We start from the raw sequence: 144,179 nt of genomic DNA on the forward strand, positions 1-144,179 counted from the left end.
TTAGTGCAATCTAATTTTCTTTTAACTAACAGCTGGTTAGATAGAAAATGCTCTGTAGTACCAGTTATGAGGTTATTTTATTTACTCTGATTTGTCATTGATTTTTAGGAAATAAGTAAGATTAGTAGACCACCGAGAAAAGTAACACCATGGATGTATACAAGTCGAGGCTCTGTACACGAGTCTTAAAAAAAGGATATGCAAATTATTATACTGCTCAACTTTTTTAGGAAAGGGTAGGAAAATCCATTTTTTACACGTTTTAAAAAGTTGTTTGGCGTGTGTTTAGTTGTGGTTACGTTTGGAGGAGCTGAATATTTTATAGTTCAAATAAATGAATATGGGGAATTACGATGTACATTGATTCAATGAGGGTGGTTTAATTATCAAGGATATTAGAACTGATAACGGTATGGATAATAAACATAGACAATTAATTACGTCACTAGCTTTACTAGCATGTTTACGTTTTAAATTCCTTCAACATGTGATCAGTTCTTTTTTTATATTATTTTATTTTTGACTCAGCTGTTTACAAAACAAACTATATGTTGTTGTTTTTACTTTTCTTTGTTTACACTTATTTATTTAGCAATTAATGCAGTGAAATTGATATATAGTCCAGGCGCTAAACGGGTTGAGTATGCACTGAAAGTCTGACAAAATTTGACTTTTGATTATTGTTGGGGACATCTAGTAGATGAAAAAAATCGATGATGTCGCATTTCTAGGGTGGTCACAACTCGGGGGGGAGGGGGGGAAGTTGCGTGGGTCATCGGTTTACGTTTCCGCGTCTAACTCACAAACGGTTAATGATAGAAAGATGAATTAAGCGTCTATCAACGCCTAAATATATTGTCTTTTAAAAAGGTTCTTACAACTTTTCTTCTATCTCTTATACTTTAGGCGCTCATCAACATTTATTGCAAAAGAAACATTTTAAAATACTTTAAAATGAAATATCGGAAATATTACGCTTGTTTAGGGCATGTTACAAACTATTTATGGTTAGAAAAACTAACAAGTAGTACAACAACACCAAGTTTAAAGAAATCCGTGCAAAAACAACAGAGCTACGTTGATTTCAGTAAGAGTAAACGTGGAAAATTCGTAGTACTGTAGTACCGAGGCGCGCATGGACGGTACGTAGCCCACAGTCAATATAGATTATATTAACGTTACGTAGCTCATCAGTATACAGACTGTAGTGGATACATATGAATGAATATCGTGCATTTGCTGCTGTACGCCAGAGCCTCATTTTATTATACAGGGTGTCTCACCTAAAGTGAACCAATAGATAACTTTTTTATTATGAGATATAGAGTTAAATTCTTATGGGACACTACCCTTTATTTTAAGATGTTTTTTTAGTGGTTTCGAATTTTAAAAATATGTTCGCCATTTTCCAATATGGCTGACAACTTTGTTAGTCCTATGGAATACCCTGTATTTTATGATTGTTTTAGAATGTAAACACACAATTTTTAAACCTTTTTATTCTTGACATTTTTCTCTAAAGCTACTTGTTTAGGATGGTACACGTAGCCCACAGTCAATATAGGTTTGATGTTGTAAGTAACTATGGGAAAGCTGAATTTTTCTATGCTTTTAGACCATGTTGAGATTATCATTTTCCCGAAAGTCAACACTCCTCCCCCTTGTGCTTTCCTCTAACCCCCCTTTTAGATAAATTTACAGCCTCTTAGCAATTAAGCTATAACTTTAAAACGGGTAAGGATAATAATGCAATATTTTATTAATCATTTTGCATTACGATAATCTGCAAAAAGAATTATTAGATGAATAAATATTTAAAAAGAATTATTATAGATTTCTGAAGAAAAAGAAGAAGAAAATGTGTTCGTTGTAATAAAATATCAATACAATGTTTTTATTTAAATGCAAAGAACAATGGTCAAAGACCGTCTGTTTTGTGTTAGACACACTGATTTTAAAATATTTTAAAACAGTTTAAAAAAATGCCATGAATCACATACAATTATTCATAAAATAAACTGATTTCCACTACTGAACATACACAAATAGCACTACATACTAATAGATCAGATATCAATTGAATGAATAATAAAATTTAAATGTAGCCTACTGAGAATCTGAATTTTTCCTACAAACAGTTAATAATTCATAAAACAAACCTGTTACTTTTATAACTTACTTTGATAAATACTTAACAAACAATATTTTATAAATTTTTTAAATTACATAGATTTTTCCAATTTTTGAATTGATATCTTAATTCTTAAATTTAATAATTATACTCCATTATCAATTCCCACCCTTTACTCCACGCCTCTTTAAGATAATTTCCAAGTGCCCACCAATTTTTGCCATTTAAAAATTCAAAAAAACTCATATTTATTAAAATATAACTTTTTAGACCAAAATTGACGTATCTTTTTTTAAATTGGACATTCTGCTATAAAAGGGTACACGTTTCATCCTGGTTGAGATTACATAGTGAACATACATAATTTTTTTTTTCCATATAGAGTTAACTTTTTATTAGACGACCCCTTTTATTTGTAAAAATGTTTTTAGGGATGGTTACGAATAAAAAATATATATCCACCATTTTCCAATATGGCCAACAACTTTGTTATTTCTTATGGAATACGCTGTATTTAAGTATTCTTTTAGAATTTAAAAGCTATTTTTTTATTCGTGACATTTTTTTTCTAAACCTACCCTTCTTTTAGGAGTTACAGCGTGTTATATCTAAAAGAAAGGCTTGTGGTGTACATTCGGCATCCTGTAGCGCATAAACGAGTAAGTTGAGAGAGAGAGTGCAAAGAATAAATAAGTCACATATAAGTCCTCGTTCAAAAATATATAAAACTAGCTGTACCCGCGGGCTTCGCCCCGTTTAACTTCATAAGTATTCGCATGGCTCATTCACGTCCTGGTTGAAGTTCGTTCGCTACGCTCACTCACCTTTAGGTTGGAGCTCGTTCGCTGCGCTCACTTGCCTTCAGGTTAGCTCGTTCGCTACGCTAACTCGCCTCCAGGTTGAAGTTCGTTCGCTACGCTCACTCACCTTTTGGTTGGAAATTAGCTGTTGTCATATATTAAAAAAAAATTAATAGTGCTGCACCCTGTTGGTAATCCTTTTAACTTTTATGCTATTGAATATCATAGAACAGAACCAACTTGTTTAATTGAAACAGCTGTTAAGATTCATTAATTCATTTTAAATATGAAAAATCATAAGATTAACATGGGGAACTACAGAGCCACTGGGGCGGAGCCCGAAAGGGTTTTTGAGATAAGAATATGCTTTAATGTTAATCGGGAATGTGAGCTATCATCATGCCAAATTTCAGCCCAATCCGTCCAGTAGTTTATGCGTGATTGAGCAACACACACACAAACACACACACAAACATACACACAAACATACACACAAACTCACAAACTTTCAGATTTATAATATTATAGTAAGATACATTAAAAAATACTGATTTTGTTGTTTTAAAAATGGCCACCATTTTCAAAAATGCTAGCTTACTTTGATATTGGAACAATTTATTTTATGTTTTTTTTTTCATGTAGATGTGATTATAAAACTTGTTTATTCTTTGTATTTTCGCTCTTAAACTTACTCGTGTATGAGCTACAGGATGCAGGATGTACTCACAAGCCATTTCTTTTTCGATGTACCATCCTAAACAAGTAGCTTTAGAGAAAAATGTCAAGAATAAAAAGGTTTAAAAATTGTGTGTTTACATTCTAAAACAATCATAAAATACAGGGTATTCCATAGGACTAACAAAGTTGTCAGCCATATTGGAAAATGGCGAACATATTTTTAAAATTCGAAACCACTAAAAAAACATCTTAAAATAAAGGGTAGTGTCCCATAAGAATTTAACTCTATATCTCATAATAAAAAAGTTATCTATTGGTTCACTTTAGGTGGGACACCCTGTATAATAAAATGAGGCTCTGGCGTACAGCAGCAAATGCACGATATTCATTCATATGTATCCACTACAGTCTGTATATGTACTGAATGAGCTACGTAACGTTAATATAATCTATATAAAGCGGCAAATTCAAATACAAAAACCATAATATACGTAATTTTTTTTAATTGTTGCGGTGCACAAAAAAGCCAGAGTCCTGTAAAATCAATATACTGTACTATCTATAACCACTATATGCAAACAAACTGTTAATAACTATGTATCATTTTAAAATGTAAACTATGCACCCCAAATTTTGTAGCAAACATTTTGTTGTGCGACCTCGTATAAAAAATCTACAAAGAAAAGTTTCATATATTAATCCGTAAAAAATATTTTTTTATGTTTATGATATTTTTTAACTATGAATATTTAGGATACCATGATAAATACACTTTTTGTAGGATATCGTAACGCAAAATGATTAATAAAAGATTGCGTTATTATCCTTACCCGTTTTAAAGTTATAGCTTAATTTCTAAGAGACTGTAAATTTATCTAAAAGGGGGGGGGGTAAAGGAAAGCACAAAGGGGTAGGAGTGGGGACTTTTGGGAAAATGCTCATCTCAACATAGTCTAACAGCATAGAAAAATTCAGCTTTCCCATAGTTACTTACAACTTCAAACCTATATTGACTGTGGGCTACGTACCGTCCATGCGCGCCTCGGTACTACAGTACTACGAATTTTCCACGTTTACTCTTACTGAAATCAACGTAGCTCTGTTGTTTTTGCACGGATTTCTTTAAACTTGGTGTTGTTGTACTACTTGTTAGTTTTTCTAACCATAAATAGTTTGTAACATGCCCTAAACAAGCGCAATATTTCCGATATTTCATTTTAAAGTATTTTTAAATTTTATTTTTTGCAATAAATGTTGATTAGCGCCTTAAGTATAAGAGATAGAAGAAAAGTTGTAAGAACCTTTTTAAAAGACAATATATTTAGGCGTTGATAGACGCTTAATTCACCTTTCTATCATTAACCGTTTGTGAGTTAGACGCGGAAACGTAAACCGATGACCCGCGCAACTTCCCCCCCTCCCCCCCAAGTTGTGACCACCCTAGAAATGCGACATCATCGATTTTTTTCATCTACTAGATGTCCCCAACAATAATCAAAAGTCAAATTTTGTCAGACTTTCAGTGCATACTCAACCCGTTTAGCGCCTGGACTAATAAAGGATATGTGTGGACGATTAGTTTAATGATGTCAGGACACTAACCTTATAATTATGTGTACTGTGAATTTTATTGGATGCTTTCGTTTTATTTTAGGAAGTTTCTATTCAGACCCACTGGAAATTGTGTATAGTATGAGTAATTGTATTGTGGTGATATTGATTAAGGAAGAGGCAATTATGCGATGGAATTGGAAGGTGATATCGTTGACTAGGCCTATACACTTCTCAATTGATAAATTACTTCCTACTGTAGGCTGCAATAAAATTTGTTTTTATGCGAGTAAGCTGTTCTGAATTATACACAGTTTTAACTGACTACTCCCGTACGTAGGACGGGCTAACACCTCGTATACTATTATAAAGAAGAGGGTGGTGTCTGTGTGTGTGTGTTTGTACGAGCTAATCTCAAAAACTACTGAACCGACTGGGCTCAAATTGCACACAAAAGCTACAGCTACGAGGATACATGTACAACTATTCCCGTTTTGATATTGACCTAGGGCTCTGCCCCGTGGGCTTTCAAAAATTTGAGGTGAGAGATTTAAAAGTAAATATTGATTGATGGTATCCATGGTAAAAAAGAACAAACCTACAAGGTATAAAAACGTAAACAAGAAGAACTAACTAACTGTCAATAGTTATTTGTGTAACTAGTGAGCAAAGTGGCACTTTGCTGCACACGAGAGCAATGTTTACTCGCCCGCGGCTCGTGCGGAATGATCTCGAGTGCAGCAAAGGCCTTTTGCACTCGTGTTACACATTATATTTTTCCTACAGTCACAACATGAAATGACAGGTTAAATTGTAGTTATAATAGTCAATCAGCTGCTCATAGTATTATTATCTTTAAGTGTTGCTAACCTATTTCCAAGCGTACACGGATAAGGTGCATAATAGAACCATGCTGTTTTGTGTTGTTTCGTTGGAATCCTGATGTGCGCCAAAGTATAAACCGTACGATAAAGTATAAATATGCACTATGCAGCAATTAGCAGCTTTCTGTACTATAAACAGTACAAGGAAGCCAACTTTGTCGGGTGACTGTAGGAAAATGAATGTTGATTTCACAATTTCACACAGCTGGTGCAAACATATTAAATACTGTACAAATAGAACAGAGAGGGTAAGGATTATAAATAAATTGAAAATAATGATGTCACTAGCCCGAATGTAAACATCATTTAACATTACTTAAATGGAACTGTCAAACTATATGTTAATGTAATTCCATTATAGGATTCCTTCAGTTACTAATAACTGAAGTCTATACTGAGTCTGTTCTAATATTTGTGAAATGCTGTAATAATATTTTACAGGGAATAATTCATTGTAAAATAAATCATTCATGGATGTAGGAAATAATTAAGATTCTATAATCATTGCCGTATCAACCGAGGCCCTTTTCCTGAGTTTTATTTTTTTGATTTATTTTTGTGTAAACAGTAAAATAACCCCCCTGCTACAGCAAACCTATAGACTGAGCGAATTTCCAATTGCCTGATTATAATTTCACTAAAATATGTTAGAAAATTACCCTATTGACAGATTTGGAACTATTGTGATAGCTTTTTGTTTGCAGTGCAAACCGTTAAACACATTATTTTATTATACCTTAAAATCTATCATTGGTTTTGTATTGTAGGTAGCCTAAATAAGTATTCACAGTATGAGTTAACAAAAACGTACTATTATCAAGTTACACAAAAAAATTTTTGTCACACTGAGTTCCAATCACCCTGTATACATATATAACATTATGAACGGATGGTGTTTTTGGCCTCTGAGGACATCAAATCGAAAAAGTAAATCGGTCCCTGGTCCAGGTCTTACCATGAGACCTACGGTAATAGCTTATTTCTTATATTCGTGCACATGTCAAAAGACAGCGTCTTGGATGCTAGTAGCCTAGTATATTGCGCCACATTTGAACCAATGCCCCACAACCGATTTTGTGCATCCCGGGAGGCAAAAAGTCATAGGACAAATTTCAGCGTCCCAGCTACTCTGGTGGCTTTTTTGGCATCCAACGCTGGCATCCCTAGTCTAATCGCTCCCATTTGATTTAATGCCCCGCTAGCATCCCAGACTCCAGCGTCCTAGCACAATCGTAGCTTAATCTGGGACTATTATGCTGGCAGGTTGTTTATCAGTGCAAGTAATACCAATAGTGTCATAATAAAATATACTGTATTATTTAGATCTAAAAATTAACGTAGTAAATTAATGGTTATTTAAAGTAGTCTGTCTTATACTATTGCTGATTAGTATTATCTACATTCTGGTTCTGATTCCCATAGATTTGTTTGGGTCTTTTATCAGGATCAACATTTTTTGGCAGTATTTCAGTATGCTTAGAATAATTAGTATTTGAAGTAAGGGAGACAGATATTTCTTCATCATCTCTTGCCTTGAGACCTGGTATTCTTTTTGGAGTTTTTGAATTTGATGCCCTCACATTAGTTTGTGGATGCACTTTCACATTTGGTGTTACATTAGTTCCGTCATTGTTTCTAGCATTGACTTTTCTTAAAGTCGCCTTAGCATCAATCAATTGTTGATTTATAGCTTTATTTCGTTTAATTGATCTATCTTTACTAGTTTTTGTGGTAACTTTATATGACGATCTGACAGGAATATTTTCTGTTATTGTAACCTCATTAACTCTCAATTTTGGATTGGTTATCACTGAGACAGATTGAGGATTTTCAAATTTCTTAGTGGATGGCTTATCGGCATTTATACGTTTTTTTTCATTACGATCTGTTGAACTAGTTTGAAATGATTGTGTATCGTTTCCTTCATTTGTCCTTTCTGCTTCTTGGTAAACCAAATTTTTTTTATGAGCTCTGATATCTTCTAACCACTTTTCCGATTGAGACAGACGTTTCTTTTTAACCTTAGAGTTATCATTTTTAAACACATATTTTATGGTGCTGTACAGATCAAAACATGAACCAAATCCAAGCAAACTTGTTATAACAACAATGAGGGCTCCTTGAACAAAAGCCATACTACACCAGCGTAACTTTTATGTCTTATTACTTAAAATATATAAAACTTTAAATACTGTAAATTTTTACATGACAATGTAGGATTTTCAAAATTTTCTTTATTGAAACAATTTAGAATGTTAAGTACCTATACAATTTCATGTCCATGGATACCACTCAGTCATAAAAATAAAAATTTAACTAAGCAAAAATGCTTTAGTCAAAAAGTTGATTTTTTGTTTAGTTTTTGGTTTACAACTCCCAAACACACATACTAAAAAATAATATACTCTTGGTTTCTTGATATAATTACTTATTGTCTATGTTTTATTTGTAACTACCCAGGGACAATGGAATAATATATACAATAAAAATAATGCATTTAAAAAATATAGGCTATAATCATTGAAAATATTCATTTATATTAACTTGTACATTAAGGAAAGTAGGAGAAAAAAATTACTTAAATCAGGCAAACTTACTTTGTCAATTTTAAACTTCATGATACCCAACATTAATATCTTTGACACATTTTCTAGGCACAAGACCTATTAAGCCGCGTTTACACCGGAGTTAATAACACGTGTTTTTAACAAAAAGTTATTAACATAACAGAATTGCCAAAAATTTATCTTAACAAAAGTTAATAGGCCTAACTCGTGTTTTTAATAGAAAATTCCTTGTTGTTAACAAGATTTATGTTATCCATCAGTCGGTAAAGATCAAAGGAAACGTGTTATGTTTTTAACAAATGTTAATAACAAAAGTTAATGGTCTCTTTTAGCGCGTTAACTTTTGTTAATAACAGATCCCTCTCTTTTCCCCGCAACCCCCGCGCCCAGCATCGTCCTACAGAGAGCGCGCTAGTCGGCCCTCAGTACCAACTGCAGCAGAAGAAACACATGGAATCAAATCAAATCAAATCATTTATAAGCCAGAATTAACAAAATATTGTACAATTTGTATTGGCTAAGTCATCATTAAATAAAAGTTAGCTTATATATGCTTAAGAACTATTTAAAGAGGTCTTATACAGTACTTAAAGTTATACAGTTTTATATACATATCTAGGCTAGATCACTATTCATCGAGCTGATTTTATTTACAAATTCTTGGACGCTGTAACAGGTAAACTTTATCAACAAAGATTTTAATTGTTTTTTAAATTTTCACAGGTTTAAGTTCAAGTTTAAGAGGAAGTGGAAGTGAATTAAAAAGTGTTATGCCATTGCACAGTAAGTGCTTCTTGAAAAATGTTGTTGAATGTTTAGGAATTGGTAATGTATGTGAATTGCGCAATGTGTATTGGTTTTTTATAGAAAAGTCAAATTTAGAAAATTTTTGTCTCTCAAATGTTAAAGATTCAAGAATTTAAATAGATGGGAATGTCAAAATTTTTGAATTGAAAAAATATTTACGGCATGATTTGCGCCTTTTTAGAGAAAAACAGTTCTCACAGCTATTTTTTGGAGTTTAAACAACATTTTAGTCTGCTGGCACTCGCAACCCCAAATAGGAACGGCGTATGCTAAGTGAGGATAAATTAGCCCATAGTATGCCGTCAACAATATCTCCAGATTGTCATTGTTCCTGAGGTTACGCAGAACGAAATTACTAGAACTGAGGTTTTTTTTATGTATTTGATATGGTCATGAAATCTAAGATTCTCGTCTAAGATCAATCCAAGGAACTTGACATTTGGTGTAGGGTGGACCTCAGGACCTCAGTTTCGTCCAGAAGGAGACTAAACCCACTGTTTGATCGGTTTGAATGATTTGATAAACGGAAGTTAATGAGCTGTGTTTTGTCTGTGTTGATTTTCAATAAACTGGCGGAGTGACTTAATGTTTTTAACATAAATGTTTTTAACAAAAACTGAAGTACAAAATAATTTGTTAATAACTTTCTGTTATTAACTTTTGTTAATAACTGCCGGTTAATAACAAAAGTTAATTAACTTTATGTTATTAACTCCAGTGTAAACACGGCTTTAACAAGCTAAATAAATACTGTATTATCTTTGTTGTCTAGCAACAGACCAAATTAATGCAACGAGTATGAGCGGAATTTGACGCAGATTTACAGCATTGCAAACAAAAATTTCCCTGACATTAATTTAATCCAGTATTCTTTAGTTTTATGAATTAATATCATTAGGAAACCAACATATATTGTCTTGCCTATCTTGGTCATTAAAGAAACAATAGCGTAAATCGTTTTGAAGGCCCATTTCAAATATCTAAGCACTGAAAATATTAATTATACTTTTTGCCATTGTTAAACCCCTATTTTATATTTTGACATAAAGGCCTGTGTTATTCACAAAATAACAATGTATTAATTACACAAAGAGTTTAATTTTCTAAAGCTATTTTGCTGTTAGTTACATACAGTAATTTGCAGAATATGGTTCAAATTTGGAAAAATTCCCTCCAGTACCCAACTTGACATGAATCAGAATTAAAGTTAACAATCAAGAGCGGCTGAATGGACAAGCCGATTTTGATGAATAAAAAAAAATTCTATGCAGGATATGTTTGTTTTTTTAAACTATTTAAACATTAGTTATATTAATAGTCGAAGATAGTAAGTACTGTATACAAGGGTTAGGGATAAGCCAAATTTTTTTATTGTTAAACCCAAATAACATGCATTTGATATAGGAAAATTAGGTTTTCTGTTATTTATACAAAAACTTAAAGAGATACGAAGAAAGTGTAAATTACAAAGTTGTTCAGAATTTTAAAAACCTATAAAATGATGTGCCTTTTGACATACAGTAGACTCCCTCTTATCCGGACACCTTTAAACTGGACATCGGTTTAACCGGACTACACTCGGCGGAAATAACATCTCTTTAACCGGACAATTTTTATCAGCACATTGGTTTAACTGGACTAGATCAGCAGGAAGTGGACGGTACTGAAACGACTGTTCTCGTGGGAAAGATTTGAGACCAGTGATCACGTGTATAAATACAATGCTCTCCTAAAGTCAAATATCACAGTAAATGGTCCGTTTTTAACGAGTTTTTGGGGACGTCGGTTTAGCCAGAAAAACCATTATCCGGACTGGCCTCGTTCCCGAGGAGTCCGGATAAGAGGGAGTCTACTGTATGTTTCCATTTGAAAATTTTGAACAGTGGGCAATTGCAAACTTTCAAAATAATTTTTTTGGAATTTTTGTTGTTTCAAAAAATCTGTACTTGTAGTATATTAGAGTAAAGCTAATTTCATAACAAGTAAGAAAATTCACCCTGAGAAGGGCTAAGTGCATTGGTATAGGAAACACAGAGTATTAACAAAATATTGATTAAAAAAGAAATGCCGCCATTTTTAAAACGAAAAAGATAATAATTTCTGTTTGATTTGATTTGATTAAATACCCTTAAAATAGTGTATAACATAACATAATGTTTACATTTGAAAATTCCGAGATTCGAACGAGTGACCCTCAGTTTTTGGCACACTCTGTATCGGAAAAATATTTTTACGTTATTCTTTGGGGTTGACTTAGTGGAAAATAATTTTTTTTCATCCTTGATGCCGCGGCGGGGGTATTTAATATTTATTGACACGATATTACTTTAAGACCTTACAACATGAGTGGTATTTTGTCACAAGAACTTGCGCATTAATAAACAAACAAACAAATCAAAGTTTACTGAGGTTGTTCGGAATCAAGTTCCGTTGGGAGATGGTAGGAGTAGTGATGATAATGGCATCTGTTCATTAGATGTACAGAGAAGTATTTTGAGGCTTCCAATGAAGTTTAATTGCAAATCCATCCATCAATACTTGGATACGATGATTTATTTAAATAGCTTAACTTTTACAAAAATCATATTACAAATTTAATTATTCAATAGTTTGAACATAGTCTATGATGATGGTTTATCGCTTCCCTCGTTTGTTGCCAGGGGGAGGTTTGCCAAGCTGGAAACTCTGGTTGTCCACGGGCTGAGGAGAACTCAGCAAACTTGACCCGGGCGACTGCAGGAAGTTTGATGTTGAGGAGGGATTCAGACTGGATATCGCAGAAGTCCCCCAACCTTGAATCACAATCATTGATGGTAAGTAAACAGTAAAACTATGATTAATTATAACTTTTGATTTTACACGTGAAAAACAATACCTACAAGCAATAGTTAAATTTCTAATTTTGATTATTTAATAATCAAAAAGTAAATTTTATTGAAATAGTTTATACTTTTTACTAATACATTTGTGCTTTGATACATACATATAGCGTAAATTTTGAAAGGATTTTAAAGCAGACAATGATTGCCTTTTCGGCTCAGATCGAGATTGGTTTGTTCAGAGTCTTCTTCACCCCTGCAAAATCAATAAAAACATGCCTTGGACGTCCCTCGCTCCGGGTGGGATGTGTGAAGATACGTTAAAATTTTTTTCCCTAACAGATTAATGTTGGTTCTAGGGCCCTCATACATGATATATCCAAGAAAATCAATAATTAAGTACAAAAAAATCTTAAAGTAATGTAAATTGAGTCACTTTTAGACACTGATAAAACTAATTATTTTTTCATTTTCAACCTTTTGAGGTACAAGAGCTCTAATACAACTATTTTATCCTGGTTGATGAAACTCATATTGTGGATCCCTCCAATTCAAGAAAATCTGTTGAAAAACGGCCTCCGAAACGGGGGACGAAATTTGCATGTTTTGTCGGAGGCTACTTTGCTACTAGCCTTTTACAAAACTTGGCTCAGGCGGCAGACGAATCACCGACGTGTCGATTTAGTAGTTGTGTGCTTACGATGTTTTCAGAATGGCGCGCATAATGACCCCGCGCTACCTGCCCGTCCTCAACACATTCCCCCAAAGGTCATATCCCCAAAACGCAGGGTGATGAAGACTCTTAATTATAACTATTGTTTTTCTTATAGGAAATCCACAAGCTATTACAGTAGATCTCATGGTAAGACCAAGCACACGTTGTGCAACGCCTTAGCCAACTGAGCTACCATGCCACTGTCGTCCAAATGGGGCGATTGCCACAATAAGCACACGTCGACACTAGCAACCGCAGGTTGGATTCAACAAACTAAGCAATATGTGATGAGCTTTACTCAGCGGTAGGGCTTGAAGTGTTCACTACAACAAACTCCATTTAGTGTTGTCTGGTCTATCACAAGTAGAATCATCTTGTGGGAAAAAAAACTATCATTTTATCATCCCGTAATTATGGTTTTTGAATTACCTGAGAGAGCTGAATTCCCAGAGGAGAAAGTCACAGGCTTATCCTGGTTGATGAAACTCATATTGTGGATCCCTCCAATACCTGAAAATTATAAAAAAAAAACATCAAGGAATACACTATTTCATACACTCCTTCAGTTGGTTTAAAATTATTACATTGAAAATTACAAAGCAATTATTCAGTTAAATGTAATACTAAGAATTTTCTTTAATTCAACAGGTCTTAATTGTTGTCAAGAAGTTGTTTATGATTTTATCCAACAATTCACATAGAGTATCACACAATTTTATCAAAAAGGCTAAAATGGATTGAACCTTAACAAATTAGAAAGAGAACTCACTACTGTTACAAAATAGCATGTATTCATGTATATCATTAAAATTTTAAGGCAATGCTGTTTCTTTTTAGTGCAGGCTCTGATACAATATTGGAGACAAATCAAAAATTTAAAACTTCTTCATAATCACACTTTATTATTTTGCCAGGGGGTCATTGAGAAGGTGATTGTGATTTTAATGCCAAGGTATGAAAATGTTTTTATTTTACTGACAGCGCCCAGCTTGAATCTTGTGTGTAACGATTTCTGTTGGCAAGTTCACTACGTATTATAGAAGGGAAGTGGATTGTCCCCAGGAAATTCAACTAAAAATTTTCCAATTTCTTCAGTGGGAACTTCTAAAAATGTGACATATCTAAATAGATATGTTACAACAGCCAATTCTGAGTCCACTCAAAACGTTTACTATTGGGGAAATGGGGGTTTCATATAAAATGATTTACCTATCACTTAAATATCAGAAAAGAATTCCAAAATATAATCTTTTCACCTGATATGAATGGTTAAAAACTTATATTTTTGATTCCTAAAATATCTTCTTGTTATATTTTGCTTTCCTTTTATAAAATTAAAAATCAATTACAAACACCTATATTGATAACCATATGTAATAACATGTATAAAAAATATATTAACACATATACTAGATGACATACTAACTGGAAAAAGGAGTTGGTCCTGTCATAGGCAAAATACTTGCATGCTGTTGTTTCTTTACAGCAGATGCATTTCTGGAGGAGTGCTCAAAGATGTTTGTGTGGTCCTTAAGGAAGTGACGACGTAGACTGAGGTGTCGCTCCTTCTGTGCGATCACACCAGCGTGGGCTGTCTGTAGTCTACCAGCCAGCGCGACAAAGCTGTCATGCAGCCTGCGTAATGCCACGGACAACTCTGCAACCAAACAACACATAAGTAGTTAGTAGTTTCTGTCGTAGGTCTACCAGCCAGCGCGACAAAGCTGTCGTGCAACCTGCATAATGCCACGGACAACTCTGCAACCAAACAACACACAAGTAGTAGTAGTTTCTGTCTGAGGTCTACCAGCGCGACAAAGCTGTCATGCAGCCTGATGAAAAATCAAAATGATCCGATTTTGATGAAATTTGGTATAAACATGTAAACCTACATTTATTAGAATGAGTTCGCGAACCAGCATGATCGGACTATAAGAACGAGGGTTTATGGGAGGTTTTATGGGGTAAAAATAGGGTTTTCCCATTTTTTTCCCTAAAAACACATAATTTCACAATTTCATTCCAAACCTGTAGGGCTTAAAAAACAAATAATTTATTATATTGAAGTATTATTGTGGGCCTAATGGTTACGGAGAAAATTCAAAAAAATTGTAAATTAAATTCCCATGTTATTCTTATGGAGAATATAAGTCAACTGGGTCAACTGTTGTAGTTAGCTCTTTTATGAACATATTTTGATCAAATTTGGAAAATACATTCACTTCTTACTAACCTATACATATTTCAAAACAAAAAAACCCTTTTTTACCCTCCCTGTTGCAGCAAACCTAAGTAGGTACTCGTTAAACTAATTCTATTTAAATAGGGAATAAATGTGATATTTTTAAGGAGGCATTTTAGTGTTAATCCAATCAGGCAAATTCGCTTAGTTTGCAGATTTGCTGTGGCGGGGGTTAAGTGGAACCACTAGTTTACTTACACTGTGTATATATACTTGATGTTTTTTGGTAAATAAGCCTGCTGTTAAACCAATCCAACACAAAATACTGGCCTAAAGCCATCTGTGCTAAAAACGATATATACTTGGTCAAATTTAAGTCCTCTAAAAGTGTGTGTAACTAAGCTTTTATTTTTGTTAACAAGTATAAACTCGTTCAAACTGTTATGGGGTCATCCTTTGCAAGAAGTTGCGGAATTAAAAACATCTAAGAGGGGTAAACTATCTACGGGTGAACTGAACATTTTTATTTAGGGTTCAGGGTATTCATAAACACAATATATGCAATTTCACTATCACATATCAACATTTTGGTGTAATGTGTGTTTACAATGAAAAAACGAAACATTGAAATTGTCTTACCTTGAGGGGTTAGAATAGCAGGGTATGATAATGAGTTGACATGTTTTTCAGTGTTGTCAATCTCTTGACGGAGAACTTGGATGTCTCGCTCAAATTTGGACACCAACTGAATGAAGAACTCTAGAGGAGCTACGTTGTCATTCTGCAGCCCCGGGGGTGTGTCGTGTGTACGTTGAGCCATCTCACACAGGGAGAGACACTGAGTAACAGAGTCTTTGTTATAGCCATGAAACAGCACATTATGGAACTTCACTGAACACATGTTAAAATATAAAACAAGATTTTACCTCTATACTCTATACGATGGTTGCAATGAAAATTGTGCATTTCCGTGTTTTTAAGGGTAAAATTTTTAAAAAACCCAATTTTTCAACAGCTTGAAAGCCCCATAACATGCCATTCCCATGACCCAGTCTTGCTTGTTTGTGAACTAATTCAAGTTTATCCAGGTTTACTCATTCATGCTAAATTTCATCTAAATTACCAAAGTTATTGTGTTCACGGACACACGCACACACATGTGTGTTATATCTATAATATTAAAACGAAACAGTGTTTTTTTATTTCACGATTCTGAATCAACCACTCGACGGATTTTCATAATTTTTGTGTTGAAAGAAAGATAATTTTGAGAACTAGGGAATGTCGAAGCCATAATTTTAGTTTAGGGTCCCAGTTTTTTAGAAATTAAGTTTTAATTTTTAAAAAGTCTAGCAGCCGACGCTAAGATTCTAAACTAGCTATTGGCATAAATTAATTTGCTTAACATAACAGCTGTAAACATTCAGCTTTTGTGTCGCAAATTAAGCATTTGGATAAAAATGTAAAGACATACTTAGGGTTGACTTATTTATACTATGTGTAATGCTAATCATTGATACGTTCAATTCTTCTGTAAGAGGATGACAGATTAATTTAATATACATAGTAAAATACTAGGATGTTCAAATTATTTTAAAAAAGCAATCTTTGTAATCTTCGATTTGTTTTAGAGCAATATAATTTGTTTTAACTAACAGCTGGTTAAAATGCCCTATAGAACTATGAGGTTATTTACTCAGGTTTTGTCATTGATTATGGGAAATAAGTAAGATTAGTAGACCACCGAGATAAGTAACACCATCGATGTGTACAAGTCGAGGCTCTGTACACAAGTTAAATAAAAAAAGAAATGCAAATTATTTTACCGCTCAACTTTTTTGGAAAGGGTAGGAAAATCACAAATTTTACATGTTTTAATTCATCTTGGCAGCTTTTTGTTTACAAACAATGTTTTTGAATGCCTGAACTTTGCTTGGATTAGGCCCGGAAATATTGATGTCATAAAGATGGAGATCAAGAATCCTCAGGAATACAATTTTAAATTGCCACCACAACCTCAGACGGGTATTATCCAAAGATATAAGATGAATGACATAGATTGAACACAACGTCATCATTGACCTAGGATACTGCAATTAGACTAACCATCCTTTTATGAAATCTAAAAAAGTTGTTTGGCATGTGTTTAGTTGTGGTTACGTTTGGAGGCGCTGAATATTTTATAGTTTAAATAAATGAATATGGGGAATTACGATGTACATGGATTCAATGAGGGTGGTTCAATTATCAAGGATATTGGAACTGATAACGGAATGGATAATAAACATAGACAATTAATTACGTCACTAGCTTTACTAGCGTTTTTACTTTTTAAATTCCTTCAACATGTGCCCAGTTCTTTTGTTCAAATGAATATTATTTTTGACTCAGCTGTTTACAAAACAAACTAATATGTTGTTGTGTTTACTTTTCTTTGTTTAAACTTATTTATTTAGCAATTGATGCAGTGAAATTGACATAAAGGATGTGTGTGGACGATTCGTTTAGTGATATCAGGACACCAACGTTATAATTATGTGTACTGTGAATTGTATTGGATGTTTTCGTTTTATTTTAGGGAGTTTCTATTCAGACCTACTGGAAATTTGTGTATAGTATAAGTAATTGTATTGTGGTGATATTGATTATGGAAGAGGTAGGTATGCGATGGAAGGTGATATCATTGACTAGGCCTATACACTTCTCAATTGATAATTAATACTCTTTCTACTGTAGGCTGCAATAAAATTTGTAAACTAGCTGTTCTGAATTATAGGCCTACACCGTTTTGACTGAATACTCCCCGTACGTAGGACGGGCTAACACCTCGTATAAATTAAAACACAACATACAAACACACACAACTAAATTATTATTATTTTTTTTTTTATTGGTGTTTTTGGCCTCTGGGGATATCAAAATGGAGAAAGTAAATTGGTCCCTACTCTGGGACTTTCCGAGCCACATACAGTAATAGCTTTTTACCAAAAGGCAAATTCTCTTAAACGACCTAATTATAAACAATAGCACGCCCTCAAGTTTTATATTCAAACAATCAACTGTCTGAAAGTCTTTTCCCAGGCGAGTTAGTTGTGTAAACATTCTTCATTCATATATTCCTGTGATTTAGTAAATCTTGTGTGTGTTCTTACCTTAGTTGTGTCAGCTTTCAGTTTGTTGGCAATCACTCGGTTCTTTTGTAAGGCACTTGATACAGAGGTAAGCAGTTGTTTCAAAGCTTCTGTATCTTCAGTGACTTTGTGCATGGGTTTAACAGGGGCACGTGACACTTCACAGCTTAAATTTTTCTGTTGCTTCACAAAGTTTCTGAAAAGTGGTGAGTGAAATTAAGTGTGAAAAGTGGACTCTTTCTCATTCAGCTATTCTGCTATCCTAACAATCCCCATAAAATCTTGGCCATTGTGCTATATGTTACACCCTTAGTTGTATATTTATTATGCTATTTATTCAAAATATACGTGCATTTATTTTGTTTCAACTTGCTTTGCCTGCACATGTGCGATGTAAGATTGTTATATACGGTATATTAAGAACTTTGAAATCCTTTTTGACATTTGACCTTATTGATTAGAAATAATACTATTTCCAAAATATTATTTTTAAAGTTAACTGAATATAAAAATTTCACACAGTGATCTACTGTAGTTTAGTTGTTTGGCCATTACTCAATTTTGATAAACTATGTGTACACACAATCACCAGAACTTTTAAACATTTTCAATGCAATTGAACTTGTCAAAATAAACCAAAATAAATTAATATACACATAAAAAGACAGAATCACACACCTAATACACATTAGAGGCCGTAACACATTAAAAACCAGCAATGCAGCACAGGCGAGGTTTGTAGTCTAGATTGAAGGCTTCAGGTGTCATGATGCAATTTCACCAACAGTTTACCACTACAATTTCTTAAAAAAAAAACCCAAATAGATACTATATTGTAAAATATTTATGCTACATTAATATTTGCTATACAGGGTGATAAATATTTTCTGGCTTTTGCAGCAAGTTATTTAGGCCAATACAATTTTGTAAGATTTGTAATCAACCTTAAAGTTAAGAATATAATGGAAACTCCATGTACAGTATCGAAACTTAAAATTATTTAATTAAAATACAAAATTGATGGTAAAAGAAAAGAAAGGGTTCACAATACTTAAAGTTTACAAAGAGTGGGAATGAATTTACTAGTTAAAGCTTTAGGCTAAGCCTATTACAATAGTTCTAATTTAGGTTCAGGTGTTATAACTTATTGCATGGATCTTTATCTCAGGTGGGGTGATCGAGCGGCATTTGAATTTAATCTTGTGATTATAAGATAGCCTAATTAAATTTTGTTTTGAAATATAAAATAGGTTCAAATTATTTTCTGATTGGTTGAATTTATGACTTGATTGGTGTTTCTTGACTTTGAATGTTAGTATTTAAATGTTCCAAAAATTAGGCCTAAAAATGTTCTAATGGCTTCCAAGGAAAGAAAATGTCTACTGGAGTGATCTCACCAAAAATGGATGTCTTCTTCATGGTAAATTTCTTGATGTAGTAATTATTAATGTTCTTAACAAGGACGGTTCTTCTTTAATCGAATTTCAATAATTTAGGTTCAAATATAGGCCCTTTTTTTATAAATTTTGATATTAAAATAGGCAGTTTACAATTTATCTCTTCATACTAGCTCAGCTCTCTTGGAAGTGATGCAGGTTTGATGTATTGTTGTACTCACACATGTCAATGCTGACTTAATCACAGAAAATTGTAGGCCACTGTTCACACATATATTATAACAATTTACATTTGCTAGAGAGCTAAATTATAATTTTGAAAAGTTCTTTAAATAAAATTATGTTGAATTTGAAGCAAATTTGTTACAAAAATTATAGACTATTATATATTTACATGAAATTAGGTTATTTGGAAATTTTCTATATTATATTGTATTGAATCAATTATCTATTGGTCTGTTTGGCCATAATACTATACATGGTTTGATGAAGGGAGATTGATTGACATATAGATAAAAAACATATGGTGAAAATTAAATTACTCTATGCAAAAATATCAGTGGAAATATTGAATTGTTACAGATTTTGTGTCAAAAAAAAGTCCTGGGACGGTTAAATATTTTATAAACTAACAACAAAAACAATAGTTACAAAACTTGATACAAAGTTACTGGACATAAAATAAGTTTAACACAACGGACAGCCGTGACAAAAAAGGCAACAGTACAAAATATTCTTGAATTTGCAATGGGGCATTACCCACTCAGTGGTCAGAATAAAATCTTTAATTGAAGCATAGATTAATATGCTTAAAAAAAGAGCATACAGTATTTTGGAATTTAGAATTTTTCCAATGAGAACGTGGTGTAATAATTAAAAATTCAAGAAACCTTTGAAAGGGTGCCATTGTAATATACTCATGAACACCTTTAATTTTATGTTTACATCAACATATGCTTAGTTTTAAGATTTTTCTTACCCCTAGCAGGCTGTCCTGAAGAGGCAGCATATAATGTGTTAAAATGATTTTTATGCCTAATAACTTTGTTCCAAGTTTTGCAGCTTTATCTTTATTCGTTTTTAAAATATTTAACCACCTGGGGACGTTTTGACACTCTGTACAATACATTAATCAACCCTCCACCCCAAACCCCCCCCCCCTGTACCCTGTATTAAGGATCAGAACACTATCGTTTACTACCTTTTACTACCGACTACCTTTTGTTTGGAAAATAATCATTTCCCATTACATGTACAGTATTAACAGCATCAGTCAGTGCCAATATACTTACTTGAACACATCAAAGGTTTGCATTATTTCTTGATTCACTATGTTTTCTTTGACCGATTTTGCATCTTTTTGACCTGAACCTACAAATAAAACATTTGATCAGATATACAGGCCATACTATACTGTGTATTCTCTGGATTTATTAAGGTACATAAACATTCCAATGCCTACTTGGGCATATAAAAATAGTCAATCTGTTATATACATCTAGCTTTAGATTAATATTAATTAAGATTTCTTGGGATCGCTTTAAAAATTTTAGATTTTCACAAATAGATGGATTATTTAATTTTCAAAAATTTTCTGTGAATTTGATATGGTTACCGTCAAACTTTAATTACACCGTGAAATAACATTGTTTCTTAAATTCACTAGACAGATGTCTGATAAGTCAACTTTACCTTGGGTAGTGGTAGTGTCAACACCACCAAGGCCTTTGAAGATAGCAGGAGCTGAAGTGGAGTTGAAGATAGCAGTTGGTGCAGTGGTGGTGGAACCAGTGAACAGGGACCTTGTTCCAGTCCCCAGTCCAGACGACACTACAACAATCAAGTAAGGGCATTATAACATAAAACCTGTCACGGAAAGGATATCATCGTCATCTGCGATCGTGGCAAAATTCTGAATATTCTCCATCGATCACAGAAACGCTATCCTATCCTAGTCTTTCGCGCTCACGGTAAAATCCTGGATATCTCCCGCAGTCCTGAGTCACCATCATTTCCTGTGGTTATCATTGTCATCTGCAATCGCGGCTAAAGCTTGGATATTTTGATAGCCAGAACTAGGGGTCTGCGGTACAGAAAATTTAAGGTCGGTACGGTTCGGTACGGTACAATATTTTGTACCTCGGTTCTCGGTACAAAATCGGTACGGTACGCGGGTACCCGTATTTTTGGGGTTTTTCTTCTCAGAACTGTATTTAAACCATTATTTTTAACTTTAATACATTGACATTACTATGAAAATGGATAGTATCCTACATTCATGGTTTTCTAACAACAATTACTGTACCACACATTATTAAAACAAAACCTTTTACTACTACGAGGATTGCATCAAGAAAAATCACAGTTAAGATAAAGGCTTTACCTATTTACTCTGAGATACTTTGAATAGCCATGATAAAGTGGTTTAAAAATAGGATAAGAGTTTTTATGAATAAACATGTTTGAAACATTTATTGACAAGATAATTTCACAAAACTGGTAAATTATTTCCAACCAACACAATGTCTAGTTGTTTTTTTAAATTGTTAAAAACATATAAAAGCATTCAGTACGAAGACAGTGTAGTTTTGTCAGCTGTTCACAGCAGACGACAATGAAAAATTGGAGGTTATGATGAAGTAATGGCAAAGAGCATTTTTTTTATCAGATTCAAAACTAAGATACCGGTAGGTAATAAGTTTTTTTATGAAACTAAAATTTGGATTATCACAGAGTAAGATTATTGTCTTTTCATTTACAAAGTTAACATCCACAATATCAATCATATCAATCATTAGTTTATATCTCAGGCTCAATCAAATTTTCTTAGTATATTTTAAAGCTGTTCCAAAGAATCAAAAGACCCAGGCCTAGACCTAATTATCTAGGAGGGCCTATATATAAATTGATTAGGTTACAATGAGGGTAGCAAAATCACTATCTAGTTCATAAGATTTAGATTGCATAAACTACCTTCAACACAATAAAAAATACAGGAAACTAAAAAAACATTTGAGCTAACAATATAAGACAAGATACAGAACATGCAATGACATAATTTGAGACCGAGTAGGATTGCATAACAAAAAAAAATATGCAAACAACAACAACTATGCTTGTGGTTTCATCAATTAGAGATGTGCGAGCACAGGTTTTTCAGGTCGAGTCGAGTTCGAGTCGAGTAATTGGCAAAAGATTCGATTCTCGAGTTCGAGTCGAGTTTAAACCCAAAAGATCGAAGGATGTGTAAGTTTAAGTAACTCCTTAGGCCTAGAGCATGTAACTTGTAAAACAACCTTGTTACAAGCTGAAGTATGATTATAAATAAATTAATTATTAATATTTGTGCAGTAACATATCAATATAATGCATAGAAAATAATTTAAAACAACAACAATAGAGCTCATAAATGAACTTCTACTTCTGTGAAAAATAGGTAAGTGAGCATATATTTATTTATCCAAAAATTAAATACATTAATCCCTATTGATAAGTAATATTGCATAATACTTGGCTAAAATTACTCAATACTTGCATCTATTAGTTATTAAGGTTGCAATTACAATATCAAGTTTAATAAAGAGATTTATTCTAAAACTTGAAATTTTATTTCCTACCTTTTCACCTTTAGTTTTTTAAGTTTATTACCATTATTCTTTTAGTTGGTGTGGTTTTTGTAACAGTAGGCCTACAAAATTTCCAATGGTTTGACAGTGGGTAAAATAAAAATAAATTTTGAAATTAAAGAAAATTAAATTTTTTAATCTTGTATGTTAATTGTAAACAAACATTCTGTAAAAATACTCAAAATACATGTTAAAAATAAAGTGCAAATAGGCCTACAAGTAGTCTACCTTACTGATAAACAAAACAATTGTAGATTGGAAATTGTACGGAATAATGTAATAGGCTCATACAATAGTAGTTAAAGAAATCAAATGAAACCTAGACATAGGCCTAACTCACTATAATCAATTGTATTCCATGCACATTAACCACATTAATGCAAGTTGTCATGAAGGAAAACAAACTATTTAACCTAGAAGACCAAGTGCTAGCTAGCACTTAATTATTTTGAGATATTTGTAAGCTTTTTTAGGAGTGCTACTATTGTCTTTATGAATGATTTTATACTTATTTATGAGTTATCTATGTTTTAAAAGTTTACAGAATAATTATTTTCAACCACGGTAGCATCAATTTATAATTATCAACTTATAACAGATGCGTTATTAAGGTCAATGACCCAAAACATCATGATTGTGCAATGTTGTATTTTGACATAAAAATGTAAATCATTATATTAACTCTAATTTGAATATTTCTCCTGGTCCCTTGCAGATTGTATTTTCAATGCTAAATAATTAATTGTGGCCAATTCAAATTATATTTTTGATGATTCAAATCTCCTATACAAAAAGACAAAAGTCAAACCAGGCAAGGAAAAACCTGCTATTGTAATCCCCCTGCCTCTACCCAGCCATTTCGGAAGTGGTGAAAGTCTAGTCTGGTCTAAATATAGCTCCAAGGTCTCACCCTCCCCTTCCCCCCAACCCCCTACACCACTCGCTGTTGCCGGCTCATCTCGAGGCATAGCCGTCTCTAGTAATAGGCCGCGGCCTTCGTTGTGGCAACGCCGCAACTCATCCCCACCCTGGTCCAACTCCGGGTATTGCCGCCAGCGGTAAAACGTGCAACGTTTCGCCAAAACTGCCCTTATTCACATTAAAAGCTATCAAACTGGAAACAGTACAATAGATTCATTTTTAGCATGAAATGGTGCTTACAATGTTACACATAGTATTACGAAATACTAATTAATACATGTTTATATAAATGTATATTCACCACTTAACCCTGAATATTATGCACAAGTGCTATACATAGTAATAAAAACTGATCCAATTTGGAACCTAATGAGTTTATTAAAGAAAATACTCTTAAAAATAGGCCTAGAGAGATTGTAGCCGGTTTGAATAAAAAAGAAAGGTTTATTTTAAACATATTTTATTCAAAAAGAGATTACACTGTTCAGAAATATGAAGTAACTTAAGATAATATTGTGACTTTCCTTTTACTGGATTTTACATTTAGTTTGTAATTTTTCCTTTTTGTGTAGTTACTAAGAAGCACATTTGACATTTTAAAAATCACATCTGATGCTAATTTTGCATAAGCCCGCCCACATTCACAAGATATACTTAAGTCTACTACAATACTGTTGTCATTAAGAATGCCGATTTCGGCTAAAGTTACTAGATCACGTCTCTGATCGCTGCTCAGTAAAAATGTTTCTTCGAACTCTTCTGATATTAACGTCTGCATAATACCTAGTACATGTTTACCTATGCAAACCACAAAATCACTAGGGACAGATAAACCACCCCGGTTAATAGTTTGAAAATAAACATCATCTGTGTTAATTGGGCTTACAACCAGTGAAATACAACTTTTACATTGTATGTTAGTCGTTATTTTGAAGCTAATATAGCCACACACATACAGTAGGCCTGATTTGTCAAAATCCACATTATCCAAATAGTTATCATCTAATACACTCATAAGTCTTTGGTTCATTTGTGTCTTGCTTTTAGGGTTGGAATAGGAGCTAGACTTACTTTGTGTAACAATTATAGATTCACAAACATTAACGGAGAAAGGAATTTCTCCATAACGAACCGAATGGAGGCCCAGTAAGCTTTTAATTCTTATTTTATGTTCAGCTTCCATAACCTGTCTGCTGTCTCACTGAAATGTGGTAGTTATCCCCCGCTAACTGTCTATATTGTCCGAATCTCGACTCTAAACAGTCTGTTTGAAGCTTGGCAGTTAAAAAGTAAGGAGCTTGGATTTCTACTAGAATATAAGTAATTATTTCCTTAATTACATAAGTGGTATGGTATAGTGAGTTATACCCTCTGGTATATACCCCTCAGTTTTTAATGATTTTGGGTGGTTACTATTGCACCCCGGCACGACACACTTATGAGGCATAATACACTGTCACTAATACCATAGTGTCCCTAATTGTGTAAAACAAACAGGTTAATCACCTGTGATGCGCCGTGTAGCAGTGCAAACTAATGGCGGGAGCCCGCTAGACTATGCCTCTGATGCGACGTTGCCAGATTTCGCTCGCCGCGGCCTTATTACTAGAGACGGCTATGCTCGAGGTCATTGCACAACCCCTCCCTCCCTTCTATTGTTTTGCCGTTTGTAGTGTTTCTATTCTGATTTTATTTTAAACATAGATTTATTGCTTGTAACAGTTTAGTAGTGGAATTTTCTATTGTGAAACAGTACTTTAAAACAAAATCACTACCGATCATGTCATTCTGTGTCAAGTCCAGATTATGCCATTGCCAGTCAGTCGCCGGCGACTGCTTTGAGTTGACCTATTCTGTTGTGACAGCTATAAAAATAGGTTAGGACAACTACCTCTTGCTCATTTATACACTGTAGAAATATTTGTATTACTGTAGAATCTATAATAATACAAATTATAAAGCATTTTATGCAAACACAAGTTACATTTTAACAAATATTGATTTTTTACAATTTTAAACCAAACTCGACTCGAAACTGCCGAGTTTCAAGGCCGTACTCGACTCGTACTCAAAATCTCGAGTACTCGCACATCTCTATCATCAATAGAAAGATAAAATATCTATTACAAATATTTTAACTTATAAAATAAGATTGTAGATTAGTTACAAGTTTAATATGTAGCCATAAACAGTTTTATTGCAGCAGGCAATGGCCAGCGGCAAATTGAGTATTCACGAAAATACTGACTGAGTTAGATATAACATTTAACAGTCATCATAAAACTATTATTTTTTTGATAAAACAGAATTGGGGAAAGTCGTAAAGAAATAAAAGTGATAAAACTCCAGTGATAAAACAGCTCTTGGAAGTACTTGAATACAACAATTATTATTGTGATAAAATGTTAATGGATTTGGGACTGCTAATGGGTTTTTTATTGCATCATCACCCTCGTAATAAATTATGACGATCGTAAACAAACATCTGATAAGACTTTTATCCTGAAAGTAATTCATTATTATAATAGGCTGTACCGAACCGAATTTGTACCGTATAAAATGCTGTACCGAACCGATGACGGTAATTAAGCTTGTACCGTACCGTACCGACTTTTTCGGTGCACCGCAGACCCCTAGCGAGAACTTTTTCCCGTTTTTCATGCGAGTCCATGATAATTTTTTACAATTGCGGCCACATCTGAGGTGATTCGTGATAGTTTCCCGCAATCACAATTTTCAATGACGCAAAACAAAAAATCAATGTTTTCGGGCGGTTTTATTGCAGATTATTCAAAAATCCAATTTTCTCAGCTTCTTGCAAAATTCTTAAATTCTATCCCAGTCATTAACATTCATGTACAATTCCCAAATTTCTAGGTTTCCATGTTGGGTGAAAACCTATGTAACACCTTACATGAAATATCTAGGTAACTAGTGAACCCGCGGCTCATCGCGCCGCAAAACAACATATCAATTTAGAAAACAAAACCATCGTGTTATATATTGATTCTAAGTCGAAAATAAAAAGTAATGAATGAAGCATTAGATGGAAAGTAGAGAATCCATTTTCTATCCTATTTTATTTACAAAAGTACTTCCTTGAATAACTTACTAAGTTTTTAGTTGTGAAATCACCTTCAGGAAAATTACCCTGGTCAGAATTTTCCGTGATGAATATGGGTACACCATCAAAATATGTAGCCCTACTTAAAGCAACATAAAGCCCGTGACTGAAAACTGGTCTGGGTAAGAGCAGTGCTACTCTTTTAAGTGATTGCCCTTGTGCTTTATTGATTATCATTGCAAATGATAAAGCTAACAGAAATTGGCAGCTTTCCATTTTAAATGGTAAGTTTGTTTCCAACGGGCACATTTTTATCCTCGGAATCAAAATATGTCCCCTCTCACTTGTTCCAGTTAGGACTTTTACATTCTATTAAATTGTTAACCATTTTGGCCACTTGGAGTCTTGTTCCATTAATGAGGCCCTTTGGTGTATTGATATTCCTCATCAATAAAACCACTGCCCCGTTTCTTAAATCAATCTGTGTCTTGGCAATCCACCGACCTCCATATTGTTTAAAAACTCTGCTGGGCATTCTAGATGGGCGTTTAAATGATCTCCAAGCAAACTATAAATGATTTCGTACACCTTGGGCTCACCTGGCAACTTTTTCAAGACTTTGTTGTTGATCAAATCACAGTCACTGTTTTTGGAGCTATGGCTTTGTCTTTCATTTTGACCATTTTGTATACTTTCAACGACGTTTGGTTGGATGAAACAGCGCATCCAACTCCAAGCATTTTTGCTGGCAAAATAGGGAATCCATCTGCTTCCTATCAGCTTTAGCCTATTTGAACTATTTAATTTCCTGCTCGTGCACGTATTGCGTCATGAAGTTTCATATATAGCTCTGCTCGAAGTTTTGACTGTTCCCTATAAATGAAACCGAGACGTTCACCTTCAATTCTGGTAAAAATTGCAACTATATATTGAAGTTTAACCTTACCACCACAGCAGAATACTGAAGCCTAACAGATAGCCTGTGGGCCTCGAGTGTGTAGTTGTCAAGTCGATCCCTCCATAAGGGAAAAGCAAGGGATAGGCTATTGTATCAAGACCTGAACAATGTGCAGCCAAATCTTCTGGGGTCCCATTTTTAGGTTAGGTACACAACAAATAATTTAAAAAAATTTGTATAGCAACAAACATGAATTAGTAGTATAGGATTTGTTTTGTTTTGATTTATAAATAAATTGTCTGGTAGATCAGCTGTTTCGTGTCAAATTAATGAATGTCAAGGGTTTGTGATTTTAAATATTACAGTAGCCTACGGTTTTGTAAATCATGGTAACTTTTTCTCAACTAAATTTTACTATTCCCAGCTTTAAAATAAAGTAGTATGATCCATTATTAGTATACTTTAATATACATTGGTTACCAAACGTGATAGAATTTAATATACATTAACAGTCATAATAAACACTAATTTTTTATGTAGTAGACTTTGACTATTTTCAACTAAAAACATATGTTTTTATAAATTAAAAATATCTCCCATGTTATCCTTATGGAGAAAAAACTGACTTTAAGGGCCTCTGACGCCCTTACCAACGACTTTATCATAAATCTAATACCGTTGGGCACAACTACACGTTTTAACCTTTATTTTGAGACCTCAAACGTCAAAATCGGGCGAATAATAACGGAGGAGTTCGATTAACAAAAAACGGCTTAGCCTATTATATATATATAGCTAGATAGCTAGATTCTTCATATACACTGTCCCAGATTACATTGAATGCATGAGATTCATTATTTCAAAACATTTTGTCTCTTGCAAGAAGAAGCCCTTTCATCTTGCATGCGTCATCTTGTTGGCCTAAGTTGTACAGATCAGTATTCAGTTGAAAATTAACAAATTTCTTATAAAAAAGCTGTTTTACATCAAATTGGTGGTCAAATGAAAATAGTTATGTGATTTTCCCACAAAAACACATAAAATAAGAGAAAAATTAGATTTTCAGAAAGATTTTCCCAAAACAATTTTGGTTAAAATATAGTACAGTATAACCTCGATTATTGAGGGTAATGGAGGGGAGGGAGGCCATGGATAATTGAAACCACGGTAATCCAACATGACATAAAAAATACCCAGTGCAGCAAACCTGCCGACTAAGCAAATTCCCATTTGTCTGAATTGATTTTCAAATCTATTTTTAAATAACATTAGGTTTAACGAGTACCTAGGTTTGCTACTACAAGGAAACTAATTAAGTGTGTTTTTAGTAAAATATTAATAGCTTAGTATAAAATACATAAATTTGCCAAGTTTGATCAAAATATATCTATAAACAAGCAAACTACAACATTTTACAATATTCTCCATAAGAATTACAGTACATGGGAATTTTAAATTTACAATTTTCTGAATTTTATCCGTTACTAATAACCGTAAAAAAACACTTTGATATACTAAATTATTTGTTTTTTTTAGTTCTTTAGAGAGAAATTGGGAAATTTTGTGTTTTGAAAAAAAAATGAGAAAAACCATTTTTTACCCCATAAAACCCCGTTCCCATGGTCCAATTATGCTGGTTCGCAAATTCATTCAAGTTTATATGTTATTATTAAACAATAACAAGTTCACGGAAGTAAAATTGAACAAATGGTGTTTTTGGCCTCTGGGGACATCAAAATTAAAAAGTAAATCGGTCCCGGGCCTAGGTCTTATCATGCCACCTATGGTAGTTGTATGTCTAACGGTCACAAAAATTTTTCCAAAAAAGTGTAAATTTAATGTGCATTGCCCAACCATAGAAGTTATCGTCGTAGTAATACATAGTACTGTGACATTGCCCAACCATAGAGGTTATTGACATCGTATATACAGTACTGTGACATTGCCTAACCATACAGGTTATTGACGTCGTAATATACAGTACCGTGACATTGCCCTATCATAGAGGTTATTGGCGTCGTAATATACAGTACTGTGACATTGCCCAACCATACAGGTGTTTGACGTCGAAATATACAGTACTGTGACAAGTGTTTAAACAGTGTGTATCTGGATCCGGATCCGAGGATCTTGAAAAATTTGGATCCGGATCCGGTACCGACATTTTCTTGGATCCGCCCATCACTACAATATAGTGTTGTATACAATATTGAATATACTGTAGAAGTGTTATACAATATGGCAGTAGCCTAGAACATTTGATAGTAAGTACCATTTAATCGAAAAACAGTAAAGCAGTAGCAGTAAATACTTGATACGAATACTTTGATACTTGATACCCTTGCTCGAATCCATCTGTGGGTTGAAAAACAATCGTTAGTGAATCGCGTACAGTAACGACAGATTTTAATTAAATGTAAATATATGTAAATACAATCTTGACAATTTGTTTGTAACTATTAATTTTCCACTAAGGCTACTTAAATGAGAGATTTTCAATTATATAAAACATAAGTAGGGGCTGCAAAAAGGTATTATATAAAAAAACGGTAATTATTTGGACGTAGTGACTACTCGCAAAAGTGAAATTTTTGTTTTTCATAATGACCTAAATTTCACGCTGAATCCGAAAATGACGTTTTTATTTTTCGGAAAATACCGGAAATTCCCGAAAAAAGGGAAAAACGGGAAAAAATATTGTTTACTCAAAATACGTCATGTGGGTACTCAAAATACGCGGGATATTGTGTAGATTAAGAATATGCAAGAATTTTTTTGATCCGATGAAAAACACCGGAGATAGGGCGAAAAAACGGTGAATAATCGGTTAGGTTAGGCTTGGTTAGGTTAGGTTAGGTTAGGTTAGGTTAGGTTTGGTTAGATAAGGTTAGGTTCGGTTCGGTAAGATTAGGTTAGGTTTGGTTAGGTCAGGTTAGGTTCGGTTAGGTTAGGTTAGTTTAGGTTAGTTTATCAATAACATGAGTATTGTAAGTAAACTAACCTAACCTAACCTACCCTAACCTTACCTAACCAAACCTAACCTGACCTAACCAAACCTAACCTAACCTAACTCGAAAATGTGCGATGTTATTTTAGATTTTTTGTTTAACGTTTGTTTGTGTTAAAATACCAGCTGATCAGCTGGTCTTTATTTTATTATTATTGTTTATGTTAGATTGAGTTAGGTTACGTTAGGTTGAGTTAGATTAGGTTAGGTTAGGTTTGGTTAGGTTAGGTTAGTTTACTTACAATACTCATGTTATTGATAAACTAACCTAAACTAACCTAACCTAACCGAACCTAACCAAACTTAACCGAACCTAACCAAACCTAACCAAACCTAACCGAACCGAACCTAACCGAACCGAACCGAACCTAACCTAACCGAACCTAACCTAACCTAACCTAACCTAACCTAACCTAACCAAGCCTAACCTAACCGATTATTCACCGTTTTTTCACCCTATCTCCGGTGTTTTTCATCGGATCAAAAAAATTCTTGCATATTCTTAATCTACACAATATCCCGCGTATTTTGAGTACCCACATGACGTATTTTGAGTAAAAAATATGTTTTCCCGTTTTTCCCTTTTTTCGGGAATTTCCGGTATTTTCCGAAAAATAAAAACGTCATATTCGGATTCAGCGTGAAATTTAGGTCATTATGAAAAACAAAAATTTCACTTTTGCGAGTAGTCACTACGTCCAAATAATTACCAAAAAAACTATTTGTTTATGGTCACCCAAATATATATTGCCTGTTAGGCAGACACAGTTACAGTATTTACTGCTTTACTGTTTTTCGATTAAAAGGTACTCACTATCAAAATGTTATATACTACCACCATTGAATATACTATATAACACTACTGCAGTATATTCAATATTGTATACAACACTATATTGGTTACAAAACGCTAAATAGTATTATATATTCAATGCTAATTCGTAATGATTGTCATTCGAATGTCTTTGGGAAATTGAAAGAAAACATATGATTTGGGAAAATAAAACACGTTTTGCTCGCACTGACGTCACTATGCACACACCTTCTTTCATACGCCTTGCCACCTATGTGCATATTTTAACCCAAATATGAGTACATAATGGAGTGTGATGCATTGTGTAGCTTTATTACTGACTAAGACCAGCTGTTTCATTTAGTCAAGACCATTTATTAAAAGCCAAATGATCAAGGACAGCTGGGTCCATTTTCAAAATGCAAGTTTTTAAGAATAGGTGGTATTTTCTTCTTACCTGAAAGTGAAAATCCTGTAGAAGCAGTAGTTTTCGGAGCAGAAAAGTTGAGCAAAGATGGAGTAGAAGCAGTGGAGGCAGCAGTAGTGGTAGCACTGCCGAATGTCAGAGTTGGTTTGGCAGCTAGACCTGTACCTTGTGTAGCAACAGCTCCCAGGCTGAACCCTGTACCTACACAGATAACATACAGTTGTACATGTAACTGTTCCATAATGTAATTTGCTCAGAAAAGTTTGCTAAAAATTGTGTTTATGGCATGCTAGGCCCGTTGCCTATTGAGGCATAAGAAAAACTTAATCATGTACGGTACGTTAGCAAGTATGGTAAAGAACTCAATTAAGATATAAAACAAAAAGATGTACCTATAATATATCTTGGAGACTGGAAAATATTGATTAGAAGTAATATACCGTAGCTATAAACAAAAATATTTTGTAAGATATTCCACAAAAGTAAGGGAAAATAATGATTTTAAATTTAAAAAATGAAACATCTTATGCAACCTTAATTGACACCTTAGGTATAATTTTGTATTTGAAGTTAACACTACTATAATGAGAATTGTCTGTTGTATACCGAAACTAAGCTTACCAGCAGAAGAAGCAGGAGTGGAGAGCCCAAAGTTGAGTGTATTCTGGGTGGTTGCTGGGGTAGATCCAAATGTAAGTCCTGCTTGTGTGGCAGCAGTGTTGTTACTGAAACTGAGAGTAGGTTGAGCAGCACCACTGAAGTTGAGGGGTTGTGAGGTGGCAGCGGGTGTGCTGCCGAAACTGAGAGTCTGACTGGTCGCTGGCGTGCTTCCAAAACTGATGGTGGGTTGTGTTGTGGCCGGTGTTGAACCGAATGTTAGACCTGTCGGCTGCTGTGTATTTGTTGTGCTAAACCCTCCTGGCTTAAACTGGGCAGCTGGCTGAGTAGTGGGGGCAGCACCAAAAGAGAATCCAGAACTGGCTTGGTTAGCATTGGCACCAAAGGAGACAGTTCCTCCTACAGCAAAATAATGTTATGAACTTATTTGATTTAGATGACTAATGATTAACAAAGTAATGGTTCCCACCCTTATGGGAGGATTAGTGTGGTCATGGGGAATTAACAACGTTTGTGAAAGAAAATTAACACTTGTGCCAAGTAGGAAAATTGAAATTCTAATGGAAAAATGTCAAGGAACATAACCAGAAAAGCAGCACCAGCATGAGAAGACCTATTCTTGCAGAGGAGAGCGCCATTTTGTTATTATTGGTCCGATTTAGGTTTTCTTTATATAACTTCTTGATCAGCATTTTACGTGTTATTAAATTTACGGAAAGTAAATTAAAGATATGTCTTATAACATTTTGTGTCAATGTCGTTTTCTAAATGTCAATTGTTTAGTTTTGTCAAGACCTGTAAAATGATACTAAACTCGACTATACTTGCCATTTGAAGATTTTGAGCTACCCCCTACCCCCTAAGGGCAAAGTTTTCAAAACTAACCATATTGTAGCCCCTAATTTCTAAGAAGGGTGCCGCAAACCGAATTCAAATATCTCAAATTGTTGAAAAGTTAAGGGGGGGGGGGTTGAAAAGTTATATAGGTACTTGGGGTGCAGCCACTCTGTATATAACCTAGGCTAGTGAATTGGTATTATCATAATTATAATAAACTTTTTTCCATAAAAGATTTTTGTTTTCAGGGATTGTGTGATTTTGAACCATGGAAATACTTGCCAAATATCAAAGATTTTTGTTTTCAGGGATTGTGTGATTTTGAACCATGGAAATACTTGCCAACTTGCCAAATAATTAATACATATTATGTGTGTAATAAAGTTGTTTTTTGTAAATATACTTTATCTGAGTTGTGAATATAAATAAATTAATATTATGTAATTAAAAAATATGAAATTATGATTTCAGCAAATGTGACTTGCCTGATGTAGACGCTGGAGAATTAAACTGAAGATTAGTGGCTGCTGATGTCGTGGCGGGTGTTGCTCCAAAGTTGAATCCCCCGGTCGACCTGTTTAAAATATGAAAGGATCTCAGAACTTATATCAAATGAAAATGCATTTTCATTGAGGCAAACAATAGGACTGTGTGGTTACTTCCTTTCTGTCAAAGACAAAACTAATTAATGTTAACAAAACAATAAATAAGTATAGAAAGAGATACTTTGGTTTGTACATAAAATCCAATATTTTTATACAGTATACCAGGCCCGTTTTTGACCCTGTCAGCGCCATAGGCAAAACTAATAGTAGCGCCCCTTTGCAATATACAACAACAGGGTGTCCACGGACCAGAAATACCGGTAAATCCGTGAATTACGCGTGAGTTATTTGAACCGGAAATTATGCGTGAATTTTGTATTTCTACCTGGAATTTTCAATTTACCGCGATCGCGCATGAGAACAGTGACTTATCCGTGATTGCGGGAGACGATAATATGTCTACATTCGGCCGCGGGATATGATCATGTTTTTACCGTGATTGCGCAACGCAAGACGATGAACAATGATGATATCTACAGAGCCGCTACGGTTTCTCAGAATATTGCTGAATCACGGTAGACGATGTAACATTCACAATTTTATTGCTACTTTCAAATACAGAGGTTGGCCCCCTCATGTATCTCAAGAATTTATTCAGCTGTAGTGCTAGCCTACAGTCTGCTTGAAGCCCAATACATTGCAAGAGTGTTCACATTTTGCTTTCTGAAATTGAAGGAACTACAAAATCCCAATACCAACCCAGCTTAGCAATTTCAAGTGAAAGCTACCGTCAGCTGTTTGGATGACTCATCAGTGCCTGCATTATCCGTGTGTGCCTTAGCCTATGGACTATCGTGGGTCGACACCTTCGTACCAAAAGTAAGAATTTTCCAATTTGTACAATAGGCCTATTTATCTTTCTCTGAGACCAACATGACTGCTGCAAACCTACATCATTGAGGATTTCGGACACATAGTTCTTGGTTGAACGATAATTTTTGCAGTGACTTTGCTCTAGGACTAGTGGAATTTTATAGCATCAATAACACAGACATTGAGAGTGAGATCTACACATGGACATGACTCCACCTGATTTTGCCAGAATATCTAGCCTGTAATTTTGTTTAGCTTAAGTATTGTTATATTTGTTGGGTATTATATTGTTGTATATGTCATAGTGTATTTAAATGTTCTTATGTGATTTTGATTCTTAGCTGGTGGCCACCTGGAGTTACTTTCTGCCATTTGACATCACTTTTCAGCTTTGTTCTCCTCTCAATGCTTATTTGTTTCTCCGCATCATTTGTTTCGACACAGATCATCTGCCAAAACTCTTCCCCAAGTATCTGCATGAGTGTATGCAACTCTGTAGGATTATCGCCTAGGCGCCGTAAATATGGTTCGTTGATGCCTGGAGTTGCGGTAAAGGGTATGTCTTTAGGCTTGTTATCTTCATCCAACCAAGGCCAATCACTATCAATGAATTTTTTAGTCTCGTTGTTTTTCTTGTTTGGTTTGCTTTTGGTTTGCCTGGTAGGCTACTGGCAATTGTATTTTGCCCACTGTTTGTTTTTTTGAAACTTTTTTTTACTGGTAGGCCTATTCCGTTTTTTGTTAGATATGCATGTTTTTCTTTTTTGAGAAGTACTAGGATCAGTAACATTAGTTAGCTAAAACCACTTAAGAGTCCGCCCTGCTTTTTTCAACAGGTTGTATAGGTACGATTTCTTTATGTTTGTTTACTAATTCCAGTAGTAACTTCATCTACTAAACAATGCTGTAAAGCATGATCACCCTGACCAATTTCGATATCATTTGTCGATATCATTACAACTTACTGCTTCATAATCTGGGACATAATTCTCAAAAAGGTTCTCTTCAACTTCGTCGTTATCTTGATCGGTTGTATCGGCGTGGAGTAGAGTATTCCCATTTTTCGCACTATTTTCACTTTCGATTTAAATACTTTCAAAGTTTGTAGCATCAAAATCTAGCACATCAAATTCACGTAGGCGGTCTAATTCTTCGGAACTAAGACCAGCTAAAACCAAATTGTCATTCCACTGATTTTGGTGTTGGTCATGTAGGCCTACTACTTCTAATTCGTCGTCATACTCATCCTCACTCCCACTTTCAAGTAGTAGTCTATCCACCTCAGAACTACGAAGGTTTTCCATCACAAAACACTTCTCAATTTATCGATGCTATCAATCATAATACGGTTAGTAAAACACTACTAAGTGACATTCAGTTACACAATCACAACAAACAATAACTCTGAAGATCATCAACGCTATGTTTACTTCTTGAAATGCAAACTATGCTGACAGCTGACGTTTATTTCAGTGGTAAACAGTGTTGCACCAAGTAAAAACAATATAGTTTGTTATAGTTTAGCATTCAAATCCCTAAATTACTATACAAAATGATTTTACTTTGTTACAATTTAGCAGCGACCACCATTCACAACAGCGAAAAATGTGTGTCTTTCTAACAGGAATAAAATTTGTTTTAATGGGATAAAAATTATATGTTATGGTCCACAAACAGTCAGCGGGATTCACAGATATCTACAGAAGTGCATTTGACTCCTATCCTATCTATCGGATTTTTGTGGAACTACGATGACTGGCAGCGCTAGAAACTAGCGAACGGTAAGTCAGCCTCCAGGCCTGCAGCGGCCGTACGAGTAACGCTCATAAGTCGGCGCCAATGGGTTAAACCTACAGAATTAATATTTACCTTTACCAAAGACACACATTAATTAGGCCTAGTTAAAAACAGTGAGTATTTTTTCCTGAATAAACAAGGGTTTACATAGGGCTCTGAACTTAGAAAATGTAATGATTCTTAGAGCCTTCTTTTGTAGGAGGAGCAAGATTCTAAAGAGGTACTAACATCATGACCACAGCCCCACAGTAAAATACCATAGCTTAAAATGCTATTAAAGAAGGCAAAAGTTGGCCATCCGTGGGTAGTGTCTAGGGATATATTTTATAAGCTTGCGAAGTAAGTAAATTACTCTTGAGAGCCTACTACAAACATGGTTAATGTGTACACTCAAGCCTAATTTATAACCGAGGTTATATACCCAATAACTTAACATTATCATACAGAGTTGAGAAAAATTTGAATCATGGTTACATAAACTAGGCCTAAATAGAATAGATTGAGTCTATTAGGCCTATTCAATAGAAAACCGCCACTTTTGAACCAATCGTTATATTCAATGAGACACTTGATCATATGAACATTAAGGTTATCTAACTTAAACTGTGATTAGGTCTACTGCAGAAAAAAGTTGAATCATCAGCAAAAATTATGGAATTACAATTAACATTAAGACGCAAGTCATTAATTACAACTAAGAATGGAAATGGGCCAAGGACCGATCCCTGGGGCACGCCACTCTTCATTACCGTCCCCTCAGAGAACTTATTGTACAAGACTTTATGTGTGCGGTTAAACAAATAGGTCCGAAAAAAGTTTAGCTCCACACCTCTTAACTTATGCTGTATTGTTCAAGTTTTTGTGAAAAGTATGTCGTGCGGAACACAGTCGAAAGCATTAGAAAGGTCACACATGGTGGTGAGTGTGCTTTCATGCTTTTCAAAACCATTTTAAGCAGCAACAAGGCTACCAACTGCGTCCATAGTTGACAGGCCCCCTCGAAAGCCGACTTGGGATTTAGAAACAGATTAACTTACTTATTGGATTCAAAAAATTTAGTACCTGGTGTATCACAGCCTTGGTTAGCATTAGCACGCAGTTCGCTTTCTAAGCGGCCGAAGTATAGGCTGACATACCCTTTTTTTATTAGAACTGTGACTTGACCCATCTCTAGCCAAGATGTGAAAGAACTAACATAGGCCTAGGCCTAGGCCTACAAGATTTAAATTAGGGTAGGCTAACTTAGGTGCCTACCTACCTATGTTAATTGCTCGTTAAATTACTCCTGTAAATAAATATTCTACTAACGTGTTTCCTCCAAGGGAAAAGGATGGTGCTGATGTTGTTGGCGCCCCAAAGCTGAATCCTGCCATGGTTCAAAGTTAAAATTATCAGAAGTACCTTATGGGAGGTTATGTTACAATTCCAAGTTGTTATAACCAAGAAACCTTCCTAAAACATGTTTAGAACATCTGTTACATTTACACTTAATCGACAGATCGAGATTCTTAAAGAAACGGCTAAAATACAAAGCAAAACTAGTAACAAGACTTAATAGTGTCCAGTGTCAGTGTAGGTTGTCAGTTTTTTTAGTTTTCGTTTTCAAATAAAATACACTTTTTACTTTTTTGCCTTTTGTCGTCAATCATTATTTATTTTCATCTTGGATTTTGCAGTCTTCTCTTCTCTTCTCTCTCCTCTCCTCTCCTCTTTCCTCTTCATCTTGACTTAGCCACAAAGGAACAAGAAGCATGCTTAGCTAAGTGTATTTTTCACCATGCAACTTTACAATCATATAATTTTTGGTTGCCTTTTTGGAGATAGTTTAGCTAGAACCCCTAACCGTTTAGGGTCTAACCAAAATAATAACACTTCTACTTCTTGCACTATATTCTAAAATATTATATAATATATAATATTATTATATATATTATATAATATATAAATTCTAACTCGATTGTGATGCTCGTAGGGTTTTCATTAGTCTGGAATTGTAAGAGCTTGGAATGATAGTACCTATTTCATAATGGTAGTTCTGATCAGTAAGATTAAAATTTACTCGAAATTAAGAGTACTCTCACTCTGAAATAAAACTACTCAAATTATATGATTAGCCTATCTCTAAAAAAGCTGAGGAAAACATTACACAATTCTTCAGCTGATCCACGAGGAGGACAAACGCACTAAAAGGAAGTAGCCTAATCTATCGATCAAATCAAATAGTCCATATAAATTCCTCCCCGTTCGGTACCGGGCTAGAATAGGACCGCAGCCTTCTCGGGATTGTCCTAAGAGGCGACTAAAAGAGTGATAGACGCTCTCACTGGGAGTGCCCCCACCCCCAGTTGTGTTGCAGCGGTTGTGTGCTCTGCACTGCCGAGGGTATTCTCAGTGGGTCGTGAGAAGCCAGCCACTTCCTTGGCCAGGGAGTGCGGCATGGATGAAGAGGTCGGGCTCTGCATTGCGACAGGTAAATAAAGAAATTAAATTAATTAAATTTGTAAATTTAAAACTCCCATGTTATTCTTAATGAGGACTAGCAGTTACCCGGCGCGCGTTGCTGCGCTTAAGAACTATTATTTTAAATGGATAGAATATTTTACTTAATAGCCAGTGGATAATCAGTTTTTTTTTTTTTTTTTTTTTTTTTTCATTAGGTGTATAAATACCTACCACCACGTGAGCACGCAACACAGTCCGTGTTGAAAGCATGCATTTTCTAAATCCAGAAGTGGCAATATGCCGGTATGACGCCTCTTTAGGAGTTATTTCCCATAAGAATAACATGGGGATCATTTTTATCCATCAAAACCAAAAATCCTGATCTTTGCCTATAGATCCCCTATACTACTATACAACTCCATTAACATTAAAAATCAACATATATTTTCAAAATCATGTGAGATTTGCACCAGAACTCGGGCGTGCTCCCCACGCTTCTCATCTCCAGCGGTGTGTAGTAGTATATGTTGTCACCGCCATTTTTTGAGGCGCGAGGTTTTTGGGGCAACTCCCTCGCCCCATGCCTAATTGCTAGTACATCCACCATTCCCCCTTCCAGTTGTTCTATTGACTGATTTGATATGTTGTAGTCTATATTTCTGTCTTATCTATATATATTAGCCATACGAGCTGTTTAATATTGCCATTCCTTTGTCTTTTAGGATATGCCTCTTAAACTTGCTCTCGGCCTATACAAGCCCATACAAATGTACAACTCCATTACAAATTCAAATCCACACCCATTCACATGTATATTCTCATAATCGAGCGTGATTTGCACGCAAACTCGGGCGCGCTCCTGGCTGCGTGCTCCCTTAGGCTTGCTTCTCAACATCCTTTGCGGAAATCCATGAATTCTGGCTACTTGGGAGTCCAAGCCATTTCCCATTTGACATACAACAAATCATCCTTCCTCCTAATCACCTTCTCTACCAAATACACGTCTTTATACTTGGTCTTTAACAACTCCTCTGTATAGAATCCTCCCTTGATTATATTGCCATTTTCATCTTTTAAGCTATTGTAAATAGCTCCCCTGTCCAGTTCGGGGTATATCCTTTACTAAATACATGGTTATACTTGGAAATTCTCACGCTATCACCCACCGTATATCTTGGCTTTTACTTGCACTTTAGAAGTCAACCTCTCATGCACATATTTACTATTCTTAATACTCACTTGGGCTAATATATATAGATAAGACAGAAATATAGACTACAACATATCAAATCAGTCAATAGAACAACTGGAAGGGGGAATGGTAGATGCATCAGCAATCTGACACATGCTTTGTTCCATTAGCTTGTCAACCACATTTTATCATGGGTAAGCAACGAGTTACTACGATTAATAGGTAAAATCACCATATTGCATTAACTTTTGAACCGTAATTTTTACACGAATGTGGGTTTTTTTAAAATCAATTTTCCGTTTTTCATGGGTTTTATGGGAAAATAACAGAAGTTACAATGATTTTGAACCGTAGTTTTTACAGGAATGGGTTATTAAGAATTATAAGGATTATCACATACTAAATTCAATCAAATCTAGATTTTTCGGAAAATACTATTTTCTCTTATTTTATGAAAAAATAACATAATTTACAATAACTTTTTAACCAAAATTTTTACAGGAATGGGAGTTATACAATTTTGTTCAGAATTTAAAGAGTCACAACCGCCACAACGTACAAATTTTTTATTAAAATCGTTCGGACCATTTTTGGAAAGATCAGATTTTCCCGTTATTTTATGGGAAATCAACATTAACAATCAACATATATAAAAAAAATGAAAATAAACGCCTGGAAATACCACGGATTAGTACCTACATATCAAATTTCATCAAAGTCGGACCACAGGTATAGTCTGTAGCTATGTACACATCCACACATACAGATACAGACACACACAGACAGACATCACTTCGAAAACCACTTTTTTGGGTCCCCCGGGACCCAAAACGAATATATCCACTCAAAACTCAAACACTTTGACGAAAACAATACTTGTCTTTATCCATATACTATGGTCTATACCATAGTATATGGATAAAGTATTGTTTTGTTGTTGGGGGAGAAAGTAAAAAATATTTCAAATAATAAAAAAACATCTGCTTATTGCATCAACCAGCTATTTCGTTTATTTATTCGAACTACCTATTTCAACTTTGGAGGCATATAAGACCTTTTAAAACTTCATTTCGATCTGGAATAATACACAACTTATTCAAAATCCTTCTGCTGGATTTCGACATATATATTACAGACAGACATAGCTCGTATCAGAGTATAGGATAATAGATATTGATTGAGAAAACTGTGAATTATAGGGCTTTGAGGACCCCAAACAGAAAGTACACTGGTACTGATTCAAGATCTTAGGTCTTAATAGCTGAAATGAAGATCTTTTCACAGCATTTCAGGACCTTTATACACACATCACCTACCTTCCATGTAGCAGGCAAACCTAGGTACTCATTAAAATAATGTTATTTAAACAGGAAAAAATCTGACCATTTTCAGAGAATATTTTTGTAGAAATCCAGCCAGGTAAATGGAAATCCGTTCGCTTAGTCTGCAGACTTGCTGTGGCAGGGGTATATTTATTATCTGCCACTGATATATTTACGCTGACATGCTACATTACTGATTTAATAACACCTTGAATCTCCCAAGAGAATCCTAAATTACTAATTGTTTAAATTTAAGCTTGTGTTTTTTATGTGATAGACTTGAGGTAAATTGAAGGAATTTTCAGATAACAAAATAAGTACTAGTACTAAAAAAATAACTGGTTAATAGTTATCAATCTTATTGTGCTAGTAAATGGACAATGGAGCTTGAAATAAAAAATCAAGATAACAAAAAAATTGTATTTACAAACTGTACATGAAACCTAAATTTATAAAAAGTCTCATTTGTACAGAATCTATCAACTTTCAGTTATTTTTAATTATGTACAAACATTATGTCTTTAAATCTGCTCCAATTTCCACTGCTCACCATGTCTTTTTGATACTTCTGTGTTTTTGGGTCCAAATAATACTCTACCTTCACAACTGGTGCAGCTTGGATCAAGGTATTTTGATGCTACTCTCAGGACATCTTCTTCTTTAACAGCCATCAGTTCAAGGCGATGTCTTGCAAATTCTTCATCGCTGATTCCATACAGAAACTGTCTTGTGCCTCGAGCACCAGGAGGGACTGGTGCATCCACAGTTTGAAAAGTACCCAGCTTTGCTTCTTCAATGTCTTTACCTGTAAACTCTTTCTTGTTCAACCAATCTAATGACGCATCAAATACATTGAAGGTTTTTGCAGGGTTGGGGTCCCTGTAAGAGAAGAAAGATATCACGCCGGCTGAATTAAGTCGAGCTCCAGCGCCATAGGCTCCTCCCTTTTCTCTCACTGTTGGGAGAAGATATTTAGAAGATAGTAATCTGCAGAGAATCCTAAGAGGTGCGTAATCTTTATGTAGATATGGAACAGTCTGAATAGATTTGCTTGTGTAGCTTACAGGAAGGGAAGACTCATAATGAATACCATATTTATTTGGTTTAATATATCCATTATTGTCCACTGTGACGATAGGCTTTTCAAAAGAACCTGGAATTGACTTAATAAAAGAGTCCAAGGTTGAGTTCAGTGCAACTTCACTTTCAGGCGATGCATTTACTGCTATCCTCATGAATCTCTTGCTAAATAAGTTATTGGCAATTGAATCTAACTTGGAGAGAATTATTTCATATTGACTTTGTTGAACAAGATTACAAAACCATTTTACATGCTGTAATCCAGAGATTTCTTCACTTCGGAGAGAGGCAGGGTTGACTAAAGCAGCAGATGCACTCATTGCATACAAATGTCCCTGTTCAGCAAGTCTGTTTACCATATTGACAGCATTTGATTTCATTAATGTTTCTAATCTCCCTTTGTCATCAAATTTTACTTCATTGAACATTTCATTCCAAATTGAAAACATTGATTCAACATTTGTATCAAGAGCATAGGAAGAAAACATTATTCCGTCTTCAAAACTGTTTGGGTCATCTTTCTTTTCGACAATATGATGAGATAGGCTTAATCCTCCAGTTTTCAAATGTACAAGTTGATCAAATTCTTTATAGTTATGACTTTTGGTACCCATTTTAGTGGCTACTTTTGAAAATAAGGGAATGAAAGGTTTTAAGTCATTCTCGATGTGTGAAGTGTCTAGGATTCCTCTAACATAAGTCAAACTATTAGTTGGCTGCAAACTGATGTGTACTGGTACATCAGAAACAACGGTTTGTTGAACTTCATCTTTCTCAACATGTTTCTTTAAATCATCAGATTTTAAGGTAGGCAGACAATCAACATTTTGCTTCTCTTCTTGCTCCTTTTGTAATCGCAACCCATCTTCGAAGATTGTCTTTTTCATTTCCGATGTCAAGCTAGCCAATTTGTTCTGTAGAAGGTCATTTTCAAGCTTAATTTTCTTTTCATCATATTGCTCATCCGGAGACATTGTTAGGATGAGTTTGTGATGATTCTGTTTTAAATACTCTTCAACTTTCTCTTGGAGATAATGAGGATTATTTGACAAGTTGCTCTTGAAGGTATCAACAATATCATTAACTTTTAACGATTTGATAATGTCCCCATCATGATTCCATAATGAGGTCAAACCATATAGGAATCGTAATCCAAAATCTGTGGACTGATGTTTTGTAGTTAATTCAATTTCGTGTAGTATGGCTTCGATGCGACGTTGATCAAATCCTTCTTTGATAACTTTATCAATGGTCTTTTCACTGGTTTCAACAACCCAATCAAAATCTTTTGTACTAAGCCCTTGCAAACCGACAGAAAAGAAAGTGTCTCTTGTTTGTCCTTCAAACCCAGTAACAGGACTGAAACCAGAACCAACGTTGGGTTCCACGAGACTCTGATAAAAAGGTGAATTTGGTCCAGATGTCAGCAGCTCAGACAGTACTTGTATTGTAAATGATTCATTGATATCTTTTATATCACTGCACAAATAGCTTAGAGCAAGAGAGGACTGTTTCTCAGGATTAGAAGCCATATTATCAACCTTACCAAAAACACTTTCTCTTTTTTCAGATGACCACCTTTTTTCTTGTGGTACTTTTGTGAATTCAGAATAACTTGTTTCAACTTTCCCGTAGTTCTTCAAATAAGCTTCATTTACAAACTTTAAATGGTTTATAAGTGAAAAATTACCATATGAGTAAAATCTTGCATTGCTGGGATGATAATAACGTGCATGAAAGTCTTTTAGTTGTTTGTAGGTCAGTTGAGGAATGTGCAATGGGTCACCACCAGATATGACACTGTAGGTATGGCTTGGTAAAATCTTGTTCATTAAATGTTCATAAAACAGTTTGGAATTTTCAGATAAAGCACCTTTCATTTCATTGAAAACAACACCTTTGAATATTATGGGAGAGCTGGAATCGTTTACGATTTCATGTTCTAATCTCCAACCTTCTTGACGAAAATCAGATTCTTTCAACTGGGGGTTGAAGACAGCATCCATATACACAGACATTAAATTATAAAAATCCTTGTGATTTTGAGTTGAGAAAGGGTACAGGGTATAATCGGGACCAGTCATTGCATTCATGAATGTTGCTAGAGATCTATTAAGCATTTTGAAAAAAGGATCTCTACATGGATATTTCTTACTTCCACATAGTGTTGTGTGCTCTAATATATGTGGAACACCAGTTGAATCGAATGGGGTTGTTCGTAAATTAATAGAAAATGCGTTGTTAGAATCATTCCTATCTAAATGTAAATACTGAGCACCTGTGTCATCATGAAGAAGATGTATTGCCCTCATCTGAAATTCTGGTATTGGCGATATTTGTTGGACAGTAAATCCTTCAATTGATTGATTTTCTTTAAAATCATGTTCATTTTGACGGGTTTCAAGATTTAACGTTTGGTAAGCAGATGCACTCGAGGACACATTTCTTCTCCCATAAAAATGATTTAGAGGTTTTAAAGAATTCCATTGCTTTGAAAACAGAAATCCTGATCGCCACATTTTATCTGAAACATATAGGCTATGCATTAATAACACATCAATGTACCAATAGTAATTAAGGTGAAGCCATCGATGTATAAAACTAACTGGATCGGCCACTGGATCGGGGTTGCGTTTTAGATTTTGCAGGCGTCATGTGGGATTAAGCGCCTCACTGTATCACATCTTAGCATTGTCGGAGAACTTTATCCAGCCCTGTGCGCCCTACTAAAACGTTGTAAGACGTTTTAATAATCATTTTTCATCAAGTTTTGTACAAGTAATAAAAATGTAAATATAACGCTGTGAATAACTGAGTTTGGGTACCACAATTAATAATTATTAACTGTCGGCGAATATTTTACACTGAGGTTTCTGTTAAAATATAATTTAAATTTCCGGTTTTATTTCTATGAAGTGGTGGAATTAAAGTAATAAAATACTACAATAAAGAAACTTTTATGACTTTGTTCTTCACTTACTACTCTAACGAAAGAAATCATGTTTAAATGTTACAATACAAAATAGTTTTAGGTTAAAATGGGTGTTATCAGTTTCTCGTAAAACACAAAATATCTTGGAGTAAAGTTTTTTTTTGTCCTAGGACACTAGGCACGAGCCTGGGATTGTTTTTCACATTACTTCAGGCTGGACCTAGGGGTTGAGGCACTAACACATGGATAAAATCTATTGGTGATTTGGTGGGATTTGAACCCGGGACCTCAGGGGCAGAAGTCCCGTGCTCTAACCACTAGACCAGCTTGCTCCCCCAGGTAAGGTATTAGTAAGACGGGTGGCGTCGCCCTGTAATCCAGCTACTAGGTCACGAATTGTGGATATTTATAGGCATGCACTGTGGATGCGATACTCCCTGGTGTGGATTAACATCCGCAAGGGTGAGTACTACGACTATCCGCAGTACTATCCTGATAATTAGACTAATTCATATATACCAAAGGCAAAAATGTGGTTCGGATTCCACAATTAACTGTAGGTCCCTTAGTTGCCATTAGCTGTATAGGCTATTTAATTAGGCTAACAGCTGTGTCTAAGGAATATGTCGGCCTTAGTCACTAACAAGACTACAAGATCGCACCACTCATCCTGCACTCATCTCCATTCATACTTGGCTTAAAATACCTACTTTGTAAGGTCGCCATTTCATTTAAAAGTAAAGTAGGCTAAAGTATTAACAAGGTAAGATTGTATAACAAACACTTTATTAAGAAACTTTGTAAAACAAAGAAACATATTTAGCCTTAACATTGCTAAAAAGAATAATCTTACTTCACTTCTGCCACGTACTTAAGCTTTGACAGAGCAGCTTCTGCTGTTTTGCGCTTAGAAATGCTGTGGCATATAATTTTGTTAAACAAAATACCAATTAATTTTATAAATTTCACGTCATGGCTTTCCTCACCGAATTCATTATTACCTTTATGATTAAGAAAAACGTTACCAGCAAAGGATCTACATGCTAATAAAATAGTTTTTGAAGTATCAAATTTCTGCCAATTCTTGGAATATGCAACAATTTGATTGCACATAAACTTAACAATTTTTAGTATATCTGACAAAGCCCTGATTAATACTACTACTTGTTAATACTCTAACTACTTGTCCTTTTGATACAAAATCAGTAAAATGAGTGTAAGGGCTTAGATTTGAATCGCCAGTTACTAAAAGATTACTGCATTCTTCACATTTCAATTTAGGATCCAACTTTGGAATAACAAAACCACAAGTATAATACATTGTCTTTATAGTAAGAAGACTTTCCTATGCCTTCTAACATGTATCACATACATTCTATATCATTGGCATCATCAGCTTCATCACTATATCTAACTACTTGGGATAATTCGTTGAAGCTCATGACATAGTTTTGTTAATTAAAGTCAAATGATAAGCAATTACCTTTATCAGATGGCTGGACACAATTGCGAAACATAAGTTTTCTTAAAGCCCAATGCAACTGTTTTACAATTGGATTATTGTTATTTCCTCCTCGATATCTTATACAGGAAAATAACAATTCCAGGTGGTCTTAAAAAACTTGTACGATAATATGTACTTAAATGCATGCTTCTCTAATAAACTTTTAATCAAAATATTTATTGTGTGGATGTTGGTGATAAAGCCAAGAGCGCAAGTGTTTTCATGGCATGATTGAGAATAGGCACTTTTTAAATTTTCAAACCGCTTAAATAGTTCAAACATTTCTGAAGCATACCATATACTCTAAGTTGTCCTTCCGTATCCGTGCCTTAATTTTTCCCAAAAGGATTCCTGCTGTTAAAAAAAAGTCTACATTTTTAACTGCGCAAGTGTGCCCAAGATCAGGTGGCTGCAGTGCTGTCGACGACACGGTTTCGCACAAGATAACTTACCACATGCCACCTTCAATTCGCCCATGCAGCAACCTCGATACACAGCTGTATTGGCTCGGAAAACTCTATATAAGCCTCCACAATTGGCCTGCAATTGGATTGGCAATTGGATTGGCCTGCGCACAATCCAGTTAGTTTTATACATTGATGGGTGAAGCAGGCTCTTTCTTTGGATGTCATCAATGACTATCTAAGTATCTAAGCGAATTATGTAGTAGGCTAAAGTGGACAGACATACAGTTCCTTCCCTCTGTAATTTAAATTGATACAACTGAATTACAACTTTATTGTCAATTGCATGAAAAACTAAAACAAATTCCTACATTTGATGTTGTATTGTAACTAAATATGAGGTGACCCTCACTTCAATGTAAATGATTATCCGATATGGATGTTGTTTATGAAGCACATCAGTATTTTATGATCAAATGATGAAAATAAACAGTAGTTTGATAAAAACCCAACCTATGTTTAAAATGTAATGTATGGGTTAGGGACCCTACCCCAATTTAAGGTAATATGCCTGGTATATTTCACTGCTAGTCCTAAAAGTGACCCATCATGGGACAAGATAGCGAGGGAAAGTGAAACTTTTGAGACAAGTTGTGAACAATACTTTTTTACCATAATGCTAATAAGCACTGAAAGCTTCTTGGTTTTATAAAATAAAATACTATACCATAGTGTAAATTTGCCTCTCAACTCAGGTCCGTGAAGTTGGCGTACCCATATTAGCGTATCCACTTTTGATCATACCAATCGTTAGTTCATCGTTAGTTCTCGATAGTTCCCAAATTTTTTCGTTAGTTCTCAAAAAATAAAAAAGTTATAGCCGATTATAAGTGGGTACGCTAACTTCACACTTCCGGGTTCTAGCACGGGCCGTATTCTGAGGAGAAATGTTTACATCTATATATCAATCGTTAGTTCTTCGTTAGTCCTCGATAGTTCCCAAATTTTTTCGTTAGTTCTCAAAAAATAAAAAAAGTTATGAGGCATACAAAGTGGGTACGCTAACTTCACAATTGTACAATTTCCAGCGGGAACAGTTTTTTTACTATAAATAACTATATCTATATACCAATCGTTAGTTCTTCGTTAGTTCTCGATAGTTCTCCAATATTTACGTTAGTTCTCAAAAAATAAAAAAGCTACGAGGCATACAAAGTGGGTACGCTAACTTCACAACTATACAATTTCCAGCGGGCACCATTTTCTGACTATAAATGCTTATATCTATACACCAATCGTTAGTTCTTCGTTAGTTCTCGATAGTTCTCCAATATTTACGTTAGTTCTCAAAAAATAAAAAAGTTACGAAGCATAAAAAGTGGGTAAGCCAACTTCACAATTATAGAATTTCCAGCGGGAACAGTTTTTTTACTATAAATGCCTATATCTATATACCAATCGTTAGTTCTTCGTTAGTTCTCGATAGTTCTCCAATATTTACAGTAGTTCTCAAAAAATAAAAAAGATAAGAGGCAAACAAAGTGGGTACGCCAACTTCACAATTATAGAATTTCCAGCGGGCACAGTTTTTTTTACTATAAATGCCTATATCTATATACCAATCGTTAGTTCTTCGTTAGTTCTCGATAGTTCTCCAATATTTACGTTAGTTCTCAAAAAATAAAAAAGCTACGAGGCATACAAAGTGGGTACGCTAACTTCACAACTATACAATTTCCAGCGGGCACCATTTTCTGACTATAAATGCTTATATCTATACACCAATCGTTAGTTCTTCGTTAGTTCTCGATAGTTCTCCAATATTTACGTTAGTTCTCAAAAAATAAAAAAGTTACGAAGCATAAAAAGTGGGTAAGCCAACTTCACAATTATAGAATTTCCAGCGGGCACAGTTTTTTTACCATAAATACATATATCTATATACCAATCGTTAGTTCTTCGTTAGTTCTCGATAGTTCTCCAATATTTACGTTAGTTCTCAAAAAATAAAAAAGTTAAGAGGCATACAAAGTGGGTACGCTAACTTCACAACTATATACGATTTCCAGCGGGCACCGTTTTCTGACTATAAATGCCTATATCTATATACCAATCGTTAGTTCTTCGTTAGTTCTCGATAGTTCCCCAATATTTACGTTAGTTCTCAAAAAATAAAAAAGTTACGAGGCATACAAAGTGGGTACGCTAACTTTACAACCATACGATTTCCAGCGGGCACCGTTTTCTGACTATAAATGCTTATATCTATATACCAATTGTTAGTTCTTCGTTAGGTCTCGATAGTTCTCCAATATTTGCGTTAGTTCTTAAAAAATAAAAAAGTTACGAAGCATAAAAAGTGGGTATGCCAACTTCACAATTATAGAATTTCCAGCGGGCACAGTTTTCTGACTATAAATGCTTATATCTATATACCAATCGTTAGTTCTTCGTTTGTTCTCGATAGTTCTATAATAATAACGTTAGTTCTCAAAAAAATAAAAAAGTTACAAGGCGTACAAAGTGAGTACGCTGACTTCAAAATTATAAAATTTCCAGCGGGCACCGTTTTCTGACTAAAAACGCTTATATCTATTTGCCAATTTTTAGTTTTTCGTTATTAATTGTTAGCTCCCCAATATTATTATAAGTTCTTAAAAAATAAAAAGGCAATAAGGTCTTAAACGTGGTTATGCCAACCTCACACCCAAATAATTCCTAGCGTGCACCCTTGTCTGACTAAAAGTGCCTATATCCTAATATTAATCGTAAGATCTTCATAGCTCACCGATTTTTTTGTTAGTTCTAAAAAAATAAATAAATAGACGTATAGCCAGTAATGAATAGATAAACTTACTGTATTTAATACTTCTGATTTCCAGCGCGCACCTTCATTCAACGAAAAATGCTTACAGTATACTACTATACAACTAAATAAATATTGTCTCGACCCCGCCATACCCAATACGCCATGCTAGTAATGTGTTGTACACATTTATTCCATCCACCACTCCAGTCTCCAGTTTGTTCAAGTCCGTATGACCTTCCAGTATCGATCCGTGCAACTGTCACTCGTTACGCGTTACGTTTAATGATGTAATTTTATAATACTAATACCGAACACAAACAAATACAAACAATACAATCGATTAGTTCAATTAACCAAACAGAAGTTCTTTGATCGTACATATTTTATCTGCTTAGTCCAATTTAAATAATCACTGCTTATAAATTACTTTATACCATTTTACTTAGCAGACTCTGGGTTTCATTTTGATGGATAGTTTATTTTGTTTCCATGATGGACTTTTTATAAAATGCACTTTTTCACACAACTAAGTAGGTATAAATATGATTTCATTGCTTATCTAAAACCAATTTTTGGAAGCGTTGTCTTTTTTTGGATGTTCTAATTAACTGAACATATTCAACTGTTAATCATTTTGATACCGTAATCAAAATTATCACTCCTAAAAAATAATCTAACCGAGTGACACCTGCAACTACTATTGCGGATATCACAGATAAGCGCTATCCTGGAACTGATAAGCAATCCTTTCTCTTCGAGAGAATCATAATGTGATAGTTATTCTAATGTCAGTGTTACTTTGATTTTCATTGTGTGAAGATGAATCAAATTACAGTGCATGGAACTAAAAATTGGTATATAGATATAAGCGTTTTTAGTCGGAAAACGGTGCCCGCTGGAAATTTTATAATTTTGAAGTCAGCGTACTAACTTTGTATGCCTCGTAACTTTTTTATTATTTTGAACTAACGTAAATATTGGAGAACTATCGAGAACTAACAAAGAACTAACGATTGGTATATAGATATAATCATTTATAGTCAGAAATCGGTGCCCGATGGAAATTGTGCCTCGTAATTTTTTTTTTTACAACTAACGTAAATATTTGAGAACTATCGAGAAGTAACGAAGAACTAACGATTGGTATATAAATATAAGCATTTTTATTTAGAAAACTGTGCCCGCTGGAAATTCTATAATTGTGAAGTTGGCGCACCCACTTTTTATATTTCGTAACTTTTTCGTTTTTTGAGAACTAACGCAAATATTGGAGAACTATCGAGAACTAACCAGGGTGTCTACCAGATTTCTCAAATGGAATTCCCGACTTTTTCCCGACTTTTCATTACCATTTTTATTTAAATCCCGACCAAAAACTCGGTCTATTCTCCATGTTACTACACCTTTTTCCGTCTTGCGGTCACGGGTACCTTCGTCAACATATGTTGTCACTCGCAACAAAGCTAAATTACTGACGATCGAAACAAATCACGTGCCAAAAAAATCCCATATCAAATGTTGGGGTGTGTGAAGCAGCAACAAATTTTAATGTAGCCTAACTCGATTCGAAGCAACGCGGCATTTTTCTACTCATACTTGTCAATGGAATGAAATATTTGTTTTCATGCATTAGAAGAAACAGTATTTCTGGAAATATCAGTGAGCTTCTTGCCTATTTCATAATTTTTACTTGCAGCATCATGTTGTTCAGCATGATACCTATTTTATTTTATTGATTTTATAAATATAAAGATATGTTTTGGTGTAAACAAACAAAAACCTTTGCAAGATTTATACTGAATCTTTCATTTGGTTTACATTGATAAAATAAGAGGATAGAATCAGACCTACAAGGTATACATAATTTCTTGTATGGCTAAGCAATGGCTCAGTGTATGCCATGTACTTGGATGGTAATAACTTGTATGGCTAAGCAATGTCTCAGTGAATAGCTTATATAAATTAATGTCAATAATTTAATAGTGTCAATATGTTATATGGATACTGATAGTCAAAGTAACAGTATCAATGTAACAGTCAACTACGTTTATGGATACTGATTCAATAACGTATGGACACTGATTCAAAAACGTATTTGGATGAAGATTCAATAACGTATATGGATACTGATTCAAAAACGTATTTGTATACTGATTCAATAACGTATTTGAATACTGATTCAATATCGTATGGATAGGACTACTGATTAAAACGTATTTGGATACTGATTCAAAAACGTATTTGGATACTGATTCAATAACGTATTTGGATACTGATTCAATAACGTATGGATACTGATTCAAAAACGTATATGCATACTGATTCAATACCGTATTCTGATTCAATAAATTATGGATACTGGTTCAAAAACGTATTTATGGATACTGATTCAATAACGTATTTGAATACTGATTCAATATCGTATGGATAGGACTACTGATTAAAACGTATTTGGATACTGATTCAATAACGTATTTGAATACTGATTCAATATCGTATGGATAGGACTACTGATTAAAACGTATTTGGATACTGATTCAAAAACGTATTTGGATACTGATTCAATAACGTATTTGGATACTGATTCAATAACGTATGGATACTGATTCAAAAACGTATATGCATACTGATTCAATACCGTATTCTGATTCAATAAATTATGGATACTGGTTCAAAAACGTATTCATGGATACTGATTCAATAACGTATATGGATACTGATTCAAAAACGTATTTGGATACTGATTCAATAATGTATATGAATACTGACTCAATAATGTTTGGGAATTAAATTTTTGGGACCCGTTCATCCCTAATTTTAAAAGGTTAGATTATTCCCGACCTTCGGCCGAAATTCATTACTTTTTCACGACTTTTCCCGCCCTTTCAAAATCCCCGACTTTTTCCCGATTTTCCCGGAATTCCCGACTAGTAGACACCCTGCTAACGAAGAACTACCGATTGGTATATAGATATAAGCATTTATAGTCATAAAACTGTGCCCGCTGGAAATTGTATAGTTGTGAAGTTAGCGTACCCACTTTGTATGCCTCGTAGCTTTTTTATTTTTTTGAGAACTAACGTTATTATTATAGAACTATCGAGAACTAACGAAGAACTAACGATTGGTATATAGATATAAGCATTTATAGTCAGAAAACTGTGCCCGCTGGAAATTCTATAATTGTGAAGTTGGCGCACCCACTTTTTATATTTCGTAACTTTTTCATTTTTTGAGAACTAACGCAAATATTGGAGAACTATCGAGAACTAACGAAGAACTACCGATTGGTATATAGATATAAGCATTTATAGTCATAAAACTGTGCCCGCTGGAAATTGTATAGTTGTGAAGTTAGCGTACCCACTTTGTATGCCTCGTAGCTTTTTTATTTTTTGAGAACTAACGTAAATATTGGAGAACTATCGAGAACTAACGAAGAACTAACGATTGGTATATAAATATAAGCATTTTTATTTAGAAAACTGTGCCCGCTGGAAATTCTATAATTGTGAAGTTGGCGTACCCACTTTGTATGCCTCGTAGCTTTTTTATTTTTTGAGAACTAACGTAAATATTGGAGAACTATCGAGAACTAACGAAGAACTAACGATTAGTATATAGATATAGGCATTTATAGTAAAAAAAACTGTTCCCGCTGGAAATTGTACAATTGTGAAGTTAGCGTACCCACTTTGTATGCCTCGTAACTTTTTTATTTTTTGAGAACTAACGAAAAAATTTGGGAACTACCGAGGACTAACGAAGAACTAACGATTGATATATAGATGTAAACATTTCTCCTCAGAATACGGCCCGTGCTAGAACCCGGAAGTGTGAAGTTAGCGTACCCACTTATAATCGGCTATAACTTTTTTATTTTTTGAGAACTAACGAAAAAATTTGGGAACTATCGAGAACTAACGATGAACGATTGGTATGATCAAAAGTGGATACGCTAATATGGGTACGCCAACTTCACGGACCTTCTCAACTCTTGCCATTTACACTTAATTTCAAATCAAATCACTTTATTCAACAACAAATATATACAAGAAATACATATGTCAGACTTAAGAATAGTACATATTTCCCCAAATGAGCCTGTGCTAGGGGAAAGAGCTCTTACCAGCAAGATATATATGACTTGTCTGCTATATTGGTTAAATAATAGTACACTGATAAAAAGTATATAATGCACAATCAAAACATCATGCTTTGAACATTCAAAAACACAATTGCTATCTTGGGTGTGTAGCTAGCATCTCAGACTTCAGTGCGGAGGGGACATGTTCAATTCCCGGCACATCCAAAAAACTTTGATGAGTTTGGACAGTTTTCCCTTAAAAAAGTGTTTAAACTAAAAATAACTTTGACTTGGTTAAAAATGCAACTGGCATAGAAAAAGAGGGAAAAGAACACTTAAATATCATGAGCAAACTGAACAACAACAATAAAATTATGAGTATATATACATTTCTATCTAATTAATTCAAATAATATTATAAAAGTAAATTTTAAGGGGATAAGTTAATTAAGTTATTATGATGGTGTCAGAGGTAGGGGGTGAATTTATGTAAGGCGTGCAAATTATAGCCTCTGCGTAAATAGGCTCTCATCCCATAGTCATCAGCCACTTGCAGACCTGTCATTTGTATACACAGCAACACTGCCAAATTCGGTAGCAGTAGGCCTAGTTAATGTTGGGAGGTAATTTGCATTACAGAATGACGGGGAGCAATAAAAAATATGTTCTTTTAGCAAATTTCCTATAGAGAATAAGCTATTACCGTAGTACTCATGGTAAGACCTGGACCCGGGACCGATTTACTTTTACATTTTGAGGTCCCTAGAGGACAAAAACACCATCCGTTCAAACCCATTATATATAAATATGTGTGTCCGTTAGCATGATAACTCGAGCAAAAATTATCTGATTTTGATGAAATTTGTTACAAACATGTAAACCTACATTTATTCCAACGAGTTCGCGAATCAGCATGATCGGACCATGGGAATGGGGGTTTGTGGGGGTTTTATGTGGTAATAATTGGGATTTCCCATTTTCGACCCAAAAAACATAAAATTTAGCAATTTCTTTCCAAACCATTTTGTAGAGCTTAAAAAAACAAATAATTTAGTACAATGAAGCGTTATGCGCCTAATGGTTACGGAGAAAATTCAAAAAAATTGTAAATTTAAATTCCCCATGTTATTTGTATGGAGAATAAGTAAACTGTTGTAGTTTGCTTGTTTATGAACATACTTTGATCAAATTTGGAAAATGCATTTATTTCATACTAAACTATTTAAAATTTTACTAAAAACACGTTTTTGACCCTCCCTGTCGCAGCAAACCTAACTAACTCTTTAAACTAATGCTTTTTAAATAGGGAATAAATGTGATATTTTTAATGAGATATTTTAGTGTAAATCCAATCAGGCAAATGGAAATTCGCTTAGTCTGCAGGTTTGCTGCGTTGGGGGTATTTCAACAAACTAAAGGCTAGTTGTGAAGTACAGTATCCAAAGTTTTGCCTGTGTCTTGTACATGGTAATTGTGTTGTAAGCTAGACAAAATAATTTCTTTATTATTCTTAATGAAAATGTTTTGATGAATAATTGTCTGATATTTAAAACTGAGAATTCTGAGAAGAGTAGGTTGGCTGGATAATATTTAGTTCTTTTGGGAATAATTTTGATTAAGAATTTCTGTGAAACATACTCATAGTAAAATAATAGATGGGACTGTACATAAAATATGTAGAGCTACTGTTCAGCCAAATAATAACTTTGTTTGTTGTATGATTGGGACAGACAAAGTATGGTACTCTGTTTAGGACCAATTAAGTATTTTTTTAGACCACCATGTTTGATTTAACGTTCCTACTACAAGGAAGTAGATGTACTGAAAAAAATTTTTAAAAACTCTTCCAAGATGTTAAAAGGTGGCAGATCCTCTTCAAGATGTATGGTGAATGAGCAGCCTCAGTGGCATCATTAAAAAATAGCAGGCGAACTATGTGGTTTGTCCGTAAATGATCACGTTGAGGTCCACCGCACATTGAAGCAAGGTGAGGTGGAGGAGAGGTGCAGGCTAGGTGTAGATGGGAGCGAAGGCGTTTTCATGTCACCGCACATTGGGGTGAGGCGGGTCAGAGATTTCCTAGCTTTGGTCCTACAAAGTTGCGATTAGAGGGCAAATTTTTGGATCTTCAATCTGATTCTGATTTTAATAATTTAGTTTAACATGGTTTTACTATATTCGCTATCCAAAACAGGTAAAAAGTTTTTGGAAATATGATTACATGAAAAAATATTAAGCCACAGAGGCTATGTTTTAACTACTGAACTGCCAGACCGGTCTTTTAGAGAATATTTTTGTGCGAACAAACCATAGTTTGATGATATCCATAAGTTGATTGAAAGTGACATTACGGTAGTGGAAGGAATGTAATTTGCTCAACAACCTATAACTTCCCAAGAAAAGCTATCAGTGATCTTGTACCATCTGAATTAAATGATCCATTACTATATCTTTCACTCACAATAGCCTACACTAGAAAACCAACACAGACGCGAGCGAGGTGCAGGAAAACTGAAGGCCCTATTCCAACTACAACGCCGCGGAGGACTGACAGAGGGTGCTCTCTTCTCAATGTGCGGTGCTCCATTTAAACACATGTATTACAGAATCAGCCATGCCTTGCCTGCACCTCGCCTCGCTCCAATGTGCAGCGGGCCTAAATGACATACTGTACTGTACTGTACTGTTATGGTTTGATTACCGCAGTGACAAATAGAAATTTAGTTAAAATCCATTTTTAGCCCCTGAGCTGTGATATTAATTAAAAATAGGTATTTACCTTCGTCTACAGCTCAATCTGTTGTAACTTGAGTTACGGCCGTTTCGGCATTATAATGCCATCGTCAGACGTTGAACATTCAGCTGAAGTAGCGTCGTCATAGTTGAAACACAAAACACGAACAGGCCTGTCGCACACACGGTACCGGTTGACATTGCCACGATCTGAACTGGATACCGACTGGAGGTTAATCCTGCATCGTTCTTTGCGTAGTGGTGTTATCAGCTAACCTTTGTACTCCTGCCTTTTGTCTCTTGTCCTGGTCTAAAATACTATTGAAAATGATGTGTGATTTATATTGTAGTTTGTCATTTAATATTGTGTCATCAAAATTATTTTCTGTATAGGCTCTGTAAATTTCGTATTCTTCTAATGTATCCAATTTATTTCCTTTCTTGCTTGTGTGGAGTATATCAAGGCCAGTGTTCAGATCATACATGTCATGGTTTTTATCAACCAGGTGTTGCGCAAAGGATGATTTTTGTTTGTCGGCTCTTGGACATGGGTGATGTTCTTTGTACCTGGTTCCGAATGTCTGTCCAGTTTTTCCTATGTAAAAGCTCGGGCAACTAGCACATTTAATTTTGTATACACCTGACTTCTCACTTTTGTCGATTACACGATCAGAAACGTTTAATTTATTAATTGTCTTGTTGTTGGTCTTGAACGCCAATTCGATACCATGTTTTTTTCAATTCTTTCGTAAGTGAGTACTGAATTGAATGTGAGTACTCTACACACACATACTTCTTCTTTTGTGGTTGGACGTCTCCAGACTTTTTGTTTTTCATCTTACTTAATAACCTGTCAATCATATTGCTGTTGTACCCATTAGATAGCGCTATGTGTTTGATCAAATTGAGTTCTTTATTAAAATTGTTGTCTGACATTGGAACATTTAATAATCACATCTGACGTCTGACATGGAACAATTTTCATATGAAAAACAAAAAGTCTGGAGACGTCCAACCACAAAAGAAGAAGTATGTGTGTGTAGAGTACTCACATTCAATTCAGTACTCACTTACGAAAGAATTGAAAAAACATGGTATCGAATTGGCGTTCAAGACCAACAACAAGACAATTAATTGAGCGGAGTGAGCGAAGCGAGCGAAGCTCTTATACGTCGACTTGTATGCATTTCGTAATACGCAAACTCCTCCTAGACGGCTGAATCAATCGTTTTCAAATTTTGGGTGGTGATAAAGACCATATCGGTGAGTGCCAACATCTATATGGCGTTAAAAATAACTCTCAGGAATCCGCCCCACTGGGTCTCAAAGTTTTAATGTAATCCTTATGGAAGCAGTATTTGACACATAAATAAATACATATGATCAGCTGTTGACTTTTGAATGCAGTAGATAAAGAAATAGCTGATAGCATTATTCCACAGATATTAGAACAGAAACGGCATCAATCATAAATATAATCAAATGACGACACTAGCTTGAGGTCCGTGACGTAGGAAGTGCTGAAGGAAGTACTAAAGGTGAACAGTCTGGAGTGTGGAAACTGTTTATGACGATTAGATTTAGGTATCTGCATTCCTAAAATTATATGGGGAGGGAGGAAAACGGGTCCGCGACGTAGGAAGTGATGAAGGAAGTAGTCATGGCGAGCCGTCCGGAGTGTGGGAACTGCTTATGACCATTAGATTAAGGTATTTTCAATCCTATGATGCTATGGGAAGGGAGGGAAACAGGTCCGTGACGTAGGAAGTGGTGAAGGAAGTAGTATAGGCAAGCAGTCCGGACTGTGGGAACTGTTTGTGACGATTAGATTAAGGTATCTGCAATCCTAAAATGCTATGGGAAGGGAGGAAAACAGGTAGGTGACGTAGGAAGTGGTGAAGGAAGTATTTAAGGCAAGCTGTCCGGATTGTGGGAACTGTTTATGACGATTAGATTAAGGTATCTGCAATCATAAAATGCTATGGGAAGGAAGGTAAACAGGTCCATGACGTAAGAAGTGGTAAAGGAAGTAGTAAAGGCAAGCTGTCCGGAGTTCATGACGCAGCTGGGAACTGTTCATGACGATTAGATTAAGGGATCTGCAATCCTAAAATGCCATGGGAAGGGAGAGAAAAAGGTCCGAGACGTAGGAAGTGGTGAAGGCAGTAGTCAAGGTGAGCTGTCCGGAGTGTGGGATCTGTTTATGACGATTAGATTAAGGTATCTACAATCTTAAAATTCTATGGGAAGAGAGGGAAACAGGATAGCGACGTAAGAAGAGGCGAAGGAAGTAGTAAGGTGAGCAGTGCGGAGTGTGGGAACTGGGAACCGTTTGTAGCAGTTAGATTAATGTATCTGCAATGCTGAAATGCTATGAGAAGGGACGGAAGCATCCCCACGACATAGGAAATAGTGAAAGAAGTAGTAAAGGCTAGCAACGCGGAGTGTGGGGAATGTTTGTGGCAATTAGATTAACGTATCTAAAATACTAAATTGCTATGGAAAGTGATGAAAACAGGTCCACGATGTAGGAAATGGCTTAGAAAGTAGTAAATTATGAGCATAGTGTGAAAACCGTCTGTGGCAGTTAGATTGATGTATCTTTAATCCAAAATTCTATGAGAAGGGAAGGAAACAAGTCTATGACGTAGGAAATGGTGAAGGAAGTAGTAAGGCTTGCAGTGCAGAGTGTGGGAACTGTCTTTGGCAATTACATTAATGTATCTGCAATCCTAAAATGCTATGGGATGAGAGGGAAACAGGTCCACGACGTAGGGGGTGGTGAAGGAAGTAGTAAAGGTGAGCGTGTTGAGTGTGGGAATCTACAATGCTAAAACGCTATGGGAAGAGACTGTAGCACGAATCGATACATATTTCGATACATGCAATTGCTTACAATAGAAATTTACAACTGAGTTGACAACAGCTAATTTTTACTCCATAGAGGCTTAAAACTATTTTGACTTCCTAAAGAGTAAAAATGCTACTTTAGACCCGCAACGCATGCATTAAAAATGACTGTTATTACTCCAGTATGACCAAAACAATACAATATAAACCCTTGATGACTCCGCTCAATTTTGTGGATGCCTCTGCAAACGCCACCTAGTAAATTAAACGTTTCTGATCGTGTAATCGACAAAAGTGAGAAGTCAGGTGTATACAAAATTAAATGTGCTAGTTGCCCGAGCTTTTACATAGGAAAAACTGGACAGACATTCGGAACCAGGTACAAAGAACATCACCCATGTCCAAGAGCCGACAAACAAAAATCATCCTTTGCGCAACACCTGGTTGATAAAAACCATGACATGTATGATCTGAACACTGGCCTTGATATACTCCACACAAGCAAGAAAGGAAATAAATTGGATACATTAGAAGAATACGAAATTTACAGAGCCTATACAGAAAATAATTTTGATGACACAATATTAAATGACAAACTACAATATAAATCACACATCATTTTCAATAGTATTTTAGACCAGGACAAGAGACAAAAGGCAGGAGTACAAAGGTCAGCTGATAACACCACTACGCAAAGAACGATGCAGGATTAACCTCCAGTCGGTATCCAGTTCAGATCGTGGCAATGTCAACCGGTACCGTGTGTGCGACAGGCCTGTTCGTGTTTTGTGTTTCAACTATGACGACGCTACTTCAGCTGAATTTTCAACGTCTGACGATGGCATTATAATGCCGAAACGGCCGTAACTCAAGTTACAACAGATTGAGCTGTAGACGAAGGTAAATACCTATTTTTAATTAGAAATTTAGTCCTGTTTTCAGCTATATAATGTTTATTATACTTGTTTATCTTAGTTATAAAGCTGTCATAAAAGAATTGAAATTTAGACCAAAAACATTAGGACCAACTGTGTCAGCACTGACAATTTTTAGCAAAAAATCGCTAGAAAAAAACTGTTTGTCAACCTGATTGGAACCCAGGTCATTTTTCGGTTTTTGAGAGTACAGTAATTTACCCTGTGTGGTTGGAGGTAGCGTCATTTCCCTTTGTTCCGACATTCCTGCCTTTTGTTGTTCCCACGATCTCTGTCCTTTAAAAGTCAAACCCCAATCCTCCCCACCTCCCATCATCCCCAGTAACGTTCGCTCAGTTCTAACCATAAGTAACTTATGTTTGTGTATTTGTGAGTGTATCAGTGAGTTTATAGTTGTCACTATGAGCGAACTACACTAAAATGAGATAGACAGAGCAAGTCAATCCAATGTCTAGTGAAATCCTAACTGATGACAACGAGGATGACACAGGTTAGCCGACCCGGACTTTGTGCCCAGTGATTGTTTGGGCAGCGAGGACGTTGTTTACAACTAGGTAATGGACATAGAAGGCAACAATTTTATTAATAGGTAGTGAAAATGTTTGAATGGCAAAACTGCTTTCTCTTCTGTTGCAAGGGCAAAACAATAATATTTTCTTCGTCCAGAGAACACATACCACATCTAGTGCAAGTAAGTACTTTCACCATCGAGCACTGGCCGTTCAGTTAAATAATTAATATCAAGCTTCAGTTTTGTTGAGTTATTCACGTATTTGTGGTTTGGATGAGTCCAAGTTCTATTAACGAACTAACACTGAAAGGGGAGGAAGGTTTGTGGAGTAGAAACAGCTGTCAGTTGTTTACATTCGATACTAAACACACAACGACATAAGAGCAAAATCAGAATTGCAATATGCAGTAATATGACTTTTATAAGCAAATGGACTTAGGTGCCGTTGGAAAATACAATAAACCATCTACGATACATAAACTATTAATCACACCAACAAAAATTATAAAAAAATTACCAGTAATAGAAGCTAGGCCACTGCTGACATGATTGTCCTCATTCCAACCCTCACTCAACGTCTGTTAATGGTGCCATAGTGCATAATCCCATAGTAGCCTACATAATCCCATTGTGCCTAAAAGTGAAAACGTGCCACAGTGCGTAATTTTATGTATCAGCAACTAATTAATGATATTAGGTCTACATGTGTTTTTATATTACACCCGTCCAGACCACGCCATATTACCTTCGTACCGCTCAATTATCCTTAGATTCGTAATCTTAACCTTTGTTTTACGGCCACTTAGGAATCTCTCCGACAAAAACTGATTGCATTTTTGGATTCAGCGTGAAAAATACTGTAGGCTAAGGAGACATCTAAAAATGACATCATATCCCAATGTAGATACAGTAAATATTTGCCGAATGTTCCCCTAAATAGGAAAGTACCGTTTTTAATCCTAATGCGTAATCAATAAATACAGTCAAAAGTATTGTTCAAGTCTGTTTTTGAATTATATTTAGAAAGGCCAATATAAGTCCTACACATAGCCTATTCTAACCATCAGAAAATTTATTTTGTTATTATAATATGATTCCAGGTAACAAAAAATAACATTACCTACCTAAATAACACTGGAGGTAAAAATGACTCACAATAAATTGGCCTTGATGATCATTTGGCCTTAAATGGAACATATTTTTATTCTTACGTAATAAAACAATAAATGTACTAACTTAACCCCGCTCTTAATATCAACCAACTGTTCAGAGGTTAGGGCTACGGTACTAGCTCAACTGAGCAGTGACAAAAAAATGTAAACAGAGACTGAGAATCGCATGAGAACAGACAAGACTAGGGCCTAGTGCTTGCAACAACGCCTCTGTAAACCTTGAGGAAAAACACTTAAATATTGGCTTCCTGGAAGTAGCCGGATAAACCGAGGACCAGAAATACCAAGGGCGGATATCAGGGGTTCTACTGTATGTCCAAATTATGCTTTCGGACACATACAGTCATTACGTATTATATAACATCATTAGGCTAATGCAGTTAGCCTAAAGATGTAGCCTATGTCCACCATTTCAACTCCCAAACTGAAAACAGGAGAAAGTCTTAGCCTACCAGTAAACAAAGACATACTGTAATAGAAGAATTTCCTGTATTTTCTGTAAACCATATTGAAGAGCTTAACCAAAATGTAGGCCTACAGTTTCTTAACTGGTCTACGCTAATAATGATTGAAACTATCGATTGAGAATCGATTAATAATCAATATTTTAAACTAACTATAGGCTATAAATTATGAAATTAAACTGTCATAACCTAACCAAACCAACCAAACTTGCTGATAGGCCTAATGAATAATTCGAATGAAGGTTTACTAATCGAATCGATAGTTTCAATCGATATAAGCTTAACCCGGTTAAGAAACTGCACCCAAAGACAAAATACCTGCACTTACCTGAATAAATTAGACTGTAAGTTATTCTGATGCAAGAAAGTCATCAATTGACTTAAGCTTGTTTTCCAACTAGGCTATACAAAAATGTGGAATTCTATACGACACTTCAATGAAAACTTCAATTGTAAGACAGGCCTAGCATACTTATTTTTCACGACTAGGTAACTGTAAGATTTTCAAGAGAAATAATTAATAATTTACTGAACTGATGCAAAATGTCAGTAATAACCACTTTTAAGTTCAATGCAAGGTTCGGTTAAGGTTAGATTAAGATTACTATTACTAAGAATAAGAAATAAGAAAAACGATGTTTTTTCGTCATTTCATTTTTTTATGATTTTTTTTTATATTCGACGTTGTAATATTGGCTGGTTTTTCTGTTGGCTATGAAACATCGCGATATAGCGGGCGATATGGCTTATCATTGATTGTTACACACCATACGATTCACAACTAAACTTGTTGACATTGTTGTGATCATCATATCAGTGGGGTAGGACTTGGGTAGGATACTGGGTAGGATCGGTATTACCATAGAATAACTAAATACCCCCGCCGCAGCAAACCTGCCGCCTAAGCGAATTTCCATTTGGCCGAATTGATTTTCAATTGATCTATTTAAATAACATTTGGTTTAACGAGTACCTAGGTTTGCTGCTACAAGGAAACTAATAAAGTAGTGTGTTTTTAGTAAAATATTGATAGCTTACTATAAAATAAATAAATTTGACAAGTTTGATCAAAATATATCCATAAACAAGCAAACTACAACATTTTACAATATTCTCCATAAGAATAACATGGGAATTTTAAATTTACAATTTTTTTAGTTTTCTCCGTAACCAATAACCGTACAAAAACACTTTGATATACTGAATTGTTTGTTTTTTAAGCTCTTTAAGAAGGTTTGGAGAAAAATTGGGAAATTTTGTGTTTTGAGGGTAAAAAGTGAGAAAAACCAATTTTACCCCATAAAACCCCCCATAAAACCCTGTTCCCATGGTCCGATCATGCTGGATCGCGAACTCATTCAAGTTTATCCCGCCTTACACCTTCAAACCAAATTTCATCAAAATCGGATAAAAATTACTCAAGTTATCGTGTTCACGGACACATATATATATATATAAATCCATAAATCTATATATATATATATACCTATATATATATACATATATAAAAATTTTAACGAATGGTGTTTTTGGCCTCTGGGGACATTAAAATGAAAAAGTAAATCGGTCCCGGGCCTAAGTCTTACCATGAGACCTACGGTAATAGCTACTTCCCTATAGGGAAATTCGCTAAAATAACACGAAGTTTTGTTTATCTATTTTTTAGAGTATTTTTTACATATTTCTGCCACCCACTTTTCCTAAGTTTGGAAAAGTATTTTAATAAAATTGTATTTTATTTTTTTTAATATAACTTGAGTTTATTACAGGCATTTGCTTATTTGAAACTCCCTTTGTAAGTCACGCAATTACATTTTCCATAAGCCTACACTCTAGTAAATTTGTGTACACAAGTACAAACATTGATTGGTGTTGGGGTTTTCAAATCGTAGGGTAAACTATTTATTATGAATACATATAAGACTCCAGCCAGAGAGAAGGCCTCACTTGAGCATTTTAACTACATTTTTTTTAAACCCACTGGCCACTGGCCGCTGGCTAGATTTCATTATTTCAAATCCACCGGAGTAATTGTTTCGACCTTTGGAAAGGACTGATCATGAACCCCCAGACATTTGTTATTGGTATTAATTAATAATTCTAGATATTTTGTTTATGGTGGTACTGTAGATACAGTAGTAAAATGTAATTCCTTTACAAACACGTAAAAAGGGTCATTTATGTAAAGACTTACTGTTTATAGACAAAATATATTCATAAAACTATAAAACACAGCAAATTGTAATTGCATATATCAATGAAACATATATATTCACTCAACAGCAGTTGATGAATTATCTTCCGAAAAATACAAAGTTTGGGGGATAATCTCAATTCTTATACCAACAACTCCAGTGGTAAAAAACTAAATTCAGATTAGTGAAGTACGCTGTATTTGTCTCATGTATTGTTTGGGGTCGTTCATCGTGTAAATCCTTGACGAATCCTACTTTTACCAGACTGATGTGCGTATGTACCGGACAGGACAAATGGAAATCTGTCAAAACAGCCTGATTGCAACCATTAGAACTGTTGTCAGGTGAGGTACCGTTAGTTTGAAAATAGTGTGACAATATCTGAGGCTTTCACAATCAGCGTCGTCTTCAGGTTGGGGGCACAGGAAAAAATTAATCGTCGGATTGATTCTGAACATATTAAAACACTAGCAGAATACCCGTCCTTCGTACGAGGTTGACGTAACAGTATAAAATGCTTATTGCAGTTATACTCTTGCTTTGCATTTGTAATGGGAGAGGAGATGGTTTGAGAAAATTTGGTTCTTTTAATTTACGGTATGCTATAGTTATAACACATCTACCATAGCCATAATGATCAACCCTTATACCTAAACAAAAAAATAAATTATCGAATATTTGCACAATATCAAAAGATTATTTATAAATAAACTTAACAGTAAACAACTTAACTACTTTGACAGTTCTCATTGTGTATCACAGCTTTTTGTCACTGCTTGGTTCAAATTAACTTTTGTCATAAATGCAAAAAATATTAACAGTGCTGCACCCTGTTGGTAAACCTTATATCTTTTTAATTATATTGAATATCATAGAACTTTATGGTATATAGTCAATGATAGAACCAACTTGTGACCAATAGCTGAACATTTTTTTAAATTCCTTTTAAATATTAATACTTATAAGGTTGACATGGGACACTGGGGAGGAGCCCGAAATGATTTTTGAGATAAGAATATGTCTATATGTTAATCAGGAATGTGAGCTATCATCATACCAAATTTCAGCCCAATCCGACCAGTAGTTAATGCGTGATTGAACTTCAAACACACAAACTTCACAATCAAACTTTCACATTATCTTACTAATATTATAAATGTGAAGGTTTGTGTGTTTGTTTGTTTATTTCTTTGTTTGTTTGTTTGTTTGTTTGAAGTTCAATCACGCATTAACTACTGGGTGTATTTGGTTGAAATTTGGCATGATGATAGCTCACATTCCCGATTAACATATAGGCATATTCTTATCTCAAAAATCCTTTCGGGCTCCGCCCCAGTGGCTCTGTAGTTCCCCATGTTACCTTATGAGTATTCATATTTAAAGATAATTAAAGAATTTTGTCAGCTGTTTCAACTAAAAAAGTTGATTCTATGATATGCAAAAGCATTAAAAAGTTATAAGATTTACCAATCGGGTGCAGCACTATTATTTTTTTTGCATTTATGAAAACAGCTAATTTGAACTAGGCAACAACAAAAGTGCAGTGAGAACTGTCACAGTATGATTGTTTACAGTTGTTATGTTTTTAATTTCATGAATAATTTGTGATATTTTGCGAATTTTATAATAATTAATTTTTCTTTATTGTTTAGGTATAGTGGTAGAACATTATGACTATGGTAGATGTGTAATACTATAGTATACCGTAAATTTAAAGAAACAAATTTTATCAAACTGTGTCCTCCCCCATTGTCAAACGCAAAGCTTGAGTACAACTTAAGCATTTTATACTTATATTGTATGTCAACCCCGTACGAAGGACGGGTACTCTGCTAGTTTATAATATGAGTATGATTTTACAGATTATAGCACATTTAAAATTCACTCTTCAGCAACCTTGTCCTGGTTCTCATTGCAGTCTGAAATGACAGCTGATTAATTTAAAGACAAGAGAGCGAATGTGGGCTAGTTAGTGTGGTACGGATAACGATGACCGTACACGGTTAGTGACGCAACACATACGCACCCAGATCACGATCACACACATCGTGAGACATACTATCACGTGACTCACGAAACTGAAATGCCTATGGATACTTCACATGGCAGCCATATAATTGGATATATACCCATTACTTTTACTTTTAATAAAAAGTGCAACCCAATCAAATCCGCTTTTTGAATGTTTTATTAGTTTTGTGGACGCATAGTAAGTGTGGGGTATGCTCTGTTAATTTCGGAATCCATATAGGCTACACATACAAATAATCAAAACAATCAACGTATGAAAAATAATAAAATGTATATAAACTTATATCTTAATCTAAGTATTGGTAGGTTGGCTCAATATAAATATTGACTTATTTTAATAATGCTTGTGCTCCCTCATCTATACAGTAGTCCAGCAACAATATTAGTTCCTATTACTGCCGTCTAGATTGGGTTCTTATTGTTATGGTACTCTTACTGTTACAGTACAGTGTGACAGGGTCGTCATTTAATTTAGCAGATACTGTGTATGCTGTAAAACAGTTGCAAGTTGACACCTTCTTGTAAAGTTGCATGGTGTTTATGGAAAAAGGTCTCTAATTCTAAATTTATAGCATTACGGATTCGTCCAATTGTGCAATTAATTGATTTGATTTTTGCGGAATTTGTTTCCTTACTTTGCGAGGTGTCTTTGTGTTTTGTTCTTTTCCTTCTCTATTTGTATGGTAAGTCCATTTCCCATCAGAAGATGGTTTGGACCGTCAAACCAACAAGTTTCGCTATGAAGGATTGGACTGGCAAGCCTTATTTTCTGCGTCTATAAAAGTTCAACCTTATGGGGGTAGTTGTATACAACATTCAGTTATGGGGGAGTGTAAGAAATTCATTGGTCCTTTACTGACTCTACTATCTCACTTGAGGGTGACAGAAGTGCTATAGGATACGCATAATTCAATAATAACATTTATTTAGCTATTTAAATTTGTAGATGAGTGGATGTTTGTATTAAAAGACTTGATCTGTTAGGCTACAACAACGCTTCAATATACTAAATTATTAGTTTTTCTTAGCTCTACAAAATGGTTTGGAAAGAAATATAAATATTTGTGGATAGACAAATAATGGGAAACCCCCATTTTACCCATGAAACGCCCCATAAAACCTCGATCCCAAAGTCTGATCATGCTGGTTCGAACTCTTTCGAATAAATGTAGGTTTACACGTGTATACTAAATTTCAACCCTCCGAGCGTCACTCGTCGAAAAATCGACGCACGACACACTTTGTGTAGTGTCACGCGTCGATTTTTCGACGCACGAACATCGTTTACGGCGAAGGCTCTATGGCTGACTGAATCGGATTGAACTGGATCGAGTTAGGTATCGTTCTTTTCGTTAGATTCTAAGCTTTCTCCAGAGGTCTGTCTCTAAGCGCTTTATGTTCTTCGAGCCGATCGTAATTGTAGCAGACAGCTGACGTGCGTATTTGTAAACAGCTAGGTTACCCTCGGACCGATGAGTGATGTGTTTTATTACGTTATCATTGTTTTAGTGTTAAAAATCAAAAGTAGTGTTATTCGTGGTGCATTATAAGAAGATTTAAGTGATTTTGAAGGGCTGGTTGATGATCCTGAAGAAGTAGGTAGTGATATTGATGTAAATTATCAGCCAGATTCCTAGCTATGGTTAGGCTATGCATTCTTAGCTAAACGCTATGTACTGAAATCTGTTTTTTGCCCATAACTTATTTATTTGCAAATCTACTTCCTTATATTATTATATATTTGTAATCCTCATAAAATTTAGAACAAAGTGGCTATTTTCAAATATTTATAGGCCTATAATTTATACAATTTCATTGAGCGCAAACTTATTTTTTTTTTGAAAATTTTCCAAAATATTTTTTTTTTACCTAAAAAATTTTTTTGAAACAAATGTTCCTTATGTTTTATGTATAATATTGAAGCCCATGATTTTCCAAACAAAATGGTATATAGAACAGTAGAATTAACATTGTTTTAAGCTTCTCAGATCCGTTTTAATAAAACCTTGCAAATGCGCCAAAAATAGGCGGACATTAAGGCCTAAACTATGGACACTCGGGGGGTTTAAAAATCGGATCATTTTTGCTCTAGTTATCTCTCTAACGGATATATATAGTGCATAAATTTAAACGGATGGTGTTTATAGCCCATGGGGACCTCAAAACTAAAAAGTAAATCGATCCCGGGTCAGGTCTTACCTACGGTAATAGCTTATTTCCTATTCAGTATGGTAATTCACTAAAAGAAACCGTTCGGGTAAAAAATCAAACAAAACTATTAATAATTATTCTTACTCAATTATTATTATTTTGACATAAATATTTATATTCAACCAAATATAATACTTAATATTCTACTTAATTCTCTACTAATCTTAATATTCTACCTACTATTTTCTTAATGTTCTAGTAGTGGTTTTAAGTAGTTTTATGGAATAGTTAAGTATCTTAGTGTAAAGGAAATTGCCTTGGAAAGATAATTGTATTGTACTTTAGAATAGCAATAGACAATAGCGTTAATGGATCAGTAAACACCTAAAGACCGGCATTTATTACAAACTTATCCATGCCGCAAACGAACAAACTCGATGTGCGGAAGCATTAAATCTTCTGAGATTGGAGAGGTTCTGCGAACAATTCATCGACATCGGGAACGACGGAAGGAAAGCTGGATGGGGCACTTCTACATTTGGCTTGACACAGTAAGCAGAATTTACAAGCTAACTCTGGAGTTAGCACTTAGGTATACACTTCAGTAGGTTCCAAAACTCAATATGGTAGTACTAAAATACTAACTTTACAAATGGATAAAAATAAGGATTAAGATAAATGTATTTAAACAATGGGCCTTTACACGTAGTTCTGCTGCTCTACTATTTTTAGAATAAAAATGTAAGTTTGTATACGACACAGTCAGTGTCCACGTTTTTGTATTTCATCTATCAACTAACTCGACTGAAATAAATAAGTAGAGAATGTATAAGTATTTGAAAGTTGGAAGAAACATCACACGCTCATCCCATAAACAAAGTCTATCCGCGTTTTTACGATAAATTTTACATTCACATTCATTGTCAAGTCACGGACGCTAGACGCCTCGACTTCGTCTCTAGGGGAGTCACATACAATGTCTGGCTAACATTCTGGATATTCTGCCAGCTGTTCAAATGTGGCGTATAACCAACACAAGAGTTTGTTTAGTTCTTTAACATTATGGTACAGCCTAGAGCCATATCGAGTATCGCGAATTTTGCCTCAGTTAACAAAATATTTAGGCTAAGCACGGATATTAGAAAAGAAACGTTATGGATTATAATAATAAACAAATGACGTCACAGGCCTGAATCTGTGGATCTTAGCCAGTACAAATCTATCATCAATTCGAAGATGACACTCATCTTTGCCAATATGCACACGGATGTGTCTGCTTCTCTGGCCTAAGGATGTAATCCAAAGGGTATGTTTCATTTACATATTTTTAAGACTCTTGGCGTGTAAAACACACATATTCATTGGAATTAACTGTGTCTATGTGCAGCGACAGTTTTTCATTTTATCACTCTATCAATCTATCCACTTTATAATTTGTAGAACAGAAGAAGCTTTTACATGGTTATTGGAGGAATACAATCTTTGTAAAAGGAAATATTAGGTAAATAAAAATATTTAATTTACAAAATATCCCCGCCGAAGCAAACCTGCAGATTAAGCGAATTTCGATTTGCTTGAATTGATATCCGATTACATTTATTTAAATAACATTAGGTTTAACGAGTACCAAAGTTTGCTGATAGAGGGAGGCTAATAAAGTATTTTTTAGTAAAATCTTAATAGCTTTAGTATAAAATAGATACATTTGATCGAAATATATCCATAAACTAGCAAACTACAACATTTTACAGCATTCTCCATAAGAATAACCCCTAAAAGAATCCCCCGTTAAACCCCGTTACCATCGTCCGATCATGCTGGTTCACGAACTCATTAAAGTTTATTCCACCTCACACCTTCAAAGCAAATTTAATCAAAATCGAACAGAAATTACTCAAGGTATCGCATCACGTTCACTGACATAATACATATATAAATTTTAAAGAAGAGTGTTTTTGGCCTCTGGGGACATCAAAATGAAAAATTAAATCACACTAAAAGTACACATATCAAATATTGGTGAAGCGGTAAACCGTGTACTAATACACTTTTAATGTTTGTTATATTTTGTATTTACACAGCTTACGGAGTCGGAGAATGTTCTTCATCAGTTCATTTATTGTTTCAGTTTAATGTTCGTCTATCGGACTTAGCAGTAGTTTATCACAGACAGATTCAATCTTGACCATGTAATGCACGGTCACTCTCTCACATCACCTCAGACTGAGTCGCGATAAAACCATATTAAAAGTCAATCTCACAGTATCTTGGCTTGAGATACACTCAATAGAAGCTTAACCAGCCGTGAAGTGGAGATCGGCTCAGTGTAAACCGTTGTGGGAATGTCCGTTGACGTGGTTATTTTGAAATTCAAAAAACAATTCGACCTTGATGTATCGAACCTCTGAGTACGATTGTTCACGCCGCCTCTCTCATCACAACGGACTTTCTCACGTCCAGCTGCAATCACAGATAACCGCCGCGCCGCCTCTGCGCCACGGCGCGGTACCGATCCATGGGGACGGCGAGTGCATCAGACTACAGGATAGCGAGAGACTTACCGTGCTCGTGTCTGTAGTTAAAACCATCTTCACATCTAGGACGCTAGGTTCTAGCTCGGATCTGTTTACACATTACATCAGGCTATTTCTAGAGGGTTATCACATTATCACATAGGCTAGATAAAATCAATTGGCGATCGGCAGCATTTGAACCCAGGACCTCGGGCTCCGAAGCCCCGAGCTCTACCACTAGACCAGCTCCCCACTTGTGTCTGTAGTATGCCCAAATTAGACTGGCTCGATGGTCGACGGTCGTAGTTCAAAACTATCCGAAAAAATACTTTTTCGCAGGTGTAAATAATTTTTCACAAGATGAAGTGACTTACACAGGTAAGAGAATCCATATTTTGACCTCCCAGTTGGAAGTTTTTGTCTAGTTAAAACGGGGATTTAAAATTCTGTTATTACTTTTTTTACAAGCACAGCATTCGAGCGATATAGAACATTTAAAGTGCAGATGTAATCAGCACTTAATTTAATGAGGATGAGGATGAGTAGTTTAATTTAATGAGCAGATTTAATGAGGTATCATCAAAGGTATCATTAAAGGTCATAAGTCAGGTAAACGATTGCAATTCGTTAACCTAAAATATATATAAAAGTTAAGTTTACCCGTTTTTGCATACAACCTCGAACACTACACAGTTAATGGTAGTTCGCTGAGCTGCTCAGAGCGTAAACTAAAACTAATGGTTAGTTTATTTTCATGTGTTGACTGGTATATGGATGTTCATATCCAATCCCTTCTTCTTCTCGTAAACCCAATGTTGACTGACGGGAGTTGGGTTTACTAAACTAATGGCTAGATTGGCTTAGTTTCAAGCACTCACCTAGCAGATTAAGCTTAGTTTCAAGCACTCACCTAGCAGATTAAGCTTAGTTTCAAGCACTCACCTAGCAGATTAAGCTTAGTTTCAAGCACTCATCTAGCAGATTAAGCTTAGTTTCAAGCACTCACCTAGCAGATTAAGCTTAGTTTCAAGCACTCACCTAGCAGATTAAGCTTAGTTTCAAGCACTCATCTAGCAGATTAAGCTTAGTTTCAAGCACTCATCTAGCAGATTAAGCTTAGTTTCAAGCACTCACTTGGTATATGGACGTTCATATCCAATCCCTTTCTCCTTCTTCTAAACCCCATGATGACTGACAGGAGTTGAGTTTACTCCTCATTAATAGTTAATCACAGTTTCCTCAACCATTTTCCATATTGTAGATGTTAATTGTCTTCAGAGCTAGTAACGTATACATTTAGGCTTTTCTGTAGTGTATCCAAAACTAAATTTGATTAATTTCATCTAATAAATTATTGTTTATCATCTGTATACGTCATGTCTTATCATAATGATAAGTTATATTGTTTACTGAAGTCAAAGTTAGGTACAGTTTTTAGAACTTAAATGTTAATACTACCGCTTCTATTACCATGTTTGAACCAATAATATTTTATATATTTTACATTCTCCACCCTCACATAAAGTATTTTTGAATTCACAAAGATCAAACGCACTGGATGAACTGAAATTTCGTAATTGTTTCTTTAAGTATTTATAGAATAATTTAAAAAATCTGTGAATTAGTCTTTTTTACATGTGATTTGAACTTCTAAATAATAATTGAAAATTAATGTATCCCCGTCCATCGCGGGCTCTGATATGTTAAGTGCACAAAAAACAATCAATAATTGAAAACGAATTAGTTTTAAAATTTCGAGAACTTTTAAAATAGAGGCATGTTCAATCCCGAACTATATTTCAACCGCCATCTTGAATTGAAATTCAGGCTGCCGGGTAGAACAACACAATTCTCAAAATAACAGAACTTTTCATTAAAAATCTAAAAATAATAGTTAAAGGGATAGCAACATGAAACATTTACTTGATTTAATTTCTAAATCCCTGTGCAACATGCCTGTATGACTTTAAAAGATTCATAAGATCACAATTTGTTTAGTAAATTGTAAATTGTAAATAATAAATACATTATGGTATCTCGGCCTTTGTTCTTAAAGAAAACATCCACTCTCTATGTGCTCCTCTTCTGCACATTGTCAATCTTAGCCTGACATCTGGTATATTCCCAAACGAGCTGAAATTGGCCAAGATCATTCCATTGCACAAATCCAATGATTTCACAGACATGAATAACTATCGTCCGATTTCTTTGTTAAGTGTAATCGCTAAGCTATTAGAGAAAATATCTAAAGACCAACTTGTTTTTTACCTCCACCAGTGCAATATTTTAAGTGAAAATCAGTATGGTTTCAGGAGTGACAAAAACATATCTGATGCTTTATTTTATATTAATAAATGCATTAACGAGGCAATTTATGGCAACAAACGAAGTATGTTAATATTTTTAGACTTGAAAAAAGCTTTTGACTCAGTGGACAGAAGTCGATTGTTGCGTAAACTTGAGCTTGTAGGGGTGCGCGGCACCTCGCTCGCTTGGTTCAGCAGCTACCTCTCTGATAGGCTACAAACTGTCGCACTTGGTGAAGTGTCAAGCGATGTTTTGCCAGTGGAGTATGGTGTGGTCCAGGGTTAGACCCTTGGTCCTGTTTTGTTCCTCCTTTATATTAATAATATTTCTAAAATTCAAACAGAAGGAAAATTAACATTATTTGCTGATGATACTCTAATATTTGTAACCGGATCATCCTGGGAGGAGGTTAAAAACAAGGCAGAATCAGATCTCTGTTTGCTAAAAAAATGGCTTGACGAAAATGTATTGTCTCTTAATATATCTAAAACCAAATTCATGCCAATTTCATTACGCAAGATAACCGAATACAAACTTGAAAACCTATCTATTCATGTCTGTGGAAATCATTCCAATAACTCTTGTTTTTGTAGCAAAATTGAAAAAGTTGATTCATACAAATATCTTGGTATTGTTTTTGATTCAAAGATGAAATGGTCGGAACATGTTGAATATCTAAAAAATAAATTACGTAAATATATTTATGCATTTAGGCAACTTAGTGATATACTCGAAGAGCAAGAAATTAAAATAGCATACTATGCATATGTTCAATCATTTTTATCTTTTGAAATTATTGCTTTTGGTGGTGCTTACAAAACTATCTTGCAACCTGTTTTTGTTGTACAGAAAACAATACTTAAAGTTGCTTTTAAAAAACACTTTAGATATTCAACTGACGACCTTTTTGTAGAAACGGGAGTTTTGACAGTCAGACAGTTATTTTTAAAATTTATTTTAGTTCACATGTACAAAAACTTTGATAGTATTTTTATAAAAATTACTCATCCCCACAATACGCGCTTTTCTCGAAATGTTGGTATAAATGTTCCACAAACTTTAAAATCATTTTCACATACGAATTGCTTTCACTTAACCCAAATCATTTATCGTAACATGTGTAACAGATATCAAAATGTCAACATTTTAAATTCGCCCTCTCTCTCTCTATTTAAGAAGCATGTAGTAGCGTGGCTTGTAGGATTGAGTGCAGAGGACACCGAGGCCGGCCGTTATCGCGTTGGGCGGACCTGACCGTTGACCCTACACAATCACTGATACACGACCTCCACTGACTGACCAACACACCACACTCCACCTCTCCTCTTCAATCTTCACCAGATTTTTATAAATTTTCTCAGTTTTGTACAAAGAGTTTTTTATCGTCAATTTAATTCACAGAAGGACACCAAACATTCAGTTTCAAGCAAGAAAATTTTTTAAAAATTTAGAATTATACGAATTATTTTTTGTTTTCCTATACATTTTTTTACCTCCCATCTAAATTAACCTTTTTCGCAACTCGAGTCTACGCACAGGCCCTGCCTATGTAGACTTTTTCCTTTGTTATAGAAGGTATTTTTTTTTTGCACATTTTTCGTTTTATTTCTACAGAATATAATTTTTCTTTTGTTATCTAGTTAGTAATGTTTGCTGTATTATATTTAAGTAAAAAAAATACAATGTAATTATATGTATATAATTTATGGGAAATAAAATATTATTTCATTTCATTTAATTTCAAATTAGTGCGACCTAACAGTAAAAGTTAGAGTTTAAATACGGGAATGTTTACTTTTAAAACGTTGATGCCCAACACAGTCTTCTTTGCCTAAAATAATTTTAATATAAAGAGTGTTAGTTAAAAATTTAAATATAATACTTTGTATATTATGTGTGCTTTAACAAAGCAAACTTCTCTTTGTACGCAATTTGCTATAAACGGGTGTTAATTAATAACAAATAGTACGGTAAAAGTAAAGGTTTGGAATATGAAATGGTATAGGTAGTTTTGCATTGGTGTGAAAAATAGTATATTATTTTGGTAATGACTGACGAGTCTATAGACTACGTGCAGAAGATGACCTTGAGATCTGGGGCTATGGAACTTCTTTGAATCACGTTTTGATCATTGTAGTAAATTATATGATGAGTTTGCACGTAATAATGATCGAAATCGCAACTTCACAGGTTAAAAATACAAACAAAAGGGACTAAAGTGTCCTTGATTTGCCAAGGCCTTCCCTAGACTAGATGCATGTTATCGTAGTTATCACTTACAAGTTATCACTTACTTGTTAAGCAAATCGAACATCAATAATAGTTGTATTGAATAAAACAGGACATTAATTACGGTTTTGGTAGTATATATTTGACATATGTGATAGTAAGATAATCTTCTAATATATAAAATTCTCGTGTCACAGTGTTTGTCTGCAAACTCCTCCGGAACGACTTCACCGATCGTTATGAAATTTGGTGTGTAAATTCTGTAGGTATGCGAATCGGACGTAAACTATTTCCCGTTTCGAAATTATTAAAAGGGCTCCGCCCCAGTGGCTCTGGAGTTTCCCATGTTAACCTTATGAGAAATGGAATTAATGAATCTTAACAGCTGTTTCAATTAAACAAGTTGGTTCTGTTCTATGATGTTCAATAGCATTAAAGTTACAAGGATTACCAACAGGGTGCAGCACTATTATTTCTTTTACATTTATGACAACAGCTAATTTGCAACCAAAAGGTGAGTGAGCGTAGCGAACGAACTTCAACCTGGAGGCGAGTTAGCGTAGCGAACGAGCTAACCTGAAGGCAAGTGAGCGCAGCGAACGAGCTCCAACCTAAAGGTGAGTGAGCGTAGCGAACGAGCTCCAACCCAAAGGTGAGTGAGCGTAGCGAACGAACTTCAACCAGGACGTGATTGAGCGATGCGAACGAGATCATCTTGAAAATTAAACGTAACGGTACTTTCTTTCCATCGGTCTGTCTTAGGGGAAACCTATAACTTAGGCGATACGAAGTTCGCCGGGTCAGCTAGTAGTAATATAGATAATTATAGATATCAGTCGATGAAATTAGCATAAAATGTGGTTACTAACCTGTTGTCAATCAATTCTCATTTGTCGTGATGACTATAGTTTCGGGGTTAAACCCCTGTTTTCGAATCTTCAGTCGTCAAATCGTCAAACATGATCGTTCAAACTGAAGATTTGAAGGGTTGACTCTTCAATCCCTCTAGCCTTGAGGCTTTCGGTGAGACTGTAAAGTGGGTCTTTCAGCTTATTGGCGGGTGCATTACCCTTATATATTTGTAGGCTATATCATCTTACGCATCGATGGCACCACTCCTTCCTTGGTATCACTCGTTACATGGTATTATCATCACATACCAACCATGTTGATCATTGAAGGTATATCCAGAGTCAAGGTGTAAAGCCATACGAGTGTACAGTTATTTCGAATCCCATTGTAGATATATATAAACTGTGTGTATACATCGGGGACCGGTTGGGCACACGACTGGGTCACCGACCCTCCCCCCACACATAAATATCAGCTGTAAGTACGCGCCTCATTTGAATTTCATTGGTTAGATTGTTGCAACACTGTAGGTGCTTGTTTTGGCAGATGCGTGTAAGGGATCCATTAAAGAAACAGCTTTATTGCGTTTTGTTGAGCACAATTTAGATAAGCTCGCCTTAAACCGGTATAAACATAAGTATATGCTATATCCTCGTTCCACCGTTAAAGGCGGCCATTTGGATGCATTGTTACTGATATTAAAGTCATGAAATGGATTATTTATGCACTATTTACTTGTGCCTCGATACTTGCGATTACTTTAGTTGGGAATGCAAAACTAGAACTGCATTCGGATTAAAAATGGGAAATGCACAGATAATCAAAATGTTACTTTATATTGAATGTCGTACGTTCTCAATTCGAAATTAAACATTAGCTCAGTTAAACTTGGCTTTTTAAAAGTTATTCTTGAAATCGTGAACTTGGACAAAATGTGTACTGTACTAAGCTTTCTGATCTAATTGTGTTGGTGCAATATATTATGGTTTTCAGTATTGAGTTCTCTTTCATTTTCACTCAATGAATTACATTTAACTTTAAACAAAAATACTAGCATTAGTTTGATGACAATTTATTTTTATTAAGCCTTCAACATTCGTTTGCTAAGGATCTTGCAAAATTGGTGCAATGCTTACATTTTTGAAACATACAATAAGAACGTCGTAATTGAAGTGTCATAGTGATCGTCGGTAAAAAGTTGACGCTATTAACTATGCCTTAATCCGAGAAAATCCTGAAATAGGTTTTGAGTGAATGAAAGCGGGCTCGGAGTTAATGAAGGAGTAACTGACGCAAATGGAGGATGAACGCTCAGCCTGGATACGCGACTGTGAATGTAGGCCTCAGACCGAGTAACACTTGGACAGCTAGGTAGTATTGTAAATGATCTATGAGCCAATGACTGAACTGGGACATTGAAATATCAAAGCAAAATGTAAACATTGTGAGTATTCTCATTGCAGACATGGAGACCAATCAATATTTACTTTTAAAAACCTCACCTTAAGGAGCAAAGCCCACGGTCAGTATCGAAGTGTGAATAGTCCTAATCATTCTTGATATGGTTGTTGTGTTTATGTAAAATTTACGCCCAGTCGGTTAAGTAGTTTTTGCGCCTATTAGTAATAGACATACATACAGACACCATAAGATTTTTATATAATAGTATAGACTTTTTATATGGTGTGTATTATAGTACCTGGGGTACGAGCTGTGCTCGGGGGATATATTTAGTATAGTCTGAGAGCAGTCTTTGCTAAAAGTCGTTTATTTATACAAATCTTCTTTTATAATCTTTAATATGTTATAATATGTAGTATACTGTAGTCAACTTTGTTTATGTTTAAGCAACATTAATGACTTTTACTGTATTTATTACGTTGTTATTTTAGTACGGTAACCTACACAATATTCATTAGTTTAAATATAAAAAAAACTAATAATATACATTTTTGGCACAGTAATATTTTACATTCCGTAAGACCCTATTAGTTTTCTTTTCCCCTGAGTTATAGCATGAGAAATGCAGCATTATGGTCTTGTCTCAATGTAATGATCTAATGATATAGTTGGATATGCAACTGTTATCAATGTGGCATGTTTAGTTGGTCACTGTTGGGTGGAGTCAGACCTCCTACAGGTGCACGTAATTAATGCACAGCTTATCAGCAACCTTGGAGACAGAGATCGGCTGATCAGCTGACTCACACTGCACCTGCCTGATAAGGCACTGGTCAATTGATTATCACTTGCACTATGTCTTATAGACACTTCCTTATTGGTTTAATTGAATTGTCATTGGTATACCCTTGCGCGGAAAACTTTCAAGTTTCCCGTTGTAGAAAACAACTTTCCCTCTAGTCGTAAATGCCCAGCTGTAATTTTTTCTTGCAATTCCTATTTTTATGTAGCCTTGTATTTTAAAATATAAGTATTGTTTAAGGTTTGCGCTCAATTGAACAAACATTTACTAATGCTTGTCTTAAAAAGTAATCCACCCAGCTTGTGATTTGAATTTGTATGTTTCCTATTACAGCAAAAAATAATTAACTAAAAAATGTTCATATAACTTTAAACTATAAATGGTTTTTACAAGTACAATGAATGGTTGTAAATACAGTAATATTATATAAATACCCCCGCCGCAGCAAACCTGCAGACTAAGCGAATTTCCATTTGACTGATTGGATTTACACTGAAATGTCTACTTAAAAATATAACATTTATTCCCTATTTAAATAGAATTAGTTTACCAAGTACTTAGGTTTGCTGCATCAGGGTGGGTAAAACTGTTTTTTTTTGTAAAATTTTAATAGTAAGTAAGAAATAAAAACATTTTCCAAATTTGATAAAAATATGTTCATAAACAAGCAAACTACAACAGTTAACTTATCCTCCATAAGAATAACATGAGAATTTTAAATTTACAATTTTTTGGAATTTTCTCCGTAACCATTAGGCGCATAATAACGCTTCAAAATACTAAATTATTTGTTTTTTTAAGCTCTACAAAATGGTTTGGAAAGAAATTGCTAATTTTTATGTTTTTTGGGTCAAAAATGGGAAAAACCTTTTTTTACCCCATAAAACCCCCCGTAAACCCCCGTTCCAATGGTCCGATCATGCTGGATCGCGAACTCATTCAAATAAACGTAGGTTTACACGTTTGTACCAATTTTCATCAAAATCAGATCATTTTTGCTCGAGTTATCGTGCTGACGGACACACACACACATATATATATATATATATATATAAATATATATATATATATATATATATATATATATGAATTTGAACGGATGGTGTTTTTGGCCTCTAGGGACCTCAAAACGAAAAAAAATCGGTCCCGCGTCCAGGTCTTACCATGAGTACTACGGTAATAGCTTATTCCCTATATGGGAAATTCGCTAAAAAGAGATTAATGGATTTGGCAACGCGTGTGATATATCGATAACATTTTGAATAAATAGTCGAGAACAAAATATATCAACATTATAACCTTACAATACAAAAACAACTCAAAACAATTGTTTAAAAGTAATGAAAAAATACGTTGAATCAATTACAAATGCTAGGGTCGATGAATTTCAACACACCATAAGCAGACATGTTATTGGCTGAGACCATGGCGGAAGATGATGATTAGATTAGGTAATTTTTCTTGCCCCTGTTACAAAACAGCCAACCGGTAGTTTTATCAAACTCTTACACTATGATAACATCTCTGCCTTTCTAACCTACATCTCATCGCGATCACTGATCAGTTATATAACTGTGTCAAGACTGTGAGCGACCGAGCGACCGCTGCAAATGCTGTTTGCATTGACCGGTTCATTTCTTCTAACTTCCATTCCATTTAGTCTGTAATTGCACTACCCGTGTACAGATATGATCATTAGCCTTGTTTATATACCTATTTAATGATATTGGCATAACCTAACTTGTTTACTTGTTAGAACTAATCGCTAACTGTTTTTGCATGGTGATAATGCGAGTGGAATATATTGGTTCATTTTTTACCAACAGACCTCCAGGAAGAGTACAATTACGTAAATATGACACTTTCTACAATTTATTAAAATAATAATGTCTATTACTACTTGTCTACAAACTAGTAAACACAAGATTATTTATCAGATTATATTACGATGGTCCAGCAAAGTACTTTGCCATTGAGTGTACAATCTACCACCAATAGGGAAGTTTCAATGTATTAATCTCCTTTTGAATCTTAGGTGCTAAATCCTCGTCCACAGTTCACTAATTAAAGACTTTGAGGAAACATTGACAACAATTTTGAAAAAATGTATAGGTATTTATATCTTTCAGTGTAAAAAAGTATATAAACCTTTTATAAATAGCATTTACCGAGAACATGTTCACATGTATGATTTTTACAAATGTTATTCCTGAAGTGTCTTCCTTGGCTGAATAGTTTGAGTTAGGCTGAAGAGGACATAGACCTAGAGGAGACTCGGTGGACTCATCCACTAATCGCCTACTGAAACATCCCCAGTCATCGATGTATCTCATGGCTGATATCAACTCCACTACCAATTAATTGATATGAGGTACTTCCAGTATTTAAAAATGTACAATTTGCTTACTTGCATCTAGGGTTTGCACTTATTGAAGTGAGATGGACTTAAAACCCAGCTTGCCTAACCTGATCCTAGACCGGGCGACCTCTGTTTTAAGTTGGCAAAAATAACTGCAAGGGTCATGTAGAATATTTTTACATTTTACTACACACACCTAATGTTGCGTGGAAAAGAAAAATTGATTCACTACTTACGAGAGTTACACTCTAAAATTCTTGGCAGTTTGTTAAAGGGACTAACGAATATTTAATTGGCCAGTAGAATGGGCGAATCATCGGAAGTAGACTGTATAGGACGTCAACGGCCACCGGAAGTCCAGTAACACCAGCAGTAACGGACAGCAGGTGTTGGTGTGGGAACTAACGTCTCTCCCTCTAGGACTCGGTGGTTGGCTGTTTTTGTGTTTAACGGATTTTAAAATTGATTTCTTTACAAGTTTTTCTCTTATTGAAAATCTGCAGTTATAACTTTTTACATCGTCGCCCATGTGTACTATCAAAGTAATTTAGATACGCGAAGAGTTTGTGAAGTAAACTACTAAGGGCTGGACCATTTTGCAACTCTTCTAACCAAGATATACCCCTGATCACACCCAAGAGCTAATGTATATTTTAATAGGCAAGCATGTTTCTTTAAAACCTTTTTTCTCAGCTCGTGTGCATCGCAGGGAAAATCTACTAATACTGATAGAAAGATGGTTTCCTGTAGACGTGCAATGCGCAGTATCCCTTTATGAATTAAAACTAGCAACAGAGCCCGTTGTGGTTAGATACAACGGTCTATATTAAAATAATGGTTGATATATCCATACACCACTTTACGTTTACTCACTAATATTAATGGTACAGATTAGGCACATAACTTTAGAATCGCACACATAACATAAGGAACGCACTTTAACCACAAATGCAAATTGTGAACAACAAACAAAATCAATTAAATAACAATATAGCAATTAGCTGTTAATATTAACTAGCTGTTACCCACGGGCTCCACCCTACTACATAAGTATTAATAGAACTATTGATTGGTTAAGTTAAGCTGAAATAAACGAAACAGAATACAGTAATGGTAATACAAATAAGTACAGCTGAGGTATTTTAACATTAGGTAAATGGAAAGTTCCATTTGGAAAGCAATGACGACCTTATAGGGTAATTTATGAAATAATGGATAGTTTTGCGCAAGGTTTCTCGTCATGACGAACATTTTAAGTATACGAGAGGTCGTCCAGTGGTCGAAACTCGACCAAAAATATGTAATGTACTCACTTCTCTATTTTCACCCCACACTGTAAATAAAACATGTGATTGGAGTTTCTTCCATTTGTTTTGATTTTCTGTTTATATTTCGTTGTTATTTCGTCACCAGCATGGCAACGCATAAGATCCATGTTAATTTTTTCAAATTTTTAAACTCATTTTTTGTGCTTATCTTTGAGCCTATTTAAATTTATAAAGGAATTCTGCACACCTACAGGAAAATTGCTTTCTAACGGTATGCGCAGATTTACCCCACGATGCACACAAGCTGAGAAAAAAGGTTTTAAAGAAACATGCTTGCCTATTAATATATAGATAGATAGATGGTTTATGGGGGTGTGACTTGTAGTTTTCTCAAAAGTTCATGGGTACTTTTGGCTTTATATATAGATCAACACATGTTTCACATGATTACATGATGCATACCGGTACTGGCAAACCAATTACTGTCATAAATAAATAAAAATTCATGATTATTTGCAAATCTACATGGATGAAGCTTTTGATTGATCTATCTATTAATTAATAAAATCAGTCCAGTAGAATTGTAGATTTAATTGTACATAGTTTAACATCCATATCTCTAATTCAGTATTTTCTCACCACTATAAATTTGGTGGTTGCTTAGCTTTTTTGCAAATAACCTTTGATTGGTGAGGAAATCGACCAAAGTGGAACATGATTTTCTGAAAGAGAATAAGATTTCCTACAAATGACTATATAACATTTCTTAAAAATACTCAATAAAGGCGGACTCAATAAAGTTGTGTGCAAACAGAAACTTTGACATACGAACTTAAATAAGCTGTTTAAATCTATTCTTGTTTTTTAACCAAAAATCTATATAAATAAAATTAGAGTTTTGTCTGTACATTGCTCAGAATCATAAACTTTTAGGTTATTTTTACGTTTTATACATTAGAGAAACCGAAACAAGTCTCATCTAAATTTCTGTCTGTCTTCATGTCTGTTACGACCCAAGAGCCATTTTACGCGGCCTACTCCTGAAAAACGAGAGTACCTATCAAGTTCCAAATCATTTTAATGTATTCACTGGATTGGCGAAATTGTCTTTAGCCATTAAAATATGGCATCACCACTTTGTAAATAAAATAACGGACGTTATAAACCCAATTTTGTGCGATTTTTTGTAAAGTTTTCTCCCAATGTTTAGCACCTATTCTTCTATGAAATAACGAACAGCTGTTCAAATCAAGATTATTTCTTCTAGCTGTCACTGATATGTTTACATTGAATGTTGTTTACAAATACCGCAACCATTTCCGATCACGTTTTGAAAGCAAATCCAAACCAATTAAGATTAAAAACGTGTTTCCTTACATAACGGATTTAATTAATCGCAAGTGCAATAATATGTAGGGTAACAGTAAATGAAAATATAGATTCTTTGTGTATAAAATTGTTCTTGAGTTTTGATAACCGGGAAATAGACCTTGAATCAGTGTTGTATATTGCTGGGAAACTTACATTTTTTAAATGAGCGTTTTCAGTCGAGACTCGGCACACGACCGACGCGAGTCTACTTGTCTATAGTAAAAATTAAAGTGGGCCTAACCGTGTATTTATGTTTTATTCGTCATGTGTATAAGTGTACAGTTCGTGTATGTGTTTCAAAAACTCCAAGACGCGCCTAATGGGGAAGCTCAAGACCTTTAGGACTGATGATGGCGATTTAATTTCGCCGAAATGCATCTCCTGTAATAGGATAAATTAGGATCGACCAGCGGACACAGGTAATTTAGCCTTTTATTGATTGTCATACCGATCCAGAACAACAACAAACGACATAAAATGAAGTTATGTATAATAAATAGTTTGGCCAGCATATCTGAAAATATGCAAACCAACTGCTGTTCTTTATATAAGAAGGTTTCAACTGATTACTATAAGATCCCCGTGCGTAGAACGGGTACACAGCTAGTATTTAATAAAATCAATCATCCTTTTTTATTTGCAAATCTACACGAATTAGGCTTTCCAATGACTTATTAACAATTATTAACAAAATCGGCCCAGTAGAAGTCAAGTTTTAGTTGTAAGAAAAATTAACAAAAATAGCTCTAATTCAGTAGTTTTTATCAACTACAAATTCGGGGGCCGTTTAGCTTACTTTCCAAAAACTTTTAAATGGTGGGAAAAACAACGAATGTGGATGTTTTATTCTGAAAGAGAATAAGATTTCCTACAAATAACTACAATGTATTTCTTGAAAATCTTACTGTTACAAGTCAGGAGCCCCGCGCAACAATAGCCAGGCGCCGTCTCAAAAGGGTTGTTTGTTTACATGGTTTCTCCGAACGCGCCAGTGATAGACAATAGACCCATGTCAACGGACTACGTCAATAGGGGGTTTGACATCTCCAGAAGCTTCCACGGCGATCTGTAAACACCTTTGTCTAGCCTACGAGTAGTCTCTAGAATGTTCCACGGTAAACTTATATAAGGGACCGTCTTCCGGCATACGGCAGTTGAGTTGAGTTGAGCCTTCCGAGAATCGTCGCAGCAAGCGCCCGTCGGTGTTAGTGACCACTGCTAGTGCTAGTGGCAGTGACAGTGTAGTGACGGTGTAGAGACAGTGTAGTAACACTAGTGACAGTGTAGTGACAGTGTTGTGACAGAAGTAGTGATAAATCCTGTAAAGGTTAGCTGTAAGTAGAATCATTGTAAATTAGAATAGGCTTTAGCTAGGTTAGATAGGGTTAGTTAGGTGTTAGGTAATTGTAAATATTTGTTAATAGAGAATAATTAGTGTAAATAAATAGTTATTATAAAATCGCCAAGTTTTATTTGTAAAGAACCTGCTAAGCCCGCAACAATTGGTGTCAGAAGTGGGATTATTTTGGCGATTTTAATTGTAAAATATTGAGTTTTATTTTAGTTGTATTAGATATTAGTAAGATTCAGGGTTTTTGTTACATATTAGTAATTTGTGCCGTAAATTTGTTTACAAAGAAAAGTCATTTATTGTGAAATTATTTTAATTGTCTGGCATAAAAATGGCTTTCAAAGGTGTAAAACTTGATGAATTAAAAGTAGCTGATCTTAGGAGAGAATTAGAAGAACGAGATCTAGATACTAGTGGAACTAAATCAGCCCTTCAGGCACGCCTTAAACAAGCTTTAATTGATGCGGGTGAAGACCCAGAAAACATCTGATATGAATAAAATGCTTAAGAACTTAGAGTCAAAAATGTCGGAAAATAGTAAAACATTAGAGTCAAAAATGTCAGAAACTAGTAAAACTTTAGAAAACCTAGAAGCTAATATTGAGGCAAAAATGTCAGAAAGTAGCAAAACATTAGAGTCAAAAATGTTAGAAAATAGCAAAACATTAGAGTCAAAAATGTTAGAAAATAGCAAAACATTAGAGTCAAAAATGTTAGAAAATAGCAAAACATTAGAGTCAAAAATGTCAGAAACTAGTAAAGCGTTAGAAAACCTTGAAGCTAATATTGAAACAAAAATGTCAAATGTAGAATCAAAAATGCTAAACAAGTTAGATGAGTATTCTAGCAAAGTTGATGATTTAGAAAGTAGGATGAATGAAATAGATGAGAAATTTAATTGTATAGAAAAAAATCTAGAAGATAGGTTAGTTAAGCTTAGGCAGGAAATGGCTGCATCGGGGAGCTTCACACCTGCGTCATCGGCTAGCACTGGTGAACTTCAGCAGGATAACGCCCTAGAAACGATCTCCAAGCCAGCGCCCACCATTGCTGCCGTTGCCCCTCAGAACGTCGTTCCTCACTTCGATGGCAAGACTCCCTGGGAGGACTACATGCTTCTCTTCGAGACAGCGGCTATGGTCCATGGGTGGACTGAGGAGACAAAGGCTTCAGCACTGTGCCTTGCACTACGGGGCGATGCATTAGCTGTTCTGCATGCTATGCCAATGGCGGAGCGGAAGAATTTCGCAGAATTAGTAAGAAGATTGGACATGCGCTTTGGACATCGACATATGGACCAGCTCTACCGATCACAGCTGCGGAACCGGATCCAGAAGCCCAGCGAGTCACTCCAGGAGTTTGAAGCCGACATTGCTCGCCTGGTGAGAAACGCCTATCCATCGGTCACGGATGATGTCTACGAGAGTTTGGCGGTGGATAAATTCCTAGACGGTCTACGTGAACCTGAGACTCAACAGGCAGTGAAGCTCGCCAGACCAAAGACACTGAGTGACGCACTGACACAGGCACTGGAGTTCGAGGCTGTACGGCAGTCGGTGAGAGGTCAGGTTCAAGTCCGTGTGGCAGACGCAGAACCTACAACTCCACTGGACATCGAGGACCTGGTAGAGAAAGTTCTGGAGGCACTCAAAAAATCGTCACCGGCAGGCACGCTGTTGGAACTGTGGAGAGATGGGGCGTCCCGGGAGTAAACCTCATTTAATCCCTCCAGGATCGAAGCAGGAGTATGACTTCGAGTTAAATCATCGCACTGGGCCGAGCCATAAGAAGGCGGATGCACTCTTCAGAAAACAGTGTGGAGACAGCCGCAATTGTGCGCACAAGGAAGACTATAGTGCATCGGTTCGTCGTGTGACCGTCATTAACGACGAAGAGAACAAGAAGGAGCTTTCGGAGAACCAGAAGGGGGACCCAGACCTAAGGCACATTATGCAGTGGAAGATGGGCAATAAAGGAAGATCATCGTGGCAGGATGTTGCTCCATTGTCTAAGAACGTCAAGACCTACTGGGCGCAGTGGAACTCTATTTTAATGGAAGAAGGAGTTTTGAAGCGAGTCGTCGAATCGGAGGAAGGGGGGCACCGAAAACTCCAAATAATAATTCCAAGGAAGAGGGTTCCTGAAGTGCTAAGGGAAGTGCACGATGGAATTTCTGGAGGCCATCTAGGGGTACATCGTACACTGGTGAAAGTAAGGGAGCGCTTCTACTGGGCTAATCAGAAAGATGACGTCATAGACTGGTGCAGAAGATGTGTGACCTGCGCAGCATCAAATGGCCCTGTCAACAAACGAAAAGCCCCAATGAGGAAATACAACGTAGGTGCCCCGTTCGAGCGCATTGCCATTGACGTTGCAGGACCGTTCCCCATGTCCGATACTGGAAATAGATTTATTTTGGTTGCAATGGATTACTTCAGCAAATGGGTAGAGGCATATGCATTGCCTAACCAGGAAGCGGTAACAGTTGCAGATATATTAATCAAAGAACTGGTTAGCCGATTTGGCGTCCCGCTCGAACTTCATTCTGACCAAGGAAGAAATTTTGAGTCAGCGGTATTCTCTAGAATGTGTGAAGTTCTTGGTATCCGGAAGACTCGAACAACACCTCTTCATCCACAGTCAGATGGCATGGTAGAACGCATGAACAGGACGATGGGAAGATGTCTGTCAAAGGTTGTCTCCGAACATCAGCGGGACTGGGACCAATACCTGCACCTGTTCCTACTTGCTTATAGGAGTTCTGTCAACGAAACCACCGGCCAGACTCCAGCCAACGTAGTTTTCGGGCGAGAGCTACGTCTTCCATGCGATCTGCAGTATGGATTGAAGCCGGATGAATGTGTGGTTGGCGAGGACTACGTATCGGATCTGCGGAAGAGGATGGACGAGATACATGAGAAAGTTCGTCGCAACATATCTGGAGCAAGTGACAGGATGAAGGAGAGGTACGACGTGAAGGCCGAGAAAGGAGGGTTCACACCTGGTGATCTCGTGTGGCTACATAATCCCCGAAGGCGTCGTGGTTATTCACCCAAACTCCAGAACTCATGGGAAGGCCCCTATGAAGTTATTTCTCGTTTAAATGACGTCATCTACAGGATTAAGAAACAACCAAATGGCAAACCAAAAATAGTTCATTTTAACAGACTTGCACCCTACAAAGGAGATCACGGCCAACAAGTTCGGAACCTCTCAACCGAGCCAAGAGACGTCGTGTCTGAGAGACATGGAAATGAGGGACTGAGGTTGTTATACAAGGACCTCTTCACCTTGCCAGTGGAATATGCCTTGGCACACTGCGTAGCAGAAGACCTGAGAGCGTCGCGAGGTATAGCCACAGTCTTCAGGAAAAAGTTTGGAGGGACCGAAGATCTTGAGCGTCAGAGCCCCGCCATTGGCACAACCCTTCACCTGAAGCGCAATGGACAGCATTTGTTCTACCTCGTTACAAAGGAAACATCTAACAAGAAGCCGTCTTACGAATCTTTGAAGAAAAGCCTGCAAGACCTGCGAGACAAGCTCCTGCGGATTGGAATCAAAAAGCTGGCTATTCCAAGGCTGGGATGTGGTTACGACGGACTGGAATGGAAGACTGTAAGAAATATGGTGCAGGAACTTTTCGAGGACACTAGCATCGAAATTGTGGTCTGCGTATACAACCCATGGGGAGCCTCCGGTGGACCAGAAGATCGCAAGATTCATGGGAAATCTGTTCTGGGACAGAACAGTCTTAAGGAGGGGGTAGTGTTACAAGTCAGGAGCCCCGCGCAACAATAGCCAGGCGCCGTCTCAAAAGGGTTGTTTGTTTACATGGTTTCTCCGAACGCGCCAGTGATAGACAATAGACCCATGTCAACGGACTACGTCAATAGGGGGTTTGACATCTCCAGAAGCTTCCACGGCGATCTGTAAACACCTTTGTCTAGCCTACGAGTAGTCTCTAGAATGTTCCACGGTAAACTTATATAAGGGACCGTCTTCCGGCATACGGCAGTTGAGTTGAGTTGAGCCTTCCGAGAATCGTCGCAGCAAGCGCCCGTCGGTGTTAGTGACCACTGCTAGTGCTAGTGGCAGTGACAGTGTAGTGACGGTGTAGAGACAGTGTAGTAACACTAGTGACAGTGTAGTGACAGTGTTGTGACAGAAGTAGTGATAAATCCTGTAAAGGTTAGCTGTAAGTAGAATCATTGTAAATTAGAATAGGCTTTAGCTAGGTTAGATAGGGTTAGTTAGGTGTTAGGTAATTGTAAATATTTGTTAATAGAGAATAATTAGTGTAAATAAATAGTTATTATAAAATCGCCAAGTTTTATTTGTAAAGAACCTGCTAAGCCCGCAACATTACTAATATTATAAATGTGAAAGTTTGTGTGTTTGTTTGTTTGTTTGTTTGAAGTTTAATCACGCATAAACCACTGGACGGATTGGGCTGAAATTTGGCACGATGATAGCTCACATTCCCGATTAACATATAGACATATTCTTATCTCAAAAATCCTTTCGGGCTCCGCCCCAGTGGCTCTGTGGTTCCCCATGTTAACCTTATGAGTATTCATATTTAAAGGGAATTAAAGAACTTTTCCTACAGTTACCTAACAATGTACATGTTCTCTCACTGATTTGAGAAAGCAAAGTGGCCAATTCGCTCACCAGTGAGACAATGTTAACATTGTCTCACTCTAATTACTTTGTCTCACTCCAGATTTGCAACGTGAAGGCACGAAATAGTGAGCACGAAACATGCAGGCAACGTCGTATGCGCGCGAAATACGTTGGCAGCACTGGCTGTAAATCAGCTGGTCAGCTGTGGTACTGTTGTATTTGTCACTTCACGTTAAATGTTATATTAAAAGTTCACTTCTGTGTAAAAATAGGTTATGTTTCTTCACCAATTTATTTGTTTTATTGTAACTGTAGGAAAAGTATAATGTACAACTTGAGTTCAAAGTACAATTGCCTCACTCGAGAAACCATTCCTCACTCGCCTACGGCTCATGAGTAAGGATTTCTCTCGAGTGAGTCAATTGCTCACTTTTCTCTCTAGTTGCACAAATAACTATTGTTGGCTGTTTTAACTAAAAAGTTGGTTCTATGATATGCAAAAGCATTAAAAAGTTATAAGATTTACCAACAGGGTGCAGCACTATTATATATTTTTTGGATTCATGATAACAGCTAATTTCAACTAAGCAGCAACATAAAGCTGTGATACGCAATGAGAACTGTCAAAGTAGGATTGTTTACAGTTGTTTATGTTTTTTATTTGATGAATATTTTTTGATATTTTGCGAATTTTTTTTAAACTAAATTTTTCCTATTGTTTAGGGAGTTTAGCTGAAGTGGTACAACATTATGGCTATGGTAGATGTGTAGTACTATGTATACCGTACATTTAAAGAAGCAAATTTTATCAAACTGTGTCCTCCCCCATTGAAAACGCAAAGCTCGAGTAGCCTATAACTGCAATAAGCTTTTTATCCCTATATGCCAACACCGCACGAAGGACGGGTTGCTAGTACTTAATAAATGCAGGCAAAAGTTGTAAAGGTAGTTTTTACCTTTGTACTGTGCTTAGGTCGTGGCTTGATTTAACATATGCTATGATTCTTTATTTTGTTTACATTTACGTCATTATTTTGTAACCAGCATGTCAACCCACAAGGCCAATGTTAAAATTTTAAAAGGATATAAATTACTTTTAAAATATATAGGCTTTATCAAAAATTTAAATTGGTTTCGTCTAAACCTTCCAAACATTTGACAGGGTGTTCCAAACAACCTTGATAAGTTTGGCAAAAATATGTCCAGCCGTTATTGAGTTAATGTGTTAGAAAGTTTGCTTTGAAGTCGATCCCAAAGAGCTTCGCTCCGCTCCGCTGAACAGTCAACAAAAAACTCATGCATTTTGTTTCGCTACATTTCCTAAACTTGACCTAGCTTATAAATGAAAACTGATGACATTACTGCATCTTCCCAGCGTCTTGGCGCTCTCTCCCCCTCAACCAATTACAAATTACAATTGAAGCTCTTCCCTGCAGATCCCCAGCTAACAATGGCCTGATGCTATCACTTGTGTTATCAGGTCCGGACGTAGCAGCAGGTGAAACCACTTCTCGCGAGTCTATCACTCCAATCTGCATTTGAGACAAGCGCTGGCTTATCTCTTCAATCTCAGTTAGTGACATGTAGCCCGCAAAGCTATCCCTCTACAATGCCACCTATTATATCTCTCGTACATGTATTCCTCCTAGGAGAATCTGAGAAGGCAATCACACTCGGTTTAGTCTGCCACTGAGATACGCTAATCTGGCATTTAGCTAATGGTCAAAGCCAGATTGGAGATTGGATCTGGTTCAAACTCAAAATGGAAAGGCACATTAGGTAAATAAAAATGTTAGTTCTAGAAAAAATTTTGAAGTGCATCTGAATAGATTTAAAATATCTTAAAACCAAATCTTAAAATATATTAAAACCAAATATGCTAAAAAACAATAAACGATATAAACCATCGATATTTTCAAAAGTCACTTCATAAATGTACATCTGTAGTGTTTTATCATGCTAAACCCTACTTTTTTGTCCGTATCCATTGATATGATCAAACGCGCTTGTACTTCAACCCTACTCTATGGTATTGGGCGAACTTAGTTCAACTTTCAATTCAATATTAGGTTTGAAACTGTTGAATAATGTATTGTTGTTTTTGATCATACTAAAACGGGATCCGAAATAGAAAGAGGAGCTAACACACAATAAGAAAAAGTCGAGTTAATGAATTGTGACCACTGGATTGTTCGCGGGAGTCAAGTAATTATGTTTTTGCAAAGATCAGCCAAGCAAAGAGGAGAGCAAGAAGGTTATTGACAAAACGGTTTTGTCAAGACAAACACTTCACCCACTTCTACTTTGACCGGACACGGACACAAAAATTCAAACTTACTTGGTCCATGGAGAAACAGAATTGGGACTATGAAAAACACTAGTTTTTATATAGTCAATGCTATAACGTCCATCAGATATTTATAAAACATGGAGATTTTTCACAATATTTCTTTATATGCAAGTTTATTTGTATGAAATCATTAAATAAATTTGTGAATAAAATTAAATTGTGATCAAATTAATCATTCAATATAACGCAACATGTACCCTTAAAAACCTCCGTCGTCCCCTATGAACACATTGCAAGAGGTTTAAGCTACGATTACGTAACACAATCTATAAGTAACTATAAATCAGCGAAAAGCTATCTTTGGTTGCTTTAGGTGAGTCTTTTAGCGAATTTCCCATATAGGGAATAAGCTATTACCGTAGTACTCATGGTAAGACCTGGACCCGGGACCGATTTTTTTTTCGTTTTGGGGTCCCTAGAGGCCAAAAACGCCATCCGTTAAAATTCATATATATATATATATGTGTGTCCGTTAGCACGATAACTCGAGCAAAAATGATCCGGTTTTAATGAAATTTGGTACAAACGTGTAAATCTACGTTTATTCGAACGAGTTCACGAACCAGCATGATCGGACCATGGGAACGGGGGTTTATGGGGGGTTTTATGGGGTAAAAATGGGTTTTTCCCATTTTTGACCCAAAAAACATGAAATTTTTCAATTTATTTCTAAACTATTTTGTAGAGCTTAAAAAAACAAATAATTTAGTATATTGAAGCGTTATTATGCGCCTAATGGTTACGGAGAAAATTCCAAAAAATTGTAAATTTAAAATTCCCATGTTATTCTTATGGAGAATAAGTAAACTGTTGTAGTTTCCTTGATTATTAACATATTTTGCCCAAATTTGGAAAATGTTTTTATTTATTACTAACTATTAACATTTTACATAAAAAACACTTTTACCTCCCTGTTGCAGCAAACCTAAGTATGTGTTAAACTGATTCTATTTAAATAGGGATAAATGTGATATTTTTAAGGAGACATTTTAGTGTAAATCCAATCATGCAAATGGAAATTCGCCTTGTCTGCAGGTTTGCTGCGGCGGGGGTATTTATTTGTTTTTGTCAAACTAATCAATTGTATAATCTGAAAACTATAGAATCATCTTTTTTAATTTGACAGCTATGCTTTGGATTCAATTTTTGTTACCTAGAAGCGTTGTTAATATTGATAAGCGTGCCAAAAACATATTATTTTGAGTAAAAAGATAGTAATGCTTATTTAACAAACATTTTAATTTTAAGGGTTGAATAACAAAATTATTTCACCTAAGAAAATTTAAATTAGTTCAAATTAAAAATGAATTACTTTCACGTTTCACTTGAACAAAAATTTAAATATATATATATATAAATCAAATGATTCTAATATAAAACCTAATATATGGCTTAAAGAAAATACGTTTATTGATTACAAATACTGTACCATCATCATAATAGGCTACATTTAAAAATGCTATAGACTCCAGTAGGGAATTTTAATGACGAGAAATAATGAATAACTTGTATGTATTTTCTTCATTATTAAGTTACCTACCTGACTGAATCGATCGAATATACATAGTAAAATATGGTGACATTATTTTAAAACTATACTTGATAAGAGGCTAGGGACGGCGACGAGAGAGTAGATTTTTTTTTGTACGCGTATTGAATTATTCGGGAAAATCATTTACGTTAACATCGTCCTCATACCAACACATTTTTAAATTGTGCTCCTTAAGACAAATAATTTTATCTGGTTTCTAAATCAATTGATGAATAGCCTTTTTTATATTTTCCTATGAGTCTTTTCCTATGACACCAATCTTCACTTATACATTAAGCATTTGCATTAATCGATCACACGGATAAAGAAAATATATATTTACACATTATTTTTTTATGAGTGCCACAGCAGTCTAGGAGCGGGGGGAGGCGAGGAGAGAGCTGATTCTGTGAGTGAGTGAGTCAGTGTGGTGTGTATAGCGGAGGCGAGTAGACCTTGTGTAGCGCTGTCTGATACAACAACACGTGTGTGCGGAGACTTGAACGCGGGGAATCGCCCAAGTCGTCACTGACAATGTGCTCGGATATGTGGACGTAGTGTGTCATGTGCATGTAAACCTGCAGCCAACATCAGTAACAGTTTTGGATTTATCATAACTTTTCAAGGTAGGTGATATGGTGATATTTTAGCATAGCTGTCATGATATATGAGTGCGTTCGTATTGGCCTGTGTTTTATCTTTACCCGCCAAATTATTTTACTATTTCCCTTATTATTTAATAGATGCGTGAAAAAAATATTATCTAAAAATGAAATGCCAACGTGCAAAATCTTGAGATGTAAATCATACAAACAGGATGTACTGTGTGAACTTGTTTGTTTGCTATCGTCAGCTACCCCTTCTTAATTATTATCTATTGCATGCGCTCCACGTTTTTCGTTTTAATTCTTACAAATTTATAAATTTCTCCACATATTTAGAAAATTATTTTCTACTTTTTAGTCTTTGATATGTAAATATATTAAATCTATATTATACGGACTGTAAGTGCATAACCAAAAACTTTTAATCTGTAATCAGATGTTTTATCTTTACTTGAAAATGTTTGTTTATATTTAGAATCTCTCGGGAGCAGAACATGTACAATAAATACACTCATTGACCAGTACCTCTTAAACCTCTGCCAGTTGAATAAACTGTCAAATTAAAGCATTTAAAGCTGACTTCAACTAATATATTATATTTACATTCTTCCAAAATGTAAACGTTGAAACTTTGGAAGCCCATGGGGCGTAGCCCAAGATAAATATGAAAATAAAATGATTTAATATTGCATTGTCATCCATTTGTGAGCTATGTTTCAAGTTTCAAGTCTCTAGCTAATCAAGAAGTTAGTTAAAAAAATCGATTGCAAAATTTTTAACGAACAGACACGAAAGTGAGCTAATAAAAACGAGTTATAGTAAGATTATGTACCAATTGAGTTGAATATCTATGCTACAAACATTCATACAATCCTACAATATACTACGCTTTATCATATGAGTAGAGTAGGATTTTGATAACACTATATTTTCTGTTTTTAATATAGGCCTATACTATGAACATAATTTAAATACAAATTAAAGAAACACGCGCACTAATTGAAGAACCAGCCATACAAATACCCACAGAAAAATTAAGTACAATAAAACTGGCATGATGGTTAGTACGGCATGTTGGGATTTCGTAGAAAATCAGAGCTAGACAGCCTTGTTGATGAAACCATATGGTTCTGAGTGTGATAAGGAAGTTTGACTTAATAATAAATAAAAAAGCTAAAGCTAGTTCTTGGTATCATACTTGATTTGAATGGTCTTTCATTCGTTCAAAATGCATTTAACCATCACTTCCCTGTTCCCTTTCATATATGGGACTAAACATGCCATAGTTGTTGCGTATGTTAATATTTATCTAAGCGCCTGTGGCCGAAATGTATGTGGGGAACTTAGTAAAATTTAACTTAATGTTAGCCGTTGTCAATGTTGACATGCACAACAAGCAGCCATATTGCCTGGTTTATGCTTTATCAACGACATGTTTAGCACCAATAGTAGACACTGGTAGTACCTATTGGATGTATTAAGACATCAAGTACTAACAGGCAATGTTTAGAGGATATAGTGGCAGAGTTGCGTGTGACCTTGAGCTAAGCACCTGCTTGCACCGCCCGCCGCTTCCCTAGATTACTTTAATTAGAAGAGTTGGAAACCGTTGATCGGCGAATATCCGGGCGTCGTCGTCACGCGCTGTTTCAGCTCATCCCGGAGATGGTCGATCAAAACCAGATTGTTTTTCTAAATGTCTCAAGAGTTGAATTCTGATCTAGTTGATAAGTAACTTCCACTACGTGTTTACATTAATCGTTAACAGCACTTTATATGTTTATAATGGCACAAAACATATCTCGAGCTGACTGATTTGTAAAATCTCGATGGTCAATGACAGCTGCGTCCAATTTCTATTGACGAAAAAGTGAGTAACTTTTCTCAAAACGGACGGGACCGGCGACTTTCTTGGTGAGCACTATAACCGATCAGATTCGCAGTTCATTTATCAATAATAAAGTTTGTCACCCTGCATGTGACGGACGTTGGCACGTGTGCCACTGTGCTTCTGACATGTGCAGATTCCCATGTTTTCTCGTAAGACCGTTACATTGAGCTGGCTGGGGTCGGTTGATGATCGGTTGTCAGTATGTCAGTGGTGTGTTGTTGTGTTGGTGTGTCGGTGTACGTTGGTGGTGGTGTGACGGACAGAACACGCGGAGATCGTAACTTCCGCTGCCACCATAACTCCGCCGCTCTGACAATCTCTGATATGTTAACTACGCCATTACAACAATCACTGCACCCTTCCCTGCGGCCACTGCCAACCCAACTCGTCGACCATCCTGACCATCATCTGCAGTCCACAGCAGACGACACGACGCCAACACCAGCTGACTAATGATATTAGTATGGCAGTGATTTGATTTCAGACAAACCTTTTAGGTTGATAACACGTCAATACTTTTAATGACCAATGTGTTGTCCCTTATAAGTTTCAGTTTTGATTATCATACGAGCAATTTACTACTTTGCGTCATTTTTTTCAATCACTTTGTATCAGTTTAGAAGTTAAATCAACTTGAATCCATCCCACATAGAAAGATTTATTTTTTAAATGTAATTATAATTGCTATGAGAATACAAATGAAGCCTAATGAAGATGACCATCCAAAATATTCTGTGCATATTAAACCTCACTCCGATCTCGAGACTTGTGGGGTGGGACTTCACTACTTTATAGTGAACCGAAGGTCAGCAGGATTATTTTACTACTCGAAGCACATTTTACAACACGGTTCTTCAGCCAAGAATATTGATTTACTGCTATTTTATTTTATCGGCAATTCGCCTAACAGAACATGACTTTAGCTTCACATCAGAGGTCGCTATAAACCTACTGCATTCAACCGGTCACCACCTGAGCTCCGTTTAGAGCTTGTTTGCTATTAAATTTTTCTTGGTAAACCTCCATGTTATTTATTCAAATCAATATATTTTATTGCATTTCCAAAGCTATTGTGTAAACGTTCTAGGGATATTAAGTGGTAAATCGTGCTTGATACATGATCACTCCCAACTCCAAAATAACGTAAACAAGGGGATATCAAGTTACACGATACAGATGGCCTTGGTTGTGGATTGTCATACAGAGCTCAGAGCTCAGACAATGTTTGGCCAGCCACAGCACCGGTCCACCTTGGGACTCGGCCAGGCTCTTGTGGTTGTGCATCTGACAAGTAAGCATATGTTGTTACTCTTTAAAATGTCTCTCCAACAGCTGAAAAATATTATTATTTTAACAAATTTACATAGGCAAGTGCCACTTCTACGACAGAGATTATACTGTTTTCGACTATCTCGCCTAACAATCTTCTTTACAACTTCGTAGTAATTATCTTAGATAACGTTTTCATTTAATTTCGGGGAATCCAGGAAAGTTGATCATCTAGCTCGAGGTAACGCAACAGGATGAGACTATGGACCACCTCAAAGAGAAATCAGATCGAAGCCTGGTACCCGATAATTTATAGCTTTGCTCAGTTCTTCACCCGATGGTTACCGAAATCAAAGGGTTCCTGGTAGAATATAATGGCCGACACTCCACGCCGCACGCCGCAGCTGTAGCCGCACAAGACGCTACTAGACAACTGACGTGGACGAATAGCCGCCGTGATAAGAGCGTCGCTCGCGCTGACAGAGGCACCGTGTTATTACGATAACTGATAAGCTCGGCACGCGTCTGACGTCATTGGCCCCAAGCGCGCCCCACCGCTCACCGCCGGACTTGTCTGGTCTTCCTCCGAACAGCTGTTCCCGTTTGTTTCCACCCGGAAGGCCCGACAAGGCTTCTCAGCTCCACCACTGTTGGAACTGCGCAGCGCATGATATTTTGCTGGGATAGCTACATTCATTTATGCGAGTACTTGAGGCTACACCTAGTGGGTTTGTTAGTCTAGTAGTGAATAAATTTGTCGCTACATTTATTCAAACTGATTAAAAGATCAAAATCCAAGTAATTTAGAACGATGGCTCATTATAAAAATAATAACTAGTTACATCCCAAACAAATGCCCCTCTGTGGTGTGCCGTACTATACGACTCCGTGCCTCGCTGTACTGTGCCGTGCCGTGGACGCCATCACATCAAGGTCCCGTTCCCTTTAGTTCCACTTCTCGGCGGGATAATTCGCGCCTTCCGGAAATATGTTGCTTCAACAATGGCAGACCACATGTCTCCGGTTCGATAACCTGCTATTCCTCTCCCCCTTGTGTAAATAACACACTTCATACACTGTTTGCACTACCATTTTATCTTAGTATTTTACTTGTAGGTGGTGTGTGTGTGTGTGTGCTTGTGCGTGTGGGTGTGTGTGTTTATCTAAGTAATTAATTGGTATGTTTGATGTTTTTGAGTTTTTAGAAGGAGTCGGTCCAAACCCTGGTGGATGGTGTTACTAAACTATCTAAAATCGATCTTTAATTACTAGCATCATCATTAATTTACAGCCCAATGATTATTGTAAGTCCTTGTGAACTTGTTTCAATAAAACTACACAAGGGATGCAAGCTAAGAGGAAGTCAAACCGTTTGTTTGCAAAATCTCATACCGAATAACAAGTATAATGATACTCGTAAAAAAGTTATTTAAGTATAAATAGTCCACAATTTGCATGCCCACAACAAACTTACGCTTTCATGAAAGTCAGGAAAACTTAACATCATCCTGCGTCACATTAACACGCTCATAGAAGCAGGCTAGTTCTGGCACCACTCTTGATGTTGATCCATCAAATACATTGACGATATATCTCCAGTTCCAGTAGACGAATGGGTGGCCCTAATTACAATATCACTTAGCAGTAATGGATTTTCTTATCTTTACGTACACCAGCTCGATAAATCTGTAAGTGTGTCAATAAGAGTGTTTAGAGAGAGTTATGTGATGAATGTTGCCGGGGGCGGGTTGGGTAACGTCATACATAAACATGACACTTCTCGTACTGGGTAGAGTTGGGACAACCGATATACTGCATACAGCATTGCTATAACTGCCAAAGGAGATTAACCAATATATATAAGTCAAATGAATTCATTTATAATATAACCATTTAAGCTTTGATATGAAAAACGCCAAGAATCGTCTGAATTAGACTTTAACGGATTATAGTTCTAACTAGCACTATAGAATTAACAAAAAGATAGATACCTCTGTGGTGGAATAACTATTGAACAAAAAGTTCGTGATAATGCTATCATTGGTATTGTTAACTATCCTGACTTATTTTTGAATTCATATGTTTGAATGTATATTCGTGAGTAGTCTAATTTTTATGCGATTTTGTTCTTAGGAAAATATGTTTTCGTGCTACTCGTAAAATTTTAAATCCTAAAACCGTTTGATTATATTCTGATACAGTAGATATATCAAAATCTCTATTCAATTGATTGACAAATAACGATCTAGTTTATAATGACAAAATGAATTACTAATAAATGACCAGTAGCTGTTGCGGAGTAACTTGCGAGTAAGAAACTTTCCTGCAACCATAAATGTTACGTTAATTACAAGTACAAGCACTGGATATATTTAATTTAAAATACATTTAGAATGGAATTTATTAAATGTCTTCGTCAACAGCAGATATCGCACAGCAACGACGCAGTGTCTTCAGTGCATGTCCTAGACCCAGAACCTAGTTCCCAACAACTCTCTCTGTCCCACACGAACAATATCAGTCGTTTATGTTGTTCATTTCACTCAAAACAAATATTGCTGGCATACATTGTTAACTTTAGAGGGTCTACGGATCCGCAGTGAGTCAATTTCCATCCGCAACATATGGCCGGAGGCTGAAGCAGCCCCCCAAATCCAATTTCTGTAACTCGTACAGGGACGTGGCTCAATTATGTTTGTTGTCATCACAAAAAAATAAGGTAGGGTGTTGCCTTAAGGTTACATCGCTATGTTTGAAGTATAAAACATTGTTTTTTGTAGCATCCCCCTTACATCTTATGATTATGAGTCTCATGCCAATATCAATGAGCCTATTAAGAAATAGTTACATACTCCATGCATCTTTAACCCTTGAATGTGTCGAGACCGAGCTAAGTTCACAAGGAAATATCATCAATATAACATTAAAATAATTCTCTAAGAAAAAGGCCTACTTAAGGAATATTATTTTACAGCGCTAAAAATCAAATCCTACAGGGAAAATCAGTCTTCAAGTAAATAGGGAATAATGACAACTTTATTCTATTTTTTTATAATAAAGGTTTAAGTCGTTTTTTACATGTATTATCGTAAGTGGTGACTCTACACTATAACGTCCAGAAACAATAAAGATGTATGATGATTTAGCTTTATTCGCATAAATGGTAAACATACAGTATCCAACCATTTTTTTTAACTAGGTTTTTTAACTGGGTGTTTTCTCATCATTAGACCCATACTAGAATTAAATTTAACATGCGTGATTTTCTTGAGGACTCAGTCCTCATAGCATACAATCATCATAAATCTGGTTTTTCTTGTCATTCTTGATAACCTAAAAAGGTAATATGAATATTAAAAGAGACATTTAACTTGATGTTTTACAAGGACAGTAAATGTTACTGTATAAGGCATGTAGGTCATTCAATTATATGTAAAGTCGTGATTACAGAAGTGGGACATGTACACTTTATTTAATTAAGAGTGAGCCAGCATAAAACAGATACTTTTATACCGTATATTTCGAAACAATATTTTATTACTTTTATTTTATTATTATTATTTTTATTATTTACGATTTTTTACGTGATGAAAACTAAACTTATCATGATCATAAAAATTGTCTTAATCAATTTTATTTTGTTGTACTGGCGATGGTCTTAGCAATACGATTCGTAATATGTTCAAATAATCGATTTAAATGCATTTCTGAATTACTTAATTTAAATTTAGCACCATTTAACAATCATGCATGTTATATTCACAAGCTAGTTATGGACAGTGGCTTGTGACTAATGACAAACAATGTAAGTTATAAGCAAGAGCCGAGAAATTGCCGCACTTGGGATGGAATATGTATGGATGATTTTAGAAAACAGCTCTCTCTACAAATCACACAAACTAAGTAATTTTATTTTAAGTCAGCCTTGAAGTACGATATTTTGGTAATGATCCGTTCCTTATAACTAGCAGTCTGTAGAGTCAATGGTAGATGTGACATATTTGTATATGTAATACTAAATTATTTTCGGAATGCTCAGGCCGAATGGCACAGTAAGGACTGGAAAACCTTCCACATGCTCGCTAAATCGATTCAGCCAGACTCTTTCAGACAATCTCTAGATACTCTAACAGTTATACTTTATATTGGTGTCGGAAACACTTGATGGATTTTAAATGGCCAGTGGCCAGGTAGTACTGTATTTAGTCTATCCACCAAAGTACGCTTCGTTGGCTAGTTGCAGAATAGTTGGTTTTTCAATGATCTACTATGTTGGATCTACTATAATTGGATCAGAAGCTCGATAAGTAGAAGATAGAAGATACTATTTCTTAGGCTATCCATCAAGTTACTATAACCTTAACAAATCTAAAAGTATATTGTAAAGATTTTATCAACACTATTTATCCATGCAGTAAACAATATGTATTAGTTTTGCAATCAGTCGGGAGAGCGTGATTTGCAGCGACCACGGTCTCTGTCAGTACTGGTGGGGTTGGCGTGGCGGAGTCCGTGTGAAAGTGAACGACAGGAGTGTTTGGTTGAATGGAGGGACGATCCGTTGCAACACCTCATCGTGGAGCAACAATGCCAACAAATCTGTGTCGGCAAAACTCGTGGAAAAACTATTACCGTCTATTACTGCGAGGACCGAGCAGCGAGCAGCGAGCAGTGCGTGTGCGGCGCGACCGGTTCCGAGATTGAGCAAAAGATGGTTTGACTCAGCGCAACTCTTCATTGTGTACTGAAAGGTCACTCGCCTCAAACTACTTTCACAGAACATTGGGCGTTAATATTGAATAATATTAAGTCATACATACCTATGAGAGTCAAGATGCAAATTTTTAGCAATTCACTATTTTGCCTAGAATCAAAAGGAATCAAATTGCAACAGATTTTATTCCAACGTGTTGTTCTTCGTTGGGTAAGTGATCTGAGTTTGTGATTAAATTCAGTGGAATGACAACTTGATGGCGTGGTAGAATTTCCTTTACATTGTGTGACCCTGACACGTAACCTCTCTACAGCTGCGTGTGTTGTGTTGTGAGACCTCTGCTGGTCAGGATGGGCGGTTTAAGGCCGTGGCTCCGGAGGATGCGTTGCCCAATGCACGAGGTGTGGGAGTAACCACTTTATTTACGAGGATATTTACCTAATTGCTCTTCCCACTGTTATTTTCTCTGCTCCCCCCTCCCTCCTTGTTAGTCTATATCGGTCATGGACAGCACAGGTATTACTTATTCCCACCTCATCTCCGTCATGGCTCTAATGGTTCTTATCAGTCACGCTTGCACTTTACACTGTCATCAATTCTCGTGATCCGTGAACTTAAAATTTGTTATATGTTTTAAGTTCGACGAAATTTTTTACTGCCTCAAATCGATAACCGTCGTTGACCAAAACGGTATAACCTAATAGTGTTCTATTGTTTCCTAGGTGTTGAATGTGTAGTCTGGGATTTTACTACGCTATTCCATCAGGAAGATGAAGTTGTATACGCAGTGATAGATTGGCAGAGTGAAATTATTGTTAGACTTTCCAACATTTCCTCAAGGCATCCAATCTGAAGAGAAGAGACCGTCATGGCAGACGGAGGATTCTATTAAGGCAACGTTCACGGACCGACAACCTCTTTGTATGAAGCTGTGATTATGTAGTGGGGCGCTACGCATGGTGGGCCTAGCATGACCGCTGCGCCGAGACGAAGCAACGCAACGCCAGGAAATGACTAGATCTCATCTTCATCAGAGAGATGAGCTAATATAATGACATCGTCATTGAACAAAATACATGTATGTTGCTGAGTGGTACTTGCGAGTGTAAGACAATGTTTTTGGACTGAATTAAAATTCATACAATATCTTCAGGGACATGCACATGTTAGTATCAAATAAAGACAATGCACGTTACAACATTACAAACAAAGACTTATGGATATCATGTATGACATACAGCAACCCATCGATGATGAGAAACTCCATAGTCAAATATATTAGGCTGGAACGAGGTAACAGATTTTATTTACACTTCCACCCTGCGATCCGGTCGTCTAAAATTATCATTGAATGCATGTTTTATCTTATACCAATGTGATGTATTACATACAAAAGAGGAGTAAAATTTAGTTCTGGATTACCTATTCACGCGAACTTCAGACAAGTTGTTTAAGATTCAGCTTTTTCACAATATATTTTTCGTTTGGCTCACAGGACAGTCTTGACTCCTTCCGACCGATCCCTGAACTCCTGGCGTTGTTTGATAACGAAAGATTTAAGACCAACAACAACTTTGCAATCCGATCGGATCCAATTCGATAAAAGAAAGTTCCGTTATATTAACCACCAGAGATCCTACGATACGACTTCTGAGGGGTATTGTATTTTATGAAAGGTCAAGAAATACCGCATGCAAAATGGGTAATAAAGCTGGCGAGCGCGACCGAGATGTTAACAAAGGCGCGAATACTCCTGACCTTGTTGGACCGGCTGCACCCAGGGCTTTGTCCGAAACTGCCCGATTCTGACCTCGAAACCGGGGACCGAGTCACAGTATACCACACGTTTGTTGGCACTGCTGCCGAAGCATCCGCAGAAATGTGAGTGTTGCTCCGTGGAAGATGCAGCATCGGGTAATTAGTCACTAATCCACAGATTATTCCTTCTCTTCTGTAGCCAGTTATACAATAGTGTCTCAGTACAAGGTGAGGAATTTTCCGTCGGATCATGTATGGCGGTCGTGCCCCACTTGACCCTCGACCTCACGCGCGTTATTGATGGACCCAGCGGTCACGAGGATTCGGCCCTTAACTAATATTTGGGCGCCTCTGTCTCAAACTTATAATTATTCATTGTGGCGGTTCCTGTGAAACACACGAAAGAAAAAGACACCGAACAAAAAATCATCTCAGCTAGGCTAGATCATGTTTTGAAAGATCGATCCTAAATACGTTCGTTTGGGTAATCATACAGTGATATACCAGTCACTAATGCTGTTGTCTGCAGTCTCGATCGATAGGAATCAATAAAATCTCGTGTAGGTAATATTTACAAATACAAATAGGTTAATCTAAATCTATGAATTACTATGGATTTTTCTAAGCCATGTCTATAGTATCCATCGTGGTTCTACATAATACTTACATTTATATACCCTGTTTTCTACAGGTATACAGTAATTATTTGATATGTTACATCAATAAGTTTATAATAAACCTCCACTATCTAGCGGATTATGAAATTTTACACTGGTGTTCAGGACATGCAGTTGGTAGCCTAGAGGAACTCTACGGTAGAGTTAGTTATCTTAAGCTCCTTCTTGCAAGCTAAAATAGGGATGGGAAACAAAACTTATGTTGACCTACAAATAGAACAACGCAATATCAGCCTATAAACAAACACGTCATAAAACACGTCGAACGCAGGATGCGAAGAGAAAGGAGTTAGTTAAAACAGGACCGCAGGCACGGGAGACTCGGAGAAAGTACCGTCCGATATCGGATTGCGGATGGCCACAGGTGTCTGTTGACGGCTCGCAACTTTTGCCGCTGATGAGATGTACATGGGAAGTATACAATCTCCAGACAATGCATAATATCTGAGGTTAACAATTACTGCGATGGATGAATTGGATTTAAACGCGAAATCTAGTGGTGAAAAAAGAAGAAAGAAATGAAGGGTTGTTTAATAATATCAAGACTCCAATGGACGAAATATATTATCCCGTAAAACAGACCACGGAATTTTCACTAAGGAAAGCCGTTGCAACTAGACATAGTCCTAAATACAAAATATAAAATTGATAGCTTTTACTTGTGTTCATTGAATGATGTTTCTTGAAACGGGCCATATTACTGGTATAGAGTTTGGGAGTGGAAGTATTAAGATTTCGCCAGGCAAATGTGCGTTGACTAAACAACGCAAACCCATGGCAATATTCGTCTATTGTGTGATGTTAATTAGTTCTCTTAACCATATACTAAAAGAAAAGAAATTTACATTGTTGTAGTGGTTATAGTCTTTATTTGGTTTGTACATCGTTAATTCAAACGTTAAAGCAAAACTGCTGGAGATGAAGTCGAAGGCAATCTAATGAACTACATTAAACCCACGAGACAAATAGTAAAGTGGGGTTAGGTATGTCAGAGTTTGGGGTTGAACAGTCCCTTATGTCATAGGGTGCAACATATTGCCTACAAAGAGCCCACCTATACACAGATTACAATTCCAATCTTCCATACCCCTCACACAATTTTAGTATATAATGGGATTTATACGTTTACTGCATCTGAATATAAAACTCAAAAAGTATCGAAAATTTGTTAAGGGTTACTGTTTTCATTATTGGTTAAATAAGGTAAGAAATTTGGCTAAGTAAAAACTTAAAGTAAAATACACTAGTTACTCATGACGTAAGCTACTTCTCCAGTTAAACATATATTGATATTTCGAAATTGAATAGGTACTCGCATCTTTGAAACACGACGAAATTGATTGATTGATTTAGCATTGATCCGTTCAGCACATTAAACCTGGCAGCCGTAATTGTCGGGTGAAAACAATTTGTCAGTCAAATCATATGATTAACGAAGTTATCTTCACCCATCAATCAACAAGCATTTGTGAAGCCGTCAATTGCATACATATAGCCTCACAAGAAATCCTATTGCGTCTGTACACAAAAAATAAAAAAAACAGGGTTGATAAAAATATTGGACAAAGGTTGTTTATGGTGCTGTAATAACCTCATCGCAGTCAAAACTGTTTAATTTACCTATATTTCAGTAAAACGTTATAACTTTCTTGACGACGAAAATTTAACAGGAGTGAATGCAAAACCAAATGATGAGAATAAACCATGCAATCAAAATCAATACTTCAAAATCAATCACCTCAAAACTGAATAACCAATTTGCGCACGACACTTTCAGAATTTTCCGCTCGTCCCACCTTGGACATTAAAATAAAACACACCCCCCGCCATAGCGCGGCCGCGCGCCCAGACTAGCTGCGACTACTGTACACGAGCGGAGAAAAAATGTTTTAAAGAAACATGCTTTCCTATCAATATATAGATTTTACATTTTGATTTACAATGTAAATGTCCAAGAGGTAGAGAGTACTCTTAACGAACTGACGATGAAGATAGCCATTGTAGTTGCAGGAGATAATACATTTTCATGAGTTCATTGATACATTTATATGTTTAGAAGTGTAGTTGTAATACAATAAAGCGACAGTTTCCTAGTTGACCTCTGGTTGTCCTCCGCAATGCATTACTTCAGCACTTTCACTCGAATGTAATGGCTGAAACCACTGCTCGGAGTTACAGGAAAAATATCATGTGCTTTTAAGGAGATTCCCAATCTCGGAAATGACAGTCATAAGCCACAAGTTGGACTCGCTTTCATGTTTCGCGGTTTTACAAGACCGATTGAGAGCTGAATGTGTGCATCTGCATAATATATTACGACTACAAGCGAGGTTCTACATAAACTTCGTGTGAAGCTCTGCAGGATATTTGACGGGTGCATTTGGTAATCTGCAGAATGTCTGACGGCTTGTGAGTGGCTATAAGAGAATTTTAGTGTTTGTGTGAAGCTCCGGTAATTATTTATCTACGAATCATTCATTCCAAAACTACACATTCTCCCTCATAGCATTGTGAAAAGTTAGTTTTATATATAGATAATTTAGAGTATAATTTAAGGATTTTTGTGCTCTATTTCTACTAAATCACGAAAGAATTCACTGCGTTTAAAGGGCAAGACCACAACTCTTTTAAATTATATATTTTAGGCTACATTTTGAAAGCTTGTTCAACTTTAAGGATTTATTTTCTTGTTTTTCATTCCAGCGACATTCCTGGTTTTCCTCTTGGTCTTCTTTTGGGCACTAAAGCTACTCAGAACAGATCCTTTTCCTAGAGCCTAGGCCGTTCTCTAAACGTTACCCAAAAGTGTAGATACATTTCTTGCAGCTGGTCCTGCACATTCTATATCTGATCAGACTTATGGTTTTCATACTTGTTCATCGAACCCTGGTGTTGAACAATGAGATCTCCTCAGCATCCCTGTTACATGCAGATTGTTCTTTCCCACTCTTTGTATGAACCGACATTCTAAGCCAAATACGAGGGCGCATTTGTACAGAACAAACAAAACGAAAATACCTCTATTTTAAGATGTAATAACTGCACGGTCTGCAGCATTATTACGTCGGAACAAACATAAAACGCAAGAAGAATGACAAAACCCTCAAATGTAAAGTCAAACACTTACACTTTGTAGTCAGCCTAGAGTCGTAGTTTTAGTTCCCAGTGAGCCCTGGGCCGCTCGCCACTCGGCGGAGGTCGGTCTACGTCCCGCCATGTAATTTGATCGGCCCAAATGACGGGGCGGGACGGCCACCCTATCGCTCTCATATTTGCCCAAAACACTTTACAGCTCATCCGTGATTCCCAAGTAAATTGCTTCATCGAGCGAGTCTCGACTACAAGGTCTACCAGAGTGATTAGTTCACTCACGACAAGACTATTGTACACTTGTACTGGTTACTCAGGTGTGCTCGACAGTCAAACTCTCGAATGTCAAATATTGACAACGTACTGTGTTGCTCGTAATCCTGAAATAAGAAACTGTATGTGTTAGTAAGCTTGTTGGTTTACAAACGATCCTGTTAACAATATAAGCCTGATTTAAAAATTTACTAGTGGGATGGTAGTATCTGAGAGAGATTTAATACAATGTAATCAAAATCAATGTTAATTACCAGAATTGCACTCCTATGTAGGCCTACTTAAAAAAACGCATACGACTAATTTAATCGACGTATTTTTTACATGACGGAGTTTGTTCCTATATTGGTATTTCTAAAATAAACAGGAGCAATGAAACGTAATGTCAATGAATGCTCTGAGGTAACTTACTCCACATATTGTGTCACAGCCTGTGGGTCTGGGTCAACAACACTGCGTGTTATCATTATGAATGCTCTCGTAATTTCCTCGCACCAGACTGGTCACAAACAATAGACTTGCCGTAGAAAAACATTGCTAGATCTCATATCTGCAGTTGCCTTCCTCCTTGGCGTGCAGTCGTTAGAACCAACTGGGATAACGGACCTCGTCATGTGAAGAAACACGGCTTAAAATCTTCTAAACAAATCGCTAGACCTCATATCTAGAATGGTCTTCTTCATTGACGTGCTTAAGTTCAGACAATGGAAGATATCATATTATATTCAGGGTTTGGACCCAAAATATAAAAACACATGTGGGATTAGAAGATCGCATAAATTGCATACGTATCGTTGTTGAAGGCAAACTTTTTATCAAAATTTAAAGTACTGAAGCATTTTAGCTGACAATTTTGAACGTAAAAATCCCGAAATATGAGTTCCTTGTTTGACTACGACAAACATGTACGCAACACATTATAATTCGTGTTAGTATTTTATAAACACATACAAACTAAGGAGTTAAAACATTTATTTAGACTTTAAACTAGTCATTATGCTCGATATGGAGATATTTCTAAGCAATATTGACTATATCTAACCTTGAACATTCATAGTACCTCGACGTATCCGTGGACTTGTTGCTCACTAGGCGGAACCAATTAATTATCACCAGCTTCTAATTAGAGACGTTATGGCCGGTGTGAGATCTCTCCTCGGCCGATCTGGCCCATATCACGCGCATCTCTTGCATTACAACAGCGTGCATATCATTATCATCGATGCACGGACAAAACTATGTAAAACACAATCGCCAGACGCCAATATACAAATTATGAAAGATAACCTAAAGGTAATCGTTTGGGTTGAAACGTGTTTTGAAATTGATAATTGCACGGAATCCTTAAGTTAAATTTAATTGAAGCGTTGCGAAATGATATACTTACAACTATTTTATTGGTGTAAACAGACTTTAAAACATCGACTCAGTTTATTTAGAGTATGTGGGGAAGCCGGCGATCTGTGTACAGTTAATTTCCCCTCTGCGATAGCAGGTATTGGCCAGTTAGTTAGTTGGTGGTTGTGGCCATAACTTGTGAGCGCTCCGGGGCCTCTGTATGGCTGCTACTGCGTTCATCACACAACTCTGGTCACCCGACTTAACACAGTTCACCCACAACCAGTAGCCACTCATATCAGCGACCAAACACAGTCCATCCATAACCAGTAGCCACTCATATCAGCGACCAAACACAGTCCATCCATAACCAGTAGCCACTCATATCAGCGACCAAACACAGTCCATCCATAACCAGTAGCCACTCATATCAGCGACCAAACACAGTCCATCCATAACCAGTAGCCACTCATATCAGCGACCAAACACAGTCCATCCATAACCAGTAGCCAGTCATATCAGCGACCAAACACAGTCCATCCATAACCAGTAGCCACTCATATCAGCGACCAAACACAGTTCATCCATAACCAGTAGCCACTCATATCAGCGACCAAACACAGTCCATCCATAACCAGTAGCCACTCATATCAGCGACCAAACACAGTCCATCCATAACCAGTAGCCACTCATATCAGCGACCAAACACAGTTCACCCACAACCAGTAGCCACTCATATCAGCGACCAAACACAGTCCATCCATAACCAGTAGCCACTCATATCAGCGACCAAACACAGTCCATCCATAACCAGTAGCCACTCATATCAGCGACCAAACACAGTCCATCCATAACCAGTAGCCAACAAACATAGTTCGCCCATCCAGTAGCCACTCATATCAGCGACCAAACACAGTTCACCCACAACCAGTAGCCACTCATATCAGCGACCAAACACAGTCCATCCATAACCAGTAGCCACTCATATCAGCGACCAAACACAGTCCATCCATAACCAGTAGCCACTCATATCAGCGACCAAACACAGTTCATCCTTAACCAGTAGCCACTCATATCAGCGACCAAACACAGTCCATCCATAACCAGTAGCCACTCATATCAGCGACCAAACACAGTTCACCCACAACCAGTAGCCACTCATATCAGCGACCAAACACAGTCCATCCATAACCAGTAGCCAACAAACATAGTTCGCCCATCCAGTAGCAACTCACATCAGCTACCAGACACAGTTCACCCAATACCAGTCATACAATTATTTGGTGTCCTCCTGATTGCGAACAGTCCTGATTGCGAACAGTCCAGACTGCGAACATGTTTGGGTCTACGAGGTGGAGGGGGTCGTCCGTGGGGTGGGGAGGATTCCTGATTGCGAACACATTTTGAGTGGTCGGGGTTTTCAACCCTTTCATAGAAACCCTTAACAGAATGATTTAGCTTAAATCACAACTTAAGACTGGTAATATACATAATGGAAAGGATGAATGTTCTTGAAGACACATATCTTTATGAGACGTAGTATAATTATAGGTAAAGCCCCTTATGAACAGACAGATTCTTCCAGACTCACAAATTCGTTCTGATAATAGGTATTTACTGGCTGTTTATTTAAAATTAACTATAATATGTTTGACTTGAACAAGCAACTACTAAACAATCTCAGAGTAAAAGAAATAAAACAATCATTTCATATGAACTAGGGTACCTGTTGCTCGAAATCGAGCAACTGTCAAGTGCCGGAATTATAGGTACAGAAGTTATTTTAAAACTACAGTAATAACAGTAATAATTTTCGATGAGTTTAAAAGACCCGACTAAATACTTATGTGACTAATTGTAATACTCACGCTATTAAATAGCTCTTTGAAATAATAAACGCTTCTTGTATTTTAGCATTTTTTTGGACCCGGCCTTAATTTTTAGTGTTTTCTACAAATGTTTCCCGACTTAAAGCTTTTAACCAGTAAACATTTCTTGCATGTATTTATTTGATCGGACTTTAGGTAGGTTTACTTTATCACTGTGACAACATCTGTTGTATATTCTTCATGTTTTTAAGTTGCTTAGCATAACTGACAAAAATGATTCATCTCCCCAAGTGAGTGTGTACCTGGATTCCTTACTTCGAGACCAGGCCTCTCCTCTACTCTTCTTATTCGTATAAGATTTCCTATTAATTGTCTCCTCCTCCTATTTTCAACATTTCTCCTTTAAACTCAAGAAATTGTCTGTTCTTCCAACAAAACTGATTGACTGTTTAGATTTGTCTATTACCTCATAAATATTACAAACATCAATATTTACTCCCAAAAAGCTGGTGAGTTTCTTTTTATATACAGTTGTTTTTGTTTTAAAATTTGTTTTCAATGTAATTCTTATGGGGAAGATGCGACCTTTGATAGCGTCTCGTGCCCTTAAGGGTAAGAGTTTTTTAGTTATAAAACCTTTATGCAATACAGTACTACAAATTGAGACAAATTATTTGACACCTCAAACGTTAAAATCGGTCCAGAAATAACGGAGAAGTTTTGTTCACAAAAATAGCCTCACATATTAAGATAAGAGAAACTGACTATAGTTTAACATAATTAGCCGAAATATCATGCATTTGCCAATATCACATTCCAAACTCAATAATTACCTAAAAAAACATCGTCAACGAGCAATTTAAATAGCAACTAAAATAAATACCATACATCTTACATCCGAAATAACATGTATATGCATTACACATTACGACATCAATCATTCAATCACATTCCCAACTCAACAAGCAATTAAAACTCACGTTCAACAACAGCTACTAAACCATCTTTACAGATTCCAAAATATATGTTCGCAGTCTGGACGACTCATGTTCAGGTAGTCCACAGCATTTTTGAGGTGTTCGCAGTCTGGACGATTTTACCCTTGTTCGCAATCTGGACTGTTCGCAATCAGGACACAACCTATTATTTTCCATTATGAATCAAATGTCCTCTATCAACCAGGAACTACAGATTTCTACTCTATCCCTTCGGCACTTCATGTTTGCCCACCGACATACTCATTCACAAACAGTGGCAAAATAAATTTACTACCATACAAATATAGTTTTTTTACAGTAGTTGGAAATAGGATTCGACCGATCCTGTCAAACATATTTTTCCGCTAATACAGTAGTAACCAGAAAAGTCAGATCCAAGAGGCTATCTCTCAGACAGGACTACTATCTGTAGCTACACTTTCAGTTCACTTAACGTTCTCACTCTCCCTTTAATTCCAGCAGGGACAGTTATCTCCTTCGGTTTATCTTCATTCGTTTTTTTATGTTATCAGTTATTAAATATATGATTTATTTCTCATGGAAGTGTCGTCACGTTAACAACCTTATTTCATTTTTCTCACGCAGCTCATATTTCAGCAGCGCGTATAAATGCGTATTCATTAGATCAAGTCCATTCAGTTCCTCACACGTAAATATCAAGTTTCAAAAACGGTGCTTGGGGCCATTTCAACTACCCTAAGGTTAAAGTGGGGATGACAGCCTATTCTTGATGAGCAAAATGCTTTTAATGGGCAAACAACTAATTTTTATGTTGAACCCACATTGCATAAAATATACCGGTAAAAACGGAAAAAATAAAACTCTTTCAAATATCATTGGCCTAACATGATGTTTCTGATAAATAAAACTCCATGAAAATGATTGAATTGCGGTATAACTTAGTAGAACTACGTAATGAAGTTGTTATTGTAAAAAAACAGCAACTAAAAAAAGTCACATTTTTTAATTACAGATTTTTTAAAATAGGCCTATCTTGACAACAGATGAAGGAAGATTTCGTATAGCAAAAACTCGCTTATGTTATCAAACTAAAGGGTTAGGATGTGGATAAAGTAAAACCGGTAGCTCGCCATCAGTGCGACCCAACGTTCAAGTCACCGGGCTCAGGTCAGTTACTCAACTGCGCTGATATAATTAAATGCCGTCGTCGGTCGAAACCCTTTCTAATGTATGATTGTGTAATATCCAGTATACCAGCGCAGGCTCCCATGAACAAGGTTGTTGTAGCTTACAGCTTATTTTATTACATTTGTTTCAAAATCTACTGCTTTCATTATCTATCCACGCGAAAATATAGGGGCGATGACATACTTTAGTTTGCTTAGCACGTTGAAACTTTATCTATCATACCTTTCACTAAATTTTAGCATATTTAGTTATTAAAAAAGTTTCAACAATAAACATGCATAACTATATCGTATTTAGTTTGGTCGCGGAGCAATATAATGATTTCAAACTAGATTTGACAATAAGTTAGGTTTATACTAACTCAAGTTAAAGAAATGCTGTGATGCGGGTGAGAGGATTATCATAATATCTCGTAGGCTTCCGATATTAGCATATTAGGCCCTTTTGATTAGTTGTACTTTTATTGTAAATCAACACCATTTTACAGTTGAGTTAATGTTGAGAAATACAAGTGTTGTAGTGATGTACCTTTACATATCCTTTGACGAAACTGCAAAACAGTTTATCGACCTTTAAAATCGTGATCATCTATTTATAAAAGAAATAAAAACCTTGTATGCTTCCAAAATTAGATCTGGTTATCATTTAGTTTATAAATAAATGATTGTCGACTACTCAATGAAAACTAAATACATTCGTGTACAAAACACACATTGTTAGGCAGTGAGAATGACCGTGGGAAGCTAAAATGCATATTACGACAGTATTTCACTGATGTTATTAGACTTAATCAGTGCAATTAAAGAAAATGCTTAGTTGCCTCTTAGTTTAAAACAGTACATTTGTACGTAGTTAGGATCTGACGAGGCCTATTTGTTACCAGTAGAAACACGACTACAAAAACGCTAATGGAAGAGAAAGTGTATCACGGAAACAATTAGAAACGGTATCCCACTTGAGTGGAATAAAACGTCAGACATGTTGTAACTTAAGTTCAGAGAAATTGCATTTACTGTATTAGTTAGAAAACGTCCTCATGAGTCTAATCAGATGTAGTACAAACACTTAAATGGGGAGGAGTAAAACTATAATCACAGTTTTGGTTGGTGATACAACTCTTTAAAACGTTTATTTTTTTAGCATTTTTAGCGGTTTTGTAAGGGAGCGGTACACCCCCCCCCCGAATAATGTGTATTTTACGTCGACATTTTTCTTAGATAGCATCTTTAATTGATAGCCCAGTTATTGAGTTAAATTCAAAATTTTTTACAAATCACAGTAGTTCCTAGTTAATAAACTCCTCAATGAAAATAATACAGTATTCGTCCATAAAGAAATAATGAACAGCCTAGAAGTGAAGTCCTCTTCTCAAGTCAACTTAACCAGCTTCCATTACCAATTGAAGTTTCTTAAAATGACTCAGAGTTTTCTGAATTCATTATCGTATGATCCACGAACGAAGCAGAGCACATGCAGTTTCTACATGGTGTTTCCTCAACTTTACGCACAACCACCATATCACAGAGAATACTGCAACTGATGGTAAGCAGGCAAGAGTGAACTGTGGGTATGTGATTAGGGAGACACGAGCATAAGTCAGGAGGTTTAGGAGCCTGTAGGACCGAGGACCGTGGGTGAGCGATAGTCAGATAACCTCGTCCAGCGAGTGACACTTTGGTCACCATCTGGGCTTATAAACATGCTGTCACACCTTCAGATGTGGCTTAAACGGTGGTGATAGTTTATATATATACAGGGTGTTTTTTTTTTTAAACTTGCATCTTTATTTATGTAAAAACCGCAATAGATAGAAATATGCAGTTTGCGGGAATCATCTATTGACGTAGGGGCCCAATTGTTTTGAATTCTACGTTACATTCACATTCCCCCCCTTTCCGCCCCCCTGTCCCCAACTTAATTTTTTTAAATAGCAAGGTGCCCCTTGTGACATATCAAATGAAAGAGCATGAAAAATTTACTCACAAATTTATGAGCCGATTTTCAATTTTTTTTTCATCAAACATTTTCTTTTTTCATGCTCTTTTATTTGATATGTCACAAGGGGTACCTTGCTATTTAAAAAAATTAAGTTGGGGGCAGGGGGAAAGGGGGGGAATGTGAATGTAACGTTGAATTCGAAAAAAATGTTCCCCCTACGTCAATAGATGATTCCCGCAAACTGCATATTTCTATCTATTGCGGTTTTTACATAAATAAAGATGCAAGTTTTTAAAAAAACAACCTGTATATTGCAAACACGATAGTTCTACACACAGCAAATGGAAATCCTGATTGTACTCTAGTAATAACAGTATTTTCAAGGTTCGTTTACTATACAGAGTACTACACAATTGAATCTAAACTAATATAAATATACAACAATTATCATGTATTATTCTTTTTGCAGAAACACTACCAATTTAAACGTAGCTTACAAAAAATATCAGGTATGGTACATTTTGTGTGTACATTTTTTTACAGTAAACTGTAGTTTAAAATTTGATTCGACTGTGTGTGAGGTCCAGGTCAAATATCGGTGTACCTGGCTGGAGATGACTCAAGCACCGTGTTATGTGTAAACATATAACACAACACAACACAGGTGTGTGTCGCAAGCGTGTAAATGTCGACGTCGTGACGAGCTCTCACGCCACACAACACTGGTGGACAGACACTCCCTCGCCACTCCACCACTCACTGCTTCCCTTACCTTACCACTCATCAGTCACTCCTTAAACCCCAATCAACTCTTTTACACCAAGAGTACACTACGGTGTGTAGCTAGCTTAGTGGTTAGTGTCTCAGACTTCGACAGGGGGCGTTTCAACCCTGGCATGTCAACACAAATTTGTGAGGTTTGGACCGCTTTCCCTTAAAAGAGTTTGCGACTCTTTCGTGTAAAATTTCACTGACGTAGCTAACAATAAAAACAAATTAAAATCTAATTGAATCGAGTAGTCGTAATCCTAATTTAAATCGGTATAGTATGCCACGGTCTGCAAACAGACAAAGCTCTTTGAATAAGTTTACTGGAATTTTAACCTAAAAGTGCAAAGATGTATAAATTAAAATGATTGTAAGAGACCTGGTATGAATTTTCTGGTAACTATAATTTTACACTGGAAATGTCGTCGTTTATATTTTTTTGGTAAGGGGAGAAAAACAACACTAAGACGATCAATGAAACCATTACTTATAAATTTGGAGTGGCGACAAATAAAAGTAAAAAAAGATCTTCTCTCGTCGTCGTGAATAAATAACTTAATGAATGTCCGACTGAAAGGGAAAAGGCCGATTGTGAATGATTGGTTGTGGTGAGCTTGGTACAATCGTCTGCCGCTTATTATTACACGGATGCAATTCATTAACAGCATTGTCACTCATTAGTGGTAAATTACACAGCCCAAGGACGGGGGAAGGTCAGCAGCCGGCGCGTGCGAGACTGGAATCTTGATATCTGAAGGAAAAACTGAACCAGAGCGAAGGAGACGAGACGTAAAAAGCAGTCGTGCACTATCGTATCAGGAGACGACGCGACGGACGTCAGATGTAACAGTGAAGGATCATCCTACCGTTCCCCATATCACGGGAAGCACCGTATAGTAGTCACAGCGGCCAAACCCCATGCCGTAAATCCTAGTCATATACCTTTAAGAGGCACCATAAAACGTCAAAAGTCCTAGCGGGATCGGTATCATCAAATACCTCTCTTCCCCATTTGCATATATCTTGAGAAGCACCATGTGATGAGACGTCAAAAGTCACAGCGGGATCGGTATCATTCAATACCTCTCTTCCCACTATGCATATATCTTGAGAAGCACAGTGTGATGGAACGTCAAAAGTCACAGCGGGATCGGTATCATTCAATACCTCTCTTCCCACTATGCATATATCTTGAGAAGCACAGTGTGATGGAACGACAAAAGTCACAGCGGGATCGGTATCATTCAATACCTCTCTTCCACATATGCATATATCTTGAGAAGCACAGTGTGATGGAACGTCAAAAGTCACAGCGGGATCGGTATCATTCAATACCTCTCTTCCCACTATGCATATATCTTGAGAAGCACAGTGTGATGGAACGTCAAAAGTCACAGCGGGATCGGTATCATTCAATACCTCTCTTCCCCCATATGCATATATCTTGAGAAGCACTATGTGATGAGACGTCAAAAGTCACAGCGGGATCGGTATCATTCAATACCTCTCTTCCCCATATGCATATATCTTGAGAAGCACAGTGTGATGGAACGTCAAAAGTCACAGCGGGATCGGTATCATTCAATACCTCTCTTCCCCATATGCATATATCTTGAGAAGCACAGTGTGATGGAACGTCAAAAGTCACAGCGGGATAATCCAACACCTCTGGCCTCAGCACTCGAATTTCTTTGGGAAGCAACATGACATGGGACGTTAAAATCCACAGCATCAAAAGTCAAAAGTTAGAAGATAAATCCCTAAATCCCTAACCCCCGTAACTCCTACTCCTACATCTTTGAGAAGCACCGTGTGATGGATATCAAAGGTTAGGGGGGTTCATCCTATCACCCTGTACTTGTAAATCTGTAAGAGGTACCGTTCGATGGTACGTCTAACTTATGTCCATAGCCATGCTCTCGTACTATTCACAAGTCACAACACTGGTATGGTTTAGTGTAAGTTTCAATAAAAATAAAACGATTTGTTGAACTGAATCATATTTTTGTATTTTTAAGTTCTAAAACTCGTTCATTTAGTTCTGTTGCATAAGCAATTTTAACCATTCAATCGCAGTAAAAAACTACTTTAAACAAGTTGTTGGCACTATGTGTCTTGTGTTTATACGAAGTCAAAACAAAAGTACATCCCTCCTCCCTGTGATTCAAACGGAAGACAGGCCATCTAGATTGCATTGTTAACTCCATTTCCGCTTAAAAACCTAATAAGTGCATTTGAAGGGGTGCAAATGAGAAAATGCCACATGCATTTCAAAACGTTCTCAAATGAGGCAACTAAATGTCATGAGAAGTTATTGCATTAGATTATATTTTACACAACAAACTGTTTTCCCAAGAGTAGCTCGCACGAATCATGAAATACTCATTATTTCTAGTAAAACTGTAATTATCTCGTGAAAGGTGAGGAAACCTATAATCACCATATTACAACAATGAGACAATTCTCGCATCTGTGAGGTCGTCTCTTCTGGTCTAATTCTCATTGAAAACACGTCGCGGGACGTTTAGTCATGATGATAGGTCAGTGGCAAAGGTAACTCTTCACAAAAAGGTTTTTAACAAGGAAAATCTGCGTTATAATATATTTTCGTCTTTAGTCCTTGAGAAAGCAGTATTTTAATATTAAACGAGAATGTGACGTGTCATACTGAGATCGATATTAAGTGATAGGCTTTTATATGGCTTGCACTCTGTGGTCAACTCTCAGTGCTTTATGACTCTTTTAATTTCTACACTGTCCGTACTATGTGCTTTAGTGTTGTGATCTGTAACATGTACTCTGTGCTATACCTACTATGGCCTCCTGACCCAGAGTGCTGGAAAGTGACATCCATCGCCTGCCCCAGGAAGGACTTTCACGCCGTTTCACACTTGATCGGTCGTTTGATCTCAGGACATTAGATTTCAAAACACTCGAAACTGAGAGGAAACTTCTTACTATCTAGACTTTTCACTACTGTAAACCTTGTGTATTTACAAATTAACCTTAAAAGGTTAATTCTATATTTATCAAATATCAATGATTACAGAAATCTTTTGGTCGATCTATTATATTATTAAAGTGATACAAATCAAATATTATGGAAACGGTTAAGGCCATTTACCAAATAAAAATATAGGCATATAGCACATCAAAATGAAGCTTAGAGTGTGTAGATTTGCCGAAAGTATTGATATGAATGAATTTCCTAAGGGATCTGCCCCACAGGGCCACAGGTTGATTTCCAAAGGGCTACGCCTGGCATGCTTCCAAAGTTTATATAATTCAATTGATTTTAGTTAATGAAACAGCTGGTCAGTACAATGAACTGGTGTTTGTTTATTAATTTACTAGAAAAAGATGTTTGTGAAGCTTTATGTAGATTTGGGAGGGTTATGTTTCGTTTTAAAGAAAGGTTGTATACGTCGTCATGTTCTTTTTGATCTATTAACATCAAAATTAGGGCTTTGAAAGTAAGTAGGTTGACACTTTTAAATCAGTTTATATGTTTTAAATCATAGAGTTACTGTATTTTAAATCATACATCAGCACCCACTTTAATAGCTCTCTAGGTCACATTTTCTTCCCGTTGCAAAGCACGGGTATAGCAGCTTGTATTCCTAAAAAAGAATACTAAGAATGCGTCTCCACTTGTTTCAGACAACATTTTACTTCTGCCATTCAACATCAACAAGCAAGCCTAGCAGTTATATTTTACTCGATAGTACGGGTAAATATTTATTTTTAATCGCTAAAGATTTTCTTTTGTTACGAGGTCGGGAATGGCAATAAAACTCGACAAGAACTCTACACATTCAGTTCCTGGAAATGTTTATTTGTTTTTTGACGACGCATTACGAAGTCGTCGGCCTTCCTAACTCGAGCTATAAATCAAAGGAGCGGCTCTCAGTTACATCGTCGCCGAACTCGTTCGCTCGGCTGAAAGTGAAACCGATTGACGAAATAATCCGTTAATTTGGTCAAAACCGGTTCATTTTTACGTGTCGACATTTTACGCTACCGCGTCGCGTAGTCGAGAGGACCGTTAAGTGTTCTCGCCTTGCCGTGACGGGAGGCCTCTATTTTGTCTATCTTGGTTTCAGAACAAAACATTTTGTAGTTTCATTACTTTTTAACAATCGTGATTTTATATTTTTTCGTGTAGTAACTCGGCGAAGAATGAAATTCGCAGTGTATTTCCTAAAAGTCAATTCCATCCAAAGCTGCATTTCATGAACATATTTTTCCAAAATGTTCCTACTTAGTGAGAGAGGGTTTTGCTAACTACTACCCATCGAAAAGCTTTTTAATACTAAATTTGTTTTTTAATTATTTGTTTCAGAATTAATTTATGTTAATCTGGGCCCATTTCGCTAGTGACTCACTGGTATTCCCCGCACATCACCACCACAATGGATGAATAGAATGTAAATCATAAGATAAACTCGTCCGCGTTCCTTGTGACTCACTCCGCTCTAACCGCCCACTCCCAGTCATTCACTCACATCACAAACGAGATTCATGTAGTACCTAGAAACTCCACGAAATTGTGGTAAAGCAAACGGTCAATTCTTCTTAAGAACACTGTTACCAAATTAGTCGCTACCGAACCAGGGGTTTCTCATATTATTAACATGGATACCTTTTAAGTTGTGAAATACCTAACATCATCCAACACGGACAAATTTATCGCAGAACACATGGATGGCCCTGTTTTAAGTGTAAAATACTTACTTCATCGACTTTACATAACAGTTAAAAAAAACCGTCTTGTGGTTACTGACACGTAATCAGCATAAATCCGTTTTTATGAAGTAAAGTATGCACCAGTCCCAAAATACAATAGGCCACATACTTAACTAACTGCTTAAGATATTTTGATAATCCAGATTATTGTACATCCAAGAAATTGATTCACAACACTACTGCCATAAGCTGCTTCTAAGAAAATAATACCACTGGTGAGATAAAGTCGTTAGGTCGGCTATTAATTCGTTAGTTATACTTATCACGATAAAGTAGGAATGTTTGATTTAATTTACGAAGGATTAATAACTTGGAGATCATGATATGCTATTGCTTGTCGTACACTACAACAATAGTAAATGGCTCGGCCTTGTAGAAATATCGCGATAGTCATCAAGGTCTACAGTGGTCTTGTTGCAGCAGAGTTACTGCGTTTGTCCTGAACTGTAACATCCATCATGACACGACCTCGGCCACGGTATAGGTCGCGGACATGTACGTCACTACATACTCTCGATGGGAATGGAGTTGTTGTACGGTATGATAAACGGATATCAATTAATGAAAGCTCTCCAGACTCGTGATGGATTATCTGCCGGGCAAGGGTTTATTTGGTTCCTCGTTTGCTCAGGTTTACATAAAACATGGGTTTTCTTGGTTCCTACAATAACAATTTTAACTTTCTCATTATGGAAGTGAAAATTGTATGTGAACTCTCTTAGCAGCTAAGAATAGTCGGGCTGCAACACTTCTTCTGATGGTTCATAAGAACTCGAGGATCATTTCATTTGGTAATTTGTCAAACATCATAGGTAGCTGGAGGCAACAGCTGTGATTTGTGGTTATTCCTGTTCAAGTTGATGACTTCCATGAAGGACCCTCGGCCGCGACCTTGACGGATTTGCAAGTCGTTTCCGCTGGTGACGTTCCTCGCGTGCCTTCGTCTCATCATAATATAACCATATATGTTTGATTGCATCGCCACAATAATTCGGCAGTTCCTGTCTCCAATTAACAGCCTCAGCATAGCTAGAGATGTTCACTCTTGTACGTAGTTCTTGTCGTAAAATCACTTAAATTACATTTGTAATGTTATTTCGGAAAAACCTTTTATAGATAATAGGGACAGAGTGTTCTCTCTTCGTATCGAGCTTCGTTGCCATTCTAGTAGTGGTTCGTGCGTGGTTTCTTTCATTAGTCTCAAGTACTTGGATGAAAAGAGGAACAAATCTGTTCACTCAAAAGGTTGCCCATTTTTTAGGTTAAAAAACTGCACCGAAATCTCACATTCATGGGATTCTTGAGTCTTGCCAAATGATCTACAATGTCAGCATATAATGATAATCAACACACATCCTTTGATCATAAAAATGTTCTCAATGCCAAGTGAGGTATGAATAAGAAAAAAAAACTACTTGCTCATCTCATCGCATTTGCTTCAAGATATTTGTTTCGTTTAGTTGTATATCGCCCTTGAACTAGTACTACGATTAGTATTTTTTGTCCAGTGTATCGCATAATCCAAAATTCACAATCTCCACCGACCCAGCTCTTGACAAGCAACCGCAAAACCGCTGTGAATTGGTTTGCTCAGTGGAATGAATTGATCTGTAGACCAAACAAAAAATTAAACCACAGATTTCGTTACAGTAAATAATGTGGTCAAAAGGCGTCCCACATATATGTGACCTTGTGAGGATTTACCACTCGGATGGAGGCTAATACATGTGACTTAGTACAATTTTCTCAGCTACGAAATATGGCAGCTGTAAGTCATTTTCTTTCACCTCAAATTGCAAGTCATTGAGTACTTAGAATATTGTTCAGTTGCATCGACCCCGCCTAAGTTTATAACCAACTGGCAACGAGGGTCTCAATCCAGAGAATCCATTCCCGATATTTCGGGATTCGTCTAAGCACCCTTCGTGATCATATTATTATAACTTTTTAGCCATTTTAAATTAGTGTGGAGTCCCCTTGTTGACTCATGTAATGTTTTAACTGGCCGGTTTAAAACATTAGGATCCAACAAGGCCGCAAACGCTACAGTGCGACATTTTGCCGTCTATCTAAGTAAATTTTACCACACAGAACGTTCATCACTCGTATTTCATATTTTACATTGTTAAGTTATTTTAGAATCTATTAAATGCCATATAGAGTAGGTATACTCGTTCTGGATTTACTTTGAAAATTAAGTTGCCACCGAAATACTCCATTTTGGGGTCCTGGGTAAAATTTGCATAATTACCAAAAAGTGCACTTAATTTATGGACACGACGTTTTTCACGCTCAAAAGGATCATACATTCTCTGCTAACTACGTGACGCATATATTTTTCAATCTCAATCTGATAAGGAATTAATTATTTTGGTCATGAGATTGTAAACTCATGAGATTGTAAACAGCATCTTACCCAAGTGCACGGTGGGTCGAGTGTTTGTTTGTACACAAGACTGGCTGGTGACAGGAGACAATCGGAACCTAGTTGGCGAGAAATGGGTGGAAGGAGCGACAATGCTCAATAAATACTCCATTAGTTAGAACAAGAAGTCATAAATATTGTTGGTGACAATGGCATAGACCCGCCCTTCGTCAGCAACAAAAACCCAACGCTCGTTAATAAACTTGTAGAGATTCTAGGAAGATGGTCAGCTTGAAGAGCCCGGAGGACAATATGGCTGGGTAGCAAAGACGGTAGCTCGGTAGTCGGTAGCCTCCTGCTGGTTTATTGCTTAGCCTTCACCGGCTTTGTTTTATGGACCAAAACGAAATTACACTTTAAACAAATCAGGGAGTGGTGATGACTGACATAGTAGACAATGTCATTTACTTAGGGGCTTCGACTACAACACAAGCAGTAAATGTCCACGTATTCTATCATATGACGCCGCTGCCAAAGCCGTTAGAGCACAGGGTTTCTGTCCTTCGAGCTTGGGTTCAGATCCCACAAATAAAAGTAAAAATATACTCGAGCTTTAGGCTAAAGAAGTTTATATTTATTGGCCCCTTTCTCTAGGTTTCCTAAACGAATGATATATTTATTATTGTTTATGTCAAGGAGGATTATACTGTACCACTAATTACTTATCTGTATCATAGCTGACGTATTCCTGCAATAGCTATACAATGTTTAGCCCGTAACGGTACATTCTGCGTTAGGAATAAAAAGTGCTTAAAGTTTGAGTACTTAGTTGCGGTTAGTGATGCATACGATTATGGTTAGTTTGTTAACTGTCTATCAGCAAAGAGTATATCTAATGATATTTTCAAATGAAAAACGTTATTTTTATCATCAAACTATTGATTTAAAACGGACAAGTGAAAATGTCCGCACCCATCTAAAGATATACAATGCAGTTGGTTGTCCTCGATGGATACCTTCAAACAATCAACAACTCAACTGCCGTATATACGTAGATGTAGTTGCTAGTCCTGGTCGGATAGATGTTTCATGAATGGACTCTGTGAGCCTCGCGTGATGTAACAATTAGCAAGACACAGGATGCGATGTTCACTGAAACAAAACGAACTAACGGCGAGTCCCTGGAGCAGGCGCAGCTCCTGTCACACAGGCAGAGGCAGAGGCACCACCCAGCAAGGAGTTATACTACTCAATAAATATATTCGACGTATTGAATCAATATTTTTAACTACCAAAACATGTTTTTGAAAGTCTACATGTTGTGTGTTTTATTATATGCCTAAACTAAATTGCTTCAGTTGTAAATTAATGCAGATGTACGTAAAGCATTAATTCCAATTATAACGACAATTGTTTTCCATGATACTCAAGTAAATATATTTGGGCAAAATCCTCACACTAGTCTCTAATCACCACGTATGGACGTGATTTGCCTACAACAGAATCACAATATCAAATTAAATTCGTAATCAGCCACTGCATGAATGAGCTATCTGACAAGGCTTACATTGTAAAGGCACTTCCCATTAGCCCAGAATGGCTTCGGGGTTTGCAGTTCTACTACCGGTAATGAACGACTCTGCCTCCAAATTAGACGCCAATTACAACAATTACAGCATAACAGCCGGAGGACACGGACTGTACTGCTAATGGACCGCAGTTCTCACAGAACCCCTTGTTCAGCTCATCCTCTCAAATGCCAGTTGCGGAGCCCACCATCCGCAGCTAAAAAGCTGAGATGTTCAGCGTTGGATGATTTTGTTGCTCCAAATATCTTTATAGACAGTTTCAATCTATTGGAAATTATATGAGACGAATATGTACGACTGAAGGGCTGTGTACTAAAAAAGGTAGACTACTACAATTTCAACCAATTCAAGGAGATAATCCGATTGGTACTCATTAAGTTTGGTTATAGATTAAATAGTAGACTCTTTAAGGTTTACTTTATTATTGCTACTAGCCTTAGCAAAGACTACATATGCTACGCAAAATTTTTGCTTTGGCTTTAGGTATCTATATATTAATAGGCAAGCATGTTAATTTAAAACGGGGTTTCTCAGCTCGTGTGCATCATAGGAACAATCTACGCATACTGTTAGAGATATATTTGTTCTGTAGGTGTGCAGAATCCCTTTATAAATTAAAATATGCTCAACGATGAATTTCAAATCTAAAAAAAATAACATGAGCCTTATGGGTTGCATGCTAGTGACGAAATAACAACAACAGAAAATAAAAAAAATTGGGAAAAATTCCAATCACATGTTTTATTTACAGCTAGGGGCGAATGAATATAGAGAAGTGTTTACATTAGATATTTCTGGTCGAGTTTTCGACAACTGGACGACCGCTACTACTCTTTAATTTTGGTATACAACAAAATGCGATATGGTTTTTATCGTTCTGTGATTGTTCTGGGTTGTACCAGCATGTGTAATCTTTGGTTGTACACATCGTATTCCTATTCTCCTAGTTTTTGTTTACCTACAGCTTAATGCCTTACTTACTTCCTTCTGACCATTCAAAATTTCTGCTTCCCCGTACTTCTGATTTGTAAAAGCTTTATTGGAGGGAGACTGGACTCCGTGAAAGTGAATCTAAAAGCACAACTCTGAAACTTGCTTATCATTAACTCAAGTTGTGCGATAATTGGTGGGAAGATCGCTCACTTGTACTGTTAATGGGGAGAAAGTTACATAACAACACTTGCGCTTGCATAAGAGAATTTGTCGTGGAAGTCGGAGTCGTCACATGTCTAGAGCTAAATGAGAGAAAGGAGGAGCGTCGATCTATCAGTCCTCTTACTTTGAGAGGCTCGTTAGCTGCCGAAACACCGACGTCTGTGATACACGAAGTCTGTAACCTACAAAACAGAATCCGTAGGGTTCCACGATAGGCGTAAAGTATAATTTCATCAAAATTCTTAGCGAGGTCGTTTTTGGACCCAAATTATATTTGTCCATGGTCTTTTAATTAATGATGCCTTCTAACGAAATGGTTAACGTGATACCCATCAGTTTCCAATAGTCATTTATCTGGCCATCGTCAGGCCAATGGAAGACTGCTAAGAAGTGTTTTTACTAAAAGGAACAAAGAACTGGTATGGCGAAATAATCTTTGACCATTATATCGCAGATTATCTTACGTAAACGAATTATAACTATTGTTTGCGTTGATCCTATAACTATGTAAAACCCTAAATCCATTCTATATCAAGGTAGAGCGACGTTACGAACTAACGTGTATTTTTATTTGTTGGCGACCAGATAAGTTCGTAATTAGTTCGTAAGTAGTAATAGGACCTGGCTATAACCGTTCTACTATAAGCTAATCCAACTTATAAAATGCATACGAATACTTTGATAGTCATAGTATAATTGTACTAATGCCTACCATTACATTTGAATAACTCCAAATTACAATTTAAAATCAGATTTCTAGTTAAACCGAGACTTAATAATAATACGTTCATGAAAATTTCAATATGTGTACAACCCGTTATAGGTCAACTGTGTAGATACAAAATACTTAAGTTAATGGGAATAGGAAGTGGTGAAGACATGGTCTCCATTATCTCCCTTTCATCTAAGAATGTGGGGAAATCGCTTAAGTGGCAAAAATCATTTAACTGGTATGTTTTCCAAACCACATTAATGCCAAAGAAAGACAGTACTAACAGTAACATAATTTGCAAGTAACGAGTCGATAACAGTAGTGACTTTCACCCGATAACGGCGAAGTGGTTCATACACAACCCTTCTACTGTACTGCGTCACGACCACATCACCACATCGCGGCGTTATCTGGGGAGTTGCTTTCGTTGAAAGCTCACAACCAGATAGTATAAGGAAAGTAACTGAGCTACTGTAAGCCTACCATTGTAATAATCGCTCGCGTGCCACATGAGTCGTATTCCAAGTCTAAGCCACCGCCTCAGCGGAGGACGACTATTTGATTTTACATTTGGAAATCTAAGATTTCTTTAGAAAATATAGCTAAACTATTTTGTTAAAATAATTTACTTTCTTCAACATTTTGGCTCGTGATAAAGTTACAATAACCCCGCCACAGCAAACCTGCAGACTAAGCAAATTTCAGTTTGTCTGATTGGATTCTTACTCAAATATTTCCGTAAACGAGACATGTTTATTCCCCTTTTAATAACATTAGATTTAACGAGTACCTATGTTTGCTGCCACGGGAAGGTAACAAGTGTTTATTTGACCAATTGTTAATATTATATGATAAAATAAATTAATTTGCCAAATTTGATCAAAATTTATCCACAAACAAGCAAACTGCACCTGTTTTCATGTTCTCCATAAGAATAACATGAGTACAATTTATTTGAATTTTCTCTGTAACTTTAGTTTTACAAAACCCCCTCAATAGGCCTATACAGAATTATTTGTCTTTTTAAGCTCTACACCATGGCTGTATTGAACATATTGCATTTCCATGTTTTAAGGGCAGAAATAAAAAAAAAACTATTTTTGAACATTTCAAAAAACCATAAGTATCCAGACCTGATCTTGCTGGTTCGCGCCGCCCTACAGATTTAAGACATATTTAATCAAAATCAGAATAAATTTACCCAAGTTATCGCATTCACGAACGTATATATGCATACATGTATACAAATTTGAACGACTAGTGTTTTAGCCTCTGAGGACATAAAAATGAAAAAGTAAATCATTTACACCACACGTTATCTTGATGCGTTATAATCATCTGTACAAAAACGAGAACTTAACATTAAATTGTACCATAAGACAAACACCGAACACAAAAACACGAAAATTGTTTGTTCCTTCAACACCCCATGCATAGAAAATAAAATTAAGCCACACTTGCAGAACTCGTAAAATAAAACATACTTACAAGTTGTCATGAAGTTCAAATACCCCCGCCACAGCAAACCTGCAGACTAAGCGAATTTCCATATGTCTGATTGGATTTACACTAAAATTTCTACTTAAAAATTTAACATTTATTTCCTATTTAAATAGAACTATTTTAACAGGTACTTAGGTTTGCTGCATCAGGGAGGGTAAAAATTTTTTTGTAAAATGTTAATAGTTAGTAAGAAATAAAAACATTTTCCAAATTTGATCAAAATATGTTCATAAACAAGCAAACTACAACAGTTTACTCATTATCCATAAGAATAACATGGGAATTTAAAATTTACATTTTTTTGGAATTTTCTCCGTAACCATTCGGCGCATAGTAACACTTCAATATACTAAATTATTTGTTTTTTTAAGCTCTACAAAATGGTTAGAAAAGATTTTGCAAAATTGTATTTTATTTTTGGTCAAAAATGGGAAAAACCTATTTTTACCCCATAAAACCCCCCGTAACCCCCCGTTCCCATAGTCCGATCATACTGGTTCGCGAACTCGTTCGAGTTTATCCCGCCTTACACCTTCAAACCAAATTTTATCAAAATCGGACAAAAATTACTCAAGTTATCGTGCGGATGGACATATATATATATATCTATATATAGATATATAAAAATTTGAACGAATGGTGTTTTTGGCCTCTGGGGACATCAAAATGAAAAAGTAAATCGGTCCCGGGCCTAGGTCTTACCATGAGACCTACGGTAATAGCTACTTCCCTATAGGGAAATTCGCTAAAAACTCATGGATTGAGTAAAGTGCCCATAGAAACTCCCTCAAGCTCTTTTTGAATTTAGTGATTGGCAGGTTCTGAACTGTACAAGTTCGCGAACTCGTTCGAGTTCATCCCGCCTTACACCTTCAAACCAAATTTTATCAAAATCGGACAAAAATTACTTAAGTTATCGTGCGGATGGACATATATATATATATTTAAATCTATATATAGATATATAAAAATTTGAACGAATGGTGTTTTGGCCTCTGGGGACATCAAAATGAAAAAGTAAATCGGTCCCGGGCCTAGGTCTTACCATGAGACCTACGGTAATAGCTACTTCCCTATAGGGAAATTCGCTAAAAACTCATGGATTGAGTAAAGTGCCCATAGAAACTCCCTCAAGCTCTTTTTGAATTTAGTGATTGGCAGGTTCTGAACTGTACAAGGCGATTTGTGCATTAATTTCAAGCTTCAGATTTCCTTACTAGCCTGGGTTTTCTTTAGTCTAACATAAGGTATGTTTAGATCCTGCTTATTTCTAGTGTTGTAGTGGTGGACCCCACCTCTGAGCTTCCTCTTACATGACACGAGACACTGCAAAATGAAGAGATTGTAAACTGTCATCAAGGACTCGGCAACAAAGATTGGTTTACAGTGGTCCAGATAATCTGCACCAGTCACAATCCTTATTGCTTTCCTTTGCAAAAGCATGATCCTCTCGACCCCAGATGCGGAGCCCCACAGATGCAAACCATACAGAATTACACTCTGAAAAAATGCGACATAGGCTGTTTTTAACCATTCCTAGGGTACAGAGTCTCTAAGTCTTCTAAGAAGGAAAATTACCCTAGACAAGCGACTACAGACATGAGAAATATGAAAGTGCCAGTCTATCTTTGGATCCAAATATAGGCCTTGTAATTTAACATTTGAAACTTCGTGATCCCCCTGATTTAAAGTAAAGACAATGGTTTGGGATTTACTTTCATTAAACTTAAAAAAGTTAGCTCGGAACCATGCTGATGCTATATCCATAGACTCAGACATTTGACCATTAAGAGTTATCAGGTCTTTAGAGGAGCTAAAAAGGGTAGTGCCATCAGCATAGCAGACGATATTTCCTACAAAATTTGGAATGAGGTCATTGGTCATGATAATCAACAAAAGGAGACCCAGTACAGATAAGATCCCTGTGGGACACTCCATAAAAATTCAATTTACCCAGCAGTATCCGATGGTCGACCGTGTCAAAAGCCTTGCTGAGGTCATACAGGGTGGCCCCAGTAAAGCCTCCAGCCTCAAATTCATGCAGTACTACTGCTTCAAGCTTATCTAGTGCATCTATGGTCGAGAGACCCGTGTGGCGTGTGCTGAGACTCGATTCAATGATTTTGGTCTACAAAACCAAATCAAACTTATGGCTTTTGCTTTAATTAAAAAAATACTTTATGTCCAGCTTGAATCATGCCATTTTTACAGCTCTTCTTCGTACAGTAGTATGGATATTACATAGGCCTCAGGAAGGTATAAAATTGGAAAACCTCTTTTACTCGAATACCTCTGTGGAAATTAGAGTAGATAATTTTTTAACCTCAAACACGTTAAGTTTTAAAACTATTAAGAAAAATCCAAATGTTATAGTGATTCTTATGAAAATAAAATGTCAACATATCTCAATCAAGCTCACTTTGCAGCCTCTGGGAATGTATGTTGGAAGGATACAACTGTGCTGTGAGCCCAGGACAGACAGTTGTTGGCAGGCTTAGACACTGTGGGGAATGACCTGCGTACCTCTGGTAATGTATGTTGGAATGATACAACTGTGCTGTGAGCCCAGGACAGACAGTTGTTGGCAGGCTCAGACACTGTGGGGAATGACCTGCGTACCTCTGGTAATGTATGTTGGAATGATACAACTGTGCTGTGAGCCCAGGACAGACAGTTGTTGGCAGGCTCAGACACTGTGGGGAATGACCTGCGTACCTCTGGTAATGTATGTTGGAATGATACAACTGTGCTGTGATCCCAGGACAGACAGTTGTTGGCAGGCTTAGACACTGTGGGGAATGACCAACGTACCTCTGGTAATGTATGTTGGAATGATACAACTGTGCTGTGATCCCAGGACAGACAGTTGTTGGCAGGTTTAGACACTGTGGGGAATGACCAACGTACCTCTGGTAATGTATGTTGGAATGATACAACTGTGCTGTGAGCCCAGGACAGACAGTTGTTGGCAGGCTTAGACACTGTGGGGAATGACCAACGTACCTCTGGTAATGTATGTTGGAATGATACAACTGTGCTGTGAGCCCAGGACAGACAGTTGTTGGCAGGCTCAGACACTGTGGGGAATGGCCTGCGTACCTCTGGTAATGTATGTTGGAATGATACAACTGTGCTGTGATCCCAGGACAGACAGTTGTTGGCAGGCTCAGACACTGTGGAGAATGACCTGCGTACCTCTGGTAATGTATGTTGGAATGATACAACTGTGCTGTGAGCCCAGGACAGACAGTTGTTGGCAGGCTCAGACACTGTGGAGAATGACCTGCGTACCTCTGGTAATGTATGTTGGAATGATACAACTGTGCTGTGATCCCAGGACAGACAGTTGTTGGCAGGCTCAGACACTGTGGGGAATAGCCTGCGTACCTCTGGTAATTTATGTTGGAATGATACAACTGTGCTGTGAGCCCAGGTACCTCTGGTAATGTATGTTGGAATGATACAACTGTGCTGTGAGCCCAAGACAGACAGTTGTTGGCAGGCTCAGACACTGTGGGGAATGACCTGCGTACCTCTGGTAATGTATGTTGGAATGATAAAACTGTGCTGTGAGCCCAGGACAGACAGTTGTTGGCAGGCTTAGACACTGTGGGGAATGACCAACGTACCTCTGGTAATGTATGTTGGAATGATACAACTGTGCTGTGATCCCAGGACAGACAGTTAGTTGTTGGCAGGCTCAGACACTGTGGGGAATGGCCTGCATACCTCTGGTAATGTATGTTGGAATGATACAACTGTGCTGTGAGCCCAGGTACCTCTGGTAATGTATGTTGGAATGATACAACTGTGCTGTGAGCCCAGGACAGACAGTTGTTGGCAGGCTCAGACACTGTGGAGAATGACCTGCGTACCTCTGGTAATGTATGTTGGAATGATACAACTGTGCTGTGATCCCAGGACAGACAGTTGTTGGCAGGCTCAGACACTGTGGGGAATGGCCTGCGTACCTCTGGTAATGTATGTTGGAATGATACAACTGTGCTGTGATCCCAGGACAGACAGTTGTTGGCAGGCGCTCAGACACTGTGGGGAATGACCTGCGTACCTCTGGTAATGTATGTTGGAATGATACAACTGTGCTGTGATCCCAGGACAGACAGTTGTTGGCAGGCTCAGACACTGTGGAGAATGACCTGCGTACCTCTGGTAATGTATGTTAGAATGATACAACTGTGCTGTGATCCCAGGACAGACAGTTGTTGGCAGGCTCAGACACTGTGGGGAATGGCCTGCGTACCTCTGGTAATGTATGTTGGAATGATACAACTGTGCTGTGATCCCAGGACAGACAGTTGTTGGCAGGCTCAGACACTGTGGGGAATGGCCTGCGTACCTCTGGTAATGTATGTTGGAATGATACAACTGTGCTGTGATCCCAGGACAGACAGTTGTTGGCAGGCTCAGACACTGTGGGGAATGGCCTGCATACCTCTGGTAATGTATGTTGGAATGATACAACTGTGCTGTGAGCCCAGGACAGACAGTTGTTGGCAGGCTCAGACACTGTGGGGAATGACCTGCGTACCTCTGGTAATGTATGTTGGAATGATACAACTGTGCTGTGATCCCAGGACAGACAGTTGTTGGCAGGCTCAGACACTGTGGGGAATGGCCTGCGTACCTCTGGTAATGTATGTTGGAATGATACAACTGTGCTGTGATCCCAGGACAGACAGTTGTTGGCAGGCTCAGACACTGTGGGGAATGGCCTGCGTACCTCTGGTAATGTATGTTGGAATGATACAACTGTGCTGTGAGCCCAGGACAGACAGTTGTTGGCAGGCTCAGACACTGTGGGGAATGACCTGCGTACCTCTGGTAATGTATGTTGGAATGATACAACTGTGCTGTGAGCCCAGGACAGACAGTTGTTGGCAGGCTCAGACACTGTGGGGAATGACCTGCGTACCTCTGGTAATGTATGTTGGAATGATACAACTGTGCTGTGATCCCAGGACAGACAGTTGTTGGCAGGCTCAGACACTGTGGGGAATGGCCTGCGTACCTCTGGTAATGTATGTTGGAATGATACAACTGTGCTGTGATCCCAGGACAGACAGTTGTTGGCAGGCTCAGACACTGTGGGGAATGACCTGCGTACCTCTGGTAATGTATGTTGGAATGATACAACTGTGCTGTGAGCCCAGGACAGACAGTTGTTGGCAGGCTCAGACACTGTGGGGAATGACCTGCGTACCTCTGGTAATGTATGTTGGAATGATACAACTGTGCTGTGATCCCAGGACAGACAGTTGTTGGCAGGCTCAGACACTGTGGAGAATGACCTGCGTACCTCTGGTAATGTATGTTAGAATGATACAACTGTGCTGTGATCCCAGGACAGACAGTTGTTGGCAGGCTCAGACACTGTGGGGAATGGCCTGCGTACCTCTGGTAATGTATTTTGGAATGATACAACTGTGCTGTGAGCCCAGGACAGACAGTTGTTGGCAGGCTCAGACACTGTGGGGAATGACCTGCGTACCTCTGGTAATGTATGTTGGAATGATACAACTGTGCTGTGAGCCCAGGACAGACAGTTGTTGGCAGGCTCAGACACTGTGGGGAATGACCTGCGTACCTCTGGTAATGTATGTTGGAATGATACAACTGTGCTGTGAGCCCAGGACAGACAGTTGTTGGCAGGCTCAGACACTGTGGGGAATGACCTGCGTACCTCTGGTAATGTATGTTGGAATGATACAACTGTGCTGTGAGCCCAGGACAGACAGTTGTTGGCAGGCTCAGACACTGTGGGGAATGACCTGCGTACCTCTGGTAATGTATGTTGGAATGATACAACTGTGCTGTGAGCCCAGGACAGACAGTTGTTGGCAGGCTCAAACACTGTGGGGAATGACCAGCGTACCTCTGGTAATGTATGTTGGAATGATACAACTGTGCTGTGAGCCCAGGACAGACAGTTGTTGGCAGGCTCAGACACTGTGGGGAATGGCCTGCGTACCTCTGGTAATGTATGTTGGAATGATACAACTGTGCTGTGAGCCCAGGACAGACAGTTGTTGGCAGGCTCAGACACTGTGGGGAATGACCTGCGTACCTCTGGTAATGTATGTTGGAATGATACAACTGTGCTGTGATCCCAGGACAGACAGTTGTTGGCAGGCTTAGACACTGTGGGGAATGACCTGCGTACCTCTGGTAATGTATGTTGGAATGATACAACTGTGCTGTGATCCCAGGACAGACAGTTGTTGGCAGGCTCAGACACTGTGGAGAATGACCTGCGTACCTCTGGTAATGTATGTTGGAATGATACAACTGTGCTGTGAGCCCAGGACAGACAGTTGTTGGCAGGCTTAGACACTGTGGGGAATGACCAGCGTACCTAATGTAAACACTCCCTCGCTCCTCTGTTTCATAGATATGCAGTTTATATAGTATAGTATAACTACCTAATATCAATTACCTACTTACGCATCTTAAGTTGTAGGCACTCCTTAAGCACGTGGGTCATAAACAAACATATGTTTACTGCGGATGTAGGATTTTCAGGTATTGCATACAACTCTTACAGAAGAAGTAGCAAATACGTTCTTGATTGACTACAGATTATTCATCCGTTGATTTGCAGTAGTGTAGGTTCCATTAATTGTTAGATACATAATGCAAGGGCATGATCCTACGCCTTTCATAATATGCTATCTGCCTACGCATTGTCAACTACTAATCTGAAAATGCTACTCATTTCTCACCTGTATGCAGGATTCCTTTAAGAGAATTTGCAATTATTCTAGTTAATCAGTCAGCATTGTAGCATATAGGTTAATGCACGAGAATATGCAATCGATCAACATTGTAGCAAAAATGTCAATGTGCGAGAACATTTGTAGGTAATAAATTAGCATTGTAGCAGATGGAACAATGTGCGAGAACATGTAATCGATCAGTATTGTAACAGACAGTTAAATACACCAGAGTTTGAAATCAATTAGCGGTACTTCAGTATTAAACGGAGGCCACATTTTGTCAGCGCGCTGCGGCGGTTATGTTAGGTTGGGTTATCATAATAGAAAGTATCGTTCGATTCATAACGAAGCGAGGAAAGTCCTACACACATAATATTTACGATAACCCAACCTAACATAACCGCCGCAGCGCGCTGACAAAATGTGGCCTCCGTTTAATACTGAAGTACCCAATTAGCAGAAGGTCAATCCGCGAGAACGTGTAATAAAAAGCATTTTAGCAAGAATTTGTAATCAGTCAACATTGTTGCAGATGGGTCAATGCGCAAGAATTTGCAATCAATCAGCATTGTTGCAGATGGGTCAATGCGCGAGAACTTGCGCAATAAGGCCCTCAGCTACTCATTATAATGCGCTATTCATTATGCCTGGTTCATTTACATTATTATGTCACAAACACAGGGAAAGTTCAGTCCGCCACCGCCGCGCCGCGCTATTGTCGCTGTCGTTAAGAATGGTGTAATAGTAATTGTGCTCCTCAGGAGCGTGATTTACCCGTACTAAACCACCGGCTTTACGAGCTTTCAGCTGATAAATTGTTATTGTTAGTTTATTGCCGTTTAACTTCAGTAATAACTCGGTTGTAGACAAAACAGCTGACAAACACCTGTCAGATAACAACGAGGCTCACACTTGGCGGTTGATTGATATCGCTGTTAAAGTCAAATTATAGTAGTTTCTGGATAATGACTAAATCACTCACTATCTATATTTGAACCGTAAGGCGTATTTGAACCCAAATATGAATGATAGATGAGTCTAGAATTATAAGATAACTACAAGATAGCTTGATAAAAGCATATGGCCTTTTTATATTGGACAGTAACAAGTTATAAAGAATCGGAAATAGAAATATATCTATGTATATATTGTATGTTGTCTGGCAAATATAAAATTTAAATACATTATAGCACTTTGATTCTAATTCTTTGACTTTAATTCTTAGTTTTCTTTATTATGTTGATATTGTTGTGAATAAAAGCTAGTGTTTTTTTTTCTTCTTAGTCAGTCTGACACGTGGGACATTTAGTTTTAATAGAATATTATATCAATTTCTTTTTATTGTGTTTGTGCATTGTAATTTTAATTATTGTAATACTTGTATTACTGGGAGAAAATAAATATTCTTATTCTTATTCTTTGAACTATGAATATATAACATACATATTATGATATTCAAAACTCAAATCCGTAAAATATATTGTGACGAGTGACCTAATTAAACAATAAAAATGAATTCATAATTTTCCTTTAATTTTTGACTCACAATTTAATGAAAAAAAATGAAGATACGTCCATATAGAAAAATTATTATAACCCATAAAGATGAAATGGGCGAAACCGTCTATTTTCAAACTACAGTAGTTAGAAAAGTACAAGATAGAAATTTACTTTATTTTTCAGTATGATCATTAAGAAAATAAAATAAACTTAAACCCCCTCGAATTCTTTCTCTAATTATCAGATGAAGCTGGTTCACGAACTCTTTGAAATATTTGTGTCAGAGTTCATGTTGAACCTAGTTGATTCACTGACACGAAGACGTTTTATATCCACAAATACTGGATTCTCCCACTGGAAATTCTAATCTTATTTGCATTCGGAGGAAGGCCTTATATTACGTTGCTGGCTGAATAGAACAGCGATGTAGAATGATTGAAAATTGCATAACTCAATCACGTGTGCCTGGGAGTGTACGTGTTTGTGGGGTGGGTGGCCGCTGTGCCCGCCAGCCGCTACCGTCCGCGCAACGCCACGCCGTCAAATTACAGACCTCGGACTTGGTTAGGAAACTCGGGTTCGTGATCTACACCTACGCTATTAAAACTGTAAAATATCCGCTTCAACTTATCAAACAATAGTCTACTCTAACATTTCGGCCGTTTGGTTCCCCCAAGGATTTCCTTGTTATAGTGTTGAGTTTTCTATTTGTGAGCTGATTTGCAACGGGATGAGTTTGCAGTGGAGAAAACCTCTGAACTATCTTCTGTAAATCTACTGAAGAAACCAGTTAATTACATAAAGATCCACCTCGAATATTTGGACGTGCAAAAGCCGTATCCCGGTGGGATTTTAAGGAGGTGAACCGAGTATATTAGCACCTAAGTAATTGGTTCAAAACTTAATGTATCTAAATACTATACATTCCTATTTAACTATATGTACAGCAAATCAACTAAGCGATGCAGTTATATCATTGTTATCTTGAACTGTATAGAGGTTTTAGAAACTAAAGACTTGTGAAATCACGTAGATTATGTGAAATATAATCCAGATAAGTGATTGGGTGGCGAAGTGACCGCAACCGCAGAGTGGAGGTGTCCGGCTCAATGACACCTCGGTCACTAAACATGTACCCGCAAACCTAGTTTACAATAGACCAACCAAGTTAATCTACGCGAAAGATTGTGAGAAAAAACTATCTTTTAGTGGTTTGCCTAATCAATCCTAACGTAACCATAATTAAATTAATGTAAACGGAGCACAACATTGTTAATTCTATATATTAATATGCTAATATAAAGTGAAAGATGCTCATTGATAAGTCTTAAATATTTGTAGATTTGTCAAAGGTTTAAACTACCATGATAGTTTTGACTGTACATTGAGCCTAGTATGAGCTAAGAAAGACGATCAGAATGCTAAGAGACAACATCATGCACAGCATATTGATGGGTTTGACCAGCCGGATATCCTCATCCTCCTTACACCCTTACATTACTTCGATCATGCGGCGGACATCCGTCACCAACCAGATATTATGAATCTTCATCTTCTGTGACTATAAGATGGCCATGATAAAACAAAAATACTGTGCTCTTGGATACAATATCGCCCTACAATCTATCGAGGGAGATTATAGACTCTGGGATAGCTGCATGAACCTCAATTGGCATTATTTCAGAAGAAATACAGTCGTCATGTATAACCCTCATTTGGAAACAATGAGCGTAGCACTCGTGAAAATATAAAGGATTGTATAAAGCAGTTTAAATATTTAAAAAACGAGTAACGTAGTGCTCCTTAGGATGCTGCAACACTTGGAACATTATAGAGGGGTTTTGTCGAACTTAAGTGACAGTACCTCTCTTCTTATGATAAAGCCATTTCTGGTTTATTCATGACAAATCAGAAATAGTTAGTCAATTTCGGAATGATGTTTAGGTAAGCTTTACTGTAGTGTTTTAAAATTATATTTTTGCTAGAAGATATGAGTCTAGAGGGCTATGCGTGAACTCGACCTCATTAATCAACAGAAGAACACGGCTGGTTCTTTCTATCGCATTGCTGTATAAAGAGGCTGTCAAACTGTCAAGCATGTTGTGTCTCCACCTTTCAAGAGTGCGGCTTTGTCATGGTAATATGGAACAACACCATTGAATACAATACACTAAACACTGATACTAATATCAGTGCATAGAACTAAAGTGTCGAGTCTCTGCTGCTCGTACCAGTAAAATATGTAATAAAAGTAAATATGAAATGTTATTATGAAAAACCACCATACAGTATACAGTCCCAGCTCGATTTTTGTAGGAGTCTGGACCCAGCTTAAATGAAGTTGGTCTTGACCTATCCTCAGCCAGCGATCTGTGGGTCTTGACCTATCACTTTCAGCCAGAGGTAGATCATTCATTTCTTTGTTGGTTTTGACCTATCCTCAGCCAGTGCTCTGTGGGTCTTGACCTAACACTTTGAGCCGAGGGTAGATTATTAACATCTCTATTGACCTATCCTCAGACAGCGCTCTGTGGGTCTTGACCTATCACTTTGGGCCAGAGGTAGATCATTCGCTTCTCTGTTGGTCTTGACCTATCCTCATCCAGCGATCTGTGGGTCGTGACATATCACTTTGAGCCAGAGGTAGATCATTCACTTCTCTGTTGGTCTTGACCTATCCTCATCCAGCGATCTGTGGGTCGTGACATATCACTTTGAGCCAGAGGTAGATCATTCACTTCTCTGTTGGTCTTGACCTATCCTCATCCAGCGATCTGTGGGTCTTGACCTATCACTTTGGGCCAGAGGTAGATCATTCGCTTCTCTGTTGGTCTTGACCTATCCTCATCCAGCGATCTGTGGGTCGTGACATATCACTTTGAGCCAGAGGTAGATCATTCACTTCTCTGTTGGTCTTGACTTATCCTCATCCAGCGATCTGTGGGTCGTGACATATCACTTTGAGCCAGAGGTAGATCAGTCACTTCTCTGTTGGTCTTGACCTATCCTCATCCAGCGATCTGTGGGTCTTGACCTATCACTTTGAGCCAGAGGTAGATCATTCGCTTCTCTGTTGGTCTTGACCTATCCTCAGCCAGAGATCTGTGGGTCTTGACCTAACACTTTGAGCCGAGGGTAGATTATTAACATCTCTATTGATCTATACTCAGCCAGCAAGACGTAGATCATTAACACCTCTATTAATATTGACTTATCCACAGCCATCCAGACGTAGATCATTAACACCTCTATTAGTACTGACTTATCCACAGCCATCCAGACGTAGATCATTAACACCTCTAGTAGTACTGTCTTTTCCACAGCCATCCAGACGTAGATCATTAACACCTCTAGTAGTACTGTCTTTTCCACAGCCATCCAGACGTAGATCATTAACACCTTTATTAGTATTGACTTGCCCACAGCCAGCAAAACGTAGATAATTAACACCTCTATTAGTATTGACTTGTGCACAGCCAGCAAGACTTAGATCACTAACACCTCTATTAGTATTGACCTGTCCACAGCCAGCACGACGTAGATAATTATCACCTCTATTAGTATTGACTTGTGCACAGCCAGCAAGACTTAGATCACTAACACCTCTATTAGTATTGACCTGTCCTCAGCCAGCAAGACTTAGATCACTAACACCTCTATTAGTATTGACCTGTCCACAGCCAGCAAGACGTAGATAATTATCACCTCTATTAGTATTGACTTGTGCACAGCCAGCAAGACTTAGATCACTAACACGTCTATTAGTATTGACCTGTCCACAGCCATCCAGACGTAGATCATTAACACCTCTAGTAGTACTGTCTTTTCCACAGCCATCCAGACGTAGATCATTAACACCTTTATTAGTATTGACTTGCCCACAGCCAGCAAAACGTAGATCATTAACACCTCTATTAGTATTGACTTGTGCACAGCCAGCAAGACTTAGATCACTAACACCTCTATTAGTATTGACCTGTCCTCAGCCAGCAAGACTTAGATCACTAACACCTCTATTAGTATTGACCTGTCCACAGCCAGCAAGACGTAGATAATTATCACCTCTATTAGTATTGACTTGTCCACAGCCAGCAAGACGTAGATAATTATCACCTCTATTAGTACTGACCTTTCCACAGCCATCCAGACGTAGACCATTAACACCTTTATTAGTATTGACTTGCCCACAGCCAGCAAAACGTAGATCATTAACACCTCTATTAGTATTGACTTGTCCACAGCCAGAAAGACGTAGATAATTATTACCTCTATTAGTATTGTCTTTTCCTCGGCCAGCCAGAGGTAGATAATTTACTTAATTAAATCTAAGGCTTACCTTACGATCCAATTTTTTATATATTGGAGACCTAGGTTTCTACGTCGAAACGTTATCGTCAGTCCTTTGTCTCATAGGTTAGCTAAACTTCTTGTTTGTCATCTCTTGCTTGAGATATTGTCGATTTGGTATAATTTACACACACATTGATCACAAATAAATATTTACAATAGATAATTTACTTCTTTGTTGGTGTTGACTTATACTTAGCCAGTCACAAGTAGATAATTTACTTCCCTGTTGGGAAGAGCCAGCAAATCAGAGGTAGATCATTAACATCTCTATTGGTATTTTCTTATCCTCAGCTACTCAGAGGTAGATCATTCACTTCCCTGTAGTTATAGACTTTTCCTAATCTAACCAAGGGTAGATCGTTCATTCTCTACTGGCCTTGACGTCTCAGTTTGATTAATTCACGGTGTGAGGCAGAGGCCGAAGCCGGAACGGGATTCTTCTCTCTACATCGTCGCTCTAATTAGACCCGATAACCTAAGCTGCCAAGAGAAACCGAAAGACAGTAAATTTACAATTCAATTAATTATCCGGGAAATATTGCATACTTTTAATTTGATTACAATTTTGCAGTGTCCTTAATTGCTATAATCGATGAAAATTGAATGAAATTAATGTCAATGAGTAGTCTTTAAGATGTTTTATAATTCAGAGCTATACGAAGGTGTAATAGCTAACAGAGCTACATTACCAATTAAGATTTAAGATACTTTTACGTCTGTAATTTATAATTTTTAAAGACTTACAAAATAGAAAATACGACTTTTCAAGACGTCTCGATAATTTTGGTTTACTTCCTATGTTTATATTATAACAGACTCAATTGGACGGGGGTTTAAGGATCGTATAAGAAAGTCAGCCAGTTCCACATTTGGTTATATCCCATAAAGGGGACACTGCACGTTAAGACATTGAACAACATAACATTGAAAAATACTGTACATTTTCATTCCAATACCAGGTCTGTAGCGCGTCTAGACGTGGGCTGTAGTTAGTATTTGCCAGTCACGTTATGCGACGGGGGCCGGGTGTTCACATAATTTTGAATGGTAGAATTCAAGTGCAAGTGTGACTCGTGGGACTTGGCAACTAAGTTGTAACTCTAGACAGACCGGTTGTAAAGTGTTCTAAGCCATCCAATTACCGCGTCTGATTAATTGTATGGCATTTATTCGCTACACTAAATTTACATTTCTCACTCAATGCTTTCAAATATGTTCCTCAAATAATAGCGTGTTACAAACTAAGCACATGATTAAGTAAACTTTTAATGTAATATCAGAAGAGCTAAATGCAGTAATAAGGTAGTATTTCCATATTTCATACTGTAAATGTATTAATTTAAACGTAATAGACCTAATTCTAAAATGATGAACATGCACATTGATATACATGAATACCGAGGAATGCTACGCCGGATGGATTAATGATTTTCTCCCACAATTACAGCTAAGTACGGCATCTGGCTCTTGAGATGCATTTGATTGCTTATTTGAGAAATCCCTCAGACAACAGACAATCAATTTTGGGCTGAAGTATTGGAATATTGAAGAGTTGGTGTTTTGTGAATAGTTATGCTATGGTGTTTTGTGAGTAAATGAACTATTATTCCAATTCGGGTGTCTTCTGATTGCTCTATCTAAGTGGGTTCCTTTAGTTGATATTGGGTAGTAAAGGTTGCTTCACCTCTCAACAAACTGATCAGCTGTGGTTTACTTCGTCTGTAGACGTTGTAAGCATCTAGAATTTTGAACCGATTTTTATGCCTTGACTTGGTCTGGTTGTCGGGATTGCCTAAGAAAGAACGTATCCATGTCTCAGGTGAAAAAGTAATATCTTAAAAGGGAAAAACTACCTCTCCGCATGGATCTCAATTTTAATCCCAATTGTAGTACCATTGACTGTGATGGTCTTATTTTGCCTTGATGAGTCAAATTACCAAACCATTTTCTTGGCTAATATTGCACAAAATATATTTATTTTGCCTAAATAGTGGGAATGGTGGAATAGTTGTGTAAATTTACATAATGATCCCGTGGATCTGTACATAACTTACTGTTCAGATTTTAAATATAATTTGTATTGAAATTAACTTTGTTAAAATAGGTTTGCCATAATTTCACAGGGTTAAAAGCCCCACGTTTTTCGTTTTAAATCTTACAAGTATTTATTCTCTCAACATTCTATAAATTATTTTATACTTTTTAGTGCGTTTAAAAACGTGGCATTTTTAAAAAGTATTTTTATTTATAAATTATTTAGTGTTTTCTACAAATGGCCTTTCTCATAGCCGCATTAGGCTGTCCATAATAACGATTATAAATTCTAAAAAAAACATGATTTCTATTTCTTCTCCTTGTTGGTGTTCTATGACTTTCCTATGTTACCATA

At 36.5% G+C, this 144,179-nt stretch overlaps 4 protein-coding genes across 6 annotated transcripts in view; 1 reads left to right on the plus strand and 3 right to left on the minus strand.

Moving 5' to 3' along the window:
- Positions 1-11,953: 11,953 nt before the first annotated feature.
- On the minus strand, positions 11,954-38,739 carry LOC128985662 (nuclear pore complex protein Nup58-like). Its single transcript, XM_054405423.1, has 11 exons — positions 38,377-38,739; positions 34,339-34,427; positions 33,020-33,415; positions 32,429-32,599; positions 21,355-21,492; positions 20,955-21,033; positions 18,287-18,461; positions 15,774-15,972; positions 14,379-14,609; positions 13,382-13,462; positions 11,954-12,210 (listed from the first exon to the last, which is right to left on the minus strand). Exons 1-11 carry the CDS (start codon positions 38,439-38,441, stop codon positions 12,053-12,055), a joined length of 1,782 nt encoding a protein of 593 aa, XP_054261398.1. The 5' UTR covers positions 38,442-38,739; the 3' UTR covers positions 11,954-12,052.
- Positions 38,740-42,430: 3,691 nt separating this feature from the next.
- LOC128985660 (presequence protease, mitochondrial-like) lies at positions 42,431-73,620 on the minus strand. 3 transcript variants are annotated; one of them, XM_054405422.1, is made up of 3 exons: positions 63,834-64,104; positions 62,387-62,503; positions 42,431-45,628 (listed from the first exon to the last, which is right to left on the minus strand). In XM_054405422.1, the coding sequence occupies exon 3, from the start codon at positions 45,621-45,623 to the stop codon at positions 42,546-42,548; it is 3,078 nt and encodes a 1,025-aa protein (XP_054261397.1). In that variant the 5' UTR covers positions 45,624-45,628; positions 62,387-62,503; positions 63,834-64,104; the 3' UTR covers positions 42,431-42,545. The 3 variants fall into 3 exon arrangements, with proteins under 3 accessions (XP_054261397.1, XP_054261395.1, XP_054261396.1); XM_054405420.1 differs by lacking the exons at positions 62,387-62,503; positions 63,834-64,104 and adding an exon at positions 73,530-73,620; XM_054405421.1 differs by lacking the exon at positions 62,387-62,503.
- A 21,666-nt stretch (positions 73,621-95,286) lies between these two features.
- The window catches only part of LOC128985664 (ras association domain-containing protein 10-like), a 53,105-nt gene continuing 4,212 nt past the window's right edge, over positions 95,287-144,179 (plus strand). The window contains exon 1 of the mRNA XM_054405425.1: positions 95,287-95,465. The gene's annotated coding sequence lies outside the window, so the exon portion shown is untranslated. The remainder of the gene's footprint in view (positions 95,466-144,179) is intronic.
- LOC128984213 (uncharacterized) lies at positions 125,312-139,856 on the minus strand. The gene is made up of 12 exons (XM_054403512.1): positions 139,728-139,856; positions 138,470-138,584; positions 134,577-135,557; positions 133,425-134,501; positions 132,936-133,349; positions 132,697-132,813; positions 131,661-132,571; positions 131,160-131,334; positions 130,592-130,706; positions 127,116-127,173; positions 126,818-126,907; positions 125,312-125,446 (listed from the first exon to the last, which is right to left on the minus strand). Exons 1-12 carry the CDS (start codon positions 139,854-139,856, stop codon positions 125,312-125,314), a joined length of 4,317 nt encoding a protein of 1,438 aa, XP_054259487.1.

This window comes from Macrosteles quadrilineatus, unplaced genomic scaffold (assembly GCF_028750875.1).
Source record: "Macrosteles quadrilineatus isolate MER2022 unplaced genomic scaffold, UCM_ALF_1.0 Scaffold_2__2_contigs__length_208266976, whole genome shotgun sequence".
NCBI classification, from domain to species: Eukaryota; Metazoa; Arthropoda; class Insecta; order Hemiptera; family Cicadellidae; genus Macrosteles; species Macrosteles quadrilineatus.

Coding starts and splice junctions, on each gene's coding strand:
- LOC128985662 (XM_054405423.1), bottom strand. CDS start 38,441: ATGGCAGGATTCAGCTTTGGGGCGCCAACAACATCAGCACCATCCTTT. Junction 18,462..20,954: donor CAAACCTTTGATGTGTTCAA/GTAAGTATATTG, acceptor ACCACTTTTCAG/AAACTTTGTGAAGCAACAGA. Junction 13,463..14,378: donor AGGACCAACTCCTTTTTCCA/GTTAGTATGTCA, acceptor TATAATTTTCAG/GTATTGGAGGGATCCACAAT.
- LOC128985660 (XM_054405420.1), bottom strand. CDS start 73,581: ATGGGGTTTAGAAGAAGGAGAAAGGGATTGGATATGAACGTCCATATA. Junction 45,629..73,529: donor TATGAACGTCCATATACCAA/GTGAGTGCTTGA, acceptor TATATGTTTCAG/ATAAAATGTGGCGATCAGGA.
- LOC128984213 (XM_054403512.1), bottom strand. CDS start 139,856: ATGAATGATCTACCTCTGGCTGAAAGTGATAGGTCAAGACCCACAGAT. Junction 132,814..132,935: donor TCCAACATACATTACCAGAG/GTATGCAGGCCA, acceptor CATTCCCCACAG/TGTCTAAGCCTGCCAACAAC. Junction 127,174..130,591: donor TGCAGATTATCTGGACCACT/GTAAACCAATCT, acceptor TCTGTTTTGTAG/GTTACAGACTTCGTGTATCA.